The following is a 144,179-nucleotide window of genomic DNA, read 5'->3' as shown; positions in this document are numbered from 1 at the left end:
CAAAACTCCTCCACAGTCACTGACGCTGCGCAGGCATGCACTGTCAGTCTCCAAAGCTCCTCCACAGTTACTGACGCTGCGCAGGCGTGAACTGTCAGTCTCCAAAGCTCGTCCACAGTTACTGACGCTGCGCAGGCGTCCACTGTTAGTCTCCAAAACTCCTCCACAGTTACTGACACTGCCCAGGCATGCACTGTCAGTCTCCAAAACTCCTCCACAGTCACTGACGCTGCACAGGCGTACACTGTCAATCTCTAAAACTCCTCCACAGTCACTGACGCTGCGCAGGCATGCACTGTCAGTCTCCAAAACTCCTCCACAGTTACAGACGCTGCGCAGGCGTGCACTGTCAGTCTCCAAAACTCCTCCACAGTTACTGATGCTGCACAGGTGCACACCCTTAGTCTCCAAAACTCCTCCAGTTTCTGACACTGCATAGGCATGCACTGTCAGTCTACAAAACTGCTCCACAGTTACTGATGCTGCGCAGGCGTGCACTGTCAATCGCCAAAACTCCTCCACAGTCACTGACGCTGCGCAGGCATGTACTGTCCATCTCCAAAGCTCCTCCACAGTTACTGACACTGCGCAGGCGTGCACTGTCAGTCTCCAAAGCTCCTCCACAGTCTCTGACACTGTGCAAGCGTGCACTGTCAGTCTCCAAAGCTCCTCCACAGTTACTGACGCAGCGCAGGCATGCACTGTCAGTCTCCAAAACTCCTCCACAGTTACTGACACTGCGCAGGCATGCACTGTCAGTCTCCAAAACTCCTCAACAGTCACTGACACTGCGCAGGCGTGCACTGTCAATCTCCAAAACTCCTCCAAAGTCAATGAAGCTGCGCAGGCATGCACTGTCTGTCTCCAAAACTCCTCCACAGTTTCTGACGCTGCACAGTTGTGTACTGTCAGTCTCCAAAACTCCTCCACAGTTTCTGACACTGCGCAGGCATGCACTGTCAATCTTCAAAACTCCTCCACAGTTTCTGACACTGCGCAGGCGTGCACTGTCAGTCTCCAAAACTCCTCCACAGTTACTGATGCTGCACAGTTGCACACCGTTAGTCTCCAAAACTCCTCCAGTTTCTGACACTGCGTAGGCATGCACTGTCAGTCTCCAAAACTGCTCCACAGTTACTGACACTGCGCAGGCATGCACTGTCAATTGCCAAAACTCCTCCACAGTCACTGACGCTGCTTAGCTGAACACTGTCAGTCTCCAAAACTCCTCCACTGTTACTGATGCTGTGCAGGCATGCACTGTCAGTCTCCTACTCCTCCACAGTCACTTACGATGCGCAGGAATGCATTGTCAGTCTCCAAAACTCCACCACAGTTACTGACACTGCGCAGGCATACACTGTCAGTCTCCAAAACTCCTTCACAGTATCTGACACTGTGCAGGTGTGCACTGTCAGTCTCCAAAGCTACTCCACAGTTACTGAAGCAGCGGAGGCATGCACTGTCAGTCTCCAAAACTCCTCCATAGTTTCTGACACTGCGCAGGCATGCACTATCAGTCTCCAAAGCTCCTCCACAGTTACTGACGCTGCACAGGCATGCACTGTCAGTCTCCAAAACCCCTCCACAGTTAGTGACGCTGCACAGGCATGCACTGTCAATCTCCAAAGCTCCTCCAGTTACTGACGCTGCACAGGCATGCACTGTCAGTCTCCAAAACTCCTCCACAGTTACTGATGCTGCGCAGGTGCACACTGTTAGTCTCCAAAACTCCTCCACAGATACTGACACTGCGCAGGCATGCACTGTCTAAAAAACTCCTCAGCAGTTACTGACGCTGCACAAGAATGCACTGTCAATCTCCAAAACTCCTCCACAGTTACTGACGCTGCGCAGGCGTGCACTTTCAGTCTCCAAAGCTCCTCCACAGTTACAGACGCTGCGCATGCGTCCACTTTTAGTCTCCAAAACTCCTCCACAGTTACTGACACTGCGCAGGCATACACTGTCAGTCTCCAAAACTCCTCTACCGTCACTGACTGCGCAGGCGTGCACTGTCAGTCTCCAAAGCTCCTCCACAGTTACAGACGCTGCGCATGCGTCCACTTTTAGTCTCCAAAACTCCTCCACAGTTACTGACACTGCGCAGGCATACACTGTCAGTCTCCAAAACTCCTCTACCGTCACTGACTGCGCAGGCGTGCACTGTCAATCTCTAAAACTCCTCCACAGTCCCTGACACTGCGCAGGCATGCACTGTCAGTCTCCAAAACTCCTCCACAGTTACTGATGCTGCGCAGGCATGCACTGTCAGTCTCCAAAACTCCTCAACAGTTTCTGACACTGTGCAGGCATGCACTGTCAATCTTCAAAGCTCCTCCACAGTTACTGATGCTGCACAGGCATGCACTGTCAGTCTCCAAAACTCCTCCACAGTTACTGACGCTGCTCAGGCATGCACTGTCAGTCTCCAAAACTCCTCCACAGTTTCTCACACTGCGCAGGCATGCACTGTCAATCTTCAAAACTACTACACAGTTTCTGGCACTGCGCAGGCGTGCACTGTCAGTCTCCAAAACTCCTCCACAGTTTCTGACACTGTGCATGCATGCACTGTCAGCCTCCAAAACTCCTCCACAGTTACTGATGCTGCACAGGCATGCACTGTCAGTCTCCAAAGCTCCTCCAGTTACTGATGCTGCACAGGCATGCACTGTCAGTCTCCAAAACTCCTCCACAGTTACTGATGCAACGCAGGCATTCACTGTCAGTCTCCAAAACTCCTCCACAGTTTCTGACACTGCGCAGGCATGCACTGTCAGTCTCCAAAACTCCTCCACAGTTACTGACACTGCACAGGCATGCACTGTCAGTCTCCAAAGCTCCTCCAGTTACTTATGCTGCACAGGCATGCACGGTCAGCCTCCAAAATTCCTCCACAGTCACTTATGCTGCTTAGTTGCACACTGTCAGTCTCCAAAACTCCTCCACAATTACTGACGCTGTGCAGGCATGCACAGTCAGTCTCCAAAACTCCTCCACAGTTACTGACACTGACAAGGGAATGCACTGTCAGTCTCCAAAACTCCTCCACAGTTACTTACGATGCACAGGCATGCATTGTCAGTCTCCAAAACTCCTCCACAGTTACTGACACTGCGCAGGCGTGCACTGTCAGTCTCCGAAACTCCTCCACAGTTACTGACGCAGCGCAGACATGCACTGTCAGTCTCCAAAACTCCTCCACAGTTTCTGACACTGCGCAGTTATGCACTGTCAGTCTCCAAAGCTCCTCCACAGTTACTGACGCTGCACAGGCATGCACTGTCAGTCTCCAAAACCCTTCCACAGTTACTGACGCTGCACAGGCATGCACTGTCAGTCTCCAAAGCTCCTCCAGTTACTGACGCTGCACAGGCATGCACTGTCTGTCTCCAAAACTCCTCCACAGTTACTGACGCTGTGCAGTTGTGTACTCAGTCTCCAAAACTCCTCCACAGTTTCTGACACTGCGCAGGCATGCACTGTCAATCTTCAAAACTCCTCCACAGTTTCTGACACTGCGCAGGCGTGCACTGTCAGTCTCCAAAACTCCTCCACAGTTACTGATGCTGCACAGATGCACACCGTTAGTCTCCAAAACTCCTCCAGTTTCTGACACTGCGTAGGCATGCACTGTCAGTCTCCAAAACTGCTCCACAGTTACTGACACTGCGCAGGCGTGCACTGTCAATCGCCAAAACTCCTCCACAGTCACTGACGCTGCTTAGGTGAACACTGTCAGTCTCCAAAACTCCTCCACAGTTACTGATGCTGTGCAGGCATGCACTGTCAGTCTCCAAAACTCCTCCACAGTTACTGATATTGCGCAGGCATGCACTGTCAGTCTCCTAACTCCTCCACAGTCACTTACGATGCGCAGGCATGCATTGTCAGTCTCCAAAACTCCTCCACAGTTACTGACACTGCACAGGCATGCACTGTCAGTCTCCAAAACTCCTTCACAGTTTCTGACACTGTGCAGGTGTGCACTGTCAGTCTCCAAAGCCACTCCACAGTTACTGAAGCAGCGCAGGCATGCACTGTCAGTCTCCAAAACTCCTCCACAGTTTCTGACACTGCGCAGGCATGCACTTTCAGTCTCCAAAGCTCCTCCACAGTTACTGACGCTGCACAGGCATGCACTGTCAGTCTCCAAAACCCCTCCACAGTTAGTGACGCTGCACAGGCATGCACTCTCAATCTCCAGAACTCCTACACAGTTACTGAATCTGAGCAGGTGTGCACTGTCAATCTCCAAAACTCCTCCACAGTTATTGAAGCTGCGCAGGCATGCACTTTCAATCTCCAAAACTCCTCCACAGTCACTGATGCTGCGATAGCAAGCACTGTCAGTCTCCAAAGCTCCTCCACAGTTACTGACGCTGCACAGGCATGCATTGTCAGTCTCCAAAACTCCTCCACAGTTACTGAAGCTGCTCAGGCATCCACTGTCAGTCTCCAAAATTCCTCCACAGTTACTGACACTGCGCAGGCGTACACTGTCAGTCTCCAAAACACCTCCACAGTTTCTGACACTGTGCAGGCATGCACTGTCAATCTTCAAAGCTCCTTCACAGTTACTGATGCTGCGCAGGCATGCACTGTCAGTCTCCAAAACTCCTCCACAGTTTCTGACGCTGCGCAGGCGTGTACTGTCAGTCTCCAAAACTCCTCCACAGTTTCTGACACAGTGCAGGCATGCAGTGAGTCTCCAAAACTCCTCCACAGTTACTGATGCTGCACAGGTGCACACCGTTAGTCTCCAAAACTCCTCCAGTTTCTGACACTGCGTAGGCATGCACTGTCAGTCTCCAAAACTCCCCCACAGTTACTGATGCTGCGCAGGCGTGCACTGTCAGTCTCCAAAACTCCTCCACAGTTTCTGACACTGCGCAGGCGTGCACTGTCAGACTCCAAAACTCCTCCACAGTTACTGATGCTGCACAGGTGCACACCGTTAGTCTCCAAAGCTCCTCCAGTTTCTGACACTGCGCAGGCATGCACTGTCAGTCTCCAAAACTCCTTCACAGTTACTGATGCTGCGCAGGCGTGCACTGTCAATCTCCAAAACTCCTCCACAGTTACTGACACTGCGCAGGCGTGCACTGTCAGTCGCCAAAACTCCTCCACAGTTTCTGACACTGTGCAGGCATGCACTGTCAGTCTCCAAAGCTCCTCCACAGTTAGTGACGCAGCACAGGCATGCACTGTCAGTCTCCAAAGCTCCTCCAGTTACTGACACTGCACAGGCATGCACTGTCAGTCTCCAAAACTCCTCCACAGTTACTGACGCAGCGCAGGCATGCACTGTCAGTCTCCAAAACTCCTGCACAGTTACTGATGCTGCGCAGGTGCACACTGTTAGTCTCCAAAACTCCTCCACAGGTATTGACACTGCGCAGGCATGCACTTTCAGTCTCCAAAACTCCTCAACCATTACTGATGCGGCACAAGCATGTAGTGTCAATCTCCAAAACTCCTCCACAGTCACTGACGCTGCGCAGGCATGCACTGTCAGTCTCCAAAGCTCCTCCACAGTTACTGACGCTGCGCAGGCGTGAACTGTCAGTCTCCAAAGCTCGTCCACAGTTACTGACGCTGCGCAGGCGTCCACTGTTAGTCTCCAAAACTCCTCCACAGTTACTGACACTGCCCAGGCATGCACTGTCAGTCTCCAAAACTCCTCCACAGTCACTGACGCTGCACAGGCATACACTGTCAATCTCTAAAACTCCTCCACAGTCACTGACGCTGCGCAGGCATGCACTGTCAGTCTCCAAAACTCCTCCACAGTTACAGACGCTGCGCAGGCGTGCACTGTCAGTCTCCAAAACTCCTCCACAGTTACTGATGCTGCACAGGTGCACACCGTTAGACTCCAAAACTCCTCCAGTTTCTGACACTGCATAGGCATGCACTGTCAGTCTACAAAACTGCTCCACAGTTACTGATGCTGCGCAGGCGTGCACTGTCAATCGCCAAAACTCCTCCACAGTCACTGACGCTGCGCAGGCATGTACTGTCAATCTCCAAAGCTCCTCCACAGTTACTGACACTGCGCAGGCGTGCACTGTCAGTCTCCAAAGCTCCTCCACAGTCTCTGACACTGTGCAAGCGTGCACTGTCAGTCTCCAAAGCTCCTCCACAGTTACTGACGCAGCGCAGGCATGCACTGTCAGTCTCCAAAACTCCTCCACAGTTACTGACACTGAGCAGGCATGCACTGTCAGTCTCCAAAACTCCTCAACAGTCACTGACACTGCGCAGGCGTGCACTGTCAATCTCCAAAACTCCTCCACAGTCACTGAAGCTGCGCAGGCATGCACTGTCTGTCTCCAAAACTCCTCCACAGTTTCTGACGCTGCACAGTTGTGTACTGTCAGTCTCCAAAACTCCTCCACAGTTTCTGACACTGCGCAGGCATGCACTGTCAATCTTCAAAACTCCTCCACAGTTTCTGACACTGCGCAGGCGTGCACTGTCAGTCTCCAAAACTCCTCCACAGTTACTGATGCTGCACAGTTGCACACCGTTAGTCTCCAAAACTCCTCCAGTTTCTGACACTGCGTAGGCATGCACTGTCAGTCTCCAAAACTGCTCCACAGTTACTGACACTGCGCAGGCATGCACTGTCAATCGCCAAAACTCCTCCACAGTCACTGACGCTGCTTAGGTGAACACTGTCAGTCTCCAAAACTCCTCCACTGTTACTGATGCTGTGCAGGCATGCACTGTCAGTCTCCTAACTCCTCCACAGTCACTTACGATGCGCAGGAATGCATTGTCAGTCTCCAAAACTCCACCACAGTTACTGACACTGCGCAAGCATACACTGTCAGTCTCCAAAACTCCTTCACAGTATCTGACACTGTGCAGGTGTGCACTGTCAGTCTCCAAAGCTACTCCACAGTTACTGAAGCAGTGGAGGCATGCACTGTCAGTCTCCAAAACTCCTCCATAGTTTCTGACACTGCGCAGGCATGCACTATCAGTCTCCAAAGCTCCTCCACAGTTACTGACGCTGCACAGGCATGCACTGTCAGTCTCCAAAACCCCTCCACAGTTAGTGACGCTGCACAGGCATGCACTGTCAATCTCCAAAGCTCCTCCAGTTACTGACGCTGCACAGGCATGCACTGTCAGTCTCCAAAACTCCTCCACAGTTACTGATGGTGCGCAGGTGCACACTGTTAGTCTCCAAAACTCCTCCACAGATACTGACACTGCGCAGGCATGCACTGTCTCCAAAACTCCTCAGCAGTTACTGACGCTGCACAAGAATGCACTGTCAATCTCCAAAACTCCTCCACAGTTACTGACGCTGCGCAGGCGTGCACTTTCAGTCTCCAAAGCTCCTCCACAGTTACAGACGCTGCGCATGCGTCCACTTTTAGTCTCCAAAACTCCTCCACAGTTACTGACACTGCGCAGGCATACACTGTCAGTCTCCAAAACTCCTCTACCATCACTGACTGCGCAGGCGTGCACTGTCAATCTCTAAAATTCCTCCACAGTCCCTGACACTGCGCAGGCATGCACTGTCAGTCTCCAAAACTCCTCCACAGTTACTGATGCTGCGCAGGCATGCACTGTCAGTCTCCAAAACTCCTCCACAGTTTCTGACACTGTGCAGGCATGCACTGTCAATCTTCAAAGCTCCTCCACAGTTACTGATGCTGCACAGGCATGCACTGTCAGTCTCCAAAACTCCTCCACAGTTACTGACGCTGCTCAGGCATGCACTGTCAGTCTCCAAAACTCCTCCACAGTTTCTCACACTGCGCAGGCATGCACTGTCAATCTTCAAAACTACTACACAGTTTCTGGCACTGCGCAGGCGTGCACTGTCAGTCTCCAAAACTCCTCCACAGTTTCTGACACTGTGCATGCGTGCACTGTCAGCCTCCAAAACTCCTCCACAGTTACTGATGCTGCACAGGCATGCACTGTCAGTCTCCAAAGCTCCTCCAGTTACTGATGCTGCACAGGCATGCACTGTCAGTCTCCAAAACTCCTCCACAGTTACTGATGCAATGCAGGCATTCACTGTCAGTCTCCAAAACTCCTCCACAGTTTCTGACACTGCGCAGGCATGCACTGTCAGTCTCCAAAACTCCTCCACAGTTACTGACACTGCACAGGCATGCACTGTCAGTCTCCAAAGCTCCTCCAGTTACTTATGCTGCACAGGCATGCACGGTCAGCCTCCAAAATTCCTCCACAGTCACTTATGCTGCTTAGTTGCACACTGTCAGTCTCCAAAACTCCTCCACAATTACTGACGCTGTGCAGGCATGCACAGTCAGTCTCCAAAACTCCTCCACAGTTACTGACACTGACAAGGGAATGCACTGTCAGTCTCCAAAACTCCTCCACAGTTACTTACGATGCACAGGCATGCATTGTCAGTCTCCAAAACTCCTCCACAGTTACTGACACTGCGCAGGCGTGCACTGTCAGTCTCCGAAACTCCTCCACAGTTACTGACGCAGCGCAGACATGCACTGTCAGTCTCCAAAACTCCTCCACAGTTTCTGACACTGCGCAGTTATGCACTGTCAGTCTCCAAAGCTCCTCCACAGTTACTGACGCTGCACAGGCATGCACTGTCAGTCTCCAAAACCCTTCCACAGTTACTGACGCTGCACAGGCATGCACTGTCAGTCTCCAAAGCTCCTCCAGTTACTGACGCTGCACAGGCATGCACTGTCAGTCTCCAAAACTCCTCCACAGTTACTGACGCTGCGCAGGCATGCACTGTCAGTCTCCAAAACTCCTCCACAGTTACAGATGCTGCGCAGGTGCACACTGTTAGTCTCGAAAACTCCTCCACAGTTACTGACACTACGCAGGCATGCACTGTCCATCTCCAAAGCTCCTCAACAGTTACTGACACTGCGCAGGTGCGCACTGTCAGTCTCCAAAACTCCTCCACAGTTACTGACGCTGCACAGGCATGCACAGTCAGTCTCCAAAACTCCTCCACAGTTACTGACACTGCTTAGGTGCACACTGTCAGTCTCCAAAACTCCTCCACAGTTACTCACGCTGTGCAGGCATGCACTGTCAGTCTCCAAAACTCCTCCACAGTTACTGACACTGCACAGGCATGCACTATCAGTCTCCAAAACTCCTCCACAGTTACTTACGATGCGCAGGCATGGATTGTCAGTCTCCAAAACTCCTCCACAGCTACTCACGCTGCACAGGCATGCACTGTCAGTCTCCAAAACTCCTCCACAGTTACTGACGCTGCGCAGGCATGCACTGTCAGTCTCCAAAACTCCTCCACAGTTACTCCCGCTATGCAGGCATGCACTGTCAGTCTCCAAAGCTCCTCCACAGTTACTGAAGCTGTGCAGGCATGCACTGTCAGTCTCCAAAACTCCTCGGTGCCGGTTGGAAGCTACAGAGGAAAAATCTCAAAATCCTCTCCTCCGAAAAATGACTCCATAGGCATGAAGTGGCTACTGACATCTGAGGATGGTGGTAGCCTTTGGGAACCAAGCTCTGAAAGCTGTTTTTTGGAGCTTGATACATAGTGGTCAGACTGCAGTTCCTATTGAGAGTAAGAAGGACTGGGGCCTGCTGTGCTATTTTTGTGAAATCTCCTGCATTTGGCTATTGATACATTTATTCATAATTATACAGAAACTGTAGTTTATCTATAATATTATGAGAACCAGCTTGATAAATATGATCCTATGGATACTTACCGACTTTCCGGGAGGGGACTGCCAGGTCGGTGCAGCAGGGAGGGTGGGGGCGGCTGAAGTGGGTGGAGCCGGGAAGTGGCTCTGTGATTGCGGCCAAATTCCCCGCTTGATGATGCTGATATTACCGCTTTTTACAAAGCAGTCATCACCCCCGAACCACCCACTTGAGAGTAGATAAGTATGACCCTTAGTGATCAGAGTCACACATTAATGTCGGATTGTCTGAGTATAGACAGGGGACACAGGTACGTTTCTTGTGAGGGACAGAAGTCCTGAAACTGATACAGACCTAGATCAGCAAATCACACAGAACACAGTGACTGCGGCCACATGCGCTGCTTCTACCGAGCGTCAGCTGACAGATCGCAGCTCCGGATTTAGATGGTAAGATCTGCAGGGCAGGAACAGCTGTCTGACACTGGGCAGACATGGGGGAGAAAGACTCAGATAACAATGACAATATTCTCGGTGCAGTTGATGCTTCGCTGTAAAGGAAGTTTTTTTTTTCTTTAATGTAAACAGAAGTTTTCTTCTTGCTACAAAAACATGTAAATAGCAGAAAGTGACTGGATGAATATTGTAACTTTAGGAAACAAGGTTGTATGTTATATAAAGTCTGATAACACAGGGCCTGATTCACAAAGGAGCGCTATTCTGCTTATACGCACACAATGCAGTTGCTAATATCAGCGGTGACATGTAAATGTTAGTGATGAGCGGCTGCGGTTCTCCGAGAACCGGACCCACCCAAACTTCATGATCCCAGGCGAGATCCGAGTCCGGCTCGGGTTTTCCCACGTGACTCGGATCTGAAAATGAGGCAAAATGTCATCTTCCCGCTGTCAGATTTTCTCGGGTTTTGGATTCTATAAAGGTCCCGATGATCTTGTACGGTGCTGCGGACCTCTTGTGGCGCCCTATAAATAAAATGTAATAATAATAATCTTGGAATGCCTTGAGGAAGACTTGTTCGAAATGCGTTGGCTGCTGGGAGCTGTGCAATTGAAAAGGACCAGAATTTTTGAACCCTTGGACTATTGGAGGTATTTTTAGGTGACTGTACTGATGATCCGGACAGCTGTACAAACTTACCATCTATATTAACACTATATTACTCCCTCCCTGTCTCTTGGAGAACAATAATCTGTGGACTTTCTTTGAATTGTGGTGTTTTTTATGAAGAAGAAAAATTCTTCATGTTTTTAAAGTAAATAAATTTGTCATTACAAAAAAACAACGTGACTTTTGTATATGAGATCCTGTGGAGAAAACCCAAATAAAGAAACCTTTACAGGAGGAAGACACATATCAATTCTGTGAGTAAAGTACGCTTTCCCTTGAATAGATTGTGTCATCTATAGAGTAAAGATACCATGATAAGCAGGTGTTTATGTAGTTACTAAGTGAGTAAGTTATATAACATATCACTATTATTACTTTTTTGATGGATATAAAAAAATTTTGGTGGATACACATTGAGTGTTAATTTTGAAGATACCTATTTCCACATATGTCTTTGAGGAAGTGAGGAAGAACATTTAATGAGTTTATACAGATTTAGTCTTTTCTTGTTTTCCTTTTCATATTGAAAAAACTTCGAGTGAAAGAAGCATAAAGAAAATAAAAAGATAAAGGAACTTTGTAAGAACTTTTTTTTGGATATTTGGAATATTATTTGCCTGTTTCTAGTTATTGGGAGCGCTCTTTGATCCTATTCTGAAAATCTATTTGTATACACTAATTAAGTTATTTTTAATGTCCCTGTACAGGTTGGGAATTGCTTTTCTAGTGAAATGGAATCTTGATGGGATTTGGTAGCGGGGACACAGGACCTCAATTAACTGTCTAAAACCCACTACATTTATGGTGGATATTGGGTGCACATCTAATACCAGCATAGTTGTTATGGTGTCAGTGATCCGCTTTGCAACTGGGTGACTGCTGTCATACTTGCTCCCCCTTGCAAAGGATTGTTTAACAGTCAATTGTTTTTTAAAGTACTACTAGTAGTCTTCCTGATCCCCTTCTAGGATAAAAATCCACTCCCAGCAGCAGCAGGCATAGCACTCAAGCATTCTTCTGGGGTAAGGACAGATGTGAATGATTTCAATATATTTTTGTATTTGCCTCCACTTCTCCCTCATAAATTTGCTTCGGAATCAAAAAATTTAATTAAATTTACTACTAATGAAATCTTCATTTCCCTGCCTTCAACTTCATACATACTCCAACTCCCTCAGGCCTCTTGAATAAAAAAAAACATTAGTTTCCTGATGTGCCATGTTGGAAGTTGAACGGCCACAGCTGCTGCAATGTTTGACATGTGGTTGCTGAATGCCAAAAATATCCAGAACTGTTTATTGCCATAGAGAGCATCACCTGCATGCCCCTAAAAATATTCTGATCCACCAAGTTGATTTTGTGGGCAAAACATGGGACATATTGCTCGCCCATGCTCTCCCCTACTCCCTCATAAATTTGCTTCGGATTCAAACATTTTTATTAAATTTACTACCAATCAACCCTTCCTGTACCTGCCTTCAACTACATACATACTCCACCTCCCTCAGGTCTCTTGATTAATGAAAACATGTTTTCTTATGTGCCATGTTGGAAGTTGAACTGCCACGTGTTTGTACCACCCACGGCTGCCACTTAGCTTAGTCAGCCAGCTAGCTTGGTGCAAATTTTGGGCCTAAACCGGATGAAAACAATATTGTGAGCTGTGAGGTGGTCAAAATTGACTTAAAACAAGTGGAAATGAATGTTATTGAGGTTAATAATACTATAGGAACAAAAAAAAAACAAATTATGTGATTTTAGCTGTTTTTATACATTTTTTAAAACAAATACAGATCCAAAACCAAAACGCAGGGGGTGTTTTTGGCAAAACCAATACAGATCCAAAACACGGAGATTCAGATCCAAAACCAAAACCATGGGGGTCAGTACACATCCCTAGTAAATGTTTGCATTCGCATTGCAATCGCAGCCTGACATAAAGACGCCCACTTCCCCTTACTCACATCCGTATAGGTGACCAACATAGTGAAATTATCCTTACTCAGGAATTGCTTACTTTTGCGCGCGCTATGACACCGCAGGCGGCATCTGGTATCGCAGTGGATAATTTATGCATGCCCCTGCAATGGCATTGAAACACACTGGCACGCCTGCATTCGCGCGACCACCCCCTGTCTCCACCCACAAGCGGCACTTCCTGTCAATCACTCTGCCATGGGTCTGCATAGCCTCTGAGATCGTATTTCCAAACACAGTGCGTGGCTTGTGCACGCGCACAGCGATGCTTACGCATATGCAGTGCAAATTAATCAGCTGGTTGTGGGCATGTAAGAAACTGCATTCCCTGCTGAATCAGACCCATAGTTACAATGGGGAAAAACCACACACTAAAGAATCTGATTGCATTCTATCCTATGGCTCCCTCTAGTGTCCAAAAAGCACATTTCTACTACAAACTTAGATATACGAGGCTTCCGTACATGGTGTATGGAACGGACAGCTCATAGTACAAGCAGGGCCGTATTAAGGCATGTGGGGTCCCGAGGGCAACTAAGTTGTGGGGGCCCCCTTCAAGCCACAAGCAGCCTACATAGCCATCCCCTCCTTCCCCCTTGCCACACAGAGCCTACTTAGACAACCCCCCTCTTGGCCATAAATGTCTGCATGATAGATTACCCGATGGGGTATCTTTGTCATGTTGTATAAAATTAACCTGTGTGTGAAAATGTTATTTGTCACTGGTAAGCCGCACATGGACACATAAGCACAACAATGAAACATACACATTTGTGTAGATATAAATACATATACACGCACGTGGGGAGTCGTGCATATAATTATACACATAACATACACACATACATGTACACATAAAACACATACACACATAAGTAGAGACACATGTAACATACAAACACATGTTTGTACGCATAACCTGTACATATCCACTTGTTAACACCCCATACACATTGTACACAAGGAAAAGAGTTTCACAAAGGATAAGAGAGAGTATATGCAGATATGTGTAAAGTGTTCCATAAATATATAAACATATACATGAATGCACCCAGTTTAAAAGATTAAATGGTTGGAAATCTAGGTCCAAATAATGGTTGGGTATCTAGTCTATAAACTAATACTCCAATTCTAAAGCCTAAATGGAGTAAAGCCTACCTCCCTTCATGATATGTATTGATGAAATTAAAGATGATGGTTTATTAATGATGGATATTAATTAGTGATCACTAGTTTCACCTCATTATCTATATTAAGGCCTTCTGGTTCAAATGTTTTGAGGTTGAAGATCCATTTGAGCTCTTCCTTGCCTCCTCTGGTGTTCGAAGTTCCCACCTCTCCAGTTGGGTTTTACTAGTTTAATACCTATCACTTTCAGTAGTTTTGGATTTTTGTTGTGGTGATTCTTGAAGTGGTTTGAGAGACTGTGGGTTTCAAGACCTTTGCGGATGTTGTTTACATGTCCTACTGCTCTTGTCTTTAATTTCCTTTTAGTTCTCCCCACGTATTGGTAGCCGCACGGGCATCTGCCAGGTATATAATCCCTTTGCTGTCACATGTTATGTATTCTTCAATCTTATATTCTTTCTTGGTTGTTTTTGAGGTAAATGTTTGTTCATTGTTCTGCAACTACTGCAAGATTCGCAGTAGTAGAAACCATTGGGTGGTTTCATTCCAAGTAGTGTAGTTTGTGTGGGTTCTTTGTCTTTAATGTGATTGACAACTAATTTCTTCTTCAAGTCTGGTGCTTTTCTGTATGTTACTAGCGGTTTAAATGGCAATACATCATTGAGTACCTCGTCCCCCAATAATATATACCAATGTTTCTTAAGGATTGTTTGAAGTTTCGGAGCATCCCTGCTGTATTCCGTAATGTAACAAATTTTATCTCTCCTATTCGCTTCTTCAGGTTTACTTGTTTTTGTCTGTAAAAGTGTGTCTCTTTCTAGTTTTGAGGCTTCTCTCATAGCTGTATCCACTTTATCTTGATCGTAGGCAAGTTTCATAGAACAAGGAATACAGCACATACTGGATCACAACTATGTATGGTATGACCACAGATTCTACAGATAAACCACCGGTACAGCCATGGGGACCAAATTTGCCCCAAGTTATGCTAATCTATTTATGAGAAAGTGGGAGATTGATACCATCTGGACCCAGCATGAATTTGGGGCAAATTTGGTCCTCTGGAAACGTTTCATTGATGACGTTTTCTACATATGGCAAGGAAACGAAGCAACCCTACTAGAATTCATAAAATACATCAATAACAATAACAATAATCTAGTCTTCACCATTGACTACAGTAAAACTACAGTCAATTTTCTTGACATCACATGCCATGTCCACACACTCCGGCAGAAGGAACCAAGGAGAGACCAGGACGAGCACCGCCCCGTACCCACCGCTCCCTAACTCCAGGGCTCAGGTCGTGGAGAGGTGAGGAAGACTGGGACAGAACCCTTTGGAAGAAGAGTGTGGGTAAGTAGGGTACCTGGGGTCACGGGACGCAGCACCCAAAGGCCCTGCAACCACTGGAACTGTACATTGTCATTACTCTCATGGTCATTACCACCACGTCTCCCTCCTAGTGAATAACAGTGATTCACACACAGAACCATCTCAAGTTCGAACATTAAATATCTGTCCATCTATATAACCATCAGTTGCAGGTGATCATCCACCACTATACAGAGCATAAAATTTGCACAAGTTGTCTGCCAGAAATAACACTGATCTACTTCCCCACTCCCCTCCTTCTTCCTCCCCCCCTCCTTTTTCTCCCCCCATTCTCTCCCTCCATACTCTGGTCCCATTGTGCATTTACAAGCATGCATGCCTATATGTTCATTTGTTGTTGTGTTGTTTTGTTTTGTAAAGTGCTCGTCTAGTTGCTATTAACACCATTGATTTTACTACTTCATGTAATATATACATTTATAGCCTTGATTACATTAAATTTATGTTTTGAATAAAAACTCAGTGTTTGATCATATCTTAATTCCTAACATAATCAAGATATAAATACCTGTGGGTAAGCGCGGGCACTATCCCCTAGATTTTATATATATATATATACCATACCGCCCAACTTTTCAATATGAAGGGGGAGAGATAGGGGGTGGAGAGAGAGGGAGAGAGAGAGGGGGAGAGCGGGGAGAAAGAGAACAGGAGAGAGAGGGGGGAGAGAGGGGGAGAGAGAGCAGGAGGGTGAGAGAGAGGGAGGGTGAGGGGGGAGAGAGAGAACAGAAGAGAGAGAGGGAGGGTGAGGGAGGAGAGAGAGAGCAGGAGAGAGAGAACAGGAGAGAGAGAGAGAGAGAGGGAGGGTGAGGTAGGAGAGAGAGAGAACAGGAGAGAGAGAGGGAGGGTGAGGGGAGAGAGAGAGCAGGAGAGAGATAGAGGGAGGGTGAGGGGGAGAGAGAGAGGGAGGGTGAGGGAAGAGAGAGAGAGTGGGAGAGAGAGGGAGGGTGAGGGGAGAGAGGGAGGGTGGGTGAGGGGAGAGAGAGCAGGAGAGGGAGGGTGAGGGGGGAGAGAGAGAGCAGGAGATAGAGAGAACAGGAGAGAGAGGGAGGGTGAGGGGGAGAGAGCAGGAGAGAGAGAGAACAGGAGAGAGATAGAGGGAGGGTGAGGGGGGGAGAGAGGGAGGGTGAGGGGGAAGAGAGAGAGCAGGAGAGAGAGAACAGGAGAGAGAGAGGGAGGGTGAGGGGGGAGAGAGCAGGAGATAGAGAGAACAGGAGAGAGAGAGGGAGGGTGAGGGGGAAGAGAGGGAGGGTGAGGGGGGAGAGAGTATAGTATAGTTGTGTCAAGATAATCAATAAGTGTTAATATAATAAGAAATAATTAAAATTACATAGATAATAAACAAACAAATGGAAAGGTGATGAAAATATATCCTCCCAATGCTCCCAAAAGAAAGTATGGTGGTCTCTTTTTGCAGTTCTGAGAAGCATTAAGGGAGTCAGCATTGGGAGGATATGCTGATCCTTATAGTGCCATTAGGAGGTTTCTGGGGTACCTCCTCGGTGAACCAGCTCTCAGCTTATACATGTACTGTTATTATGCAGTACATTAATTGTAATTATATGACCCAGAGTTAGTGCTACTATTTTGTAGCAATAATTATTTTGGGGTGAGCATTTGGACGTGGGGCCCCCAGAGTGGGCTCTGGCTGGACCTTTTTCAGGGCATCACAACTTAATTCACATAGATATATTTTCATCACTTTTCCATTTGTCTGTATATTATTTATGTAATTTGAATTCTTTCTTATTATATTAACACTTATTGATTATCTTGACACATCTATACTTTACACTTCACTATAACCTTTCTTCCATATTTCGTGTGATTGCCCTGGGAGTGGTCCTTGCTGGGTTCTTTTGGCTGCTCTGCGCCTCAGACGTGAACGCCTTAATGTTAGGGATGCCTGTATAGAGAAGCCTTGACAGTGGCCAGACACTTAATCATATATTTGCAAATGTATGCAACTAATACCTCTAAATCTCTATTATCATGTAAGATTCAAGTATTTTTGCTAATATTACTGCAGTGTGCTGGAGGGAATCTTCTTTTTTCTGTGGACAAGGCCAATTGCAAGTGGGGTCATATGTAATTCAAGTGTCAAATTTGTTGCCCAAGGCTAATTAACCCTTGCACAACCTCAGCTACTTATTCAAATGTATTAATTGGTGCCTGCGCCCACTTTAATGCCCTATTTCATGCCCAAAACTTTGTTGGGCAAGGCCAATTGCAAGTAGGTCATATGTAAGTGACCCCCCTTCTGTGGATTACAAGTGTCAAATTAGTTGCCCAAGGATAGTTAACCCTTGCACAACTACAGCTACTTATTCAAATATACAAAATCTGGTCCCTGTGCCCACTATCGATACAGGATTTAAACCTCTATACGCTCCAGCCTATACCTTCTAAATCCTGCCTATAACTTCTAAATCCTGCCTATACCTTCTAAAATTATCACAATTTAGCGTAATAAGTCATACAGTAAATAAATGCCTTCAGACGTAGGAATGTGTTTCCAACGCACAAAAGGTTATTATTCAACATAACAACAGTAAGTTACATGCTGTGATCTAAAGACAATTTAGCGCAAATAAATCATACAGACCCAAGGTACAGTTGTAACATACGCACGCGCTCTGGGACCAGATACCGGCATCAGCAAGAAACCTCCATCAACAGCATCAGCAAGAAGACTCCCGATTGGGGTCAGAGAGCGCATATATATATATATATATACCCTTACAGGGATAGGCAATACATTAGGCAAGTTTGGCATGATTCCATTGGATCTCCGTCACAATGCTTCTGTTACAGGACATTTAACAGGCCAATTCAAATGGACACAGGTCAGCCTCCAACAGCCTTTTGTCTCCTATTTTCCGCTGCATGCAAATCTAAGCTGCTAACATTACATAGTACATTTTAGTGTTTTAATTCTCTACAGTCCATAAGTTGCGGACGCATGTTGCGATCTTCTCACCGATGACACCGGGAAGCTGTTGAGATAGAGTAGATCAGTACAACACCAAACACGGGCTGCTTATCATGTACTAAACCTTAGATATCAAATAATCTTTATTTCACAACATTAGTAATAAATGAATAAACCTTGAATATTAAATTTTGGAGCTATGGAACCTGTTATATAAGTGTGCAGTGTGTAAGTATTAGGGGTTTGGGAAAAGGCTCTAGTTAGATTTATGTAGTGAGGACTTTTAACTTGGGGCAGTTACGTATGCATGAAGCTAATAAACAGCTTTCGTACGCGGGGTATTATGCATTCGCTAATGTGCGTATGGTGTATGATGAGATATGCGATTGCATGATGCTAATAGTAGCATCGCCGTATGTACTTAAGTGTGAGTTTCGCAAGATAGCGTCGCTCCGATCTAATTTTTAACTGATCCTGTCTCAGCCAATTATCTGGCTTCGACAGTCCACCCTTTGATAGCAACCAACATGCTATCATACACTGGTCTTATATTTAATTTTTAGGCTTACATTATGACATATTATTTAATGTTATTATGGGATGGCACAAGGTGGTTCTTAATCCATCAATAAAGTGTCTCTAGGAGGGGAAATAAAAATACCCTTATACACACACCGCGGATCCTGGAAGATCATGGGAAAGATGTGGGGATGCACATATCCAATAAAAGAAGTTTTGAGGGGGAGATAGGGACTTACATTATTTGAGGTGTTTTAATACATTTTGTGCATGTCTAAATATAATACATTATACGATGGTATTTCCTAGTTCAGGGTTGTAAAGCAGTTCTACATTTTCCTCAGTATTCATATTATCACTATTGACCACCATCATAATTTCATTCTTCTGGTTTATCTTATTTTTACATCTTCCACCCTTCACCACAGTAGGAACACACCTAACACATATGCCAATTACTATGATGACAACCAGTATGAGGATCAGGAGTTTACCTACACTAGCAACCATTTCCTGGACCCACTCTCCTAGGCCTGAGAACCATTTCACTGGGTTCAACCATGAAACCCATTCCTCTACCTTCTCCTCTACTTCAGCCACTGAAGCATTATGGTTCTTCCAAAATTCCCATTTTAACTGCAGAATTTCATCCATCTTCCAGTCTATCACCTCCTTGGGGTCGCTGGTATCATTTGTGACATAAGTGCAACACTTTACTCCAAATTGGGTGGCCAAAGTTACACAATACCCTCCAGTGACAGCTGTTAAATAATTTAACACTAGTCTGTGTTGCACCAGTTCTTTCTTGTACGCTTGCAATTCCCTACCTGTATACCTGAATGTGTCATCATACATCTTGGTGATATTATCTATTAATTTAGCAAGGTCTTGGATATATCTAAAATTTAGTGTATCCCGAGCGATCCTGGTGGGATCCAGTGCTACTAAAACTTGACAGCCAATTGTCTCACTAATTAACTGTGTGGCTTTATGCACATCACCAGGTATCATATTTCTTTTGCCTCTGTGTTCATACTGCGTGTGAAGATATGGTAATGGTGTGTTTTTATGAATACCAAGCATTTCAAAATGTGTGAGGGTCATAACCTCTGGGATTACTCTTCCCAGGTAACACAAACCTTCGGAACTCGGGGAGAGCCACTTATATGCTTTCCTTCCACATATAAAATATACATCATCAGGGAGAACATAAGGAATAGTATGCATCATTATCATTAAACACATTTCTCTCGCAAATAATCCTATCTCAGGTTCTCCCATCTGGCGAATACATATTTCTGATGGTATAACCTTAGCACAGTACCCTTCTGGTATTCTACCAACCATTTCTTTGGTGTTGCTCAGTGTATATTTATACCGGAAGTGCCTTCCTCCTGATCTGATTTTGCATAATAGTTCATAATTCATAGGCTCACGGTCAGCTCTTTGTGAGAAGGTCATCGTCTGATTATTACCAGTCACCTCCCAACTTCCTGGGTCATTGGAGTTGGTGATGTTTAAACATAAAAGTGTTTTATCTACTTGGTACTGGGGGAGTTCAAAATGGGGTGGTTTGATATTAAGAAATTTTCCGTCCAGTGTCTTCCCTTTTGGCAATTCTAAAATTTCAGAGATATTTAACGGGAAGGGCACTAATCCTACATTATGCTGTCCTTGGGGCACGTGAGAGCACACCAAACAGTTGGTTTGGTTCAAAATTTTGACCACCATGGTGTGATAATCCTCTAAAGGATACCCACCCCAATACTGATTATACTTAGGTTGACAACGTTGGATGCATCTCTCATCAATTACGGACCCACAGAACTCACACATACAATAATCCTCAGACGATAGACCTTCACACTGTCCCCGAGTATCCAAAATAGCAGATCTCTTAACAATTACAGTACTAAGATTGGTCAGACACTCCCCTGATTGGCATAGCACTCCTCCTCTTGACTCCACTCCATCAGCACTGCCATCAGCTCCCATTTCCTCTATCAGTCCCCCGTCACAGAAACCACAAATCCCCGAGCAAAACAGGATGATGGAAACTCTGGAAGAGAATATAAAAATGAACTCCGCAGATCAGTCCATCGCCGCAGCAAGGACCTGCAAATTTCTTTAGCTCAGGTATCTCACTACAACCTTTTAATCCTCCCGGAAAAAGCTCGCGATCGACAGGTTCACGTTATTGGCCTTGTCTCCGCCTTGTTTCTCTACCGGTTGTTTGACCTTTTGTAGTGACTGGAATGGACACAGGTATCTCTCTCAGCCACCTTCAATGATGTGGTACTTGTGAGCAACACCTGATATGGACCCTCCCAATGATCAGTCAAACAACCTGAATGCAAGAAATTTCTGATCATAACATATTCTCCAGGTTCAATATCATGGATGGTAGGGGTGTGAAATCGACTATTAATACCCATCAGCTTACACATATTTTGGAAAACATCACCTGTGAAATGAGTACCCCTATCACTTTCGATAATTTTAGGGATACTGTATCTGCATACAAACTCCTGTACAATTTTCTTGGCAGTAAATGCAGCAGTATTAGTGGCAGCTGGGTATGCCTCAACCCAATTGGAAAACACGTCAGCGCACACTAATACATACTTGAGATTCCTGCAATGTGGTAATTGGATGAAATCAATTTGTATTACCTGGAGAGGTCCGTCAGTCGGTGGAATGTGGGATGGTTCGGTAGGGATCGTTTTCCCAATGTTTTTCCTCAAGCAGGTCAGACTGGACACTGCTCTCTTTTCTGCTTGAGAAGAGAAACCCAGTGCGCACCAGTATGCTCTCACCAATTTGCACATACCTTGCTTTCCCAGATGAGTCAGACCGTGTGCTGCCTCAGCCAAGCTGGGGTAATATGCCTTGGGAGCTACTGGCTTACCTTGTCCATCCCTCCAGAGTCCAGAGGACTTTTGCCCACATCCCTTGGACTTCCAGACTGACTTTTCCTGGATAGAACACAAATTTGGCATCTCAATTAATTTCAGCATATCAATTGTTTGAAAAGACATAATTTGTTCCATTCTTACATTCATTTTTAATCCTGCTGCCCATTTTGAAGCTTTGTCTGCCCTGTTATTGCCCAGTGACACCGGATCATCCTCACATGTATGGGCTTTACACTTAATTACTGCCACTGCCTTTGGCAATTGGATAGCTGTTAATAGTCCTTTTATATGTTTGGAATGTGCAATTGGTGTGCCTGCTGCTGTCATAAATTTTCTCAGATGCCATAAGGCACTGAAATCGTGTACTACTCCGAAGGCGTATCTGGAGTCAGTATAGATATTAGCGAATTTACCTTCCGCTAACTCACACGCTCTCTTTAGTGCCAACAGTTCCGCCACTTGTGCCGAGTGTGGTGGTCCTAAAGGTTTGGCTTCTATGATGTCTTCGTCATTTACAACAGCATAACCTGTACACAACTCACCTGTGTCTGTTTGTCTATGACAACTCCCGTCCGTGTAAAATGTCACATCCACATTCTCTAAAGGTGTGTCACGTATGTTAGGTCTTGCAGAAAAGGTCTGGTTCACATATTTCATACAATCATGTGCATCATTATGTCCGCTTAACTCACTTCCCACAGCAACCCATCTCCCTTCACCCTTTGTGCATCATGTTGCACATAAGGTAAATATGTTGCTGGGTTTAACGTACTGCATCATTTAACAGTGATGTTTGCAGGGGCTATTAGAGCTAGTTCCCACTTGGTAAATCTAGCCAAAGAGACGTGTCTGGTTTGGGCAGAGTTCAGCAGAGCAGATACAGCATGGGGAGTATAGACAATCATATCATGACCTAGTACCACATCATCACTCTTACTGACCAATAGAGCAGTTGCTGCTACACTTCTTAAACATGTTGGGAGTGATCTTGCCACAGTGTCCAACTGTGCACTGTAGTATGCTATGGGCCTACTGGCATCACCATGTTTTTGTGTGAGGACACCTGCTGCACAACCATCAGCTTCCGTATAATACAAATCAAAAGGTTTTTCATAATCAGGTATTCCCAATGCAGGTGCTTTTGTCAGACTATCCTTAAGATTAAGGAAAGCTTGCTCTGATTCCTCTATGTGTATGACACGGATGGTTTTGAGGAAGAGACTAAGGCCCTGATTCAGAGCCGGATGCTTTGACAGAGCGCTCGCTCTGAATCAAGGCCGTCCTTTTTCATTTTTAGAGTGGCCTCCTGGCCGCTCGTATAGCTTGTGGCAGGGTCTCGTTGCCGCAAGCCCTGGAGTGCTTTCAGCTCTATCAGAGCCGAGAGCACTCCCACTGACATCACTTGTGATGTCAGTGGGGCCGGCCCCAGACGGTAGGCATTCCCATGGGAACGCCTCCATCTGGGCAGCCACGCCCCCGGCACACCCACCAAAGGGGGCGTGTTGTCACTCACCATCGACAGCAGGCCCCCTTTGTAGCGAGACCCGGAGCGACGGCTTGCCTGTCGCTATCCGGGTCTCGCGCATGCGCACGACGGAGCCGTCTCCGTCGTGTGCATGCACACTTGGCCAACATCAACCCGCTTGCGAGCGCTCAGCGCTCGCGAGTGGGTCAGAATTAGGCCCTAAGTCCTGTAATGGCAAGGCCAAAATAGAAAAACCTGGGATCCACATTCTGCAGTATCCACACATTCCCAAGAAGGTACGAATTTGCTGTTGGTTCTGCAGCAGTGTCATGTTCTGTATGGCCTAGATTCTGTCATTTGTAAGATGTCGTAATCCCTGATATAGGCAGTGTCCCAAATATTTAACCCTGGACTGGCATGGCTGTAGTTTGTCTTAAGCAACCTTGTGTCCTGTTTGCGAGAGATGAAGCAACAAAAGTTTTGTATCATTTAAACATGACATAAACGAATCAGAACATAACAATAAATCGTCCACATATTGTATTAGAACAGATCCATTAGCAGGTTGAAAAGATTGTAAACAGTTGTCTAAGGCCTGGGAAAAGATACTGGGGCTGTCTATGAAACCCTGGGGAAATCGTGTCCATGTATATTGTACACCTCTGTATGTGAAAGTGAATAGGTACTGACAGTCAGGATGAAGAGGCACAGAGAAGAAAGCAGAACAGAGGTCAATGACAGTGAAATGGGTTGCATTTGGTGGGATTTGCATGAGAATGACAGCTGGATTTGGCACTACGGGAAATTGGCTCTCTACCACCTTATTAACACCTCTAAGGTCTTGTTCCAGCCTATAACCCCTCCCACCACTCTTCTTTACAGGAAAGATGGGACTATTGGCTACACTAGCTGTACGAACTAAAATTCCCTGTTGTAACAATCGCTCAATTATGGGATAAAGCCCTAATTCTACCTCCTGTTTTAATGGGTACTGGGGAATTTTTGGAACTTGCCTACCACCTTTTAAATTTACCATTATGGGGCTTACGTTTGACATTAATTCAGTGTCCTGTCCATCCTTGGTCCAAAATTAATCTGGAATTTGATCTACCTGTGATGGATTTTCACTTAAACTGGTAGAGTGATACATTATCCTTTGGGGAGTGTCCAACATATCCCTCACCTCATGCGCAACTCTCTCTGGGATATCTAAAAATACACCATCATGGGTACAGTATATGACACATCCCATTTTACATAACAAATCCCTTCCCAGTAGGTTAGTAGGAGCTGCTGCTGCCAGGAGAAAAGAATGCCTGGTATGCAATGGCCCGTTAGTGACCTCTGTGGATTTTGTTAAAGGATAATGTTGCACTTTACCCATTAAGCCCATTGCTGGTACTGTCTCGTTGGTTACCTGTAAATTTACGGGAGATTTTATCACTGACCAAGTCGCCCCTGTGTCTCCAAGAAAAGGATATTTAGTACCAGCTACATCAACCATCATTACCGGTTATTCCCTAGTACTTCCCGTTAACCTGACTATCTGTAGACTACAGGTATGACCTGACCCCTAGCGTTGGCTCCCACTCTCCAATAAAGCATTAACAGACAAAATTGGAGCTGGTGCCTGTTGGACATTTGCTGGTCTCTGTGTATATCCTTTATGGGGATATCCAGGTATTCCCTGGTTCGGGGGTCCTAACCTCTTTGCTGTACAGTTCTTACATGTCCTGGCTGTTTGTAATTAAAACTTTCATGGGTGGGATGGATGAAAGGATTGTTGTGTGGGTTGAGCAGGAGGGAAAGGTGGTGGGTATGGGTAAGGATATGGAGGGAGAGGATATTGAGGGAGATATGGGGTTTGTGGATAATATGGGAATTGTAGTTGTGTGTGATAAGTGGGGTAGGGCTGTGTTTGCGGTGGTGTGGGATTAGTGAGGATGTGTTCAGGGGCAGGTGTGTCTGCTGGCTGTGATGTTACAGTCATTCCTTCTAGAGCTTGGATACTAACAGCCATTAGTTTCTCGCTCTGAGGGCCTGATTCAGAGCCGGACACTATTTGCGCTCGCTCGTTCAGAAAAAGGGGCCGGCTTTTTAAATTGAGCGCTCACTCTTTGCGGTCTGTTGACGCCTCTATGTCTGAGCGAGCGAACAAAACATGCGCTCGCTATTTTGTAAAGACGCCCCCTGGCCGCTCGCATCCTACGTAATCTCCGCTATTTGATTAATCGAGTACATCAAAAGGCATCTTAACTGCTCGCAGTGCTTGTGGTAGGTTTATCCTACCGCAATCATGCGAACAGTTCAAGCTAAGAAACAACCAAGTGACGTGGTCGATGACGCTGCTTTGTTAATTAAGCACACCCTTAAAACGCCCGTTTTGACCGTTTGGCATGCCTGCGTTCGGATCTCCACTCCCCGTTTTCAAGCACCTTCCCCTGTTACCACCCACAAACGCCTCATCCTGTCACTCAAATTAGCAGGCACTCGCTATTTTGCGAGCGCTCGATTTTTGACCGCAATGACTGGTTGGCACATGCGCATTACTACCCATATGTATGCACAGATGTGCGAACATCGCTCGGAGCGAACAAGCGGCCGCTTATGAGCGGCTCTGAATCAGGCCCTGAGTCTCTTTTTTTAGAGATGTTCTTGTCATGTTCAAATGTGGATTCTATGAGGGTGTCTACAGTGACTACCCTCCAGCCAGGCTGTGAAGTCTGAACCCGGGTCTTTAGGTTCTCTTTAAGACCATCCATGAGTACAGTATTCAACAAATTTTTATTGGAAGAAGACACGGGCGGAACCTAATATAAAGCAGCCACCACACGTGACCCACTGTCCCCACCAAGAACAGCTAACAAAAAGCATCACACAATGCAAAATTTTGGTCACATATATCAGGCGCTAATTAGTTGTTTCATATCCTCGAATATAGCACAATAAAGTTCTTTATGGTATTTCTTATTTCATATATATATTGGGTATCAGTCCAAATCTCTGTTGCTCGTCGAACAATTTCACTTCCAAAGGTATATAAAAAGAAGAGGAAAAAAGACTATATAATTTAGTAATTTTTTCAAAATTTAATGGCATATACACTTACAAATAAACATAAAATTCAGACTTCTTGCTATCATATATAGCCAAGTCTCACTTATTCTGAGACCACTCAGAATTAGAGCATATATAAAGAAAAAGAAAATCAAAACAAAAAATAGGGAGATAGTATTCGCTACAAATACTGCCACATTTACAGTTTTCCAAGCTTATCCAAAATTGTAAAAGGTTTGAACCGTATCGTGGTTAGCACCAGATTTGGTGCTCTTAGAGAGTGTAAATGGGAGAATATCCAGATATGCTGCCCAGCTCCCTTTAAGCCTCTGAATGCTGCCCACAGTCACAGGATTTCACCAGCAGATAGATCCCAGCTTCCAACGCGTTTTGAGTGATGTCTTGAGGAAGAGTGGACATCACTCGAAATGCGTTGGCGCTTTGGAAGTGAAATTGTTAGACGAGCAACAGAGATTTGGACTAACAACCAATACATATTTGAAATAAGAAATACCATAAAGAACTTTATTGTGCTATATTCGAGGATATGAAACAACTAATTAGCGCCTGATGTATGTTACCAAAATTTTGCATTGTGTCATCCATGAGTACAGTGACAATCATTCCCCTGTGGTGAGTGCTATCTTGAATATCTTCTAACCCATAGCCTGCAGAGCCCGGTTACAATAATCTTCTGCAGATTCACTCTCTTTTTGTTTTATGGTGAAAATTTTGCTCCAGTTAACTACTACTGGAAAATATACACTTAATTGAGTTACAATGCGGGAAATGTTACCTTGGTTAATTTTGTCTGTTAAGGGAACATCTCCATCCAATACACAATCCGTGATAAATTTTGTCACGTCGGTATTGCGTGGAAGACAGGCCCTTAACACCACTCGCCAAATTTTATTGGTTGGCTCGTGAGAACTACCCAAATTTTTCAAAAATCTTTGACATTTGGCTAATTCCTTTTTGGGATCGGGGAAATCATTCATTATGGAATTTAGCTCCGCTCTTGTCCTAGGACAATGCATTGCTACTTCCATTGTGGGCACTACACTGTTCGCATCCGCATTCCCATTCGGAACAGTTATTGTCCGGATGGGATGCAGACCGGCCGCACTGCTACTTTTGACCTTATTACCTGGCTGGAGGTTTAGTTTACTACTGCTACGTATAGGGTTAACAACGTCCTCTATGGGTGCAGTGGATGTTAACACTTCCTGTACTATCACTGATGGAGATGGCGGCACCACTTGTGATTGTCGTGGTGGAGCATCTAACATGTGTACAGCATGGGAAATGGCAGACATTACAATAGGCTCATCATCCACATCATAAACATTTTCCTTATGGTTACTCAAGACAGGGTACAAATTACTTGTTACTTTTTTATGGGTTTCTTCAACAACTGTACCTGCACCTTCGTCACCATAGGGCGGCGGTGGTGCTTGTGAACCACTGGCATTACCTTCCACAACGCTACCTTGCTGCACGTGCGCGTCATTTCACGGCTCGCATTCATTGCAATTTAGCGCTGTGGGTGTACTTTCTGGTAACGTGCTCGTGACGCTAGTTTGCATTGCTTGCACACCTTTAAGCCACACATCCCCTTCATGCTGCCATAATTTTAACCATTCGTTATATTTTACCTTTTTCACTCAAGAACGCACCAGACTGATGTGATCTCGGACATTGTTCAATACATTCTTATCAAAGCTACCAATTCTGGGAAACGGTCTAACACTCTTTATCGTCATCTTAAACCATACATCACGGTACCTAATTGCATAAGCACCATACTTAGTATGCATAATACGGCGTGCCGATCCAAGCTGCTCTTCCATTAGCAGCACATCATTGACTAACATCTCTTTGCTGGCTCCCATCCTGGGACAACTCCTACGTTTTCCAATAAAGATTTAAACTGGTGAAAGACAGTCAAGAAGATACTTTCACTTACCTGTGGACGTCGTTGAAAAAGGGTGTATCCACAAACCTTATGGAAGACCTCTAGACGCCTCCACTCACCTATGGAAGAAAATCTGCTCCCACGCAGAAATCCCATTTTGACTACTTTCAACTGCTAGGGGGCAATAAATACCCTTTGTTTTCCAGTTGGATTTCGTCCACCTTCTCATCAGTTCACAATCACAGTTTAGCCCAAAACTATGCGGTTCAATTACAGTGCTCAAATAAGCCTAACCGATTACTGAATACTGTAATCACACGGAGAGCCGAACCCTAACAAAAATAACAACCCATACACATGCCTTGTTCAAAGTAAATGGTAAACTGCTACCGAGTCACTAGGGCTGCTCGTTACGCCTAGCACTTAAGGGTCCTACGATACCCTTAACATTTACACCCTAAACAAATACTCACTGTTACACACTTTTTTCCTGTGCAGAAAAATACACGTTAACCCAGTTATTGGCAACAATTGATAATGTAATCTCAATGGCTTTGTTTAAAACACGTGGCAGCAAGAGTGGAAATACGTATACGCTATCGTGCGACTAGTCGCATACACAATAATGCGACTACTACACAACCGTATTATGACTTCTACGATATATTGCAACTTAGCTGCGTACCCCAAAAATGCGACTTAGCTGCAAACGCAATTATGCGACTTCCCCTTTTTACACACAAAACAAAACTATCGACGAAGGAAAACAAACTTTTTTCCTCCCTCGTCCCTGGATTCTCAATCAGCGTTCCTAAAGTCACAGTAACAGGTAGCCGCACTCCTCAGCAACAATGGTGTTAACAGATTCCGAACGCACAATGCGTTCTCCTGCCAGGCGCCTCCACCCTTTTGCTGAGAGTTCGATACCAAGTGTTACAGACCGGTTGCGTGATTAACACTGCGAGCCCCCAACTATTGATACTGGATTTAAACCTCTTTACGATCCTGCCTATACCTTCTAAAATTGTCGCAATTTTAGCGTAATAAGTCATACAGTAAATAAATGCCTTCAGACGTTAGAATGTGTTTCCAACGCGCAAAAGGTTATTATTCAACATAAAAACAGTAAGTTACACGCTGTGATCTAAAGACAATTTAGCGCAAATAAATCATACAGGACCCAAGGTACAGTTGTAACATACGCACGCGCTCTGGGACCAGATACCGGCATCAGCAAGAAACCTGCGTCAACAGCATCAGCAAGAAGACTCCCGATTGGGGTCAGAGAGCGCATATATATATATATATATATATATATATACCCTTACAGGGATAGGCAATACATTAGGCAAGTTTGGCATGATTCCATTGGATCTCCGTCACAATGCTTCTGTTACAGGACATTTAACAGGTCAATTCAAATGGACACAGGTCAGCCTCCAACAGCCTTTTGTCTCCTATTTTCCGCTGCATGCAAATCTAAGCTGCTAACATTACATAGTACATTTTAGTGTTTTAACTCTCTACAGTCCATAAGTTGCGGACGCATGTTGCGATCTTCTCACCGATGACACCGGGAAGCTGTTGAGATAGAGTAGATCAGTATAACACCAAACACGGGCTGCTTATCAAGTACTAAACCTTAGATATCAAATAATCTTTATTTCACAACATTAGTAATAAATGAATAAACCTTGAATATTACATTTTGGAGCTATGGAACCTTTTATGTAAGTGTGCAGTGTGTAAGTATGAGGGGTTTGGGAAAAGGCTCTAGTTAGATTTATGTAGTGAGGACTTTTAACTTGGGGCAGTTGTGTACGCATGAAGCTAATAAACAGCGTTCGTACGCAGGGTATTATGCATTCGCTAATGTGCTTATGGTGTATGATGAGATATGAGATCGCATGATGCTAATAATAGCATCGCCGTATGTACTTAAGTGTGAGTTTCGCTAAAATGGCACTGGGCGGCCATTTGCAAAATGGCGTCGTGCAGATCTCATTTTTAAGATGGAATCTTGTCGCCATTTGCAAGATGGCGTTGCTCTGATCTAATTTTTAACTGGTCCTGTCTCAGCCAATTATCCGGCTTCAACACCACTTTACCACCCTACTTCATGCCCAAAACCTGTGTGGGCCAAGCAAAATACAATTGAAATTTGTGTAATAGATACCATCATTTGTTTATGCAATGTAAGCTTATTGATTCTATTTGATAAAAAATTTTAATATAACATGTTCTGAAAAAGAAGCTGGTGCTCGAATAAGAAGTGAATAACAAGCTAACTTCAGCCTCGTGAGCAGGAGAGAGAGGGAGGGGGTGAGGGGGGAGAGAGAGGGAGGAGGAGAGAGAGAGGGTGGGTGAGGGGGGAGAGAGAGGGAGGGGGGAGAGAGAGAGGGAGGAGAGAGAGGGAGGGGTAGAAAGAGAGGGAGGGTGAGGGGGGAGAGAGGGAGGGTGAGGGGGGAGAGGGAGGGTGAGGGGGGAAAGGGAGGGGGAGAGAGAGAGGGAGAGATAGAGGGAGGAGAGAAAGAGGGTGAGGGGGGAGAGAGAGGGAGGGGGAGAGAGAGATGGTGAGGGGGGAGAGAGGGGGAGGGGGAGAGAGAGGGAGGGGGAGAGAGGGAGGGTGAGGGGGGAGAGAGAGAGGGAGGGTGAGGGGGGGAGAGAGAGGGAGGGGGAGAGATAGAGGGAGGGTGAGGGGGTAGAGAGATGGAAGGGGCGAGAGAGAGGGTGAGGGGGGAGAGAGATGGAGGGAGGGGGAGAGAGAGGGATGGGGAGAGAGGGAGGGGGAGAGAGAGTGGGAGGGTGAGGGGGGGAGAGAGAGAGGGAGGCTGAGGGTGGAGAGAGAGGGAGGGGTAGAGAGGGAGGGGGAGGGGGGAGAGGGAGGGGGAGAGAGAGAGGGAGGGTGAGGGGGGAGAGAGTGAGAGAGAGAGGGGGGGAGAGAGAGGGGAGGGGGAGAGAGAGAGGGAGGGTGAGGGGGGAGAGAGAGAGAAAGGGAGAGAGGGAGGGTGAGAGAGAGGGAGGGGGGAGAGAGAGGGAGGGGGAGAGAGAGAGGGAGGGTTAGGGGGGAGAGAGAGGGAGCGTGAGGGGGGAGAGAGAGGGAGGGAGAGAGAGAGAGGGTGAGAGAGAGGGAGGGGGAGCGAGAGAGGGAGGGTTAGGGGGGAGAGAGGGAGGGGGAGAGAGAGAGAGATGGTGAGGGGGGAAGAGAGGGGGAGGGGGCGAGAGGGAGGGTGAGGGGGGAGAGAGAGAGGGAGGGTGAGGGAGGAGAGAGAGGGAGGGGAAAGAGAGAGGGAGGAGGAGAGAGAGGGTGAGAGAGAGGGAGGGGGAGAGAGAGATGGTGAGGGGGAAGAGAGGGGGAGGGGGAGAGAGAGGGAGGGTGAGGGGGGAGAGAGAGAGGGAGGGTGAGGGGGGAGAGAGAGGGAGGGGGAAAGAGAGAGAGAGGGAGAGATAGAGGGAGGGTGAGGGGGGGAGAGAGATGGAGGGGGAGAGAGGGATGGGGAGAGAGAGAGGGAGGGGGAGAGAGAGGGAGGGTGAGGGGGGAGAGAGAGTGAGGGGGAGAGAGAGGGAGGGTGAGGGGGGAGAGAGAGGGAGGGGGGAGAGAGAGAGGAGAGAGGGAGGGGAGAGAGAGGGTGAGGGGGGGAGAGAGAGGGAGAGATGGTGAGGGGGGAGATAGAGGGAGGGTGGGGGAGAGAGGGAGGGTGAGGGGGGAGATAGAGGGGGGGAGAGGGAGGGTGAGGGGGGAGAGAGAGGGAGGGGGAGAGAGAGGGAGGGTGAGGGTTGAGAGAGAGGGGGGGAGAGGGAGGGTGAGGGGGGAGAGAGAGGGAGGGGGAGAGAGGGAGGGTGAGGGGGAGAGAGAGAGGGAGAGGAGAGAGGGAGGGTGAGAGAGAGAGAGAGAGAGAGAGAGAGAGAGAGAGGAGAGAGGGGGAGAGAGAGGGGGAGGGTGAGGGGGGAGCGAGAGGGAGGGTGAGAGAGAGGGTGAGAGAGAGAGAGAGGGAGGAGAGAGGGGGAGAGAGAGAGGGAGGAGAGAGGGGGAGAGAGAGAGGGAGAGGAGGGGGGAGAGAGGGAGAGAGGGAGAGGAGGGGGGCGGGGGCATTGGATATGGTACATGATGTAAGTAAATGCTAATAATAAGCACGGCCCAGGCACTATATAACAGGGGGTAATTATGTCTAATGGTCTATGACGAGGTGAGAGAAAGGCAGCACTGCTGTCATTTTGTGCGCGCCTATTACCTAAGCTTTATTACATCTGATCTCCGGGAAAATGGCCGCTGCCCCTGGTGTTGGAGACCTCTAGCGTAAATGTGAGACCCAGCATCACCAGAGCGGACTGCACCTAGTGCAGGCGAGTCAGATGGACTGGGCACACAGAACTACATCTCCCGGCATGCCTCTGGCCAGCATCCGGCTCCTCGGCGCTGTGTGTGGTGTCGCGGAGCATGCCGGGAGTCGTAGTTGTGTTCCGGATGTTAGGCCTGAGCTTGGGAGGAAACGTGGACAGGGGCGGCCGGAGAGGAGGCTGCCAGCGAGGTGAGGGGGCTTCGTGCATGGGAAGGGGCCTTAGCACATGTTCTCTGCTGTATGTGTCATGTATGTAATATGTGTCATGTATGTAATATCTGCAGCCTCTTATCTCCTGGGACAAGGCCTAGGGCTGCTGTATGTAATGTGAACGTTGCTCAGTACCACTTCTCATGGTACTAAGGGTAAGATTAGAAGATTAGCCATGTAAATGGTGGCATGTGTGACCCACACACGTGGTGCATTGCAGTTACATGTACATGGGTTCTTATGGGCTGCTCTGCGCCTCGGGCGTGAACCCTTTAATGTTGGGGACGCTGGTATAGAGGAGCCTTGACGTATGGCCCAGCGCTTATTCATATATTTGCAAATGTATGTAAACCAATACCTCTGAATTTCTATTATCATGTAGGATTCAAGTATTTTTGTTGGTTTGCTGCAGTGTGCTGGAGGGAAAATCCCTTTTTTTCTGTAGCTCAGTGTAATCCCCCCCTTTACAAGCACCTGTGCTATGTCATTAAGTTGATGTGAGCGACCACCATACTTTTTGTTTGCAGTGTTTTATGTACAGTACTTGTCTGCTCTTCAGGAATGTATGGGAGACGCTCTAATTGCAGAGACCCCTACCCAGGACATTAGGACCCTTCCCTGCATACTTCCCTCTTGTTTTTCTTCTGAAAGATCATCAAGGAGGGACAAGATGAGACCATGCACTGTGGGGGAGGTGTGTACGCGCGATCCCCTCCCACAGCCCCCCCTACCCCCACCCCATTCCCCCCTCTCAGTGCATTGCCATAGACTGATCGCCTGCTCCATAATGACACAATGCATTGCGTAGTGGGGGGGGCAGGTGTAGTATTATATAAGTATCGTCATAGACTGGTCGCCTGCTTCATAATGACACAATGCATTGCGTAGTGGGGGGGGCAGGTGTAGTATTATATAAGTATCGTCATAGACTGGTCGCCTGCTCCATAATGACACAATGCATTGCGTAGTGGGGGGGGGGCAGGTGTAGTATTATATAAGTATCGTCATAGACTGATCGCCTGCTCCATAATGACACAATGCATTGCGTAGTGGGGGGGGCAGGTGTAGTATTATATAAGTATCGTCATAGACTGGTCGCCTGCTTCATAATGACACAATGCATTGCGTAGTGGGGGGGCAGGTGTAGTATTATATAAGTATCGTCATAGACTGGTCGCCTGCTTCATAATGACACAATGCATTGCGTAGTGGGGGGGGCAGGTGTAGTATTATATAAGTATCGTCATAGACTGGTCGCCTGCTTCATAATGACACAATGCATTGCGTAGTGGGGGGGGCAGGTGTAGTATTATATAAGTATCGTCATAGACTGGTCGCCTGCTCCATAATGACACAATGCATTGCGTAGTGGGGGGGGGGCAGGTGTAGTATTATATAAGTATCGTCATAGACTGATCGCCTGCTTCATAATGACACAATGCATTGCGTAGTGGGGGGGGCAGGTGTAGTATTATATAAGTATCGTCATAGACTGGTCGCCTGCTTCATAATGACACAATGCATTGCGTAGTGGGGGGGGCAGGTGTAGTATTATATAAGTATCGTCATAGACTGGTCGCCTGCTCCATAATGACACAATGCATTGCGTAGTGGGGGGGGGGCAGGTGTAGTATTATATAAGTATCGTCATAGACTGATCGCCTGCTCCATAATGACACAATGCATTGCGTAGTGGGGGGGGCAGGTGTAGTATTATATAAGTATCGTCATAGACTGGTCGCCTGCTTCATAATGACACAATGCATTGCGTAGTGGGGGGGCAGGTGTAGTATTATGTAAGTATCGTCATAGACTGGTCGCCTGCTTCATAATGACACAATGCATTGCGTAGTTGGGGGGCAGGTGTAGTATTATATAAGTATCGTCATAGACTGGTCACCTGCTTCATAATGACACAATGCATTGCGCAGTGGGGCGGGCTCCTGATTGTTCAAGTTCTGATGGCACTTGCTCCCCATTATCATATGCGCAGTTGGTTAATACTTTGTAACGAGAGATACTGCTATTTTGTATGGACCGTTACTTTGCGTCCTTTAGGGCAGTTGCGATTCTCAGTTTCCATTTTATCCGTTGGAGTATAAGTAACATTAGGACAATGATTCCTTTACAAGCCAAGCAATATGCCAGGTGACCTAAATGATGATGTTTCACTATATAACAAGTATTTGAAGTTCTAAATAATTTATGTTCCCTAAAATTATTGGAAAATAGGAGTACCATTTGGGAGGGTGGCTTACATTGGTTTGATACATAGAATTCTGTAATGTGTGACTTGATGATGTGGTTTAGATGACCAAAATTATAATTCAGTGTACCGGTCATTATCTGGTTACTTTGGAAATTTTGGTAAATGGGAATTTTCGAAGCAACGAGATTTGTGGTCGCCCAGGACAAGTTGTATCTGTGATGTGGATGTCGGGAATAGGAAAGGACGGGCAGTTACTCTGGTGCTGCAGATCAGAAGGCGTAGCCTAATTTTGGAATGGGTGCAGTGGGAGTCAAGCTCCCGTTGTGGGAAGCCTTCTACAGAGTGGTGAAAGGTGCCCATAGCAACCAATCGGCTTAAGGGTAGCATTTATCAAGTGCGTCCCATACGATGATAGGTAGAAGCTGCTTGGTTGCTGTTGGTAACTTCACTCTCTTTAGGTGGCTTGATGAATCTCCCCCATGGTCTCTAGTAAGGGGGCACAGGTTTTGAGGCAATGAGAAATACTGAAGCTGTTTCTGCTTTTCTTTCAGGGGGAAAAGCTGCTGCTGTCTCAGACCCAATGCTAGCGGGCGATCCATCAGCTTTGTGGCGTTTGTGAGGGAGGAGCCAGCGGTGGGAGTGACCAGAGTGCCGTCCTGTTAGCTGCACCGTTGCTATGTCCCTGCTTATCTGTGAGGTGAAGGAAGAAGACCTGACGGATGGATATGCTGACACCACTGCCGGCATTCCCCAAGCAACCCAGGTCACCATGCACACTGCAGCTTCTATGTCCGTGGCATGCTCTGGCCAAGGTGGAAACCATCCTGCTTATGACGGTCAATCCCTCGCAATTGTAACGGTAGACAGGGATCGAGTGACCCCTGCCCCGTGTGCGTTTGGATCGCCTGCCTGGTTTTTCTTCGGGGTTCCAGGTGGGTCTTCCAACCTGCAGCGTGAGCTTGTGGTGACCTGCATCCTCTGCCAAGCCCAAGTGCGACGGGGAACTAACCCAGGCAAGGTGGGGACCACCTGCCTCTTTACTCACCTTGAGAGGCGCCATAACATGACTCGGCAAGAGGTGTACGAACAAGCCGCAGCTTCCGGGTATTGTGGACCCAGCACGATAGTTGCTACTACCTGGGAATGCAGCAGTGGCGGGATCCTATCCTCCCGTGTCCCTGTGAAAAGACAGGCTGCTTCCTCCTCCTCAGAGGAAGGTGGACGTGGGCCTAAGCAACCAGCTACCACTTCTGCTACTGCCTCTGACCCTCCGATCACCCCTCGTCCTTCCTCACAACCGTGCCATCCAAATCCCAGCCAGCAGAGTCAGCAGAGTGGCTCCAGGTGCTCCACATACCGCCAAGCACTGCGAGACCGTCTACTCGGCAGCGTGCACATGTTCTGTGAGGTGTGCCATGCCCTGGTGCTGTCAGGGGAGAGGAGCCAGAATGTGCGGGACCTTGCTCTGGAGACTCATTTCTCCACTAAGCATCCTCACATGTTCAACCGCTTGAAGCGTGGGGCGGCCAGGGACGTGCGCATTGGTGGTCTGGGCCCCTTTTCTGCACTTCCTTCTGGCTCTTTGTCACCCTCTTCTGCCCCACATTGACCCTGACTACTATCAATAGTGTTACCTCTATGTGCTGCACATCTGGCCCGATAACTTTTTCCCCGGCCCCTTTCTGACTGCCGGCACTGGCTGCCATGAAAGCAGGAAGTCACCAGACCATTGCCCGCTGTAACACTGGTTGTCACAATGTATTGTATATAATAATCCTTCGCAACCCATCTCCTATTGTCACTTCTGCTGGGACCTGTCATTCAGAGAAGACCAAGCTCTCCGCCTTCGTCCTGTTCTCCCGTCACTGTCGCACTCCGTCCGCAAAGGAGAATGGTGTGTGCACCGATTTCACAGCCATGTTTTATTTAATGTGTTTCTCATAGTTAGTAGGGGGCGACTCGCCCCCTACTAAGTGCTAGGTCATTTATAAAGTAGTAGTTGAATACGGATGGGGGTTTTCATGAGTCTTGTTTAAAGAATGTTGATTACGTGTCTTTTTGTGAGCAGAGCATTATTACATTGGAATCACTGCTCATCAACCACTAGCCATGTTTTCTAGGACATTTCCCACAGGAGCTCAGCAAGGGGACAGGAGAGAGCCTGTATGGTGTAGTGGGATGGTTCTAGGCTGGCGTGCAATGCTCTACTGGCAGTTGTTTGGGCATCATGCACAAGAGGACGCTTCATGTGAGATTCCACCATGTCCTCCATGTTGGTTACTGGAGTGGGGCGGTGGGGGTCTTGTCAGTGGAGGGTAGTAAAGTGTTTTCTTATCCCAGGAGTAATAGATGGCTAGGAGGTGCAGTACTTCCTCTATGCCTATGTAGTGCCGAACCCCCTCTATGCCTACAGCTCCAGGGACTACCATCCTGCCAGTGGCTACTACTAGTACTGGTATAACAACAGGTTATTTGTCTTCCTAAACTGTACTCCCACCTGACACAAGGCTGCAGGCTGCCCACCCGCTTCCACCAGGTTTGGGGCAATGTGTAAGTACAAGGTGCACTGTTGTTCTCTCCAGGATCACCCTGCATCACTGCATGGTTTGGTCACCTCTAGTGCACATCAGTCAGGGTGAAAGCTCTGCACTATGGTTTCCACAATAATACGACTTCCTGCTGCTTGTGCAGACTCTCCAGAATTACCACATCACTTTCAGCGGATGTGCTGTCCCCAATCAGCGGATGTGCTGTCCCCAATCAGCGGATGTGCTGTCCCCAATCAGCGGATGTGCTGTCCCCAATCAGCGGATGTGCTGTCCCCAATCAGCGGATGTGCTGTCCCCAAATGGGACAGGTCAGCAGAAGGGAGTTTAGATCTTGCCTGATATTCTTGCCAGTCTACCCATACCAGTCAAAAGTTTGGACACCTTTCATTCAATAGTTTTTGTTTATTTGAATTATTTTCAACATAGTAGATTAATACTGAAGACATCAAAACTGTGAAAGATCACATATGGAATTATGTTGTAAACAAATCAAAATATGTTTTATATTTTAGATTCCTCAGAGTAGCCCCCTTTTGCTTGGATGACAGCTTTGCACACTCTTGGCATTCTCTCAGTCAGCACCATGAGGTAGTCTCCTGGAATGGTTTTCCAACAGTCTTGAAGGGGTTCCCAGAGGTGCTGAGCACTTGTTGGCTGCTTTTCCTTTACTCTGCCGTCCAACTCATCCCAAACCAGCTCAATTGGGTTTAGGTCGGGTGATTGTGGAGGCCAGGTCATCTGACGCAGCACTCAATCACTTTCCTTCCTGGTCACGTAGCTCTTACATAGCCTGGAGGTGTGTTTGGGGTCATTGTCTTGTTGAAAAGCAAATGATGGTCCCAGTAAGCGCAAACCAGATGGGATGGCATGGTGCTGCAGAATGCAGTGGTAACCATGCTGGTTAAGTGTACCTTGAATTTTGAATAAATCACCAACAGTGTCACCAGCAAAGCCACCATCACACCACCTCCTCCATGCTTCACAGTGGGAACCACACATGCAGAAACCATCCGCTCACCTTCTCTGCGTCTCACAAAGACACGGCGGTTGGAACCAAAAATCTCAAATTTGAACTCATCAGACCAAAGTACAGATTTCCACTGGTCTAATGTCCATTCCTTGTGTTTATTGGCCCAAACAATTCTCTTCTTCTTGTTGTCCATCCTCAGTAGTGGCTTCTTCGCAGCAATACGACCATGAAGTCCTGATTCACGCAGTCTCCTCTGAACAGTTGATGTTGAGATTTGTCTGCTACTTGAACTCTGTGAAGACTTTATGTGATGTCTAATCTGAGTTCCTGTTAAGTAGCGGTTTCTGAGGCTGGTAACTCTAATGAACTTATTCTCTGCAGCAGAGGTAACTCTTGGTCTTCCTTTCCTGGGATGGTCCTCATGAGAGCCAGTTTCATCATAGCGTTTGAATGTATCCTCAAGTGCAGTTACAAAAACCATCAAAGTTCTTGAAATTTTCCGTATAGATTGACCTTCATGTCTAAGTAATGATGGACTGTCGTTTCTCTTTACTGAGTTGATTGGTTGGTGCCATAATATGGATTACAAAAGTAGTCAAATAGTGGTGTCCACTGTGTACTAACCCTACTTCTGCACAACACAACTGATGGTCTCAAACACATTAAGAAGGCAAGTAATTCCACAGATGGACTCCTGACAAGGCAACACCTGTTACTTCAACACCATTCCAGGAGAAGCTGGATGAGAGAATGGCAAGAGTGTGCAAAGCCGTCATCCAAGCAAAAGGGGGCTACTTTGAGGAATCTAAAATACAAAACATATTTTGATTTGTTTAACACTTTTTGTTTACAACATAATTCCATATGTGATCTGTCATAGTTTTCATGTCTTCAGTATTAACCTAATATGTTGAAAATAATTTACATAAACAAAAACCATTGAATGAGAAGGTGTGTCCACACTTTTGACTGGTACTGTATAAGACCTAATAACAGATGTAAAAGTACCGTATATAAAAATAAAATATATGAGGAGAATTAAATGTAAAACTACTCATAGGGACTACATTGGATAGTACATATCTTCCTGGCATTAATGAACATTTAAATGGAGCAGCACTCTCATCACCTACACAAACGCTCATCTCGCTGTAGCCACACAAAGGGGGAACTCAATGAATGTGATGTTGATTAGCGCTGGGATTGAATGCCTGTTGCTATACCACTGTCCGCATAGCGCCCGGCACTTAAATCAGGAGATGCAGGTTATTGCTCCTAATGCCAGGGGTCTAGTTGCAGTAAACGTTATTTTCCGACTTCAGTGCCAGGCGCAATACTATTAGTGCTTGTGATGAGCCCGCAACCAGCATCGCCCGCACTAGATTAGTCAGATTTAGGAGAGTGCTAGCAGAAATCGTCTAGTCGCTGGTTTACAGCGCTGGCAATTGATTAGCTCTGGGCAAATTGTGTTTCTTCATTTTTTTTTATCTTATTGTGTATACTAAAAAAATAGTTTTGAAGCTTTTAATGAATTGTATTCTCATAGATGCCCTTTAACTGCCACACAATTGGGGCAAACCCCAGAAAGTGTATTAATAATGCCCTCTGACGCTTGTCCATGCGTATTTTCACCATCAGCCACAGATCGCCTAATGACCTGAATAGATGCGGAGCTGTCATTACTGTATGGAAACCACTCTAAGCTCCAGGTTATCCGTTATCGTGGAGCGGACTCGTATCATTTCAGAGCCAATAGTTTGTCAATGTGTTTATATTTTGTTTCATCAAATACTATAATACTAATTTAGCTGTTCGTTTTTAAAGCAACACATCAATCAAAAATGTCTTCTCACATCCGCATTACAAATGTATCAGCGGCATTGTAGGGGTAAATGTTCATAGACAACGGCAAATCCTGGGCAAGACTGTCTGATGTCTTAGAGTATCGGTCTTTTAGTAGGTAATAATAGGCCGGAGCCTATTACATTTACCCCATAGCGTCATGGTGAAACGCGTTGGTTTCCTCAGTCGATGCTCCGCCAGATCATTCAGATAAGCGCTGAGTTTGTTTTATTGTACATGTGATTCTTACGTTTTTTTTACATTACTTTTATGGGGTCGATTCAATTAAGTGAGTTGAATAGTGCGAGGAAGTTGGCTCAATTCACCTCCCAGTTTAGTCCGACTACTCGGACTTAAGTCGGAGAATGCCAGTTTTCACGATAATAGCAGCGTGTTTAGTCGCGAGAATCTGCATTCACCAACTAAAGTGCCGGCTGGGAGGCTGTTAGCACCGCGCTAAGCCGGAAAACAGACTCGCGGCCGACACTTTAGTCTAATTTCTCGTTGCACGCTCGGGATGGTGCGATGAGAAATCATTTAGTCGCCCTAACAGCGCTGAATTGAATCGTGTCTAAGTAGAATTACACTATTGCCGCAGCTCCCGCCCCAGTCACTTTAGACTGGAGCTACGGGCATTGCACGCCATTAATTTCCCACCTATGTGAATTGTCTTATTGGTGCTGTCCAGTGGGGATCATTTGGGATATCGGATGAGCTCCATCACGTTTCTTTATATTTGTATCTATTGTCTGCTCCATTTCCTAGTAGATATCGCACATTACCGAATAGTCTGCATGTGGTTTATATTCTCTCTTCACCCTTAGGCCCTGGGGGCTGGAAGGTGCAGCTGCGGAGCTGCTGGTGGTGATATGTTGGTCATGTAGTCAGCAGCGTATAACTTGTTTGCTGCACGTTATGTAATCTCTGTGTTCGCCGTGATTGGACCACATAGCTACTGTAGAAATATGAGGTGGTGAAGCCTTGACGCTTAGACCTTCTCTTTTCACGTGAGGAATGCCCTAGGTTAGGAAAGGCAGTGTCCTGGCACTGCGTCCGTAGCTAGTTCTATGCGTTGGGGCATGGGGTTCTGCTGGTGAGAGAGGAATTACTGGATGCTGCATTAGGAGCTGAAGCCTGTGGGCGTCATGGCAGAAGGTGGCTCAGGGACTAGTAATACCACGGCCGTGTCATGACGCCCAGGGATGGACAAGTGTGTTATTCTAATGACACACAGATCAGGCTTTTATCTCTCTCCATAGAGTTCTATTAACGCTCACCCTGTATAGGGAATGTCGCCTAACGTTGTCCAACCTAGGAGCTGCAGGGGGTCGTGAGCTTCGCGGTGACACTGTCACCGCAGCTCTAACTGCAGAGCGGCGGTGAATGGGTGTCAGGCACATGCATGTGGCCACGCCTACAAAATGACATACACCAGGAGGTGTCGCCTAGCGAACACCAGGCCATGTTCTTCTGAGAAGTCCCTACTTGGCTTACTAGAATGTTGGGAGGTGTGGTAACATCATGCTGCACTGCAGGGGGGGCTGAGGTAACATGTGCAGAGTTATATTTGGGAGGTGTGGTAACATCATGCTGCACTGCAGGGGGGGCTGAGGTAACGTGCAGAGAGTTATATTTGGGAGGTGTGGTAACATCATGCTGCACTGCAGGGGGGGCTGAGGTAACATGTGCAGAGAGTTATAGTTGGGAGGTGTGGTAACATCATGCTGCACTGCAGGGGGGGCTGAGGTAACATGTGCAGAGGGTTATATTTGGGAGGTGTGGTAACATGCTGCACTGCAGGGGGGGCTGAGGTAACATGTGCAGAGGGTTATATTTGGGAGGTGTGGTAACATGCTGCACTGCAGGGGGGGCTGAGGTAACGTGTGCAGAGAGTTATATTTGGGAGGTGTGGTAACATCATGCTGCACTGCAGGAGGGGCTGAGGTAACATGTGCAGAGGGTTATAGTTGGGAGGTATGGTAACATCATGCTGCACTGCAGGGGGGGCTGAGGTAACATGTGCAGAGAGTTATAGTTGGGAGGTGTGGTAACAACATGCTGCACTGCAGGGGGGGCTGAGGTAACATGTGCAGAGGGTTATAGTTGGGAGGTATGGTAACATCATGCTGCACTGCAGGGGGGGCTGAGGTAAAATGTGCCGAGTTATATTTGGGAGGTGTGGTAACATCATGCTGCACTGCAGGGGGGGCTGAGGTAACATGTGAGGAGAGTTATATTTGGGAGGTGTGGTAACAACATGCTGCACTGCAGGGGGGGCTGAGGTAACGTGCAGAGAGTTATATTTGGGAGGTGTGGTAACATCATGCTGCACTGCAGGGGGGGCTGAGGTAACATGTGAGGAGAGTTATAGTTGGGAGGTATGGTAACATCATGCTGCACTGCAGGGGGGGCTGAGGTAACATGTGCAGAGTTATATTTGGGAGGTATGGTAACAACATGCTGCACTGCAGGGGGGGCTGAGGTAACATGTGCAGAGTTATATTTGGGAGGTATGGTAACAACATGCTGCACTGCAGGGGGGGCTGAGGTAACATGTGCAGAGTTATATTTGGGAGGTATGGTAACATCATGCTGCACTGCAGGGGGGGCTGAGGTAACATGTGCAGAGTTATATTTGGGAGGTGTGGTAACATCATGCTGCACTGTGCTGTAGAAGTGTATTGTGAGGTCAGCACATGTTGGGGAGCAGTGTAGCATCCTATGTCTGTATAGTGTGTAATAGACGTGTATTGTGAGGTCAGCACATGTTGGGGAGCAGTGTAGCATCCTATGTCTGTATAGTGTGTAATAGACGTGTATTGTGAGGTCAGCACATGTTGGGGAGCAGTGTAGCATCCTATGTCTGTATAGTGTGTAATAGACGTGTATTGTGAGGTCAGCACATGTTGGGTAGCAGTGTAGCCTCCTGTGTCTGTATAGTGTGTAATAGACGTGTATTGTGAGGTCAGCACATGTTGGGGAGCAGTGTAGCATCCTATGTCTGTATAGTGTGTAATAGACGTGTATTGTGAGGTCAGCACATGTTGGGGAGCAGTGTAGCATCCTATGTCTGTATAGTGTGTAATAGACGTGTATTGTGAGGTCAGCACATGTTGGGGAGCAGTGTAGCATCCTATGTCTGTATAGTGTGTAATAGACGTGTATTGTGAGGTCAGCACATGTTGGGTAGCAGTGTAGCCTCCTGTGTCTGTATAGTGTGTAATAGACGTGTATTGTGAGGTCAGCACATGTTGGGGAGCAGTGTAGCCTCCTGTGTCTGTATAGTGTGTAATAGACGTGTATTGTGAGGTCAGCACATGTTGGGGAGCAGTGTAGCCTCCTATGTCTGTATAGTGTGTAATAGACGTGTATTGTGAGGTCAGCACATGTTGGGGAGCAGTGTAGCATCCTATGTCTGTATAGTGTGTAATAGACGTGTATTGTGAGGTCAGCACATGTTGGGGAGCAGTGTAGCATCCTATGTCTGTATGGTGTGTAATAGACGTGTATTGTGAGGTCAGCACATGTTGGGTAGCAGTGTAGCCTCCTGTGTCTGTATAGTGTGTAATAGACGTGTATTGTGAGGTCAGCACATGTTGGGGAGCAGTGTAGCCTCCTGTGTCTGTATAGTGTGTAATAGACGTGTATTGTGAGGTCAGCACATGTTGGGGAGCAGTGTAGCATCCTATGTCTGTATAGTGTGTAATAGACGTGTATTGTGAGGTCAGCACATGTTGGGTAGCAGTGTAGCCTCCTGTGTCTGTATAGTGTGTAATAGATGTGTATTGTGAGGTCAGCACATGTTGGGGAGCAGTGTAGCCTCCTGTGTCTGTATAGTGTGTAATAGACGTGTATTGTGAGGTCAGCACATGTTGGGGAGCAGTGTAGCCTCCTATGTCTGTATAGTGTGTAATAGACGTGTATTGTGAGGTCAGCACATGTTGGGGAGCAGTGTAGCATCCTATGTCTGTATAGTGTGTAATAGACGTGTATTGTGAGGTCAGCACATGTTGGGGAGCAGTGTAGCATCCTATGTCTGTATGGTGTGTAATAGACGTGTATTGTGAGGTCAGCACATGTTGGGTAGCAGTGTAGCCTCCTGTGTCTGTATAGTGTGTAATAGACGTGTATTGTGAGGTCAGCACATGTTGGGGAGCAGTGTAGCCTCCTATGTCTGTATAGTGTGTAATAGACGTGTATTGTGAGGTCAGCACATGTTGGGGAGCAGTGTAGCATCCTATGTCTGTATAGTGTTTAATAGACGTGTATTGTGAGGTCAGCACATGTTGGGGAGCAGTGTAGCATCCTATGTCTGTATAGTGTGTAATAGACGTGTATTGTGAGGTCAGCACATGTTGGGTAGCAGTGTAGCCTCCTGTGTCTGTATAGTGTGTAATAGACGTGTATTGTGAGGTCAGCACATGTTGGGGAGCTGTGTAGCCTCCTGTGTCTGTATAGTGTGTAATAGACGTGTATTGTGAGGTCAGCACATGTTGGGGAGCAGTGTAGCCTCCTATGTCTGTATAGTGTGTAATAGACGTGTATTGTGAGGTCAGCACATGTTGGGGAGCAGTGTAGCCTCCTATGTTCCTATGTCAGTATAGTGTGTAATAGACGTGTATTGTGAGGTCAGCACATGTTGGGGAGCAGTGTAGCCTCCTGTGTCTGTATAGTGTGTAATAGACGTGTACTGTGAGGTCAGCACATGCTGGAGAGCAGTGTAGTATCCTGTGTCTGTATAGTGTGTAATAGACATGTATTGTGAGGTCAGCACATGTTGGGGAGCAGTGTAGCCTCCTGTGTCTGTATAGTGTGTAATAGACGTGTACTGTGAGGTCAGCACATGCTGGGGAGCAGTGTAGCCTCCTGTGTCTGTATAGTGTGTAATAGACGTGTACTGTGAGGTCAGCACATGCTGGGGAGCAGTGTAGCATCCTGTGTCTGTATAGTGTGTAATAGACGTGTACTGTGAGGTCAGCACATGCTGGGGAGCAGTGTAGTATCCTGTGTCTGTATAGTGTGTAATAGACATGTATTGTGAGGTCAGCACATGTTGGGGAGCAGTGTAGCCTCCTGTGTCTGTATAGTGTGTAATAGACATGTATTGTGAGGTCAGCACATGTTGGGGAGCAGTGTAGCCTCCTGTGTCCGTATAGTGTGTAATAGACGTGTATTGTGAGGTCAGCACATGTTGGGGAGCAGTGTAGCCTTCTGTGTCCGTATAGTGTGTAATAGACGTGTATTGTGAGGTCAGCACATGTTGGGGAGCAGTGTAGCCTTCTGTGTCAGTATAGTGTGTAATAGACATGTATTGTGAGGTCAGCACATGTTGGGGAGCAGTGTAGCCTCCTGTGTCTGTATAGTGTGTAATAGACGTGTATTGTGAGGTCAGCACATGTTGGGGAGCAGTGTAGCCTCCTGTGTCTGTATAGTGTGTAATAGACGTGTATTGTGAGGTCAGCACATGTTGGGGAGCAGTGTAGCATCCTATGTCTGTATAGTGTGTAATAGACGTGTATTGTGAGGTCAGCACATGTTGGGTAGCAGTGTAGCCTCCTGTGTCTGTATAGTGTGTAATAGACGTGTATTGTGAGGTCAGCACATGTTGGGGAGCAGTGTAGCCTCCTGTGTCTGTATAGTGTGTAATAGACGTGTATTGTGAGGTCAGCACATGTTGGGGAGCAGTGTAGCCTCCTATGTCTGTATAGTGTGTAATAGACGTGTATTGTGAGGTCAGCACATGTTGGGGAGCAGTGTAGCATCCTATGTCTGTATAGTGTGTAATAGACGTGTATTGTGAGGTCAGCACATGTTGGGGAGCAGTGTAGCATCCTATGTCTGTATAGTGTGTAATAGACGTGTATTGTGAGGTCAGCACATGTTGGGTAGCAGTGTAGCCTCCTGTGTCTGTATAGTGTGTAATAGACGTGTATTGTGAGGTCAGCACATGTTGGGGAGCAGTGTAGCCTCCTGTGTCTGTATAGTGTGTAATAGACGTGTATTGTGAGGTCAGCACATGTTGGGGAGCAGTGTAGCCTCCTATGTCTGTATAGTGTGTAATAGACGTGTATTGTGAGGTCAGCACATGTTGGGGAGCAGTGTAGCCTCCTATGTCTGTATACTGTGTAATAGACGTGTATTGTGAGGTCAGCACATGTTGGGTAGCAGTGTAGCCTCCTGTGTCTGTATAGTGTGTAATAGACGTGTATTGTGAGGTCAGCACATGTTGGGGAGCAGTGTAGCCTCCTGTGTCTGTATAGTGTGTAATAGACGTGTATTGTGAGGTCAGCACATGTTGGGGAGCTGTGTAGCCTCCTGTGTCTGTATAGTGTGTAATAGACGTGTATTGTGAGGTCAGCACATGTTGGGGAGCAGTGTAGCCTCCTATGTCTGTATAGTGTGTAATAGACGTGTATTGTGAGGTCAGCACATGTTGGGGAGCAGTGTAGCCTCCTATGTTCCTATGTCAGTATAGTGTGTAATAGACGTGTATTGTGAGGTCAGCACATGTTGGGGAGCAGTGTAGCCTCCTGTGTCTGTATAGTGTGTAATAGACGTGTACTGTGAGGTCAGCACATGCTGGAGAGCAGTGTAGTATCCTGTGTCTGTATAGTGTGTAATAGACATGTATTGTGAGGTCAGCACATGTTGGGGAGCAGTGTAGCCTCCTGTGTCTGTATAGTGTGTAATAGACGTGTACTGTGAGGTCAGCACATGCTGGGGAGCAGTGTAGCATCCTGTGTCTGTATAGTGTGTAATAGACGTGTATTGTGAGGTCAGCACATGTTGGGGAGCAGTGTAGCCTCCTATGTTCCTATGTCAGTATAGTGTGTAATAGACGTGTATTGTGAGGTCAGCACATGTTGGGGAGCAGTGTAGCCTCCTGTGTCTGTATAGTGTGTAATAGACGCGTACTGTGAGGTCAGCACATGCTGGAGAGCAGTGTAGTATCCTGTGTCTGTATAGTGTGTAATAGACATGTATTGTGAGGTCAGCACATGTTGGGGAGCAGTGTAGCCTCCTGTGTCTGTATAGTGTGTAATAGACGTGTACTGTGAGGTCAGCACATGCTGGGGAGCAGTGTAGCATCCTGTGTCTGTATAGTGTGTAATAGACGTGTACTGTGAGGTCAGCACATGCTGGGGAGCAGTGTAGTATCCTGTGTCTGTATAGTGTGTAATAGACATGTATTGTGAGGTCAGCACATGTTGGGGAGCAGTGTAGCCTCCTGTGTCTGTATAGTGTGTAATAGACATGTATTGTGAGGTCAGCACATGTTGGGGAGCAGTGTAGCCTCCTGTGTCCGTATAGTGTGTAATAGACGTGTATTGTGAGGTCAGCACATGTTGGGGAGCAGTGTAGCCTCCTGTGTCTGTATAGTGTGTAATAGACGTGTATTGTGAGGTCAGCACATGTTGGGGAGCAGTGTAGCCTCCTGTGTCTGTATAGTGTGTAATAGACGTGTATTGTGAGGTCAGCACATGTTGGGGAGCAGTGTAGCCTCCTATGTCTGTATAGTGTGTAATAGACGTGTATTGTGAGGTCAGCACATGTTGGGGAGCAGTGTAGCATCCTATGTCTGTATAGTGTGTAATAGACGTGTATTGTGAGGTCAGCACATGTTGGGGAGCAGTGTAGCATCCTATGTCTGTATAGTGTGTAATAGACGTGTATTGTGAGGTCAGCACATGTTGGGTAGCAGTGTAGCCTCCTGTGTCTGTATAGTGTGTAATAGACGTGTATTGTGAGGTCAGCACATGTTGGGGAGCTGTGTAGCCTCCTGTGTCTGTATAGTGTGTAATAGACGTGTATTGTGAGGTCAGCACATGTTGGGGAGCAGTGTAGCCTCCTATGTCTGTATAGTGTGTAATAGACGTGTATTGTGAGGTCAGCACATGTTGGGGAGCAGTGTAGCCTCCTATGTTCCTATGTCAGTATAGTGTGTAATAGACGTGTATTGTGAGGTCAGCACATGTTGGGGAGCAGTGTAGCCTCCTGTGTCTGTATAGTGTGTAATAGACGTGTACTGTGAGGTCAGCACATGCTGGAGAGCAGTGTAGTATCCTGTGTCTGTATAGTGTGTAATAGACATGTATTGTGAGGTCAGCACATGTTGGGGAGCAGTGTAGCCTCCTGTGTCTGTATAGTGTGTAATAGACGTGTACTGTGAGGTCAGCACATGCTGGGGAGCAGTGTAGCCTCCTGTGTCTGTATAGTGTGTAATAGACGTGTACTGTGAGGTCAGCACATGCTGGGGAGCAGTGTAGCATCCTGTGTCTGTATAGTGTGTAATAGACGTGTACTGTGAGGTCAGCACATGCTGGGGAGCAGTGTAGTATCCTGTGTCTGTATAGTGTGTAATAGACATGTATTGTGAGGCCAGCACATGTTGGGGAGCAGTGTAGCCTCCTGTGTCTGTATAGTGTGTAATAGACATGTATTGTGAGGTCAGCACATGTTGGGGAGCAGTGTAGCCTCCTGTGTCCGTATAGTGTGTAATAGACGTGTATTGTGAGGTCAGCACATGTTGGGGAGCAGTGTAGCCTTCTGTGTCCGTATAGTGTGTAATAGACGTGTATTGTGAGGTCAGCACATGTTGGGGAGCAGTGTAGCCTTCTGTGTCAGTATAGTGTGTAATAGACATGTATTGTGAGGTCAGCACATGTTGGGGAGCAGTGTAGCCTCCTGTGTCTGTATAGTGTGTAATAGACGTGTATTGTGAGGTCAGCACATGTTGGGGAGCAGTGTAGCCTCCTGTGTCTGTATAGTGTGTAATAGACGTGTATTGTGAGGTCAGCACATGTTGGGGAGCAGTGTAGCATCCTATGTCTGTATAGTGTGTAATAGACGTGTATTGTGAGGTCAGCACATGTTGGGTAGCAGTGTAGCCTCCTGTGTCTGTATAGTGTGTAATAGACGTGTATTGTGAGGTCAGCACATGTTGGGGAGCAGTGTAGCCTCCTGTGTCTGTATAGTGTGTAATAGACGTGTATTGTGAGGTCAGCACATGTTGGGGAGCAGTGTAGCCTCCTATGTCTGTATAGTGTGTAATAGACGTGTATTGTGAGGTCAGCACATGTTGGGGAGCAGTGTAGCATCCTATGTCTGTATAGTGTGTAATAGACGTGTATTGTGAGGTCAGCACATGTTGGGGAGCAGTGTAGCATCCTATGTCTGTATAGTGTGTAATAGACGTGTATTGTGAGGTCAGCACATGTTGGGGAGCAGTGTAGCCTCCTATGTTCCTATGTCAGTATAGTGTGTAATAGACGTGTATTGTGAGGTCAGCACATGTTGGGGAGCAGTGTAGCCTCCTGTGTCTGTATAGTGTGTAATAGACGTGTACTGTGAGGTCAGCACATGCTGGAGAGCAGTGTAGTATCCTGTGTCTGTATAGTGTGTAATAGACATGTATTGTGAGGTCAGCACATGTTGGGGAGCAGTGTAGCCTCCTGTGTCTGTATAGTGTGTAATAGACGTGTACTGTGAGGTCAGCACATGCTGGGGAGCAGTGTAGCATCCTGTGTCTGTATAGTGTGTAATAGACGTGTATTGTGAGGTCAGCACATGTTGGGGAGCAGTGTAGCCTCCTATGTTCCTATGTCAGTATAGTGTGTAATAGACGTGTATTGTGAGGTCAGCACATGTTGGGGAGCAGTGTAGCCTCCTGTGTCTGTATAGTGTGTAATAGACGTGTACTGTGAGGTCAGCACATGCTGGAGAGCAGTGTAGTATCCTGTGTCTGTATAGTGTGTAATAGACATGTATTGTGAGGTCAGCACATGTTGGGGAGCAGTGTAGCCTCCTGTGTCTGTATAGTGTGTAATAGACGTGTACTGTGAGGTCAGCACATGCTGGGGAGCAGTGTAGCATCCTGTGTCTGTATAGTGTGTAATAGACGTGTACTGTGAGGTCAGCACATGCTGGGGAGCAGTGTAGTATCCTGTGTCTGTATAGTGTGTAATAGACATGTATTGTGAGGTCAGCACATGTTGGGGAGCAGTGTAGCCTCCTGTGTCTGTATAGTGTGTAATAGACATGTATTGTGAGGTCAGCACATGTTGGGGAGCAGTGTAGCCTCCTGTGTCCGTATAGTGTGTAATAGACGTGTATTGTGAGGTCAGCACATGTTGGGGAGCAGTGTAGCCTTCTGTGTCCGTATAGTGTGTAATAGACGTGTATTGTGAGGTCAGCACATGTTGGGGAGCAGTGTAGCCTTCTGTGTCAGTATAGTGTGTAATAGACATGTATTGTGAGGTCAGCACATGTTGGGGAGCAGTGTAGCCTCCTGTGTCTGTATAGTGTGTAATAGACGTGTATTGTGAGGTCAGCACATGTTGGGGAGCAGTGTAGCCTCCTGTGTCTGTATAGTGTGTAATAGACGTGTATTGTGAGGTCAGCACATGTTGGGGAGCAGTGTAGCATCCTGTGTATGTATAGTGTGTAATAGACGTGTATTGTGAGGTCAGCACATGTTGGGTAGCAGTGTAGCCTCCTGTGTCTGTATAGTGTGTAATAGACGTGTATTGTGAGGTCAGCACATGTTGGGGAGCAGTGTAGCCTCCTGTGTCTGTATAGTGTGTAATAGACGTGTATTGTGAGGTCAGCACATGTTGGGGAGCAGTGTAGCCTCCTGTGTCTGTATAGTGTGTAATAGACGTGTATTGTGAGGTCAGCACATGTTGGGGAGCAGTGTAGCCTCCTATGTCTGTATAGTGTGTAATAGACGTGTATTGTGAGGTCAGCACATGTTGGGGAGCAGTGTAGCCTCCTATGTCTGTATAGTGTGTAATAGACGTGTATTGTGAGGTCAGCACATGTTGGGGAGCAGTGTAGCCTCCTATGTCTGTATAGTGTGTAATAGACGTGTATTGTGAGGTCAGCACATGTTGGGGAGCAGTGTAGCATCCTATGTCTGTATAGTGTGTAATAGACGTGTATTGTGAGGTCAGCACTTGTTGGGGAGCAGTGTAGCCTCCTGTGTCTGTATAGTGTGTAATAGACGTGTACTGTGAGGTCAGCACATGCTGGGGAGCAGTGTAGTATCCTGTGTCTGTATAGTGTGTAATAGACATGTATTGTGAGGTCAGCACATGTTGGGGAGCAGTGTAGCATCCTATGTCTGTATAGTGTGTAATAGACGTGTATTGTGAGGTCAGCACATGTTGGGTAGCAGTGTAGCCTCCTGTGTCTGTATAGTGTGTAATAGACGTGTATTGTGAGGTCAGCACATGTTGGGGAGCAGTGTAGCCTCCTGTGTCTGTATAGTGTGTAATAGACGTGTATTGTGAGGTCAGCACATGTTGGGGAGCTGTGTAGCCTCCTGTGTCTGTATAGTGTGTAATAGACGTGTATTGTGAGGTCAGCACATGTTGGGGAGCAGTGTAGCCTCCTATGTCTGTATAGTGTGTAATAGACGTGTATTGTGAGGTCAGCACATGTTGGGGAGCAGTGTAGCATCCTATGTCTGTATAGTGTGTAATAGACGTGTATTGTGAGGTCAGCACATGTTGGGGAGCAGTGTAGCCTCCTGTGTCTGTATAGTGTGTAATAGACGTGTACTGTGAGGTCAGCACATGCTGGGGAGCAGTGTAGTATCCTGTGTCTGTATAGTGTGTAATAGACATGTATTGTGAGGTCAGCACATGTTGGGGAGCAGTGTAGCCTCCTGTGTCTGTATAGTGTGTAATAGACATGTATTGTGAGGTCAGCACATGTTGGGGAGCAGTGTAGCCTCCTGTGTCTGTATAGTGTGTAATAGACGTGTACTGTGAGGTCAGCACATGCTGGGGAGCAGTGTAGCATCCTGTGTCTGTATAGTGTGTAATAGACGTGTACTGTGAGGTCAGTACATGCTGGGGAGCAGTGTAGTATCCTGTGTCCGTATAGTGTGTAATAGACATGTATTGTGAGGTCAGCACATGTTGGGGAGCAGTGTAGCCTCCTGTGTCCGTATAGTGTGTAATAGACGTGTATTGTGAGGTCAGCACATGTTGGGGAGCAGTGTAGCCTTCTGTGTCCGTATAGTGTGTAATAGACGTGTATTGTGAGGTCAGCACATGTTGGGGAGCAGTGTAGCCTCCTGTGTCTGTATAGTGTGTAATAGACGTGTATTGTGAGGTCAGCACATGTTGGGGAGCTGTGTAGCCTCCTGTGTCTGTATAGTGTGTAATAGACGTGTATTGTGAGGTCAGCACATGTTGGGGAGCAGTGTAGCCTCCTGTGTCTGTATAGTGTGTAATAGACGTGTATTGTGAGGTCAGCACATGTTGGGGAGCAGTGTAGCCTCCTGTGTCTGTATAGTGTGTAATAGACGTGTATTGTGAGGTCAGCACATGTTGGGGAGCAGTGTAGCCTCCTGTGTCTGTATAGTGTGTAATAGACGTGTATTGTGAGGTCAGCACATGTTGGGGAGCTGTGTAGCCTCCTGTGTCTGTATAGTGTGTAATAGACGTGTATTGTGAGGTCAGCACATGTTGGGGAGCAGTGTAGCCTCCTGTGTCTGTATAGTGTGTAATAGACGTGTATTGTGAGGTCAGCACATGTTGGGGAGCAGTGTAGCCTCCTGTGTCTGTATAGTGTGTAATAGACGTGTATTGTGAGGTCAGCACATGTTGGGGAGCAGTGTAGCCTCCTGTGTCTGTATAGTGTGTAATAGACGTGTATTGTGAGGTCAGCACATGTTGGGGAGCTGTGTAGCCTCCTGTGTCTGTATAGTGTGTAATAGACGTGTATTGTGAGGTCAGCACATGTTGGGGAGCAGTGTAGCCTCCTGTGTCTGTATAGTGTGTAATAGACGTGTATTGTGAGGTCAGCACATGTTGGGGAGCAGTGTAGCCTCCTATGTCTGTATAGTGTGTAATAGACGTGTATTGTGAGGTCAGCACATGTTGGGGAGCAGTGTAGCCTCCTATGTCTGTATAGTGTGTAATAGACGTGTATTGTGAGGTCAGCACATGTTGGGGAGCAGTGTAGCCTCCTATGTGTATAGTGTGTAATAGACGTGTATTGTGAGGTCAGCACATGTTGGGGAGCAGTGTAGCATCCTATGTCTGTATAGTGTGTAATAGACGTGTATTGTGAGGTCAGCACATGTTGGGGAGCAGTGTAGCCTCCTGTGTCTGTATAGTGTGTAATAGACGTGTACTGTGAGGTCAGCACATGCTGGGGAGCAGTGTAGTATCCTGTGTCTGTATAGTGTGTAATAGACATGTATTGTGAGGTCAGCACATGTTGGGGAGCAGTGTAGCCTCCTGTGTCTGTATAGTGTGTAATAGACGTGTACTGTGAGGTCAGCACATGTTGGGGAGCAGTGTAGCCTCCTGTGTCTGTATAGTGTGTAATAGACGTGTATTGTGAGGTCAGCACATGTTGGGGAGCAGTGTAGCCTCCTGTGTCCGTATAGTGTGTAATAGACGTGTATTGTGAGGTCAGCACATGTTGGGGAGCTGTGTAGCCTCCTGTGTCTGTATAGTGTGTAATAGACGTGTATTGTGAGGTCAGCACATGTTGGGGAGCAGTGTAGCCTCCTATGTCTGTATAGTGTGTAATAGACGTGTATTGTGAGGTCAGCACATGTTGGGGAGCAGTGTAGCCTCCTATGTTCCTATGTCAGTATAGTGTGTAATAGACGTGTATTGTGAGGTCAGCACATGTTGGGGAGCAGTGTAGCCTCCTGTGTCTGTATAGTGTGTAATAGACGTGTACTGTGAGGTCAGCACATGCTGGAGAGCAGTGTAGTATCCTGTGTCTGTATAGTGTGTAATAGACATGTATTGTGAGGTCAGCACATGTTGGGGAGCAGTGTAGCCTCCTGTGTCTGTATAGTGTGTAATAGACGTGTACTGTGAGGTCAGCACATGCTGGGGAGCAGTGTAGCATCCTGTGTCTGTATAGTGTGTAATAGACGTGTATTGTGAGGTCAGCACATGTTGGGGAGCAGTGTAGCCTCCTATGTTCCTATGTCAGTATAGTGTGTAATAGACGTGTATTGTGAGGTCAGCACATGTTGGGGAGCAGTGTAGCCTCCTGTGTCTGTATAGTGTGTAATAGACGTGTACTGTGAGGTCAGCACATGCTGGAGAGCAGTGTAGTATCCTGTGTCTGTATAGTGTGTAATAGACATGTATTGTGAGGTCAGCACATGTTGGGGAGCAGTGTAGCCTCCTGTGTCTGTATAGTGTGTAATAGACGTGTACTGTGAGGTCAGCACATGCTGGGGAGCAGTGTAGCATCCTGTGTCTGTATAGTGTGTAATAGACGTGTACTGTGAGGTCAGCACATGCTGGGGAGCAGTGTAGTATCCTGTGTCTGTATAGTGTGTAATAGACATGTATTGTGAGGTCAGCACATGTTGGGGAGCAGTGTAGCCTCCTGTGTCTGTATAGTGTGTAATAGACATGTATTGTGAGGTCAGCACATGTTGGGGAGCAGTGTAGCCTCCTGTGTCCGTATAGTGTGTAATAGACGTGTATTGTGAGGTCAGCACATGTTGGGGAGCAGTGTAGCCTTCTGTGTCCGTATAGTGTGTAATAGACGTGTATTGTGAGGTCAGCACATGTTGGGGAGCAGTGTAGCCTTCTGTGTCAGTATAGTGTGTAATAGACATGTATTGTGAGGTCAGCACATGTTGGGGAGCAGTGTAGCCTCCTGTGTCTGTATAGTGTGTAATAGACGTGTATTGTGAGGTCAGCACATGTTGGGGAGCAGTGTAGCCTCCTGTGTCTGTATAGTGTGTAATAGACGTGTATTGTGAGGTCAGCACATGTTGGGGAGCAGTGTAGCATCCTGTGTCTGTATAGTGTGTAATAGACGTGTATTGTGAGGTCAGCACATGTTGGGTAGCAGTGTAGCCTCCTGTGTCTGTATAGTGTGTAATAGACGTGTATTGTGAGGTCAGCACATGTTGGGGAGCAGTGTAGCCTCCTGTGTCTGTATAGTGTGTAATAGACGTGTATTGTGAGGTCAGCACATGTTGGGGAGCAGTGTAGCCTCCTGTGTCTGTATAGTGTGTAATAGACGTGTATTGTGAGGTCAGCACATGTTGGGGAGCAGTGTAGCCTCCTATGTCTGTATAGTGTGTAATAGACGTGTATTGTGAGGTCAGCACATGTTGGGGAGCAGTGTAGCCTCCTATGTCTGTATAGTGTGTAATAGACGTGTATTGTGAGGTCAGCACATGTTGGGGAGCAGTGTAGCATCCTATGTCTGTATAGTGTGTAATAGACGTGTATTGTGAGGTCAGCACTTGTTGGGGAGCAGTGTAGCCTCCTGTGTCTGTATAGTGTGTAATAGACGTGTACTGTGAGGTCAGCACATGCTGGGGAGCAGTGTAGTATCCTGTGTCTGTATAGTGTGTAATAGACATGTATTGTGAGGTCAGCACATGTTGGGGAGCAGTGTAGCATCCTATGTCTGTATAGTGTGTAATAGACGTGTATTGTGAGGTCAGCACATGTTGGGTAGCAGTGTAGCCTCCTGTGTCTGTATAGTGTGTAATAGACGTGTATTGTGAGGTCAGCACATGTTGGGGAGCAGTGTAGCCTCCTGTGTCTGTATAGTGTGTAATAGACGTGTATTGTGAGGTCAGCACATGTTGGGGAGCTGTGTAGCCTCCTGTGTCTGTATAGTGTGTAATAGACGTGTATTGTGAGGTCAGCACATGTTGGGGAGCAGTGTAGCCTCCTATGTCTGTATAGTGTGTAATAGACGTGTATTGTGAGGTCAGCACATGTTGGGGAGCAGTGTAGCATCCTATGTCTGTATAGTGTGTAATAGACGTGTATTGTGAGGTCAGCACATGTTGGGGAGCAGTGTAGCCTCCTGTGTCTGTATAGTGTGTAATAGACGTGTACTGTGAGGTCAGCACATGCTGGGGAGCAGTGTAGTATCCTGTGTCTGTATAGTGTGTAATAGACATGTATTGTGAGGTCAGCACATGTTGGGGAGCAGTGTAGCCTCCTGTGTCTGTATAGTGTGTAATAGACATGTATTGTGAGGTCAGCACATGTTGGGGAGCAGTGTAGCCTCCTGTGTCTGTATAGTGTGTAATAGACGTGTACTGTGAGGTCAGCACATGCTGGGGAGCAGTGTAGCATCCTGTGTCTGTATAGTGTGTAATAGACGTGTACTGTGAGGTCAGCACATGCTGGGGAGCAGTGTAGTATCCTGTGTCCGTATAGTGTGTAATAGACATGTATTGTGAGGTCAGCACATGTTGGGGAGCAGTGTAGCCTCCTGTGTCCGTATAGTGTGTAATAGACGTGTATTGTGAGGTCAGCACATGTTGGGGAGCAGTGTAGCCTTCTGTGTCCGTATAGTGTGTAATAGACGTGTATTGTGAGGTCAGCACATGTTGGGGAGCAGTGTAGCCTTCTGTGTCAGCATAGTGTGTAATAGACGTGTATTGTGAGGTCAGCACATGCTGGGGAGCTGTGTAGCCTCCTGTGTCTGTATAGTGTGTAATAGACGTGTATTGTGAGGTCAACACATGTTGGGGAGCAGTGTAGCCTCCTGTGTCTGTATAGTGTGTAATAGACGTGTATTGTGAGGTCAGCACATGTTGGGGAGCAGTGTAGCATCCTATGTCTGTATAGTGTGTAATAGACATGTATTGTGAGGTCAGCACATGTTGGGGAGCAGTGTAGCCTCCTGTGTCTGTATAGTGTGTAATAGACGTGTATTGTGAGGTCAGCACATGTTGGGGAGCAGTGTAGCCTCCTGTGTCTGTATAGTGTGTAATAGACGTGTATTGTGAGGTCAGCACATGTTGGGGAGCAGTGTAGCCTCCTGTGTCTGTATAGTGTGTAATAGACGTGTATTGTGAGGTCAGCACATGTTGGGGAGCAGTGTAGCCTCCTGTGTCTGTATAGTGTGTAATAGACATGTATTGTGAGGTCAGCACATGTTGGGGAGCAGTGTAGCCTCCTGTGTCTGTATAGTGTGTAATAGACGTGTATTGTGAGGTCAGCACATGTTGGGGAGCAGTGTAGCCTCCTATGTCTGTATAGTGTGTAATAGACGTCTATTGTGAGGTCAGCACATGTTGGGGAGCAGTGTAGCCTCCTATGTCTGTATAGTGTGTAATAGACGTGTATTGTGAGGTCAGCACATGTTGGGGAGCAGTGTAGCCTCCTATGTGTATAGTGTGTAATAGACGTGTATTGTGAGGTCAGCACATGTTGGGGAGCAGTGTAGCATCCTATGTCTGTATAGTGTGTAATAGACGTGTATTGTGAGGTCAGCACATGTTGGGGAGCAGTGTAGCCTCCTGTGTCTGTATAGTGTGTAATAGACGTGTACTGTGAGGTCAGCACATGCTGGGGAGCAGTGTAGTATCCTGTGTCTGTATAGTGTGGAATAGACATGTATTGTGAGGTCAGCACATGTTGGGGAGCAGTGTAGCCTCCTGTGTCTGTATAGTGTGTAATAGACGTGTACTGTGAGGTCAGCACATGTTGGGGAGCAGTGTAGCCTCCTGTGTCTGTATAGTGTGTAATAGACGTGTATTGTGAGGTCAGCACATGTTGGGGAGCAGTGTAGCCTCCTGTGTCCGTATAGTGTGTAATAGACGTGTATTGTGAGGTCAGCACATGTTGGGGAGCAGTGTAGCCTCCTGTGTCTGTATAGTGTGTTATAGACGTGTATTGTGAGGTCAGCACATGTTGGGGAGCAGTGTAGCCTCCTGTGTCTGTATAGTGTGTTATAGACGTGTATTGTGAGGTCAGCACATGTTGGGGAGCAGTGTAGCCTCCTGTGTCTGTATAGTGTGTAATAGACGTGTATTGTGAGGTCAGCACATGTTGGGGAGCTGTGTAGCCTCCTGTGTCTGTATAGTGTGTAATAGACGTGTATTGTGAGGTCAGCACATGTTGGGGAGCAGTGTAGCCTCCTGTGTCTTTATAGTGTGTAATAGACGTGTATTGTGAGGTCAGCACATGTTGGGGAGCAGTGTAGCATCCTATGTCTGTATAGTGTGTAATAGACGTGTATTGTGAGGTCAGCACATGTTGGGTAGCAGTGTAGCCTCCTGTGTCTGTATAGTGTGTAATAGACGTGTATTGTGAGGTCAGCACATGTTGGGGAATGTTGGGGAGCAGTGTAGCCTCCTGTGTCTGTATAGTGTGTAATAGACGTGTATTGTGAGGTCAGCACATGTTGGGGAGCAGTGTAGCCTCCTGTGTCTGTATAGTGTGTAATAGACGTGTATTGTGTGTATTTCATATAGTACATGTACACTTGGTCGTCGGAAACCTATGTCAGTCTGCCCCCTTACTAGTGAGCTCAGTGAATATAGGACCTCATTCAGAGTCTCTCACAAGTGGTCGCTCGCTCGTACGTGGCCGATGTTAACAGACCACTCGTGCGTGCACTTCGTTGTGCGTACGAGTCCTCGCGATCATATATTCCGTCGCTTGTACGGCTTGCGAGAGACTCTGAATGAGCTCCATAGTTTTATCCCAAGAGCACAAAATGTATAGGGGTAACACAGGCTGTACGCGTAGGGAGGGGTGGGGGGGAGATACACAGGCTGTACGCGTAGGGGGGGGGGATACACAGGCTGTACGCGTAGGGGGGGGGATACACAGGCTGTACGCGTGGGGGGGGGGATACACAGGCTGTACGCGTAGGGGGGGGGATACACAGGCTGTACGCGTAGGGGGGGGGGGGGAGATACACAGGCTGTACGCGTAGGGGGGGGGGGGGGATACACAGGCTGTACGCGTGGGGGGGGGGGGGATACACAGGCTGTACGCGTAGGGGGGGGGGGGATACACAGGCTGTACGCGTAGGGGGGGGGGATACACAGGCTGTACGCGTAGGGGGGGGGGGATACACAGGCTGTACGCGTAGGGGGGGGGATACACAGGCTGTACGCGTAGGGGGGGGGAGATACACAGGCTGTACGCGTAGGGGGGGGGGATACACAGGCTGTACGCGTAGGGGGGGGGGATACACAGGCTGTACGCGTAGGGGGGGGGATACACAGGCTGTACGCGTAGGGGGGGGGGATACACAGGCTGTACGCGTAGGGGGGGGGATACACAGGCTGTACGCGTAGGGGGGGGGGGATACACAGGCTGTACGCGTAGGGGGGGGGGATACACAGGCTGTACGCGTAGGGGGGGGGGGGATACACAGGCTGTACGCGTAGGGGGGGGGGATACACAGGCTGTACGCGTAGGGGGGGGGGATGCACAGGCTGTACGCGTAGGGGGGGGGGATGCACAGGCTGTACGCGTAGGGGGGGGATGCACAGGCTGTACGCGTAGGGGGGGGATACACAGGCTGTACGTTTAGGTGTCAGTTGTGCATAGAGCTGAATACAGACCCCCCCCCCCCCACCCAAACCGCTCTTACACCTGTCACTGCAGAATGCAGCAGCCCGATCACAGCCTAACATGGGACAATAGGGGACAGTCGCTCGCTCTGAATCAGGGCGTCTTCTTTTTTTTTTTTTTTTTCATGGAGCGGCCACGCATTGCTGTGGGTTTCCACCCACAGCTAATGCGAGCGGCCAGGATGATGGTCAAGACCATCGCGACCATCGGGCTTTCGACAAGACCCTTGTGGTAGGATCTCGTGGCTGCAAGCCCCAGAGAGCTTCTGGCTCTAATAGAGCCGGAAGCTCTCTCACTGACATCACTGGTGATGTCAGTGGGGCCGCCCACAAACGGTAGGCGTTCTCATGGGAACGCCTCCGTCTGGCCAGCCATCCCCCGCGGCCCGCCCACCAAAGGGGGCGTGCTGTCACTCAACATCAATAGCACGCCCCCTGTGGTGCGAGCCACGGATTGCCCGTCGCTATCCGAGTCTCGCGCATGCGCACAATGGAGCCAGCTCAGTCGTGCGCATGCACTCTGGGCCACCATCGATCCGGGTGCGAGCGCTCAGCGCTTGCGACCGGGTCTGAATCAGGCCCTCAGTCTGTAACGAGATTTCTCAGCATTTGTTTCACGTGATAATTTCATCTTGTATTTTAGATTTAGGGACAAAACATAAAGTAAATGAAAGTTGCCTGGTAGCTCCCTATGTCCTCACAGCTCATATCAGCGTGCATAGCACTGGTAATGTTACTTATAATACTGGATTTAATGTACATTCTATTTGGTGTCCCTCTGTATCGCAGATCTGTCGCCATGCCTGTACATTGCACCAGCTGTGATACGCAGCGCGCAGTCCTGCGCAGACCCAAGACCGGTCACTCCGTATGTAAGGAATGCTTCTTCCATGCTTTTGAGGAGGAGGTCCACCATACCATCGTGTCCGCCAAGCTCTTCCAGCCGGGCGAGAAGGTCGGCATCGGAGCCTCGGGCGGAAAGGACTCAACCGTCCTCGCTCACGTCTTAAAGGTGCTGGATGAGCGCTATTCCTACGGTCTGGAACTCATCCTGGTGTCTGTGGATGAAGGGATCTCTGGATACCGAGATGACTCCTTGGAGACGGTGAAAAGGAACCAGCAGCAGTACGAGCTGCCACTGACCATTGTGTCTTACCAAGAGCTGTATGGTTGGACCATGGACCAGATCGTCAAACAAGTGGGATTGAAGAACAACTGCACGTTTTGCGGGGTATTCAGACGGCAAGCTCTGGACCGGGGTGCCATGATGCTAGGAGTTAACAAGATCTGCACAGGTTAATAACTTTCTTTCTTTATATTTATTGTTCTTTTATAACTATGGGATTTGTTGTCTTAGATGGATCCTCCACTTCTAACGGTGTTCAGCTCCCAGTCTGACCAGGCTCTCGGCTTGCACAAGAGTGGCCATCACCACGCTGGCTGGGAGGGTAGAACCTCTGGCCTGATTGGGCTTCATGTGTGTAGCGGGGAGAGGTTTAGAGGGGAACCCGCTGTGAAGGGCTCGGTGGAGGAGAGAAGGTGCTGAGAGTCCTGTAAAGCTCATCCTACAGACTTTTCTTAGGTCTTTGCTGTTTCTTTTCCTCTCTTCCTATTCTGCGTCTATCATTTCTTCTATGGGGATGTAGTAATGACCGCCGGTCTCAATGCCGACAGTGGAATCCTGCCAAAGGGATGTAACAGGCGTCAAAATACCGACGCCTATGTTAATCCCGACGCCAGCCCGAACGAAGGTAATGCTGGCCATACACCTGCACGACTTCGGGCCGATTGCCCGATTTTCGACGAGTCATATGATGGATCTTGTGAAAATCGTGTATTTTTTTTAGTAATATACGATCCGATGCGCGCTCCCACAGCTCCTTAAATTGGGTCGTATGATCAGATGTGCAGCACATATGTTCCATCCTATCGTGTGCAGATTGCGCCGTTAGTTTTGTTCATGCGATCCATCGTGCAGCAATTCAAGTCATTTCAATGACTGTTTCCCTAATGAGCGCGTGAGGCACAGGATCGATCATATGACAGATCCTGTGCTAAGAAAAATAACGAATGTACTGCCGGGGAGTCGTATGGTGAATTGGAACGTATGCTGGTTGTGCAGGTGTATCGCCAGCTTAAGTCCGGGGCGCCCTTAGCGTTAGCCGTGGGGGGGCAGGGTTAGTATTATGGACTCTAGCTGGGCTAGCGTTAGGTTTCGGGGGGGGGGGGGGATTAGAGTTAGGCACCACCAGGGAGATGTTAGGTTTAGGGACCCTTGGTGGGCAGGTTAGGCTTAGGCACCCCTGGGGGGGGAGGTTAGGTTAGGCACCACTAAGGGAGGATATGGGGGGGGTGGGGTGGCAGGGGAGGGTTAGTATACTTGCCTCCCCCAGTCAGGATCTCCTCATGTCGGGCATCCGCTGTTGGGATTTGAACCCGTGGCATTTCAATCCCATTCCCTTCTATGAGTAGGTTGTCTGTATATTAATGGGTTATTATTCCAGGTATAAAAACATTCAGCCACTTCTCGTTTCCAACAATGTCCTGGATACATGGTGCAGTCGCAAACTTCATTGTAGAACTGGGTGAAATACTTTTTGGAAAAATCTTTGGTGGCAAATTTCGGTGGCTCAGGTAGGATATCTCAGACAGCAGGGTGCCCATTTAGCAGCTAGTAATCTGTTTCTGGAAGTAGGACGGTAGGTGATAAGTGCAGGAAGACATCGGGGTAAGAAGCCCATTTAGGTGTTTGGGTAATTTTATCCAAATATATTTTGAAGGCTAAACAACAAAGTGCAGTCAGTGTTTGGGCTGCAGAGACCCCCAGCCTAGATCTGGCAACATGACACAAGGGGGTCTCTTGCAGTTACACATAGTTACTGAATAGATTGGCTTGTAAAGAGGCTTAAGCTTAGCATGTGTGAATTTGGGATGATGTTACCATAAACTACGGTCACATAGTCTGTAATAGGCATTAGTTGTATGATGCTAAAGTCATTTAGGACTTGTTTCCATAGAGAGCGCCCAGTTTGGGTTTCAGGATGTCTATGTGCAAACTAAGTCAGCGGTCAGGTTCAAGCCTTGCGCCATGATAACTATATTTGGACTCTGATGTTGCTGTAGACACCTGGGCCATTGCCAAGGTCCAGTCCCATATATGACATGCTGGTCTTGTATGGTTACTCTGTGTCGCTCTATATACCTTGCTCACAGCTTGTAAGTCCCATCCTGTACGTCAGACGCAAACATGGTATCAAACACTGGATTTTCCTCAATGTGCTGAGTGACCGCACTGAGCCATTTACAAACACTCAGTACGACATTTATAGCCCATTAGACCAGTATAGCTAAATCCCAATTCTTTTCACCCCTATAAATTTACCATCCAGCAACAAACTATTTTCTATACCTCTATAGATACATGTTTGTAAAGTCGCATAAAAGGTGATCAGACAACATAAAGGGTCTCTGTATTGTGTTACATACAGAGTCCTGTAATAAGATGTCTATAAAAAACATCTCTTAAGCTAGTGGCAGTTTGTTAGCAGTAATAACCTATGAGGGGTAATGAATGTGGGCATAACAAGTATAATACATTCATACATGATAAGGATAACCTTCCTGTGTGTGTAACTATTCCACCATCACAGGCCATAATGTGGACAACATAAGGGTCTCTCTGTATTGTATTGTATAACCCTTCTGCGTGTGTGTAATTATTCCACCATCACAGGCCATAATGTGGACAACATAAGGGTCTCTCTGTATTGTATTGTATAACCCTTCTGCGTGTGTAATTATTCCACCATCACAGGCCATAATGTGGACAACATAAGGGTCTCTCTGTATTGTATTGTATAACCTTTCTGTGTGTTTGTGTAACTATTCCACTATCGCAGACCATAATTTGGACGACATAAGGGGCTCTCTGTATTGTTACATAATCTTCCTGTGTATGTGTGTAACTATTCCACCTCTTCTTCCATTACAGGCCATAATGCGGACGACATAGCCGAGACTGTGCTGATGAATTTTCTTCGAGGGGACATTGCGCGGTTACGACGCTGCACGGCTATCACTACCGGCAGCGAAGGTGCCATCCCGAGATGCAAACCCCTGAAATACGCCTATGAGAAGGAGATTGTACTTTACGCTTACTTCAAGAAGCTGGACTATTTTTCCACCGAGTGCATATATTCACCTAATGCTTACCGGGGGCATGCCCGTGCTTTCCTAAAAGATCTAGAGGCCTTACGGCCTAGCGCCATCATGGACATCATCCACTCGGGGGAAAACCTGTCGGTGAAGGAGGACGTCCGGATGCCCGTGCAAGGAACCTGCACCCGCTGTGGTTACATTTCCAGCCAGCGGCTTTGCAAGGCGTGCGTCCTCCTGGAGGGTTTGAACCGCGGCCTCCCCAAGCTGGGCATCGGCAAGCACCATAAACTTCACCATAAGCTCCTGGCACAAGAGCCACTGAGTGAAGCGGAGACTCGAAAGCTGAAGGCTGTAGACTTCTAATGACGGAGGACAAGGACCGTCCCACCTTGCACCATCTCGCACTTCTGGATTCTGGGATTTTGTGGGTTAATTCACTATCCGCTAGGAACTTGTGGCATCCCTGAGACATGAGGTACCAAGTGCTTTATGCCTCAGTGATGTCACTGGTTCCTAATGCATTGCTAGGCTGTGTTGTTTAGGCCCATAAAATGGCGGCCTCCCTGTGTGTAGATGACTTTAGAGGAGAATACGCCAAAGCACGACAGGTTATGAAATGTTCTGCTTTTATTTCTTCCTTTTATAGTGCAATTTGTTTCCTGCCTATAACGGACATGATAAGTTGTGGCTCTGTCGCTGTGGCTTATTACCGAGACCGGTCAGGAAAATAACTACAACTAGTAACTTTAAGTCCTGCAAAAATGATTTTCAAAAATTGCAATTTTCATTTTAGATATTTTTGCTTTTTGTGATTTCCTTTTTAGCCAATAAAATTTACAATTTCCGGGGTCAGCGAACTGTACGGACATAGTTATGGGGAGAAATTTACCCCACATGAGAGCAATGTTTTATGTATTTACCTTATATTTTATAATAAGAATGGAACATATACAGTATATCATTTTCATCTCTTTTCTTTTTTTTTAAGGTTACATTTCTTCTTTAAATCTGAAATGAGTGTAAAATGTATTATCTGACGCTGACCAGGTTGTCGGTTTCCCTCTATTGGATGATCGATATCTCGTGGCCACAGCACCTAATAGAATTTTATGTCAAGTTTTTCTATTGTTACATAAACAAAAGGAGAATTGACGTGCGTGTAAAGGGGCCTATCCATTGATATATCGTTCATTATATCGGCTAATGGATAGGCCCTGAACAATGACAGATGCGCACTCCCGCGGCCGATAAATCGCATCTATCATCTCTCCAACATGTTTGCTGTATTATGGCATATAGCTGGACGATATTAGTAATATCTGGCAGTATATATGCGGTAAACGAGGAACAACGAAAGATATTAGCAGCAGCTACAGAGAAAATCCACTCCCTGAGTGATGTCATGCGATATCGTTCATCATTCGCCAAAATCTGTCATTTACATGAGATATCGCTCAGCACAACCACCGGAATTTTCAAGGGACGTCTTTTGTCTTTCATCGCTCAGGAATACATCTGCTAATAAGCCCCTTCAGAGAACAGATGTCTGATAACACGCGCCGTATACCTAAGCAGCCCATCGGATATGAACGTTGATCATGTTAAAATACAATATAACACCTGGTTTGTATGGGTTGCGGCACAATGATTTATGATCGGTTGTTAAAGTGCGCACACCACCTACTCACAATGGAGGCGGCCATTTTGTGTGCGCTGAACTAATCATTTAAACATAAGCTATAAATCCTTTGTGAGTGAATGTGGGGTGTAGCCAAGCAGGTCCCGCCATGATGTCACTGCTACCTCCCAAATGATTTCTCTGCGTCCCGGTTCAGCCCACAGAATGGGTCTATACCAGTGTTGGCTAACCTTGACACTCCAGCTGTTATGGAACTACATAACCCAGCATGCGCTGCTACAGTTTTGCTATTAGGGCATGCTAAAACTGTGGCAGGGCATGCTGGGATATATAGTTCCACAACAGCTGGAGTGTCAAGGTTAGCCAACACTGGTCTATACTGTCATTAATCTGCACAATGTTTATTCTTTCACATAAAGACTTTTATCATAGAAAAGACCAGACCTGCATCCGCACGAGTCTGGCTGTATTACATTAAAGGTGAGATATTGTATTAGAAAAAACCCTAATAGATTATATTCATATCATATGTTCATAAATATGGGTGCTAACGTAGACTATAAATGCAGCTTACAATACAGGGAAAGGATTAGAGAATATCGTCTTTTCTGGTGCAGTCAAATCAAATAACTTTTATTATTGACATTAGAATACACACATGAGGAACAGTTACTGAAATATTAAAAGAAGATAAAGATGTGAATAAAGAATTAGTGTGTTTTAAAACTTGGGTAAAGTACTGTACAGTCCACCACTTCATTAACTAAGACCCATATATACTTTTACATCTACGAAAATAATGTATCACTGAGTATAATATTAATTCCAACTCCTCTGGTACTGCCGTGACACAGACGTTACCTGGGAGACCGTCATTGGCCAGTACCGACCGTACGGCGTCCTGTAATAAGATATCTATAAAATAGTCACTTAAGCTAGTGGCAGTTTCTTAGCAGTAATAACCTATGAGGGGTAGCGGGCATTATAATAAATATAATATATTCATATATGGTAAGGATAAAGCTGCCCAGCATGTGTCATACCCTGACTCTGATAGTGCCAGTATCTGTGCCCCTGGGTAACACCGTGCTGCACTGCAGGGGGCAGATGTATAATGTGCAGAGAGTTAGATGTAGGAGGGACATGTCCTAGCTCAGAGCTTCATTACAGTGTAAGGATAAAGCATGTGTGGGCTATATGCAGAAGCAGCGGGTATTTACTCTGCATGCAAAAATAACACCTGTTTTTGCCCCCCTTGTATTGCAACATGGTGTGTGCAGATATAATGTTACTGCTTAGTTTTTATTTTTTCTTTACTCCCAAATCAGGATCTGCCCCTAAATGTCTCCATTAAGTGACAGGAATAACAATCAGAATTCACATAAGAGTTGTTATTACTGTCTGAGATGTACACATGAGTCGCTCATATGTGTGTTAAGGCTGTATAGTAAGTCCCCAGCTGAGGCTGCATTTGTTTGCGTGTTCTGGGAGATGCAGTGTCTGGCACTGGGACAGTTACCTCCATGCTTCATAAAGCGTATTACAGGCATCTGATATGCCCCATGCTTGGTAAATACAGGAGGTCAGGGCGGCCAGATGACAGCCAGTTGCTCCCTGTCCCACCCAGGAACTGGGCTGTTTTCTTGAACTTTACTTTTGTCTGAGTCATTTCTCTGTACGTCGTAAATCTCTAATGCTCCAGGTACAAACTGAGCCCCAGGTGCAGCAGTAATCGGGGCGTTAGAGGGGGTGACTTTACTCACAGACCATATGTTTGTCCCTAATGTCATTATTTGTATACAATGTTATATACAATCTATGGGAGTACATATTTCATACTTCCAGGAATGTTGAAAAGCCACATTTTCTGAATTTAATGGATTAATCACGTTTTGGTGCTTACTCACCAACACTGTCCCCAGCGCCCAGGGTTCCCAGATACGGTGCTACCACCCCCATTACCTGCATCAGAGAGCAGTCTCTGGCCATGAATCTCTGCGCTGGAGACCTTTGTCCTCCTTTAGTACTTCAGTAACATCTGCTGGACTGATATGAAGTTGTTATTATGTACTAACATGTAACGTGTTGTAGGGTTCCCCTATTTACTGCATCTATGGGAGGAGATTGCTGTTAAACAGAGTAGTGGTCTGGCTGAGTCACAGTGTAGAGGCCAAGGTGGTGTGGGGTCCTGTATGGGGCAGGGATCGTGTCAGAGCATATAGTAGAGTTCTAGTCAGTGCAGTAGTCTTATGATGTGAAAGAGTCTCCCCGTCAGACACGTGCAGGGTGTAGGGATTGGCCTATTCCCATGTATGTGACGTGTCTTACAGCCATGGAAACTGGTGGCAATTGTGGGCCGTGGGTTAGTGGCCCGGTATACAGTGGCTCTTCATGCGTCTGCTCCGGTACCGTGTGCCATGGTGATAACATCTGTAATTATATCCCTCATACACGTTCTTTCTTCCCTCTCACATCCTCCTGACCCCAGGCCGGCAATCCTGAGTGACTGGACCATACCACCACCAAGAACGTAGAATAGACAGCACCTGTCCTGCTGTATGACATCCCTATTTCCCTATAGAGTGTAAGCTTGCGTGCAGGGCCCTCTTACCTTCATGTCTGTCTGTTACTACCCAGTTCTGTTATTTTATAGATGTTTCTAATAGCAAAGCACAACGTATTATGCTGCACTATATAAAAAACTGTTAATAAATAAAGTTGATAGCTGCAGATACTGTACGGCTTAGTGGCTGATGGAGGATCTGGGTTGCTGGGGCAAATGGATTTCTACAGGCTCTGGGTCTTTTGGGATATTATTTTTTGGCATTTAAATTGCAATGTCACATATGGCTTATCATCCCAATAATAAAACATTGACAACCCTTATCCCTGGTAACTATAAATATAAACCAGCCCAGACAGCCTCTGTGGATAGTATAGACGGTCACTTCCAGGTTTATGGCTCGGTCTGTGGCTGCAGAAGGCACATAGAATGGAAAGTAGTCCATGGGGTTCTATAGCCAACACCATACCGGTACTTGATGTATGCGGCCATATTGGAAGGATCCCTTCTCCATGGCTGGTCCATATGCAAGAGATATCCGGTAACTGACGCTGAGACGGTCTGCACCCACAGAAACTGCGCAGACTAGTTTATACTCATATATAGCAGTCATACGAGTTGCTGAAATACTTTATTACCATGATGATAAGCCAGGTGTAGCATTGCACCTAGCCCTTAGGGGCATATTTATTATAATTTGTCATTGCAATCATTTGCACAGAATAATACCGCCACAAATCAGATTGCAAAAATGTAAACCTACTTTGGCATGTACAGTATTAAAAAAGAGGTGTTTTGTAAAACGGATGACCTGGCGAATATATAACTTGATGTGGAAAGTTCTGACCAATTCAATTCTAGGTCACTTTCCAGCAGTGGCGCAGACATCACAATTCTCTTTTCGAGCGCGCATGAGCCGATAGACTATTGGTCATGCACTGGGAGATATCTGTGCAGCTGACTGGTGTTGGCTGTGGAGGGGAGGAGTAAGGCCAGAAGAGCATGGGGAGGGATCTGTGCAGCTTACTGGTGGCTGTGCAGGGGAGGAGTAAGGCTGCAGGAAGAGCATGGCTAGGGGTCTGTGCAGATGACTGGTGTTGGCGGTGCAGGGGGGGAGTAAGGCTGGAGGAGGAGCATGGGGAGGGGTCTGTGCAGCTGACTGGTGTTGGCTGTGCAGGGGGGGGAGTAAGGCTGGAGGAGGATCATGGGGAGGGGTCTGTGCAGCTGACTGGTGTTGGCTTTGTAGGGGGGGGTAGTAAGGCCTGAGGAGGAGCAAAGGGATGGGTCTGTGCAGCTGACTGGTGTTGGCTGTGCATTGGAAGAGTAAGGCTAGAGGAGGATCATGGGGAGGGATCTGTGCAGCTGACTGGTGTTTTCTGTGCAGGGGGGGAGTAAGGCTGGAGGAGAAGCATGGGGAAGGGTCTGTGCAGCTGACTGGTGTTGGCTGTGCAGGGAGGAGTAAGGCCACAGGAAAAGCATGGGGAGGGGGCTGTGCAGCTGACTGGTGTTGCTTTGCAGGGTAAGGCTGGAGGAGGAGCATGGGGAATGGTCTGTGCAGCTGACTGGTGTTGGCTGTGCAGGGGAGGAGTAAGGCTGGAGGAGGAGCATGGGGAAGGGTCTGTGCAGCTGACTACTGTTGGCTGTGCAGGGGAGGAGCATGGGGAAGGGTCTGTGCAGGGGAGGAGGATACGAGTAGAGATCTGAGAATATCCCCCTCACTAGTAAAACGGAGGTAAGATAGTTTTAGCTCAGCCGTGTCACCTCTGGGAAGAAATAATTTGGATTTGATATGTCCAGAATGATCACATTGCAGGTATGGCTCCCTTTAACAACGCAATTTTAACAGCTTGGAGGACATTTTGGAGAAATCTCGAAAAGTTCTGTAGTACATTTTAGGGATGCTTAAATGTAAAGTTTTCGCATATTGTTGGTGAAATGTGAATAATAAATAGGCAGCTTGGGGAGCTTATTTATTAAATATTTGCAGTATATCCCACAAAAACACCCATTTTTGGGGGCTAAACGCAAATATGTACTCCCTGCCTATGGGCTACCCTCCGCAAAAGTTACCAGGTAAAATATGTGTAGGCGCTCACATGCGTGGTCAGGAGACTGCGCTCGCCCAGGAAACAATGTATGGTGCTCTTCCCATTATATTTATAGGGTTACTGCTGTAAAGTCAGCAGCTTGGAGCGTTTTTTCTAAAACGGGATCTCCGTAATAATAATTCCTGCCCCCCTCCCAGGGGACATAGGGGAGCACTTCTCCCTGGATCTCCCCTTTACTTTGCTGATTTTAGGAGCACAAGCCCAGTCTCTGACTCACATTACTGGCTGGGGTTTCTAAATTAGAAAGAAGAGAACTCATCACATATAAACAAAAGAACAAAGAAGATCACGGACCAATTTCTTTTATCACCCAATTTAATGGAAACCATGCAATAATAGAAAACATTCTCCAGAAGCACTGGAACATACTATCTTTGGATAATGATATTAAAACAATAATAACAAAGAAACCACATATAATATACAAAAAAGCGAAAAATTTAGAACAGCATTTGACACAGAGCTTCTTACCGAAATCTGAAATGTCAATAAATATAGGGCAAAAAGGTTTCCACATCTGTACAAAATGCATGGGTTGTAAGAACCAAAATTCAAGTACGAAACCAACACAGATATTTACATCCTCAATTACCAAAAAGAAGAGATGATATCATGCGAAAGTGAAGGAGAGTTATATATTTACTCCAATGCCCCTGTGGGATCCAGTACGTAGGACAAACAAAACGTAAACTGAAAATAAGGATATCAGAACATATCTACAATATAAGAAGGGGCCTTACCACCCACAGTCTATCGGCCCACTTTCTCAACCATCACAACAAAGACCCCAAAGGGCTAAAATTTATGGGAATACAGAAGATATTACCCCATTGGAGAGGAGAAGATGTGGTAAACCTCTTGAAGAGAACAGAAACAAAATGGATCTTTCTTTTAAACACATTGGAACCGAATGGTTTAAACATAGATATAGAACTCAAATCCTTTTTATAACACATACAGTCACACATAATTTAAGCATAATAAACGGTTTTAACATTTCTAAACAATTTAAAAAAAAAAAAAAAATTAAAAAAAAACTTTTTTATTTGTTTATTTGGCCCAGGAACATGTGCTTGACGCCAAAACCTGAGGCACATCCGGTTTTTAAACTAAATTACCAATAAAGTTTTACCTATTTAAAGAGCTGTGGGAGAGGTCTCTCCCATTCTTGAGAAAGGACCTAGATGGTCTGAAACGCGTAGAAGGAAGGAGGAAAGAGGAAGCAGTACATTCAATTCTGACAAACGCCTAACAGGACTCGAGTATTACATCCGGCGCCGGGCGCTAGACGTCATCAACCAGCGCCGCGGCATAGCCGACTGCCCGCAACAAGTCCCTGCCAAAGAAGCAGAAGGAAGTCCCCGACGGAGGCAACCCCTAAGAAGATCGGCGGTAAGGTAGGGACAGGTAGTACGGGCATAGGCGGACCATCACCCGGACCGGGTCCTGACTTTCCTCCCACATTAGTCAAAAGACTATAAACATCAATATCATTTATGTTTATTTTATGTTACACGTTTATTATGCCTAATTTATCCATATAGTGCTCATTCTCATTTTTATATACTATCAATAATACTGAGCTGCTTTTACACCACAAGCGCATTGCACTCATCCATTATTTTTTGTCCATGTAAAAACAAAGACCAGATAAAGGGCCTATGGGCCTGATTCAGAGCCGAACACTCTGACCAGAGCGCTCGCTCTGAATCAGGGCCCTCCTCCATGAAAATGGAGCGGCCTACTGGTCACCCACAGCATATGCGAGCGTCCATGATGATGGTCGCGATGGTCTTGACCATCGGGCTTGCGACGGAGACCCTGCGGTAGGGTCTCCCTGCCGCAAGCCCTGGAGTGATTTTGGCTCTATCAGAGGGGCCGGCTTCAGACGGTAGGCGTTCCTATGGGAATGCCTCCGTCTGGCAAGCACGCCCACCAAAGGGGGCGTGCTGTCAATCAACATCGACAGCACGCCCACTTTGGTGCGAGACCCGGAGCAACGGAGAGCCCGTCGCTATCCGGGTCTCGCGCATGCGCACGACGGAGCTCCCTCCGTCGTGCGCATGTGCAGTGGGGGAACATCGACGCGCTTGCGAGCGTCCTGCGCTCACGAGCTGGTCTGAATGACCCCCTTAGTCGGTCAGTTGCACCCTGGTAAAACCCTGTTGCACTGCAGGTGGGGCTGATTTAAAATGTACAGAGATTTAGAGATGGAGGGATCTGAACTCTAAAGCTGCACACACACAACGATTTTGTAAATGAACGATTTTATTAAACGATCTTCGTTCATTTTTTTTCAAGGGAAAAATGAACGAAAATCGTTTACTAAAATCGTTCATTTACTAAATGTAATGAACGATTTTTGCATATTCCCTTAATGAAAATCGTTGAGTTAGTCAGTCTGACTGAACTACAAACGTGAACGCTCATGAATGATAATCGTTCATTGTTTTAACTTAAAAAGTGAACGTTTTTTTCAACGATGAACGATAATCGATATCGTTTATCGATAATCATTAAAAAAATGGTTGTGTGTATGCACCTTTAGTGTAAAAATAAATTGTCCAATATTTGTGGGCTGCATGCAAAAGCAGCCAGTATATACCCTGCACAGCCCCGGCGAGAGGTATACAAGGGACTCTTGTACCAGGTCCTGAGATTCTGAGAACCCAGACCCTCAGGAATGGTGGGAGTCTACTTAATTTGCCCTTCAGATAGGTCTGCTGGCTGCCACTTGCCTGTGCAGCAATCAGCAGGGCACAGACAGGAAGAGGGAGCAGTGTTACCTCACACTGATGGATATCATGGCAGAGGAGTCATGAAGAGCAGGCAGCAACATACGTCTGGGATGGAGACGGAGAGACACGGGTCAGGTGGGGCTGGAGATGCAGATAGATGGATGGTGCTGAAGAGATAGGGCTGGGAAGACAGGGAGATATGCAGGAGAGACTGGAAAATGTTCTAGAGAGCTATGGAGGGGGAGGAAGAGGATGAGAGACACGAGGGGAAATAAAGTTGAGAGACAGGAGGGGGATGATACTGAGAGACAGGAGGGATGTGGCTAAGAGACACAAGGGGAAATAAAGTTGAAATACGGGGGGGGGTGATGCTGAGAGACACAGGAGGATAATGCTGAGAGGAAGGAGGGATGAGGCTGAAATAAATTAATTGGGATGAGCTGATGGCCCAAAAAACATAAGTGTATTGGAATGTTCTGGAGAGCTATGGGGGGAGGAAGAGGCTGACAGACACGAGGGGGGATAATGCTGAGAGACACGAGGGGGGAATGAGGCTGAGAGACACGAGGGGGGAATGAGGCTGAGAGACACGAGGGGGGATAATGCTGAGAGACACGAGGGGGGATAATGCTGAGAGACACGAGGGGGGATAATGCTGAGAGACACGAGGGAGGAATGAAGCTGAGAGACACGAGGGGGGAATGAAGCTGAGATACACGAGGGGGGAATGAAGCTGAGAGACACGAGGGGGGAATGAAGCTGAGAGACACGAGGGAGGATAATGCTGAGAGACACGAGGGGGGAATGAGGCTGAGAGACACGAGGGGGGATAATGCTGAGAGACACGAGGGGGGAATGAAGCTGAGAGACACGAGGGGGGAATGAAGCTGAGAGACACGAGGAGGGATAATGCTGAGAGACACGAGGGGGGATAATGCTGAGAGACATGAGGGGGGATAATGCTGAGAGACACGAGGGGGGATAATGCTGAGAGACACGAGGGGGGAATGAGGCTGAGAGACACGAGGGGGGATAATGCTGAGAGACACGAGGGGGGATAATGCTGAGAGACACGAGGGGGGAATGAGGCTGAGAGACACGAGGGGGGATAATGCTGAGAGACACGAGGGGGGATAATGCAGAGAGACACGAGGGGGGATAATGCTGGGAGACACGGGGGGATAATGCTAAGAGACACGAGGTGGAATAATGCTGAGAGACACGAGGGGGGGATAATGCTGAGAGACACGAGGGGGGAATGAGGCTGAGAGACACGAGGGGGGAATGAGGCTGAGAGACACGAGGGGGGATAATGCTGAGACACACGAGGGGGGAATGAAGCTGAGAGACACGAGGGGGGAATGAGGCTGAGAGACACGAGGGGGGAATGAAGCTGAGAGACACGAGGGGGGATAATGCTGAGAGACACGAGGGGGGAATGAAGCTGAGAGACACGAGGGGGGAATGAGGCTGAGAGACACGAGGGGGGAATGAAGCTGAGAGACATGAGGGGGGAATGAGGCTGAGAGACACGAGGGGGGAATGAAGCTGAGAGACACGAGGGGGGAATGAAGCTGAGAGACACGAGGGGGGATAATGCTGAGAGACACGAGGGGGGAATGAAGCTGAGAGACACGAGGGGGGAATGAGGCTGAGAGACACGAGGGGGGAATGAAGCTGAGAGACACGAGGGGGGATAATGCTGAGAGACACGAGGGGGGAATGAAGCTGAGAGACACGAGGGGGGAATGAGGCTGAGAGACACGAGGGGGGAATGAAGCTGAGAGACACGAGGGGGGATAATGCTGAGAGACACGAGGGGGGATAATGCTGAGAGACACGAGGGGGGAATGAAGCTGAGAGACACGAGGGGGGAATGAGGCTGAGAGACACGAGGGGGGAATGAGGCTGAGAGACACGAGGGGGGAATGAAGCTGAGAGACACGAGGGGGGATAATGCTGAGAGACACGAGGGGGGAATGAAGCTGAGAGACACGAGGGGGGAATGAGGCTGAGAGACACGAGGGGGGGATATTGCTGAGAGACACGAGGGGGCAATGAAGCTGAGAGACACGAGGGGGGAATGAAGCTGAGAGACACGAGGGGAATGAAGCTGAGAGACACGAGGGGGTAATGAGGCTGAGAGACACGAGGGGGGATAATGCTGAGAGACACGAGGGGGGATAATGCTGAGAGACACGAGGGGGGATAATGCTGAGAGACACGAGGGGGGAATGAGGCTGAGAGACACGAGGGGGGAATGAAGCTGAGAGACACGAGGGGGGAATGAGGCTGAGAGACACGAGGGGGGACAATGCTGAGAGACACGAGGGGGGATTGAAGCTGAGAGACACGAGGGGGGATAATGCTGAGAGACACGAGGGAGGATAATGCTGAGAGACACGAGGGGGGATAATGCTGAGAGACACGAGGGGGGATAATGCTGAGAGACACGAGGGGGGATTATGCTGAGAGACACGAGGGGGGAATGAAGCTGAGAGACACGAGGGGGGATAATGCTGAGAGACACGAGGGGGGATAATGCTGAGAGGCATGAGAGGGGAATGAAGCTGAGAGACATGAGGGGGGATAATGCTGAGAGACACAAGGGGGGATAATGCTGAGAGACACGAGGGGGGGATAATGCTGAGAGACACGAGGGGGGGATAATGCTGAGAGACCCGAGGGGGGGATAATGCTGAGAGACACGAGGGGGGATAATGCTGAGAGACACGAGGGGGGATAATGCTGAGAGGCACGAGGGGGGATAATGCTGAGAGGCACGAGGGGGGATAATGCTGAGAGGCACGAGGGGAATGAGGCTGAGAGACACGAGGGGGGAATGAAGCTGAGAGACACGAGGGGGGATAATGCTGAGAGACACGAGGGGGGATAATGCTGAGAGACACGAGGGGGGAATGAGGCTGAGAGGCACGAGGGGGGAATGAGGCTGAGAGACACGAGGGGGGAATGAAGCTGAGAGACACGAGGGGGGATAATGCTGAGAGACACGAGGGGGGATAATGCTGAGAGACACGAGGGGGGAATGAGGCTGAGAGACACGAGGGGGGAATGAGGCTGAGAGACACGAGGGGGGGATAATGCTGAGAGACACGAGGGGGGATAATGCTGAGAGACACGAGGGGGGGATAATGCTGAGAGACACGAGGGGGGGATAATGCTGGGAGACAGGAGGGGGGGTAATGCTGAGAGACACGAGGGGGGATAATGCTGAGAGACACGAGGGGGGATAATGCTGAGAGACACGAGGGGGGATAATGCTGTGAGACACGAGGGGGGATAATGCTGAGAGGCACGAGGGGGGATAATGCTGAGAGGCACGAGGGGGGAATGAGGCTGAGAGACACGAGGGGGGAATGAAGCTGAGAGACACGAGGGGGGATAATGCTGAGAGACACGAGGGGGGATAATGCTGAGTGACACGAGGGGGGAATAATGCTGAGAGACACAAGGGGGGAATAATGCTGAGAGACACGAGGGGGGATAATTCTGAGAGACATGAGGGGGGATAATGCTGAGAGACACGAGGGGGGATAATGCTGAGAGACACGAGGGGGGATAATGCTGAGAGACACGAGGGGGGATAATGCTGAGAGACACGAGGGGGGATAATGCTGAGAGACACGAGGGGGGAATGAGGCTAGAGATACACGAGGGGGGAATGAGGCTGAGATACACGAGGGGGGAATGAGGCTGAGAGACACGAGGGGGGAATGAGCCTAAAGAGTATGCGGGGTGGATGAGCTCATGGCCCCAAAATCATGAGTGCCTTGGGCCTGAAGATACCTGTCCCAGCTCAGACCCTACGTGCAGATAAATAACAATAAAGCATGTGCTCCGCTTACATTGCAACGTGGTTAGTTGAGGTGCAGAGTGGCTCCTATTTTTATGCTTGGCTCCCAAAATGTCCATGTATGTACTCAAATAACTAAAATCCTTCTCCGCCATAAGAAAACCACAACATACTAATGAAATCAAACTACAACTGTAGCTAAAGTGATTGTAAATAAATCTTATTTTTATTTAGTTTTCACTTTCTGCCCCTTTGAAGCCATACTGTAAATCCCTTTGAATCCTTTTCATTTGGAGGGAACGCATGGTCGGCGACAGAGCAAACAGATGTGTGACCGGCGCTTTCTCAGCGGCACAAGCGTGAAGACCTGCAGTGTGTGACCCACTAATGGGAGCAGTTGTGTCAGTCGCACACACACAGGTAATTTATGTAACCTTTGTAAATCCACTGAGCACACACACGGCGGATTAGAGGTGCTCAGTGAGCTGTGTCCGGGATGAGAGATCATTTCATCTGCTCATGTTTTTATTGCGCAGTGCTCACGTTAAACGTTCTCTATGTAACGCTGAGGATTAGCCAGAAATGTGACTATTCTGTATAATTCCATCGCCGCAGTCGCCGGGGGTTACTGACTAATGAGATGCAGCCGCCACTTGCATTTATAGACTAATTGGCACCAGGTGCAACAAAATGAGTGATACATTATTACAGTTCCTGTCACTGAAGCAGCAGCACAATTCTTACCCTGACTGGCATACGTAGGCATAGCAAACGGCACCTGGTTTATGAAGCAGTTATTGGAATGTGGCACCATACGGTTCTAGTTATAATTTAGATACATGGTGCCATCCTCCAACTGATTTCCTGGGCAGGCAGATACTCAGTGAATCTCTGAATATAAAGTTTAGCTGCACCCATCGGTTCCGTGCACCAGTGCTGGGGTCAGCTGCACCCATCGGTTCCGTGCACCAGTGCGGGGGTCAGCTGCACCCATCGGTTCCGTGCACCAGTGCGGGGGTCAGCTGCACCCATCGGTTCCGTGCACCAGTGCGGGGGTCAGCTGCACCCATCGGTTCCGTGCACCAGTGCGGGGGTCAGCTGCACCCATCGGTTCCATGCACCAGTGCTGGGGTCAGCTGCACCCATCGGTTCCGTGCACCAGTGCGGGGGTCGTCTGCACCCATCGGTTCCGTGCACCAGTGCTGGGGTCGTCTGCACCCATCGGTTCCGTGCACCAGTGCTGGGGTCGGCTGCACCCATCGGTTCCGTGCACCAGTGCTGGGGTCAGCTGCACCCATCGGTTACGTGCACCAGTGCTGGGGTCAGCTGCACCCATCGGGTACGTGCACCAGTGCTGGGGTCAGCTGCACCCATCGGTTCCGCGCACCAGTGCTGGGGTCAGCTGCACCCATCGGTTCCGCGCACCAGTCCTGGGGTCAGCTGCACCCATCGGTTCCGTGCACCAGTGCGGGGGTCAGCTGCACCCATCGGTTCCGTGCACCAGTGCGGGGGTCAGCTGCACCCATCGGTTCCGTGCACCAGTGCGGGGGTCAGCTGCACCCATCAGTTCCGTGCACCAGTGCGGGGGTCAGCTGCACCCATCGGTTCCGTGCACCAGTGCGGGGGTCAGCTGCACCCATCGGTTCCGTGCACCAGTGCTGGGGTCAGCTGCACCCATCGGTTCCGTTCACCAGTGCTGGGCTCAGCTGCACCCATCGGTTCCGTGCACCAGTGCGGGGGTCGTCTGCACCCATCCGTTCCGTGCACCAGTGCTGGGGTCGTCTGCACCCATCGGTTCCGTGCACCAGTGCTGGGGTCGGCTGCACCCATCGGTTCCGTGCACCAGTGCTGGGGTCAGCTGCACCCATCGGTTACGTGCACCAGTGCTGGGGTCAGCTGCACCCATCGGGTACGTGCACCAGTGCTGGGGTCAGCTGCACCCATCGGGTACGTGCACCAGTGCTGGGGTCAGCTGCACCCATCGGGTACGTGCACCAGTGCTAGGGTCAGCTGCACACATCGGTTCGGTGCACCAGTGCTAGGGTCAGCTGCACACATCGGTTCGGTGCACCAGTGCTAGGGTCAGCTGCACACATCGGTTCCGTGCACCAGTGCTGGGGTCAGCTGCACACATTGGTTCCGGGCACCAGTGCTTGGGTCAGCTGCATGCATCTGTTCCATGCACCAGTGCTGGGGTCAGCTGCACACATCGGTTCCGTGCACCAGTGCTGGGGTCAGCTGCACGCATCGGTTCCATGCACCAGTGCTGGGGTCAGCTGCACACATCGGTTCAGGGGTCAGCTGCACACATCGGTTCAGTGCACCAGTGCTAGGGTCAGCTGCACACATCGGTTCGGTGCACCAGTGCTGGGGTCAGCTGCACACATCGGTTCGGTGCACCAGTGCTGGGGTCAGCTGCACACATCGTTGCCGTGCACCAGTGCTGGGGTCAGCTGCACACATCGGTTCGGTGCACCAGTGCTGGGGTCAGTTGCACACATATGAAATAGATTCATCTCGCAAGACTTTTATGGGACGATGTATCAAAGTTTGGAGAGATAGTGGAGAGAGATAAAGTTCCCACCAATCAGCTAACTTGCATGTTACAGGTGTATTATAATATTTCGGAGCTATGTAGGAGGCAGAGAGGGTAAAATTAATATAATATATTTATTTCAATCAATGTCCATAATATTCATACCTCAGTCTGGTAACATTAACCATCCACCCGGGTGTAGTTATTGCAGTGCTCAATGGGGTCAGATAGGAGGTGATTTTGGAGCTGATTGTAACACTCGCACACATTGTGACACATGTAATTCATATAACTCAATAGTAAATGGCCAGTCGCAGGGATTGCGGTAATGTCGTAAGTTAATTCTACTATGAAGTGCATAAAAAAAGTGAAAAAAAAATCACTCTGGACCCCTCCCCAAAATGACAAATAAGACAGCAGGACTAGTATATCAATGAGTGGATAATGAAAGCTAGTAAGTGTTTTTCAGCAAAAGTAAGTATTTTACAATAATTTGGGAAACATTAAATTGCATCTAATGGTATTTTTTTGTATTTACTATAAATAAATTCTATTTTTCTTAGAATAACAAAACAAAACAATTTCCATTCTGTCTTGATAGAAACACATTCTGTTTACACAACATTATATCAAGTCTTGACACAGCGAGGAAAAGTAACATCACTGTACATAGCAATATGCAAGTAAAGAGACATTCAAAATGGTATTTACATCAAGTTTCTGAACAAGAGAACAGAAGAGGCGAAGAAAAAAGAAGTGGGTAAGGGAAAAAATAAAAAGGGGGGTAATTGACCTTAGAGGACAACTTTATAAAAATATAGAAAAACTGTATGTTTTATTACATCACAAATCAGTTTGCGTCAGCACATGTAGAAACATAATTGGCATATGTACTCGTTAATTTATATTCGAACCAGGGATACCAGGTTGACATAAAAACAGACCGTTTATCTATTGAAGAAAGAAAAAGTTCCACCATTAACATATAATACTCTAATCTAGAAAACCATGTCTTGCGAGTAGGGGAGACAGATGATCTCCAAAGAATAGGTATTGACGCTCGAGCAGCATTACCTAAGTGGCGAAGCAGTGATTTTTCATATTGTGACAGTGGTATAGGAGAGTGATTTAGCAACCAAAAAGCTGGATCTGTAGGGATAGGTATCACAAGTATGTCACAGGAGGTTGCAATGACATCTTTCCAGAAGGGCTTTATGAGAGGACAGGACCACCAGACATGTAGTTGAGTTGGGCGCCGTCAGAGAGTAGCCTCTTTAATTGAGTTCTGGCCTCTGTCAGCTCGGGCATACTTTGGCCCGGACAGTGTAGATTTATGCGAGGATTCTAGAGAATGAATCAGCTGCAATAGACTCACTATGCATTTTTTGTTTTTTCATATGGGAGCCAAGCTGGATAATCTCGCCTCGCAATACACACTTATGAGCTTCCCATAAGGTCATTTTAGATACATCTTCAGTGTCGTTAGTGGAGAAGTAATCAATTAGGGTTTTGTTGATTTCATCTCTACAAGTAATATCCTGCAGTAAAGATTCTTTAAGGCGCCAAGTCCACTGACCAGGAGATTGATGCCGAGCCGACAGGGTTATTGATATGTGGGCATGGTCCGACCAAGTAATTGAGCAGTAATTGAGCCAATTGAGGCATCTAAAAGGAGTGGAAGGTGTTTGTGACTTAGAAACAAATAATCTAGTCGTGTATATGTCTTGTGGGGATGAGAATAATACAAATAGTCATGGTCTGCAGGGTGGGAGATCCTCCATCTATCAGCCAGCTGGAGGTCGTGGAACAACTAGGGGCTTTAGTCGAGATATCGAGAGTTGGGTCGAGAGTCCAATTAAGGTCTCCCCCCAAAACTATAATCCCGGAACATAGAGATTCAAATTTCGGAAGGTGAGATTGGAAAAAAGAGGTTTGGTCCTGATTAGGCGCGTAGACCACAATAAAAGTATAGGGTTGGCTATATATTTTACAAATTATTAGGAGTATCCTACCCGGGACTGGTTTGTGGACCGAGGTTATAGAAATTTCCAGATTTTTTGAAAATAAGATCGCCACTCCCTTGGATTTGCTATCTGGGGTGTTGCAATAATATGCAAGTGGGTATCGGTAATTGGTTAGGGATGGGCTATGGGCTGAAATTTTAAAATGGGTCTCCTTTATCAGTGCAACATCTACCCTATCAGCCCATAGGGATCTCTGGAGATTAGATCTTTTCTCAGGTGTGTTAAGGCCCTGGGCATTGATCGAGTATATTTGAATTGTAGTTGGGGAGGTCATGTAATTTGTGAAGATACAAAGCACACATCAGTCCTTAAAATGGTCAAAAAAGGGAAAAGAAAATAAATAAAAACAATTACATCTGAAAAGGAACATAGAATGAAACATAAGAAAGAAAGGATTTGCAAAAACAAGGTTAAACCCGCAGTGGAGAAACTGGCACTCTGAGGAGCTAGAGACCCAATAGGCATATAAGCCAAGGGCGGGTGTGGGGTTAGGGAGTCACTGCATGGGGCTTAATAGCTAAACATATAGTAATGTCGCAATAAGACATAGCATATAACTGTCTAACATTATTTATTGAATTATAAGAAAGAATACACCTAGTTTGTCAAAGATATCTAGAATGGTATCCTAATGGATCATCAGGAAAAGAAAAGAAAGATTGAGGATTTTAAACTATCCATTACTCTAAGTAGCCAAAAGACCAAACTAGTAGTCAAAGCAAACATTTGGCAGGCAATAAAATCTACAATTAGGTGGATCTCACCCTCTCTTGACGAAGGAGAAAACGAGACCTAAGGCAGATCAGGTCAATCAGGTGGTATCTTCAGACAATGATGGTGACGAAGTATGTGGTCTCCTCCTAGAGCTATGAACTTCCTGCCAAGGAGGGTTATTCTCAGGTCTTTGAGGCAATTGCAGTTCAGGTAGATCAAATTCCCAGTTAAGGACATTAGGCTTTGGAATTCCGAGTCCAGAACAAAATGAAGGCAGATCAGCATATGAAGTTAAAGAATGTGTTTTCCCAGCCGAAGATACTTGGAGGTTAAAGGGGAAGCCCCATCTGTATTTCAGTTGGCGCATACGGAGTTCATCAGTGATTGGTTTAAGGGATTTACATTGCTGAAGTGTATGCCAGGGTAAATCCTGGAATATTTGGATCACTGTCCCGTTGAAGTCAATTCCGTCCAATTGTCGTGCTTTGCGCATTAGCTCATCTTTCTGTGAGTAGTAGTGTAGACGACCTATGACAACACGGAGGCGGTCATCTTGGAGACCTCTTGGTTTTAGGGCTCGGTGGGCTCTATCCAAAGTAATAAGCTCATTCGGGTCATTCCCCAGGATTTCGTTGAATATCTTGGTTAGTGCATCTATCAGACCAGATTGGGGGACTTCTTCTGGGAGACCTCTAATATGAACGTTGTTTCTCCGTCCCCTATTATCAAGATCTGTCATCCTCAGATTGATAGCACAAATTTCTTTTGTTTGAGCAGAAATTACATCTTTCAAGGATTTCAAGTAGGCATCTGTGGATTCTTGAAAGTTTTCTACAGAAGTGACCCAATCCGAGATCTGCGATATGTCTTTCCAAACAATAGCAAGTTCTTGCCAAATAGTATCTTGGAGATCTTGTTTTGTGGATAAGGTCTTCATGAAAGATGTAATGTCTTGGAGATCTGTGTCCTTCTCAGGGGATGTCTGAGGTTGGTCTTCCTGAGAAAGAGACATTGTAGGGGTTAATGAGTAGGAAGGAAGGGAGCTGGACATTGCTGGATCTACCTTGACCCTGGCCGGTGTGGTATGAAGAAATGGTTTCAGATCTGCCTGAGAATGGGGCCCTATTTGAAGAGGTGTGTTGCCTTTTTGAGATGGTTTTTTATTTTTGACCATAATGTAGCAAGAGAAAAAGATCAGTAAATAGTAGCATAGGTCACATTAAGCAAAATCAGGTTGCAGACATGTTACACAGGTGAGGATCCCGCATACAGTGACTCCCTGTGGCCTGGCATTGCATTGACATTAAGTCACATCGAGTAGCAAATCAGGAAACAACCAGGTAACTTCTGTTGGCAACTTCCAGAAATTCAATATATCCTCCTATTGCTAAAAGGTATGTTGATATAGATGGTTGCCCATGAGGTCTCCAGGGCGCATTTATCTACAGACCAGTGCAGAAATACTAGCTGGGTGTTGGATGGAAGGGCTGTAGGGCTGGATGGTAAATAATCGTGGTGACACGTATAGCGTGTCACGTGGGTTGCAGGGTGTCACCGGGCCTTGTGAGGAATCAGGACCCAGGATGTGTGAGGAGACTAGGCAGCGTATCAGGACGGCCGCAATGTGGTTCCCCCACTACCCCCGATCAGCAGCACTAGCGTTAGATGCTCAGGAGAGGCTGCAGCCTTGGATGACACTGCCAGACAAGTGGGAACCTCAACCCTCCCCACCAGAGGAGCAGAGAAGGCAGAGGGAGGATGGGCAACAGGGAGCCAAGCATACCGCCTCTGCGGCTGTGGATGAAGCCACGTCACTGTGATCGGGCCGGAGGGCACCCGAGCCACAAATCCTATCAGTGGCTGCAGCGGGACTCACTAGCAGGAGAGAGAGGTGGTCAATGGGGTCCGGCGGTGAGCAGAATGAGATCCAGCAGTGGGGAGTTTTCCAAGTCAAGCTGGGCCGCCACGGAATAGCTTGATCTGCGTTGGATCTCCTGGATACGGCAGCATCCAAGGCCGGAAATCCCAGGGGACAGGCTGCAATCTTCTCGGGTAATGGCCGCCACGTGGAGAAGCAGCCCAATTGTACAGAGTGCCGTTTGCAGGGATAGACAGCTCCCAGCGCTTAGCTTCCTTAGCGACCGGTCATCCCCCGATCACAGCAAGCTCCAATGGGATGAGCAGTAGATCTTCTCCGGCAATAGCGGTCGATGATGGATCCTCCTCAGACCGTGTCTCCAACTCGAATCCCCGGCTTCAGTTGGGTAACTAGGCCACAACCCACAGATGCATCTAAAAGAGCGTCCCATCTCCGCAGCTTGTACCCTGTCAGTAAAAGGGGTTAGGTCTCCCCTTAGGAAGAGAATGGGTGCCACTAACGGGCAGAAAGGGGTTAGTAAAGGCCTGTTTGGTCTCTCAAATTCAGGAGCCTCAGGTAAATGTGGCTGCTCTCCTTGCCTGCCAGGACGCGCCCCCTACTATAAAGTTTGTAAGAGGTTGAAAAAAAAAAACCTTGCAGCTCCCATCAGCAAGTTCAGCATTTCCCACCAATGTCCCCCAACATTTACACCTCCACATACCTGTCCCCATTCATTTACACCTCCCAAATACCTGTCCCCCATCATTTACACCTCCACATACCTGCCCCACATCATTTACACCTCCACATACCTGTCCCTCATCATTTACACCTTGAAATACTTGTCCCACATCATTAACCCCCCCTTTTACCTGTCCCACATCATTTACACCTCCACATACCTGTCCCACATCATTTACACCCCTGCATACCTGTCCCACAACATTTACACCCACGCATACCTGTCCCACATCACTTACACCTCCACATACCTGTCCCACATCATCTATACCCCCACATAACTGTCCCACATCATTTATACTCCCACATACCTGTCCCACATAATTTATACTCCCACATACCTGTCCCACATCATTTACACTAGAACATATCTGTCCCACATCATTTACACCTCCACATACCTGTCCCACATCATTTACACCTCCACATACCTGTCCCTCATCATTTACACCTTGAAATACTTGTCCTACATCATTAACCCCCCTTTTTACCTGTCCCACATCATTTATACCGCCACATACCTGTCCCACAACATTTACACCCCTGCATACCTGTCCCACAACATTTACACCCACGCATACCTGTCCCACAACATTTACACCTCCACATACCTGTCCCACATCATTTACACCTCCACATACCTGTCCCACATCATTTACACCACAACATACCTGTTCCACATTATTTAAACCATTGTCTTACACATAATGACCACACAATAGTAGTGCCCCTTACACATTATACCCACATTAGTAATGCCCCTTACACATTACACCACACAGTAGTAATGCCCATTACACATTATGACCACACAGTAGTAATGCCCCTTACACATTATGACCACACAGTAGTAACACACCTTACACATTACACCACACAGTAGTAATACCGCTTACACATTATACCCACAGTAGTAATGCTCCTTACACATTACACCACACAGTAGTAATACTGCTTACACACTATGACCACACAGCAGTAATGCCCCTTACACATTATGACACACAGTAATAATGCCCATTACAGATTATGACCGCATAGCAGTAATGCCCATTACACATTATGACACACAGCAGTAATGCCCCTTACACATTATGACCACACAGTAGTAATGCCCATTACACATTAAGACACATAGCAGTAATGCCCATTACACAGTATGACCACACAGTAGTAATGCCCATTACACATTATGACCACACAGTAGTAATGCCCATTACACATTATGACCACACAGTAGTAATGCCCATTACACATTATGACCACACAGCAGTAATGCCCATTACACATTATGACCACACAGCAGTAATGCCCATTACACATTATGACCACACAGCAGTAATGCTCATTACACATTATGACCACACTGTAGTAATGCCCATTACACATTATGACACATAGCAGTAATGCCCATTACACATTATGACACATAGCAGTAATGCCCATTACACATTATGACACACAGCAGTAATGCCCATTACACATTATGCCACACAGCAGTAATGCCCATTACACATTATGCCACACAGCAGTAATGCCCATTACACATTATGACACAGCAGTAATGCCCATTACACATTATGACACATAGCAGTAATGCCCATTACACATTATGCCACACAGCAGTAATGCCCATTACACATTATGACACACAGCAGTAATGCCCATTACACATTATGACACACAGCAGTAATGCCCATTACACATTATGACACATAGCAGTAATGCCCATTACACATTATGACCACACTGTAGTAATGCCCATTACACATTATAACCGCATAGCAGTAATGCCCATTACACATTATGACCACACAGTAGTAATGCCCATTACACATTATGACACATAGCAGTAATGCCCATTACACACATTATGACACATAGCAGTGATGCCCATTACACACATTATGACACATAGCAGTAATGCCCATTACACGTTATGACCACACTGTAGTAATGCCCATTACACATTATGACCACACAGTAGTAATGCCCATTACACACATTATGACCACACAGTAGTAATGCCCATTACACACATTATGACACATAGCAGTGATGCTCATTACACACATTATGACACATAGCAGTAATGCCCATTACACATTATGACCACACTGTAGTAATGCCCATTACACATTATAACCGCATAGCAGTAATGCCCATTACACATTATGACCACACAGTAGTAATGCCCATTACACATTATGACACATAGCAGTAATGCCCATTACACATTATGACACACAGCAGTAATGCCCATTACACATTATGACCACACTGTAGTAATGCCCATTACACATTATAACCGCATAGCAGTAATGCCCATTACACATTATGACCACACAGTAGTAATGCCCATTACACATTATGACACATAGCAGTAATGCCCATTACACATTATGACACATAGCAGTAATGCCCATTACACATTATGACACATAGCAGTAATGCCCATTACACATTATGACACATAGCAGTAATGCCCATTACACATTATGACACATAGCAGTAATGCCCATAACACATTATGCCACACAGCAGTAATGCCCATTACACATTATGACACACAGCAGTAATGCCCATTACACATTATGACACACAGCAGTAATGCCCATTACACATTATGACACATAGCAGTAATGCCCATTACACATTATGACCACACTGTAGTAATGCCCATTACACATTATAACCGCATAGCAGTAATGCCCATTACACATTATGACCACACAGTAGTAATGCCCATTACACATTATGACACATAGCAGTAATGCCCATTACACATTATGACACACAGCAGTAATGCCCATTACACATTATGACCACACTGTAGTAATGCCCATTACACATTATAACCGCATAGCAGTAATGCCCATTACACATTATGACCACACAGTAGTAATGCCCATTACACATTATGACACATAGCAGTAATGCCCATTACACATTATGACACACAGCAGTAATGCCCATTACACATTATGACCACACTGTAGTAATGCCCATTACACATTATAACCGCATAGCAGTAATGCCCATTACACATTATGACCACACAGTAGTAATGCCCATTACACATTATGACCACACAGTAGTAATGCCCATTACACATTATGACACACAGTAGTAATGCCCATTACACATTATGACACATAGCAGTAATGCCAATTACACATTATGACCACACTGTAGTAATGCCCATTACACATTATAACCGCATAGCAGTAATGCCCATTACACATTATGACCACACTGTAGTAATGCCCATTACACACATTATGACACATAGCAGTAATGCCCATTACACACATTATGACACATAGCAGTAATCTCTCACAGCGGTCGAGTTTTATCTTCAAAATGGGAAAACATCTGGATGAGAATTTAATTTGCGAGAGTTTGTATGCTCTGTGCCTTTATTACATTGGCCGCGTCTACAAAGTGTCAGGGTTTACTCTCACATTTTCTAAACTCTCGCCCTATTACATTTGGCCCCTGCACTTTGGGATATAGCCTGTCCCCCACTCCCACCACCAATGTCTGTAATTGGTGACTCGATCCTGCTAAAGACCTGATGGGGAACTAGCCAAGTAACTGGTATTGGGCCCCTTCCCTCTCCTCCATTTTTCAAACCAAAACCACATAAAAATAGGTTAAAGTAGTGCAGGTCCCTCAGGTCCTACTGAGCACTAGGCAGGAGCCTCGGTTGCCTAATTGGATGATCTGGCTCTGCAGAGAGAAGTTGGTTGTACAGAACCGATGTCCACAGGTGATAGCATTCAGGTTACAGGAACATGTGTACCGAGCAAAGTGCACCAAACTCTTCACTACCTGCAAATCTTACCCTGGTAAATGGAATCAATAAATATTTAATACATGTGGTAAAGAACATAGTAGTGATCAGAACAACCAAGAATAATAAGGAAGCTAATCACAGAACAAGGAGCAGAGCAGAAAAGAGATAGTAGAGAGCTATGAGATGCAATGGCAGACATACACGGAGGTCTGGAAAATAATGATAGCAACAGAAGACTGAAAGGAGGTCCAATAAGCAGGGTCCAGAACAGTCACAAGAAGGGTACTCCGAGGCCATGAATTCAGGTAGGTGTTACAATGCAAATCACTTAATCACCCAGTGGGTGGAAATATATACACAATAAACCATGTGTGGCAACAGGTGACAAATTGTACTATGAGCTTCCAGTAATCTATCGCCACATACCACAGGCCAGGTGACAGATTGCAGGACCTGTACCACCTAGAGGCAGCCATGTAGCCAAGGCTCACTGACAGCAGTGTCACCTAGAGGCAGCCACATAGCCAAGGCACACTGACAGCAGTGCCACCTAGAGGCAGCCACATATCCAAGGCACACTTACAGCAGTGCCATCTAGAGGCAGCCTCGTAGCCAAGGCACACTGACAGCAGTGTCACCTAGAGGCAGCCACATAGCCAAGGCACACTGACAGCAGTGCCATCTAGAGGCAGCCACGTAGCCAAGGCACACTGACAGCAGTGTCACCTAGAGGCAGCCACGTAGCCAAGGCACACTGACAGCAGTGTCACCTAGAGGTAGCCACGTAGCCAAGGCACACTGACAGCAGTGCCACCTAGAGGCAGCCACATAGCCAAGGCACACTGACAGCAGTGCCACCTAGAGGCAGCCACGTAGCCAAGGCACACTAACAGCAGTGTCACCTAAGGACAGCCACATAGCCAAGGCACACTGACAGCAGTGTCACCTAGAGGCAGCCATGTAACCAAGGCTTACTGACAGCAGTGTCACCTAGAGGCAGCCACATAGCCAAGGCTCATTGACAGCAGTGCCACCAGAGGCAGCCACGTAGCCAAGGCACACTGACAGCAGTGTCACCTAGAGGCAGCCATGTAGCCAAGGCACACTGACAGAAGTGTCACCTAGAGGAAGCCACATAGCCAAGACTCAGTGACAACATTGCCATCTAGAGGAAGCCATGTAGCCAAGGCTCACTTACAGCAGTGCCACATAGAGGCAGTCAAGTAGCTAAGGCTTAGTGACAGCAGTGCCACCTAGAGGCAGCCACGTAGTCAAGGCTTACTGACAGCAGTGCCACCTACAGACAGCCACATAAGTAAGGCTCACTGACAGCAGTGCCACCTAGAGGCAGCCACGTAGCCAATGCTTATTCGCAGCAATGGCTTAGTTCAACTCGTTTGCTGGAAATATTTCTCCCTGGAATTGTCCCAATTTTTCATTTTTGTCATACAGCTTGTTACAAATAATAACTTTTCTTGTTCCTTGGGCTATATACACTAATACCTATGATATGTCAGCGGTTATTATGCAAGAAATTACTTTCTAGTGAAGTTCAGCAAATATGTTATGCTGGAGACTGTAGTGCACAGAGCTCCGCAGAGTTAGTATCGAGCATAATGCGCTTAGGCTTACCCAATGAGCGCAGTTTGTATTCATCCTTCCGCAGGTGCGCATACATAAAAGAAAAAGTGTCACAGCAGCACATTGGGGGCTGAGTCCCCCCCCCCCCCCCCCCCCGGCAGGACACCACCTGCACTTCTGCTGTTTGGGAGAAGAGGCGCAAAAATAAAAAATTATTAAATAAAACTCTGCCCATCACTCTGGCCCTATATATACATATACACCTGACTTTATGATAATGAATAGTACACCTGGGTTTTGTTGATCAGCATACAGCCCTGTAATGCAGACAGGTGTGTGCTGAAATCTAGGCCACTCCCCCAGCACAGGTACAGTTATAAGATGAGCGTCTTCTGCAGCCACTGCCCTTCCCTGAGACAGAGGAGAAGCACTGGAGGTAGGAACAAGACTGATAAGTGATAGATCTGCTGAGTTATAGCCATAGGGAATAAGCTTAATGTACAGTAACTGCGCCACAACCACAGGGACAAGCGCCGTCATAGGGCGACAGTTCCGTCTGTGCTATCTATAGAGAATGTAACGCCATGCAATACAACTATTGTTTTTTGTACAGTGGGGGCAAATATATATTTCACACTGTTTTGCTGCTTTTATTATTTCAGCACAAGTTCTTTCACACGAGAACAATTCATTTCTCTGTGGAATATTGTTTTTGAAATATTTTAGAATATTTAATGATTAATAAAACATAAACAGGCACCGAAAGTGAAAATGAGGATTTGCCTCGGAAATGACCTGTGATGACAAATTGGCAAACAAGTCCGGTGTCTGGGGCATCTCCGTTCAGGGTCTAACAAACAGTAGAATTTGCTTTAAGATAATTTTATTTCCTTTTGAATTTTATCATTTGGCCCTCTTCGTAATTATTATACAGTAGCTGGATTACCCGGCGTTGCCCAGGTTGAAGACTTTATTTGTTACATTGTCTTCACCTATAACCCCATTCCATTGATCCTGAATAGCACCCCACTGTTTGCTAACATGCATGCAAACAGTGGTGTAACTACCATGGAAGTGGCTGCAATGGTGCCCGAGCTGCCTCTGTGTGCCATCACTACCCCTGCACCCAGCCACGCACACAAGGTAGGGTGGTCCAATGAGGGCTGCCTTGGGGTCCCAGGTGGCAGAGGTGTTGATTTGATGCCAGCCTGCCAGCTGATAACAGCTGGCACACCAGCAGGCAGACATGGGGAGACAGCGCTATCAGAGCTTGCAGACTGGCAACCAATCAGCTCCTGGTCCTGGTCCGTGGACTCTGATTATATTGTGACCGGTGCCAGATTCAAATTGCTTGGATGCTGTCTTTTCATGTCTGCTGCTGCCTGCCGCTGTACCAGCTGTAGTTACAGTTGGTGTCCCAGCCCCAAATCTACACCTGCTGGCTGCTGATGACACAAAGGGAGGTGACAGGCTGCTGGAGGGACACGGCAAGGTAAGTTGCTGGGGGGCTGCATAATGTGTTATAGGCATTACTGTGTGGCATAATGTATAAGGGGCATTTCTGTGTGGCATAATGTGTAAGAGGCACTACTATTGTGTGGAATAATGTGTTATATGGGGCACTCCTGTTATGTGGCATAATCTGTAAAGGACATTGCTATGTGGTATAATATGTAAGGGGTATTACTGTGTAGTGTAAGGGGCATTACTGTGTGGCATAATGTATAAGGGGCATTTCTATGTGGCATAATGTGTAAGGGACCCTACTATTGTGTGGAATAATGTGTTATATGGGGTACTACTACTATGTGGCATAATCTGTAAAGGACATTACTGTGTGGTATAATGTGTAAGGGGCATTACTGTGTGGTATAATGTGTAAGGGGTACTAATATTGCATGACATAATATAGTGTATAAGGGGTACTACTGTATGACATAACATGAATGGGCTCTGTGTAACTGTATGTGTTTTCTTAACTCTGGGGGACCCTTTTGAGATCTTACTTTGTGGCCCAGAAAGTTCTAGTTACATCCCTGCATGCAAACAAAGAGGGCTGACTAATATATATGGTCACTTTAAAAAAAGGACTAACTCTGGATTCAATATGAACTTACATGAGTCACACTGTGTGATACTTCCTCAGACTTTGAGGGCAAAATGATACTTTTGTAGCTTTCACACAAGTTTTTTCCACTGGAGCCAGCCCCGGGACCTGTGTATTGTAAGAGTGTCCCCATTTTTAGGGATTGTGAGACAGTGTGTGGCCCTGGCGAAGTTCATACCATGGCAAAAATCTAATCCTGGTCAAATTATACCACCCTGCCAAATTTGGTGGAGCTGGGTCCAAAATTCTGGCCATACATAAAGGACAGACAGACAGGCATGCAGAAAAGCTTTCTTGCTTACTATATAGATGTAAGATTATATATATGATATGATATAGGTGATAACGGAGAAGGATGTGGACCTCGATAGATGGGAATGTGTGCTGTGGGTTCTGCAGTTTTTGACATGGGGTAAATCCACTCATTGCCTACAGCAGGGGTAATTGTAAAGCGTGCCGTGCTGGCTGGGGTGACTTTGGTGCTCTACAATTGCTTTCATGACATCTATTCTTTATAACATATTGCTACTTTTTGTTTAGTACTGTACTCATTGTTAGTATATGTGAATTCACCGTGGGAAATAAGAATGATTAGCGAAAACTACTACATATCATTCATCAATCAATATAAATATGGACTTTTATTAACAAAAATATATATTATTTAAAAGGATGTTTAATACCTGGTAATTGTGTGCAAGGGACAGAATATATAATTATGACTTCAATACAATTTCATTACCCTTTTTAAAAATATAATTCCGTCATATTACACAGTACAGTTATTTTCTGCTACAGTGGAGCTGACAATCTAATTTCCCCTAACACACTTGGGTAAATTTACCTACCGGTATGAGTCTGGACTATGGGGAATATACAGTATATATACAAAGGGGTTTATAGGACTCATGTGGATAAATCTCTGGTGGGAATTGAGCTGGTGACCCCAAAACTGTCAGACAGCAATGCTGACCACTGTGCCAGCAAAACAGAGGAAAGTTAGATTCACTGTTATATTTATTAACCAAACCTCATATTATTATCAAGCTGATAATTTGGTGACTGTATGTGTTTGCAGATGAGCACTGTAATACTATATAGCTTATTATACATTAACATACATTTACTAATACAGTTACTCCAGAGTCGGCTATTAGAGAAGTAATTTATTTAAATTATTTTGTTCTTCAATTACAAGTGCATTGCGCACTAAATAGAGGAAATGTCAGTGTTTAGTACATAAGGTGGATTACAGTAACATACCATGTTATTCTGACCCTCCTGAACAATTGAAAATAACCTATAGTATAGTTAGAATTTATAGGCAGAATTACTTTGCATTATTATTACTAACATCCTTTATAGCATCAAGTTAACTTCTCCAATCAGGGGGGTGATCTGGACATATGACATGAACAACCAATCGATGTAAAATCTATGAGCCCATGTATTAATGATCGCAATGCGGTCTGGGAATGATATTACCGCCCATAATCACATTGCGAGATGCGATCATAGCGCTGGGATGTATTATTCGGTACCCACAAGGCAGGGGCATATTTATAATGGGTGTAGGGTGTGCGATGGTCCAGGGGGGGCAGCACCGCACAGTTTGCACCCATATTATACTTACCTCTCCGGAGTCCAATGTCGGCGCTGGTGTCAATGCGGTAAAAACGCCTGGAAAATGGCAGCTGTGGCCATTTTCCTGGTGACCTGCGCATGCGCTATAGAGTCTGGGCGCACTCTAGTACCCAGAGTCTATCAGTGCGGCGCAGCACTCAGTGCGATGTTGGCCGCCGGGCTGAGAGGAGGGGGGCTTTGACTAACCTGCACACAGGCCCCATCCTCTCATGAAACGCCCCTGCCACAGGGACAGGGGCTTCCGAATGGAGCCTGTCCCTGCTATGTGCCTGGAGTGCTGCCGGGGCTCCTGTGTATGCGCAGTCCCACTGCCCGAACATGTGTGGCCGCCATTGCCGGGGAAGTGATGCGCAGTGTAGACCATAAGCTATAACAGGCTAACGCCATCTTCAGAAACCTATGGGGGATGCGACTGCCGGCGGGAATGGCGGGATCGCAGCAGCTATCGGAGAGGTCCTTCCTTCATACATGGAGATGATATGAAATATTTGCAGTTAGGGGAATAAGCCACAAATATTTTGTAATAAATGGCCCCAAAGACATAGAAACAGGGAAGAAATATTCTGAATGATGGGAAAATAAAACGGATGATTTGCTGCCTATTCTGTGCTGAAGCACAAGGGTAGTGTCCACAAATGACCGTGTAGAACAAGTTAGGACATTTAAAGGTCACTAAACCCAAGTTATACTTTATTTCTTTAGAAATGTGATTATTGTAGCATTAGGTTACACTACACCCCAATGATAGCTGTGCGCCATGGGGTTACAATAACGATCGGCTCCCTCAGATGTCGGCAGAAGCAGTGATGATGAATAAACATTACCGTAAAAATATAACGGATCCGACTAGGCTACCGACATGTCAGACGTAACTTTACCGAAGCCGGGTACACACTTTTACAATTGCAGGCTGATGGGGTAAAACTGTCCCTATCGGCCGTACAGTCTGTCCCCATTGTGCCCCCCCGTCAGCCGCGCACACACTGTGCAGACATAGCAGACATAGTACAGTGTGTACGGGCTTCTATGGGATCAGTAGGTCGACCCGATAAATATTAAACAGTACATAAGATGCAACATCCTGACCGCTGCAGGAGCGTTAAAAGCCGTTTATTGGCTGACGCTCCTGCATCGGGACAGCGTACACACCTATACAATACAACGGCCGTTCTCTCGATATTAGATGAACAGCCCGATGATTGTATAGGTGTATACCCAGCTTTAATGTAGGACTCAATACAAGCTGGATCTTATAGGGACAGTAAGATAGAAGGTATAGGAAATGCCTTGCTCCAAACTATTGAGGACAACAGATCACATTTGATTAGTAGGGATCAATAGTCAGGTTTGGGGGTTCCTGCCATGTAGCGGATTTATGCGTTGAAGGTAACTTAGGGCTGTATTTACTAAGCAGTGGATTCTGAAAGCCGCAGCGCAGAGCTTGTTCAGTTCGAACAGCAAACGTCAGACTTCGGAGACTTCCTTTATCTTTGTGCTACAAAGAACTCCAGAAAGATCAGAATTGATCGTCCTTCTTAGATCAGTTGTGGCGACCGCTCGCTGATATGTTTTCTCTGTAGTATGGGATTTGTGTGCTTTACCAAACCTCTCTGTTTATAGCTGAATGGCCCTGGATTTGTGGGGTAACCATTTCACCATAGGTTCTTAGAGCACTAGCCTTGGGTACGCTAAATTACTTCATTAACTGTGGACCTGACTTATTCTGGAATTCCTGTGAACCTGTGTTTTTATGATGCAAATTTTGGGGATTTTCCACTTTAACTACCAAGGCTTGGATGTGCATGCCTAATAGTCCTCCTTGGATTGTGAAGAGGGTACTACATCTTATCTTACGTGTTACGTGATTCCTGGTGCAGAGAAGTTATTCAAAGGACATTTAAGTCAGTATTAGAAATATGTTATGTCATATGTGGTTTGCAGGTTTTCCAGCTCTTGTCAATTAGAGGCATTAGTGGTAATCCTTAGGCGATGTCTGCTGCCAATGGACTTGAGTAGTTGGCAGTATAATGTGTGCTACTATGATCATTGTCACATCAGGAGGGGCTCAGACTAACTGGCCCTGGCTTGATCTTGTCCATCTTGCTGCCTGATGGGTCAGAGGCTCTGAGAGGGGGTGGGAATGAGAACAGATTGCAAGGTAGGGGCCTGGAAGTCCAGAGAGGCATTACCATGCCCACCTGCGAGGTCAATATCAAGACCACCATAGTAATGTATACAATGAGGTGATGATTTTGTGCCCCCTCCAGCAGAACAAGAGTCCAGCTAAAGTCTTCAGGCCTGGGCTTGGTATAAGTCGCATTAGATCATGTTGAAGTATTTTGAGGGTATCTTTCCATAGTATGTGCTCCCCCTTGAGGCCACAGGAGACCAAGCAACCACAGTTAAATAAAACATTGTTCAATCAATTTTAACGCATATCACACATCTATGGAAAAAAGATACCCCCTATAGGTGAATATGCCTCTTTTGTGACCCTCTCAGGTAAGTATCCAGTTATTGTTACAATCAGCGCGCAGGTTGTCAGTTCTATGGTTGGACATGCAACAGCATAGATCTATAGATGATGTAGAGATCCCTTGTATATGGCTGGTTTATGCGTCTTTCTCATGGTTACCACAGACAGGCTACCCACAACTATTCTCACCAGCAAATAAGTTGGCAAGGTCCTAGTGACGAATCAGGAACAGTGACTGTCTGTCACATGTCATGACTAAGCCAGGCTCCTGACGATTATGAAGGCCTTCTCTATAGAAGGTAGGACTCGGGTACTGGAAGACGTGGGCTTGAGGGGTATGGTTTAAGTTTGTATTGTCTACAGCTATAGAGATATTAGGCCAGCAGCTTCTGTTGGATGGAGGTATTTTTAACAACATTTTTTAAAGATTGTGTTTGAGGTGGAGAGATTACATCCAATATGAAATGGCAGAATAACCAGAATCATGGGCCAACACAGATGGTGAGAGCTATGGAAAGGATATATTAGGGAATCATCTGCATACAGTAGATATATTTCTGGCATCCAAAGGAGCGTATTATATTTCTGAGAGAAGTGGTGTAGATAGAGAATAGTAGATGATGACTTGTAATTACTATGCAATCATGAATTGAGCACTAAAGTAAACCTTGTAAACATTCTCTGATGGTTCTCACCTGTCTGTAACAACAAGAGTGACCTAGTCTAAGTGGTCTTCAGATATGGGTCATCTATAGACTGACCATGCCAAGTCTCTGTCCTGCACCACCCTTTCATGTCCCCACCTTCCTGTGCTCATGTTCTGCTGCTTCCTAAGCAAAGGCAGGAGTGGGGGTATGAGGGGAAGGTCACAGCCATGCTATGTTCTGCTGCACCTGTGGAACCCACCACTTCTTGGCCTTACCATGTTGAGTAGACCCAGGTATAGTGCTACTACTTGGATACATTGTCAGCACTCCTAGTAAACTGGAGCATCTGGAATGGAAACTGGTCCCACCCACTCATCGCCACCAAACAGCTCCGCCTGTCAATCAGGGTGTGGTTTTGGGGGAACTGCAAGAGATCTTGCAATAGAAGATCGTCCCATGCACCAATCTACTTACATCGGAGTAGTACGCAAATCATTGGGTTTGCAGGCTACTCTGAATTGGGCCCAGCACAAGCAGTACATCACTGCAGTTGTTATAGTGCAGGGTTGCATTACATAGCAATGACACTGCATGCGAAACGCGTTTCACTTATGGATTTGATGAGCGCTTATATCTGGTGGTGGGTAGCATTTGCATTACGGCGTCATTTCTTCGATTAAGCATGCTCAATGTATTTGTGGTCTCTGTAAGTAAACGCCACGTGGGTCACTGAAATGGAAAGACTCCAGCATGTGATACACTGTTACTGGTTTTATTTACCCAATAATAGTCAATGATTAATTATATAATTATTGTGTTTCAGGTATAAAATAAACCCAAGATGAAGACCTGGAACTGTTTAGTGCTCATTCTCCTGGGTAAGGACTCCAACGAGACTGCACCATAATTATTTACTGAACACTGGCGGAACATTATTACAGTAAGGGGACGTATGACACAGTAGACATAGATCCGATGAGAGGACCAATGTTTAAATAAAAATAAATAACTGTTACATACTATTAGAAGGGTTTTGGTTTTCAGGTGTTTAGTTTATTGGTTTGAGCACAATTATCCTAAATAGATTACAATATACTGTACATATTATATAATCACATTGTTTGTGTAGTAGTTTTGTTGCACTTCAGTACACACAGCATCACTCAGCTCAATGCTGCGGATACTGGGCATGAATGAAGCCCCATGTTCTGCGTACAAGTCTGATTGTTAGAATCTGCGCAGGTCCGGTCTCTATCTGTGAGCACGCTTGCAGGGCCCCTAAGCTGCAACATGATTGACATGCTGTAGCCGTTTAGGGGGGTGGGAAGAGAGAATGGGTGCAGCTGGCCAGTGTTCCCAAAAATAGGGGCGTGTCGCCCCCGTTTCCTGGGGGTGGAGAGACGAGGGTCTGAGTCTTCCATCACAGATTTCCTGGCCCCAGGCTGAGCAGCTTCATCAGTCATTTTGGGTACATTTAGGCTTACTTAGATGGCCGATGACTGCGACCATTGTGACTGATGGTCAAGATGGTGATCTGATGCTGGGTGCTCGGATGCAGCAGTCAGATCTGCGATGCTATTAGTGCCTGTCTTTTGTCCTCAGGTGCCTCCTCCAGCATTAGAATATTTTCTCATCTTTGCTACGTCCACAGAAGGAAAAAAGCAAATACCACATACTGTAATCCCCCCCTGTACTGTAATCCCCCGCCACCCCACCTGTACTGTAATCCCCCCACCTGTACTGTAAAACCCCGACCCACCTGTACTATTATCCCCTGCCCACTTGCACTGTTATCCCCCGCCCTCCTCACCTGTACTGTTATCCCCTGCCCACCTGTACTGTTATCCCCCGCCCTCCTCACCTTTACTGTTACCCCCTGCCCACCTGTACTGTTATCCCCCGCCCTCACCTTTACTGTTATCCCCTGCCCACCTGTACTGTTATCCCCCACCCTCACCTTTACTGTTATCCCCTGCCCACCTGTACTGTTATCCCCCACCCTCCTCACCTGTACTGTTATCCCCCGCCCTCCTCACCTGTACTGTTATCCCCCGCCCTCCTCACCTGTACTGTTATCCCCCGCCCTCCTCACCTGTGCTGTTATCCCCCACCCTCCTCACCTGTGCTGTTATCCCCCGCCCTCCTCACCTGTACTGTTATCCCCCGCCCTCCTCACCTGTACTGTTATCCCCCGCCCTCCTCACCTGTACTGTTATCCCCCGCCCTCCTCACCTGTACTGTTATCCCCCGCCCTCCTCACCTGTACTGTTATCCCCCGCCCTCCTCACCTGTACTGTTATCCCCCGCCCTCCTCACCTGTACTGTTATCCCCCGCCCTCCTCACCTGTACTGTAAACCCCCCACCCCACTATTTTTCCATTACTCCCACCGTGTATGCATAACTCCAGACAGACATTGGAATATGATTGCATAGATAATAATAATAATTAATAATAATAAGATAATAACACCAGTATCAGCTATTTATATTGGCCAACTATGTAATTGTATAAAAATCAGCATTGAAATAATATTGTTTACTTTATTTCATTACATTCTCTAATTCACCCCCTGATCTTGCTGAACCACTTGTTTTAATGCAATAATGGAAGAGTGGGAATTGGCTGGAGGCAGAGCCGGCACTAACCAGATAATCCCACCAACACATTGCTGTATGGCTTATTGTTCTCCCTCACCTCCTAACACATCATACACAATGTTCCCTCACCTCCTAACACATCACACATGATGTTCCCTCACCTCCTAACACATCACACACAATGTTCCCTCACCTCCTAACACATCATACACAATGTTCCCTCGCCTCCTAACACATCATACACAATGTTCCCTCACCTCCTAACACATCATACACAATGTTCCCTCGCCTCCTAACACATCATACACAATGTTCCCTCGCCTCCTAACACATCACACACAATGTTCCCTCACCTCCTAACACATCATACACAATGTTCCCTCGCCTCCTAACACATCATACACAATGTTACCTCACCGCCTAACACATCATACACAATGTTCCCTCGCCTCCTAACACATCATACACAATGTTCCCTCACCTCCTAACACATCATACACAATGTTCCCTCGCCTCCTAACACATCATACACAATGTTACCTCACCGCCTAACACATCATACACAATGTTCCCTCGCCTCCTAACACATCATACACAATGTTACCTCACCGCCTAACACATCATACACAATGTTCCCTCACCATCTAACACATCATACACAATGTTACCTCACCGCCTAACACATCATACACAATGTTCCCTCGCCTCCTAACACATCATACACAATGTTACCTCACCGCCTAACACATCATACACAATGTTCCCTCGCCTCCTAACACATCATACACAATGTTACCTCACCGCCTAACACATCATACACAATGTTCCCTCACCTCTTACGTGTTCCTCCCTTTTCTTTCTGCCTCTTATTTGTTCCTTTAGGAGTCAGGCGGAGAACAAACAATTGTGATAAATTTGCCCCATTTTGACATATCTATTACCTTTCCCCCTCTCCCTCTCTACCTCTCCCCCTCTCTCTCTACCTCTCCCTCTCACCCTCTATCCCTCCCTCTCCTTCTCTACCTCTCTCTCTCCCTCTTTACCTTTCTCTCTCTCCCTCTCTCTCCCCTATCCTTCTCTCCCAGCGTAGCATCCCTGGCCTCATCCAGCACCCCTCTCCCAACATATCACCCCTGGCCTCACCCAGCACCCCTCTCCCAGCATAGCACCCCTGGCCTCACCCAGCACCCCTCTCCCAGCATAGCACCCCTGGCCTCACCCAGCACCCCTCTCCCAGCATAGCACCCCTGGCCTCACCCAGCACCCCTCTCCCAGCATAGCACCCCTGGCCTCACCAGGCACCCCTCTCCCAGCATAGCACCCCTGGCCTCACCCAGCACCCCTCTCCCAGCATAGTACCCCTGGCCTCACCCAGCACTCCTCTCCAAGCATAGCACCCATGGCCTTACCCAGCACCCCTCTCCCAGCATAGCACCCCTGGCTTCACCCAGCATCCCTTCTTTCCCGGTTCCCTATGCAGGGTGCAAGGTGTGCGGTGCACATGGGTCCCTAGGTCCAGGGGGCCCCATACCCGGCACCCATAGGTAATTATGCTTACCTTATTGCAGATTCTGGTGTGCGGCGCCACAATGCCGGACCCGTGCTGCAGATCAGGAAAAATATCACTTGGAAAATAATGGCGGCCTTTTTCCCAGTGACTCGTGCAAGCGCAGAAAAGATGTCCCAGGGAAAAAGGTGCGGACATGAAGCCAGAATGTACTGCACAGACAGGGGTATTCAATATGGGTGCGATAACATCGTTTTTGCGTTAATATCGCAATTATGACATCATTATCGCAGGTTTTACTTTTACACCGTATTCAATTTCGAAGACTTATCGCAGTTTTGACAAGTCTTTGATAAAAAACGGTGATAAGTTTCTCACCATTGAATAGGTGTCGAAAAAAAGTGCAGAATTGGGGTTTAGGGGTGCAGGCTTAAAAAAAATAGCCTGCACCCCTGAGATTGACATTTAAAAAAGAACTGTGTCAAAAAAAGTTTTTAAAAAAATAGGGACTCCCCAAAAAATGTACTTAAAAATTGGGGTGCAAAAAAAAAAATGGGAAAAAATTGTTAAACAATAGGGAAATAGGTTCAGGGCTATTCTGCAAGTATGAGGCAGATGTTTTCTAGAATAGACTATTAGCGGCAGGTGTTTTCTAGAATAGATTATTAGCGGCAGGTGTTTTCTATAATAGATTATTAGCGGCAGGTGTTTTCTATAATAGATTATTAGCGGCAGGTGTATTCTAGAATAGATTATTAGCAGCAGGTGTATTCTAGAATAGATTATTAGCGGCAGATGTATTATAGAATAGATTATTAGCGGCAGGTGTATTCTAGAATAGATTATTAGCGGCAGGTGTTTTCTAGAATAGACTATTAGCGGCAGGTGTTTTCTATAATAGATTATTAGCGGCAGGTGTTTTCTATAATAGATTATTAGCGGCAGGTGTTTTCTAGAATAGACTATTAGCGGCAGGTGTTTTCTAGAATAGATTTATAGCGGCAGGTGTATTCTAGAATAGATTATTAGCGGCAGGTGTATTCTAGAATAGATTATTAGCGGCAGGTGTATTCTAGAATAGATTATTAGCGGCAGGTGTTTTCTAGAATAGACTATTAGCGGCAGGTGTTTTCTATAATAGATTATTAGCGGCAGGTGTTTTCTATAATAGATTATTAGCGGCAGGTGTTTTCTAGAATAGACTATTAGCGGCAGGTGTTTTCTATAATAGATTTATAGCGGCAGGTGTTTTCTAGAATAGAAGATTAGCGGCAGGTGTTTTCTATAATAGATTATTAGCAGCAGGTGTTTTCTAGAATAGATTATTAGCGGCAGGTGTATTCTAGAATAGATTATTAGTGGCAGGTGTATTCTAGAATAGATTTATAGCGGCCGGTGTTTTCTATAATAGATTATTAGCGGCAGGTGTATTATAGAATAGATTATTAGCGGCAGGTGTTTTCTAGAATAGATTATTAGCGGCAGGTGTATTCTAGAATAGATTATTAGCGGCAGGTGTATTCTAGAATAGATCATTAGCGGCAGGTGTATTATAGAATAGATTATTAGCGGCAGGTGTTTTCTAGAATAGACTATTAGCGGCAGGTGTTTTCTATAATAGATTATTAGCAGCAGGTGTTTTCTAGAATAGATTATTAGCGGCAGGTGTATTCTAGAATAGATTATTAGTGGCAGGTGTATTCTAGAATAGATTTATAGCGGCCGGTGTTTTCTATAATAGATTATTAGCGGCAGGTGTATTATAGAATAGATTATTAGCGGCAGGTGTATTCTAGAATAGATTATTAGCGGCAGGTGTATTCTAGAATAGATTATTAGCGGCAGGTGTATTCTAGAATAGATCATTAGCGGCAGGTGTATTATAGAATAGATTATTAGCGGCAGGTGTTTTCTATAATAGATTATTAGCGGCAGGTGTTTTCTAGAATAGATTTATAGCGGCCGGTGTTTTCTATAATAGATTATTAGCGGCAGGTGTTTTCTATAATAGATTATTAGCGGCAGGTGTTTTCTAGAATAGATTATTAGCGGCAGGTGTATTCTAGAATAGATTTATAGCGGCAGGTGTATTATAGAATAGGCTATTAGCGGCAGGTGTATTATAGAATAGATTATTAGCGGCAGGTGTATTATAGAATAGATTATTAGCGGCAGGTGTTTTCTAGAATAGATTTATAGCGGCAGGTGTATTCTAGAATAGATTATTAGCGGCAGGTGTTTTCTAGAATAGATTATTAGCGGCAGGTGTATTCTAGAATAGGCTATTAGCGGCAGGTGTATTCTAGAATAGATTTATAGCGGCAGGTGTTTTCTAGAATAGATTTATAGCGGCAGGTGTATTCTAGAATAGATTATTAGCGGCAGGTGTATTCTAGAATAGATTATTAGCGGCAGGTGTATTCTAGAATAGATTTATAGCGGCAGGTGTATTCTAGAATAGGCTATTAGCGGCAGGTGTATTCTAGAATAGATTATTAGCAGCAGGTGTTTTCTAGAATAGATTTATAGCGGCAGGTGTATTCTAGAATAGGCTATTAGCGGCAGGTGTATTCTAGAATAGATTATTAGCGGCAGGTGTATTCTAGAATAGATTATTAGCGGCAGGTGTATTCTAGAATAGATTTATAGCGGCAGGTGCATAAATGCAGAATTTTTAAAAACTTACTTTAGGGACATCAAAATATGCTAGTACCCATTTTCATGTACCCCAAATTTGATGGGACCACTTAAAAAAACGAAAAAAATAACCTAAGTGCTCTTCTGCATCACTTCTTCAATGTCGGGAAAAAAACACCTGCTGCGGCTATTTAAATCCCCGACTTTCAATTAAAGGCTAAAATGGGGGTACCCATAGTGTTCCCCCATGTTTTTACTACTTTAGGGGGGTCTTACAATTATTTTAAGGAAAAATTCGTAACTTTACGCAAATCCAACTTCGGAGTTTCCCGTTTTTGATAATTTTATATTGAATACGGGGATAAGTGGGAGCGCGCACCAGACTTTAACGCAGAAAAAAACTCCGATATGAAACGTTAACTTCGGCAGTGAAGTTAACGTTTCATATTGAATACCCCTCTAGGTGTGTTGATAGAGGAGGGGGCTCAAATGTAGACTGCACATGGCCCCCTACATTAGCGCACGCAGGGGGGGTTTCTGAGTACCTAGAAACCCCCCCTGACAGACCAATTTTTTTTTCCAGAGATGGAGACAGCCTTGTCTCCATCTCTGCACCAGCGGCGGGCCACCCTCCAACGATCGGAGCTGCTCGGGCACTGCCTACAGTTCTCCCAGAGCAGGGAGCGTGGGAGAAGGAGGATCACCCGGCAGCCCGGCAGTAACAGTAACGGCAGCCTGTATTCCTCACCTTTCACTTCTCCAGAGTCCCGTTCAGCCCGGCTAGCTGACCGAGTTATGAATGATTAACTCCTTGGATGAAGCTGTGGGGGACACGGTGTGTGCTGCTGCTGTATGTGACAGGGGAAGGTATGAATGGGGACTATAATTGCTTAATTGTTTGTGTTGTCCTGGTCGGAGTCTGAGATAGACATTATCTCTGTTTATGTGCAGCTTGGAGTTTCCACTGTGTGAAGTGACAACAGTGGAAGTTCCTATACACATAACATTATCTCCTTCTCCCTGTTCAAAAAAACAACATGCTTTTTGGTCATGATAGTCTATGTATGGAATATATATATATATATAGATAGATATAGAGAGAGAGAGAGAGAGAGAGAGAGAGAGAGAGAGTTATTTTTTTTTTAAATCAGCCGTTTGGAAACCCCCCTTTAAAATTCCTGCGTTTGCCCCTGCCCTACTCTCTTAAAATGTGCCTGAGCATAGGCCTGGCTCTGATTGGAGGGTGGTTGGGCACTTTCTAATCCAAGACAAAGAAAGGGGGAAGATTGTCATTGTGTGATGCACTTCAAATTTAAAAAATAACCTTTATTGTTCATACGATAAAAATATCCGTATTTCATTTGTTAAAACGGTGAAGTAATAATGAAAAAAAGATTGTGTTAATAGGAAGAAAGGAATGTGAATAAAATATAATATTCCGGCCGCATAGACTTCATTTTATGACCTAAATTGCTATTCTAATGATTGTAGTATATAGTCATACCTGATGAATAACCCTCGGCTTTCCCTGATAGTCTCATGTGAAAAGTTATTCTCTCAAGATGATCTATTCTAATTCAAATGTCACTATATTTCTGAATGCAGACTGTGTAATTCACAAAGTATCCAATCCAGATACTTGTCTAATATGGAAACATTGTCAAATTATCTTGAAGTATATTATATTTCTGTTCATTAGGGCTTAATAGGAGATCCAGTTATTTCCATAATAAACTATAGTTGTATTTTTCTGAGGGCTGCACATGTATCTAATTAGTATATTATCTGTGACTTTCTAATCCAGCTCCTAATCACAATGCTGAGCACTAAATACCTAAATTATAAGTAATAGGAAAATAAAAATGCTTCTAGGAAATCGACATTTATTCCAGAGTTGATGTAAAACTTCCCACAATTCTCTGCTCTTGTGTTACAGCGCTGCCCTCTGCCCTCTCGTATGCATATACGCACCCAGGTATAGTACATTTTTGTTAATCATTTGCATGTAGCTGTATGTAAAATAATTTATACTTAGCTATTATAGGAAAAACAAAATGCCAAAATGAGTTATAGATTTTTTTAAATTCTAAATAGTCGTATTCCTATTTTGTATGACACAGAGACCTCCAGGCTCTTACCCAAATGATGCCGGAGTACTCTGCTATAAATATACAGCAGTAATATATACTATACACTGACATCCCGCATACAAGGAAATCTGTGTTGTCTAAAAGAACCAGACATGTAAGTTGAGTAGTAGAAGTTGTAGTGGTGGAAACACATCCCTGAGCTGCAGGAGGTGAGAGCTGGGAGCTGGGGGTCTTAGCCGTAGTGTTAGTGAGTACAGAAACCGACTCCCCGAGAACCCGGAACCAGGGAAACTCTCCCACAGAGATGTTACCTGCCACAAGGTGTCCTCATGGATATGCTGCTTATCAATGCCAAGGGGTGGTGATGGGAATGGCGATACTATGCCCCTGCCGCTGCCGGTGAATGTACCCTGAGGTGGGTGCGGGTTTCTGACACAAATGGCTGCTCACTGGATGACAGGATCATATCATAATCTCTATTACTACCTAATGTAAGTATGGTTGTAGCTGAGCGTTGGTGTCAGGAGACTAAATCTATATCACAAATGTGGAATAAGAATTCTATTGTCATACACTCAACTTTTGACCTATAGAAAGTGCATGCAGGACACCTTATTGTGCATCTTGGCCTACCGTGCCACACATAGACATGTCTACCCCTCACCTACCATGCCACACATAGACAGGTCTAGCCCTCACCTACCATGCCACACATAGACAGGTCTAGCCCTCACCTACCATGCCACACATAGACAGGCCTACCCCTCACCTACCATGCCACACATAGACAGGCCTACCCCTCGCCTACCATGCCATACATAGACAGGCCTACCCATCATTTACCATGCCACACATAGACATGTCTACCCCTCACCTACCATACCACACAGACATGTCTACCCCTCACCTACCATGCCACACATAGACATGTCTACCCCTCACCTACCATGCCACACATAGACAGGCCTACCCCTCGCCTACCATGCCATACATAGACAGGCCTACCCCTCGCCTACCATGCCATACATAGACAGGCCTACCCCTCGCCTACCATGCCATACATAGACATGTCTACCCCTCACCTACCATGCCACACATAGACATGTCTACCCCTCACCTACCATGCCATACATAGACAGGTCTAGCCCTCACCTACCATGCCATACATAGACAGGTCTACCCCTCGCCTACCATGCCATACATAGACAGGCCTACCCCTCCCCTACCATGCCATATATAGACAAGCCTACCATGCCATACATAGACAGGTCTACCCATCACCTACCATGCCACGCATAGACAGGCCTACCATGCCACACAGACAGGCCTACCCCTCGCCTACCATGCCATACATAGACAAGCCTGCCTATCACCTACAATGCCATACATAGACAGGCCTACCCATCACCTACCATGCCATACATACAGTAGACTGGCTTACCCGTAACGGTGAATGGTATATGAAGCAGAACCTACCCTGATGGATATTGTACTATGCAGAGGCTAGTCTGGTGGCTAATATGTAAAACAGACCTCCAATTTGGTGACTGGTGCATAGCAGTCTTCTCAGCTTGATAACTAACATAGTGCAGATGTCTCATTTAGATGGCTAGTGTAAAGCAGTCTCCTCAGTATGGTGGGTAGTTTAGAGAAGACCCTCCAATCTGATGGCTAGTGTAAAGTTGCCCTGGTGACTAGTAAATTGCAGAAGGGTAGTTTAGAGCAGACCATCCAATATGATGGCTAGTGAAGAGCAGACCCTCCAATCTACTGTCTACTTTAGAGCCGACCTTCCAATATGGTGGGTAGTTTAGTGCAGACCCTCCAATTTGGTGGCTAGTGTAAAGCAGACCTTCCAATAGGGTGGGTAGTTCAGCGCAGACCCTCTAATTTGGTGGCTAGTGTAGAGCAGACCCTCTAATTTGGTGGCTAGTGTAGAGCAGACCCCCTACTCTAGGTGAGAGGTTTCCATACTGTATGTCCATAGAGATCAAATTCCCAAAATGTAGTTCTTTTAAATTGGTCTGTACATTAGATTAGATTTGCGTGTAGAGTCTGTGGCATTCTGCATCCTGGTAACGTCATGTATCACTCTCCAGATGTGAATATACTGCAGTAACGGTTGTCAACTCTTGATAATTCTACTCTGAAATACTGAGATGTCTTTCTTCTATAACTCGGGACTAGAGGCTGTCTGGCTCACACACTGTACCTCGGGACTAGAGGCTGCCTGGCTCACACAATGTACCTCGGGACTAGAGGCTGCCTGGCTCACACACTGTACCTCGGGACTAGAGGCTGCCTGGCTCACACACTGTAACTCGGGACTAGAGGCTGCCTGGCTCACACACTAACTCGGGACTAGAGGCTGCCTGGCTCACACACTGTAACTCGGGACTAGAGGCTGCCTGGCTCACACACTGTACCTCGGGACTAGAGGCTGCCTGGCTCACACACTGTAACTCGGGACTAGAGGCTGCCTGGCTCACACACTGTAACTCGGGACTAGAGGCTGCCTGGCTCACACACTGTAACTCGGGACTAGAGGCTGCCTGGCTCACACACTGTAACTCGGGACTAGAGGCTGCCTGGCTCACACACTAACTCGGGACTAGAGGCTGCCTGGCTCACACACTGTAACTCGAGACTAGAGGCTGCCTGGCTCACACACTGTAACGTAGCATTTGCACAGAAAGACAGAAAGGCTGATGTGTTCATTTCCCAAACATTGTGTCAGCAGCTACATGCCAATAGGGGTGTATTTTGCCACCTGCAATGACCAAGGGAGGGTAAACTCCAGGATACATTGTTTTGTAACACACATGAAATGGGAAATCACGCTAAGACTGATCGATTAATATTAACTTTACTCTTCACATATGTGAAAATTAAATGGTTTTGGCACCAATATCCTTTGATATTTTTGCATCCCTCCCCCTAGGCTCTCTCATGTATCCATATGGGCCGGCTTATAACGACTTCGAAACTGAGGTTGAGGATGATGGTGGAACAGACCTTATTACGCTGTCACGTTCATTCACATTCTTTGGTGAAATCTACAGAGGCTGTTATGTAAGTATGTAAGCCATGGAAGGACACCCCTGCAGCAACTGCGCTGTGATGACATCATACTATGGTCTGAGGCAGGCGCTGCTGCTCCGCGATTCTCTGAAAGGCTGAGAGAGTTCTTGGCGTCTTCTGATAGGCTCTCAGCCTCTTAGAGAATCTTGGGACAGCCCCAGACGATTAGTGGAGAGAACGAGGATGGGAAAAGCAGCTATGTGACTGAGTAAGATATATCATAAAGGGGCCTATTTATCACTAAATATTTGTGGATTATTCCCTAAAAACACCTGTTTTTGATGGTTACACACAAATATTTAGTATCCCCGGCCTGTAATATACAATATCTGCTGCGCTAATGTCGCATCCAAATCGCATTGCAAATGTAATCTATATAACAAGCGAGAAAGCGTGTATGTCTGTCTGTTTTTGCTTTATACACACCCAGAGTTTTGGACCTAGATCCACCAAATTTGGTATGGTGGTGTAGTTTGACCAGAATTAGGGTTTTGCCTAGGTTTGACCTTCGTCAGGGCCACAACATTACCTAAAAATGGGGACTCTCTTATATTACATAGGTTCCATGGCTGCAGTCTGTCAAACCTGTGTAAAAACTACAAAAGTATAATTTTACCCTCACAGTCTGAGCAAATGTCACACAGTATAACTCATGCAAGTGCATATTAAATCCAGAGCTAGTTCTTTTTGAGTGACCATATATATTAGTCAGCCCTCTGTGTTGCATGCAAGGGCATAACTATATCTTTGGGGGCTACATAGCAAGATCTTACAAGGGCCTCATCCAGAGGTAAAAATCCTCATCCCACGTGAATGACTGATCCTGTTTGAGAGTCTGATCCCGTGTGTGACTGATCCCGTGAGTGACTGATCCCGTGTGAGAGTCTGATCCTATGTAAGGAACTGATTCTGTGTGAGCGTCTGATCCGGTGTAAGTTACTGATCCCGTGTGAGAGTCTGACCTTGTGTGAGAGTCTGACCTTGTGCGAGTGACTGATCCCATGGGAGAGTGATCCTGTGTGAGAGTCTGATTCTGTGTGAGTGAAAGATCCCATGTGAGAGTCTGATCTCGTGTGTGTCACGACCAGGGTTTCTCGGCATGGTGGTCGACGGGTGATAGCTGTGAGGTCGCTGTGGCGGGGGGAGTCTGGCGGTGGTGCTGGTGTGTGGCGAGGGGCATTGGCTGCGTGTAGCTCTGTGCGGGCACATTGTCACTCTGGTCTGGTGAAGCCTGGCGGTGTTTCCATTCCGCCCAGCATGGGCGTCGCCATCTTGCCTACAGCCATGTGATTCAGTTGTCCAATCCTGGTGGGTCACGTGCTCTCTCTCCGGCCAGTCACGGTACAGCACTTGGTATTTAGGAATGTCCAGAGCCTCCCTTCATTGCCAGTGCAACGTGTTTCTCAACGACAGCTGAGAGAGAGTTCCTGAGCTCGTTACCTGCCTCCTTGGAAATGCTACCTAGCCTGTTAGCCTGCCTGCTCCAATCGCTGGACTTCCCCTGCACCCTCCATTTACCTTCCTCCTGCCTGAGTACCTGAGTCTGCTGTCACCATGCACCTTGCCCACTGACACTCTGCTGGATTATATTTCCTCTGCCTGCATATCACTTCAGCCTCATCATACCTGCATACTGGACTGTTCCTGCCTGTCACTATCTGGACATTCTCCCATTTGCTTCACTACAGATCCCAAGTTCACTTCAGTGCTTTGCCTGGAATTTTACTTTTGCCATATTCATGTCTACTAAACCACTCATTAAAAGTTCCACATTTTCATTTAATTCTGCTTCTGTGTCTGCTCCTATCACCACCTCGGGTCCACAACAAAACCAGAACCTCACAGTGTGAGTGACTGATCCCATGTGAGAGTCTGATCCTATGTAAGGGACTGATTCCGGTGTAAGTTAGTGATCCCGTGTGAGAGTCTGATCCTGTGTAAGTTAGTGATACCGTGTGAGTCTGATCCTGTGTAAGTTAGTGATCCCGTGTGAGAGTCTGATCCTGTGTAAGTTAGTGATACCGTGTGAGAGTCTGATCCTGTGTAAGTTAGTGATACTGTGTGAGAGTCTGATCCTGTGTAAGTTAGTGATCCCGTGTGAGAGTCTGATCCTGTGTAAGTTAGTGATCCCGTGTGAGAGTCTGATCCTGTGTAAGTTAGTGATCCCGTGTGAGTCTGATCCTGTGTAAGTTAGTGATACCATGTGAGAGTCTGATCCTGTGTAAGTTAGTGATACCGTGTGAGTCTGATCCTGTGTAAGTTAGTGATCCCGTGTGAGAGTCTGATCCTGTGTAAGTTAGTGATCCCGTGTGAGAGTCTGATCCTGTGTAAGTTAGTGATCCCGTGTGAGAGTCTGATCCTGTGTAAGTTAGTGATCCCGTGTGAGAGTCTGATCCTGTGTAAGTTAGTGATCCCGTGTGAGAGTCTGATCCTGTGTAAGTTAGTGATCCCGTGTGAGAGTCTGATCCTGTGTAAGTTAGTGATCCCGTGTGAGAGTCTGATCCTGTGTAAGTTAGTGATCCCGTGTGAGAGTCTGATCCTGTGTAAGTTAGTGATACCGTGTGAGAGTCTGATCCTGTGTAAGTTAGTGATACCCTGTGAGAGTCTGATCCTGTGTAAGTTAGTGATACCGTGTGAGAGTCTGATCCTGTGTAAGTTAGTGATACCGTGTGAGAGTCTGATCCTGTGTAAGTTAGTGATACCGTGTGAGAGTCTGATCCTGTGTAAGTTAGTGATACCGTGTGAGAGTCTGATCCTGTGTAAGTTAGTGATCCCGTGTGAGAGTCTGATCCTGTGTAAGTTAGTGATACCGAGTGAGTCTGATCCTGTGTAAGTTAGTGATACCGTGTGAGAGTCTGATCCTGTGTAAGTTAGTAATACCGTGTGAGAGTCTGATCCTGTGTAAGTTAGTGATACCGTGTGAGTCTGATCCTGTGTAAGTTAGTGATACCGTGTGAGTCTGATCCTGTGTAAGTTAGTGATACCGTGTGAGTCTGATCCTGTGTAAGTTAGTGATACCGTGTGAGAGTCTGCAGGGCCGCAACTAGGGGGGGGCTGAGGGGTCATGTGCACTGGGCGCCATCCTCCAGCGGCACCGGCCACACACTTCTCTGTGCCGGAGGTCTGCAGATAGAAACCTCCAGCAGCCGGACATTGAAAATCGGCACAAGATCCCACCCTCCCTCCTCACCTCGGAAGTTAGGGTAAGCACTCAGGGGGGGGGAGGGGGGCGGAGAGGGAGTGAGAGGGGCGGCAGTGCTGCAAAGGGCGCACTGCTGTCTAGCTACGGCGCTGGAGTCTGATCCTGTGTAAGTTAGTAATACCGTGTGAGAGTCTGATCCTGTGTAAGTTAGTGATCCCGTGTGGGAGTCTGATCCTGTGTAAGTTAGTGATACCATGTGAGAGTCTGATCCTGTGTAAGGGACTGATTCCGGTGTAAGTTAGTGATCCCGTGTGAGAGTCTGATCCTATGTAAGTTAGTAATACCGTGTGAGAGTGTGATCCTGTGTAAGTTAGTGATCCCGTGTGAGAGTCTGATCCTGTGTAAGTTAGTGATACCATGTGAGAGTCTGATCCTGTGTAAGGGACTAATTCCGGTGTAAGTTAGTGATACCGTGTGAGAGTCTGATCCTGTGTTAGTGATCCCGTGTGAGAGTCTGATCCTGTGTAAGTTAGTGATCCCGTGTGAGAGTCTGATCCCGTGTAAGTTAGTAATACCGTGTGATAGTCTGATCCTGTGTAAGTTAGTGATCCCGTGTGAGAGTCTGATCCTGTGTAAGTTAGTGATCCCGTGTGAGAGTCTGATCCTGTGTAAGTTAGTGATCCCGTGTGAGAGTCTGATCCTATGTAAGTTAGTAATACCGTGTGAGAGTCTGATCCTGTGTAAGTTAGTGATCCCGTGTGAGAGTCTGATCCTGTGTAAGTTAGTGATACCATGTGAGAGTCTGATCCTATGTAAGGGACTAATTCCGGTGTAAGTTAGTGATACCGTGTGAGAGTCTGATCTTGTGTAAGTTAGTGATCCCGTGTGAGAGTCTGATCCTATGTAAGTTAGTAATACCGTGTGAGAGTCTGATCCTGTGTAAGTTAGTGATCCCGTGTGAGAGTCTGATCCTGTGTAAGTTAGTGATCCCGTGTGAGAGTCTGATCCTGTGTAAGTTAGTGATCCCGTGTGAGAGTCTGATCCTGTGTAAGTTAGTGATCCCGTGTGAGAGTCTGATCCTGTGTAAGTTAGTGATCCCGTGTGAGAGTCTGATCCTGTGTAAGTTAGTGATCCCGTGTGAGAGTCTGATCCTGTGTAAGTTAGTGATCCCGTGTGAGAGTCTGATCCTGTGTAAGTTAGTGATACCATGTGAGAGTCTGATCCTGTGTAAGTTAGTGATACCCTGTGAGAGTCTGATCCTGTGTAAGTTAGTGATACCGTGTGAGAGTCTGATCCTGTGTAAGTTAGTGATACCGTGTGAGAGTCTGATCCTGTGTAAGTTAGTAATACCGTGTGAGAGTCTGATCCTGTGTAAGTTAGTGATACCATGTGAGAGTCTGATCCTGTGTAAGTTAGTGATACCATGTGAGTCTGATCCTGTGTAAGTTAGTGATACCGTGTGAGTCTGATCCTGTGTAAGTTAGTGATACCCTGTGAGAGTCTGATCCTGTGTAAGTTAGTGATACCGTGTGAGAGTCTGCAGGGCCGCAACTAGGGGGGGGCTGAGGGGTCATGTGCACTGGGCGCCATCCTCCAGCGGCACCGGCCACACACTTCTCTGTGCCGGAGGTCTGCAGATAGAAACCTCCAGCAGCCGGACATTGAAAATCGGCACAAGATCCCACCCTCCCTCCTCACCTCGGAAGTTAGGGTAAGCACTCAGGGGGGGGAGGGGGGCAGAGAGGGAGTGAGAGGGGCGGCAGTGCTGCAAAGGGCGCACTGCTGTCTAGCTACGGCGCTGGAGTCTGATCCTGTGTAAGTTAGTAATACCGTGTGAGAGTCTGATCCTGTGTAAGTTAGTGATCCCGTGTGAGAGTCTGATCCTGTGTAAGTTAGTGATACCATGTGAGAGTCTGATCCTGTGTAAGGGACTGATTCCGGTGTAAGTTAGTGATCCCGTGTGAGAGTCTGATCCTATGTAAGTTAGTAATACCGTGTGAGAGTGTGATCCTGTGTAAGTTAGTGATCCCGTGTGAGAGTCTGATCCTGTGTAAGTTAGTGATCCCGTGTGAGAGTCTGATCCTGTGTAAGTTAGTGATCCCGTGTGAGAGTCTGATCCCGTGTAAGTTAGTAATACCGTGTGATAGTCTGATCCTGTGTAAGTTAGTGATCCTGTGTGAGAGTCTGATCCTGTGTAAGTTAGTGATCCCGTGTGAGAGTCTGATCCTGTGTAAGTTAGTGATCCCGTGTGAGAGTCTGATCCTATGTAAGTTAGTAATACCGTGTGAGAGTCTGATCCTGTGTAAGTTAGTGATCCCGTGTGAGAGTCTGATCCTGTGTAAGTTAGTGATACCATGTGAGAGTCTGATCCTGTGTAAGGGACTAATTCCGGTGTAAGTTAGTGATACCGTATGAGAGTCTGATCCTGTGTAAGTTAGTGATCCCGTGTGAGAGTCTGATCCTGTGTAAGTTAGTGATCCCGTGTGAGAGTCTGATCCTGTGTAAGTTAGCAATACCGTGTGAGAGTCTGATCATGTGTAAGTTAGTGATCCCGTGTGAGAGTCTGATCCTGTGTAAGTTAGTGATACCATGTGAGAGTCTGATCCTGTGTAAGGGACTAATTCCGGTGTAAGTTAGTGATCCCGTGTGAGAGTCCGATCCTGTGTAAGTTAGTGATCCCGTGTGAGAGTCCGATCCTGTGTAAGTTAGTGATCCCGTGTGAGAGTCTGATCCTGTGTAAGTTAGTGATCCCATGTGAGAGTCTGATCCTGTGTAAGTTAGTGATCCCGTGTGAGAGTCTGATCCTGTGTAAGTTAGTGATCCCATGTGAGAGTCTGATCCTGTGTAAGTTAGTGATCCCTTGTGAGAGTCTGATCCTGTGTAAGTTAGTGATACCATGTGAGAGTCTGATCCTGTGTAAGTTAGTGATACCGTGTGAGAGTCTGATCCTGTGTAAGGGACTGATTCCGGTGTAAGTTAGTGATACCGTGTGAGAGTCTGATCCTGTGTAAGTTAGTGATACCATGTGAGAGTCTGATCCTGTGTAAGTTAGTGATCCCGTGTGAGAGTCTGATCCTGTGTAAGTTAGTGATACCATGTGAGAGTCTGATCCTGTGTAAGTTAGTAATCCCTTTTCAGCATCTGATCCCGTGTGTGAGTGACTGATCCCATGTGAATGATCCCGTGTGAGAGTCTGATCCTGTGTTAGTTAGTGATACCGTGTGAGAGTCTGATCCTGTGTAAGTTAGTGATACCGTGTGAGAGTCTGATCCTGTGTAAGTTAGTAATCCCTTTCAGCATCTGATCCAGTGTGTGAGTGACTGATCCTGTGTAAGTTAGTGATACCGTGTGAGAGTCTGATCCTGTGTAATTTAGTGATACCATGTGAGAGTCTGATCCTGTGTAAGTTAGTGATCCCGTGTGATAGTCTGATCCTGTGTAAGTTAGTGATACCGTGTGAGAGTCTGATCCTGTGTAAGTTAGTAATCCCTTTTCAGCATCTGATCCCGTATGTGAGTGACTGATCCCATGTGAATGATCCCGTGTGAGAGTCTGATCCTGTGTAAGTTAGTGATCCCGTTTGAGAGTCTGATCCTGTGTAAGTTAGTGATACCATGTGAGAGTCTGATCCTGTGTAAGGGACTAATTCCGGTGTAAGTTAGTGATACCGTGTGAAAGTCTGATCCTGTGTAAGTTAGTGATCCCGTGTGAGAGTCTGATCCTGTGTAAGTTAGTGATCCCGTGTGAGAGTCCGATCCTGTGTAAGTTAGTGATCCCGTGTGAGAGTCCGATCCTGTGTAAGTTAGTGATCCCGTGTGAGAGTCTGATCCTGTGTAAGTTAGTGAACCCGTGTGAGAGTCTGATCCTGTGTAAGGGAATGATTCCAGTGTAAGTTAGTGATACCGTGTGAGAGTCTGATCCTGTGTAAGTTAGTGATCCCGTGTGAGAGTCTGATCCTGTGTAAGTTAGTGATCCCATGTGAGAGTCTGATCCTGTGTAAGTTAGTGATCCCGTGTGAGAGTCTGATCCTGTGTAAGTTAGTGATACCATGTGAGAGTCTGATCATGTGTAAGTTAGTGATCCCGTGTGAGAGTCTGATCCTGTGTATGTTAGTGATACCGTGTGAGAGTCTGATCCTGTGTAAGGGACTGATTCCGGTGTAAGTTAGTGATACCGTGTGAGAGTCTGATCCTGTGTAAGTTAGTGATACCATGTGAGAGTCTGATCCTGTGTAAGTTAGTGATCCCATGTGAGAGTCTGATCCTGTGTAAGTTAGTGATACCTTGTGAGAGTCTGATCCTGTGTAAGTTAGTAATCCCTTTTCAGCATCTGATCCCGTGTGTGAGTGACTGATCCCATGTGAATGATCCCATGTGAGAGTCTGATCCTGTGTAAGTTAGTGATACCGTGTGAGAGTCTGATCCTGTGTAAGTTAGTGATCCCGTGTGAGAGTCTGATCCTGTGTAAGTTAGTGATCCCATGTGAGAGTCTGATCCTGTGTAAGTTAGTGATCCCGTGTGAGAGTCTGATCCTGTGTAAGTTAGTGATACCATGTGAGAGTCTGATCCTGTGTAAGTTAGTGATCCCATGAGAGAGTCTGATCCTGTGTAAGTTAGTGATACCGTGTGAGAGTCTGATCCTGTGTAAGGGACTGATTCCGGTGTAAGTTAGTGATACCGTGTGAGAGTCTGATCCTGTGTAAGTTAGTGATACCATGTGAGAGTCTGATCCTGTGTAAGTTAGTGATCCCGTGTGAGAGTCTGATCCTGTGTAAGTTAGTGATACCGTGTGAGAGTCTGATCCTGTGTAAGTTAGTAATCCCTTTTCAGCATCTGATCCCGTGTGTGAGTGACTGATCCCATGTGAATGATCCCGTGTGAGAGTCTGATCCTGTGTAAGTTAGTGATACCGTGTGAGAGTCTGATCCTGTGTAAGTTAGTGATACCGTGTGAGAGTCTGATTCTGTGTAAGTTTGTAATCCCTTTTCAGCATCTGATCCCGTGTGTGAGTGACTGATCCCATGTGAATGATCCCGTGTGAGTGTCTGATCCCATGTGAGTGGCTGACGTCTTGCATATACCCATGTCTCTCATTGCACACTCTCAGGTGATGTCATTTGCAGCCACTCCTGTAACATTATTATTTTTCTCTCAGATAAACAACAATGGAGCAATCTCATTCAGAGACAAAATGACGAAGTACACGCCGGATGCGTTCCCCATTCCCAATGCCTACATGATCTGTCCCTTTTGGTCGGACGTGGATAATGAATGTGGTGGAAAGATATATTACAGACAGACTACAGAGAAAGAAGTGCTGACACAGATGTCAGACGACATGAACAAACATTTCGAACAATTAGATTACACAGCTGTCTGGGCCCTGATAGTAACATGGCATGAGGTGCCGTATCACGGAACTGAATCTAATAAGGTGATTATCCAAAGCAGAATTGTGCGCTGAGCTCTGGCAGAACCACCTTCAGCACAACATGGCTCAGGCCAAAGCGTGATCTGCGCCTAACTGTGTATAGCTGGGCATAACGGTATAACTGGGTATAACTGCATATAGCTGGGCATAACGGTATAACTGGGTATAACTGCATATAGCTGGGCATAACTGTATAACTGGGTATAACTGTGTATAGCTGGGCATAACTGTGTATAGCTGGGCATAACTGTGTATAGCTGGGCATAACGGTATAACTGGGTATAACTGTGTATAGCTGGGCATAACGGTATAACTGGGTATAACTGTGTATAGCTGGGCATAACGGTATAACTGGGTATAACTGCATATAGCTGGGCATAACGGTATAACTGGGTATAACTGCATATAGCTGGGCATAACGGTATAACTGGGTATAACTGCATATAGCTGGGCATAACTGTATAACTGGGTATAACTGCGTATAGCTGGGCATAACTGTGTATAGCAGGGCATAACTGTGTATAGCTGGGCATAACGGTATAACTGGGTATAACTGTGTATAGCTGGGCATAACGGTATAACTGGGTATAACTGTGTATAGCTGGGCATAACGGTATAACTGGGTATAACTGCATATAGCTGGGCATAACGGCATAACTGGGTATAACTGTGTATAGCTGGGCATAACGGTATAACTGGGTATAACTGCATATAGCTGGGCATAACGGTATAACTGGGTATAACTGCATATAGCTGGGCATAACGGTATAACTGGGTATAACTGCATATAGCTGGGCATAACTGTGTATAGAAACAGAAAAAGATTACCGTGCTAAAAATGACCAGAAAATTAAATAAAAAATAAATAAGTAGTAAATATCTTATCAACACTTAGGAGGTGTATAGGTAATATTTTCAATATTTTAAAAAAGGTGCCATATATGATAAAAAAACAAAATCAATCAATAAAGGTAAATAAAAAACAACACTTTGACACTAGGTATTAAAATGGATGCTAAATATGTTGATAGAATCTTATATTAGTAAAAAACAATAATTACATAATAGAACACTAGATAATTCTCTTTAAACTGTTCAAACAGATCAATCGCAATTCAGAAGCAGCCGTTGAGAAACTGCTCCCTGTACAAGATGAAACAATGTTTCTTTATTTCCTGTTTATAAAGAAAGTGTTTCTCTATTTATATACAGTATACACAGAACACATCTCATATAGAACCACTGTAGATGATCATTTTTATATAGCCGCGTCCAGCTAGTAAAAAACAGTTATGAAATATATATATATATATGTTTTTGGATGTTGGTAAAAAAGGATTTTTCCTATTTTTGTTCTTCCTCAACAGTAGTCCGGGTACAGTAACACTCCTTTGATGTCCATGCAAATTGGTAGTATAGAACCCGTGGATAATAGTAATCCCTATGTAAATAGGAAGTCACTAGGTGTTTATATATAATAGCACTTGGTGCTTTTCCACAGGGTACTGTATCTTTGGTATAATATACAGCTTTTAAAAAGACGACCAGTAGTAATGCAGAAACTCTAAGACAGATGGCTCAGTTTATAGGATAAATCAATCAGCAACGTGCAGGAATATGTCTACTGATGGATATGTTTGGTTGTATAGCTCAAGTCGGAAAATCATACAGTCGGCAAAATATAGGAGTGTAAACGCTAACAGTGTAAACTCACTTTTCAGCCGCTGTTCTGCTGGGTATAATTGTGCATAACTTGCGTATAGCCGCGTATAATAGGGGAGTCACACCAGCTGTCATCTCACACGCTGCCAAACGTCACTGGCTGGGACTCACTGGCAGCTGCTGTGACTCCCCTATGTGAATTTTGGACTGTGCTGCAGCCGCACCTCTGGGGCCTCCACCAATCATAAATTACCAGGGAAGTCCAGGACCAGAGCATTGTGTCCCTCCTGGAGAAGGTCATGTTGGGAGGTGTGCTCATACCCATCAAATCTCCCTATACAAGTCTACTTCCCCACATGACATTAGACCTCTGTACATACTTATCAGAACTTTCCACAGGACATCAGACTTCCCCACATGCCCCAAGACCACCACATGCCTTTAGACTTACCAATATTCCATCAGACCCCCAATATGTCCTGAGATCCTCTCAATAAAACTGCAATATGAGTGCTTTAAAAATTGGTGGCACCTGTAAAAGGAAAATGATCATTAAATGATTTTATAACGTACACATTTTTGTGTATAGCTCTTTTTGGTATCATTATGAGTGTTGCTGCACCGGCCATTTTTTATTTAGAGCCATCCGAGATGGTAATCTGCTGTGGAGGTGGTGCAATGTGCTATCCCGATCTTTCCTTACCTTGTAGATGTCTTCTTCCTTACTCCGATTGTGGACCAAGGGCCTGATTCAGTAAGGATGGCAATAGCGATTACGCACGCAGTCTGACTGTGATGATATGCTAATGATTGCAACGCCATATGAGGCTTAATATAAGGACACCCACTTTACCTAACACACATCCGTAATACTTAGCAAGATTGCAAAACCATCGGTAACATGGCGTATCATCGGAGCCTCACGCACACTTGCACAAGCTCTGACCTTACTCAGGAATTGCTAACGTCATCACACGCAGTGAGAGCCCAGGCTGCGTATGGCATCACAGTGGCTAATTTATGCACACCCCTGCAACGGTGTTCACATGCACTGTCACGCCTCCTGCGTTTCACCACCCACCACCTCGTCACCAAACAGTACTTCCTGTCAATCACTCTGCGATGGGCCTGTGTAGTCACTGCAATCGCAATCCCGATCTCAGTTGGGTCTTCGCGCATGCGCAGTATGATGCATACGCATGCACAGAACGCAACAATCGACCGATTGTGTGCGTAATCGCAGTTGCAATCAGTAATGATCAGGCGCCGGGTCAGTCCTAGGCAGTTCCCAGCTGTTGATGGTAAGATAGGCCCCTGGAGCGTCTGTCTGCGTGGTGTATAACACCCCTCTATGATACTGTATTACTAAGGTCTTAGCGAGGTATCAGATAAGTCTCACTTTGGAGCGGCTCTTTCCCTCGGGATGCAATAACCGGGTTATGAATCTCCTTACAATATATCAATTCAATTGATACTGAGGAATATCTGGGTTTATTGTTGCTCCAAACAGTAACAAGGGAGTTAATTCAATACAGGGTACAGCAGATATAACTCAATACATTTCATAAATAACATACATATATGAATTCACTACAGTAAGGGACACGTGTCCACGGAATAGTTTATTACACTGGAACCAAGATATCTTCCCAGCCGTCTATCTGTAAATTAAGGTGGTTAATCCAATACTTTAAGCAAACATCAGAATTCAGGCAATGACTCTATCGTTACTCAAATACCATAACATGTAACACATTGAACATTCCAGATATTACAGTCCCCCGATGGCTGGCCAGCTAAGTTACTAACGATGGTGCACAATTGTCGCTGCAATGAGTCTATACTCTCCTGAGAAATACGGATGACTTGGGGGTAATTCCTTGGGGTAATTCCTTGGGGTAATTCCTGTCCCTAGCTCTGCTTCACTGTATGCACTTTCTTTCTAAGTCTGATTGTTTGCTGAGGCTGAGATTGATACTTGCTCTACACAGCCAACAAAGTGTTACATTGATAGTTGTTCTAGGTTGTTGACACTGTCGCTAATCACGCTCACAATCCACTGTGTACAGGCTATAATGTTAAGGATGCATATAGAAGAGCATGGGCTGGCGTGAGAATAGCCTCGCAGAATGAGAAGGGAGGACCAGAGGCGTCACTAGGGTTGGTGTCACCCGGTACTGTAATGCACGGTGACACCCCCCTTCTGACGCCACTGGGGAGGACTATTTTGCTGCACCTCACTACAGTTGCGCTGTTCCTGACTTGTATAGTTCACTAAGGGGTTACTGGGAGTATTGGAAATAACTGAAGTAGGTATTTCTGGCGGAGATTGAGAATTAAATAACAGCTCTGTATCAGTCCCTAAAGTCTGTGAAGCTGGTAACCTGGCTGAGTAAGGCAACTGCGACAATAGCGCTTTTATCTAGAATACAGCTGCTTCCTGATCAGTGTACTATATAGGTGACTTCTCTGGCTCTGTCTCCCACTCCTGTTAAGTGCTTTTGGCTAAATGTACGGAGTCCCAAAGGGGAGCTGTCCCTCACCAGCACTCCTCCAGTCTCTCTCTCCACTGGGCCCGCCTAGTACAGCCTCTGTCTCCGCCTCCGGACTTAGTTAAGAGGCAGGAGAGGGCTGTCACGAATGCCTTGACGGATAGCTGTCACTGTCTCACCAGAGGGCGCTCCGGAACTCACTCCAAGTTCACTACTGAGACCTCCGGCTGCGCTGCCCGCGTTTAACCACTGATCACCTTCCGGCAGGCGGATAACCTCTCCTCACGATGGCTCCCTCAGGACTCAGCAACGGTTAGCCCAGCAGCCCCTTATATTAGCTTTGTCCGGGTTCTTTTGCCCGCGCTCACTCTCCTCCTGCCAGAGTCGCGTGCGGCTCCCTACTCCTTAACGGCAGTCCTCCATTCCCAGAGCATGGTGCAGAGCTCCCCTTGCAGTCTCATGGGGGCTCCCTTGCCTCGTGCCCCCTCATATAACAGTAGTCCAAATCCCAACAGGATAACCCATAACTCCCAAGTGAATAGGGTAATGCCAGCCCGGGCACCAACCTTAACTACAATTGAAATGAATACAATACTACAGTGCTATTTAGTGACACCTACATTAAATAAATTCTAAATAAATATAATACTACAGTGGTATTTAGTGATACCCCCAATGCTTGGGGTACCACAGTTGCCGCAGTGGGCTGCAGCTGATGAAGTCACTCCGGCTGGCGGCGAGCAGGGCTTGAGGCTCCTGGCGGTGCGCTACACTCCAATACTTTTTCAAAGTGGACTATGTGGTTGGGGATGCTTACTTATAGTAATAACGTTACTAAAACAATTAAAAGCTGGAAGTTACAACCTGAAGAAAGAAGCGGTAATCACATGGCTGTGTGGCCATCTTTATATCTACGCTTTCTCTCCCAAATGCCTCTCACCCCTTCCCCACTTGCAGCTGGAGCCCACAGACTCTACAGTGCAGAGGATTCAGGGAGATCACACTGACTGTGCCCTGAGTGGTTGTGCTGCGCGACCTTCCTGCATGGTGGCATTGGAGTATCATTCACCCCATCAGGCTTATAACTGCCTTATACCAGAATAATTCAGATGGGGACCAATCTGCTCCTGACTGCAGCTGGGAGCTAGATTACAGGTGACCACCCTGCTGTAGTCTGAGTATGTAACAAACACTTCTTCTTTCTCTCTGACAGACAAACACCTTCCAGTGTGTCCTTATGAATGACATTTCACAAAGAAGTTTAGTTGTATTTAATTACCATGACATTCAGTGGACAACGGGCACAGCTAGTGGCGGAGACCCTGATACAGGTCTTGGAGGCACCCCTGCTCAGGTATGTGTACTGGATGCTGGGGGTCATTTTGCTGACAGAGGCTGGGAATGGTATGATCCATATATTAGGGAAAAAAGAAATTACCATTGAGAATAAAAAGAAGATGGGAAAATATAAAATTAATGCCTAGTAACTGTGTAACACACAAGTCCTTATAGGCACAAATGAAAACGCCATGTTTTCCTTTGTAGCTAGGTTTAAAAAAAAAAAAATGGTGATGGCGTATTTCCTGCCATCTCCATTACAGAGAACATACCACAGCGTGTAGTTTTGTCAGGACGTTCCAGCAGACCGCGCGTCATGTACAGCACATAAATACATACGGAAGTGGCCAAAAGTCCACCTGTGTCTTCATTCCGCCGTCGTCTGCTTCCTTCTGGTCTCCTTTGTTGGTCCGGGCCGTATTCAGGTGAGCATGTATGGCCGCTCGCCAGTGTGGACCCCGCACAATACTTACCTCCGGGTGCCCTCGTCTCCTATGACCCATGTTCGTGGTCATGATGGAGTGGGTTCTGGAGGTGCCCTGTGCGCTCGACTCCGCTGGGTGACCAGACGGCGAGGAGTCTTGATGGTAGGTCTGTTCTTCGATTTTGAAGTAGTGAGTGGAAAAGATAAATGAACTCCAACGCGAGACAAAGGAGACCAGAAAAAAGATGACGGAATCAAGACACAGGAGAGGCCTCACCGAGACTATTATTTGTTCCAGACTCTTTGCATTGAGACTGCTGCACTTTCACCTCTATGGCCCAAATGTGCCAGAGGTGAGGGACGCCCACCCACCAGCACAAGACTGCTACACGTAAAATCCCCCCTATCCCATAGTTAGTGGAACCCCTTCACTTTAGAGACTTCCCCATCTGAAGCCATCAGACTCCATTTCTATTTCCCATGTCGCTCTCACCCTTCCTCCCCTCTACCTTCCAATCTCACATCACACTGTCCTAAGTCACATACGTCTTATTGGAGATTTCTCTATCCTTGATTTTACCTACAGTACAAGGCTAAAATAATCCTGGAGCTCTGGGTCTCGTAATAATGAATTGTTTCATACATAACCCAGACCCTCCAACATGACCAGTTCCACCATGTACACAGTGCTCTGCTCCTGGATTTCCCACCTCATGTATGATTGCAGCCACCTGTGGTGAAACACTTGTCTCACCAATTACCAAATCCAATACACATGGCTGCAATCATACATTAGGTGGGAAGTCCAGGAGCAGAGCATTGTGTACCTGGTGGAAGGGGTCATGTTGGAGCGTAGGATAACCTTCCTGTCTACAGTCCTTTATATCATATACCTATAACCAGAGTTCTCACACGTTTTATAAATCTAGTGGTATATTTACTAAAGGCCAATTCTAATCCATTTAAAATCAATCAAAATCAACCTTTAGTAAATATACCCCATAGAATCTCCACTAATATTTCTACATATTATACACACATTTTTTGAGTAAATACTTTTCAGGCGAAGACTTTATTATATTAATTTCATACTAATATCATACTCAAAAAATTCTCTTAAACAGGCTGGATTCAATACAGACAAGACATACTTCAATATGCCCCTCTCCAGAACAGATCAGGTTGTAAACCTTGTATCTACCTCCAACGTTAATTGTCCTGGGCGTTGGGTCTTTGAAGTTGATAATTTTAAGGTGCCAAATGGATGCATGCATAAAGGTAACCTGTCTTACACGTTATACACTATTATATTATCTTACATGTTATACACTATTATATTGTCTTACACATTATACACTATTATATTGTCTTACACGTTATACACTATTATATTGTCTTACACTTTTATACTGTCTTACATGTTATACACTGTTATATTGTCTTACACGTTATACACTATTATATTGTATTACACTATTATACTGTCTTACACGTTATACACTGTTATATTGTCTTACACGTTATACACTATTATATTGTCTTACACTATTATACTGTCTTAAATATTATACACTATTATATGGTCTTACACGTTATACACTATTATATCTGTCTCCTCTGTGACTGCATGCATGATGATAACCTGTCTTACACATTATACACTATTATATCTGTCTCCTCTGTGACTACACGCATGATGGTAACCTGTCTTACACATTATACACTATTATATCTGTCTCCTCTGTGACTACACGCATGATGGTAACCTGTCTTACACATTATACACTATTATATCTGTCTCCTCTGTGACTACATGCATGATGGTAACCTGTCTTACACGTTATACACTATTATATCTGTCTCCTCTGTGACTACATGTATGATGGTAACCTGTCTTACACGTTATACACTATTATATCTGTCTCCTCTGTGACTACATGCATGATGGTAACCTGTCTTACACATTATACACTATTATATCTGTCTCCTCTGTGACTACATGTATGATGGTAACCTGTCTTACACATTATACACTATTATATCTGTCTCCTCTGTGACTACATGTATGATGGTAACCTGTCTTACACGTTATGCACTATTATATCTGTCTCCTCTGTGACTACATGCATGATGGTAACCTGTCTTACACATTATACACTATTATATCTGTCTCCTCTGTGACTACATGCATGATGGTAACCTGTCTTACACGTTATACACTATTATATCTGTCTCCTCTGTGACTACATGTATGATGGTAACCTGTCTTACACGTTATACACTATTATATCTGTCTCCTCTGTGACTACATGCATGATGGTAACCTGTCTTACATATTATACACTATTATATGGTCTTACACGTTATACACTATTATATCTGTCTCCTCTGTGACTACATGCATGATGGTAACCTGTCTTACACGTTATACACTATTATATATGTCTCCTCTGTGACTACATGCATGATGGTAACCTGTCTTACACGTTATACACTATTATATATGTCTCCTCTGTGACTACATGCATGATGGTAACCTGTCTTACACGTTATACACTATTATATATGTCTCCTCTGTGACTACACGCATGATGGTAACCTGTCTTACACGTTATACACTATTATATATGTCTCCTCTGTGACTACATGCATGATGGTAACCTGTCTTACACGTTATACACTATTATATATGTCTCCTCTGTGACTACATGCATGATGGTAACCTGTCTTACAAGTTATACACTATTATATCTGTCTCCTCTGTGACTACATGCATGATGGTAACCTGTCTTACACATTATACACTATTATATCTGTCTCCTCTGTGACTACATGTATGATGGTAACCTGTCTTACACGTTATACACTATTATATATGTCTCCTCTGTGACTGCATGTATGATGGTAACCTGTCTTACACATTATACACTATTATATCTGTCTCCTCTGTGACTACATGTATGATGGTAACCTGTCTTACACATTATACACTATTATATCTGTCTCCTCTGTGACTACATGTATGATGGTAACCTGTCTTACACGTTATACAGTATTATATCTGTCTCCTCTGTGACTACACGCATGATGGTAACCTGTCTTACACGTTATACACTATTATATCTGTCTCCTCTGTGACTACATGTATGATGGTAACCTGTCTTACACGTTATACACTATTATATATGTCTCCTCTGTGACTACATGCATGATGGTAACCTGTCTTACACATTATACACTATTATATCTGTCTCCTCTGTGACTACATGTATGATGGTAACCTGTCTTACACATTATACACTATTATATCTGTCTCCTCTGTGACTACATGCATGATGGTAACCTGTCTTACAAGTTATACACTATTATATCTGTCTCCTCTGTGACTGCATGCATGATGGTAACCTGTCTTACATATTATACACTATTATATGGTCTTACACGTTATACACTATTATATCTGTCTCCTCTGTGACTACATGCATGATAGTAACCTGTCTTACACGTTATACACTATTATATCTGTCTCCTCTGTGACTACATGCATGATGGTAACCTGTCTTACATATTATACACTATTATATATGTCTCCTATGTGACTACATGCATGATGGTAACCTGTCTTACATATTATACACTATTATATCTGTCTCCTCTGTGACTGCATGTATGATGGTAACCTGTCTTACATATTATACACTATTATATATGACTCCTATGTGACTGCATGCATGATGGTAACCTGTCTTACATATTATACACTATTATATCTGTCTCCTCTGTGACTGCATGTATGATGGTAACCTGTCTTACATATTATACACTATTATATATGACTCCTATGTGACTGCATGCATGATGGTAACCTGTCTTACACGTTATACACTATTATATGGTCTTACACGTTATACACTACTATATTGTCTTACACATTATACACTATTATATCTGTCTCCTCTGTGACTACATGCATGAATGTAACCTGTCTTAAACATTATACACTATTATATCTGTCTCCTTTGTGACTACACGCATGATGGTAACCTGTCTTACACGTTATACACTATTATATCTGTCTCCTCTGTGACTACATGCATGATGGTAACCTGTCTTACACGTTATACACTATTATATCTGTCTACTCTGTGACTACATGCATGATGGTAACCTGTCTTACACGTTATACACTATTATATATGACTCCTATGTGACTGCATGCATGATGGTAACCTGTCTTACACGTTATACACTATTATATGGTCTTACACGTTATACACTACTATATTGTCTTACACGTTATACACTATTATATCTGTCTCCTATGTGACTACATGCATGATGGTGACCTGTCTTACACGTTATACACTATTATATCTGTCTCCTCTGTGACTACATGCATGAATGTAACCTGTCTTACACATTATACACTATTATATCTGTCTCCTCTGTGACTACACGCATGATGGTAACCTGTCTTACACATTATACACTATTATATCTGTCTCCTCTGTGACTACATGCATGAATGTAACCTGTCTTACACATTATACACTATTATATCTATCTCCTCTGTGACTACATGCATGAATGTAACCTGTCTTACATATTATACACTATTATATCTGTCTCCTCTGTGACTACACGCATGATGGTAACCTGTCTTACACATTATACACTATTATATCTATCTCCTCTGTGACTACATGCATGAATGTAACCTGTCTTACACATTTTACACTATTATATCTGTCTCCTCTGTGACTACATGCATGAATGTAACCTGTCTTACACATTTTACACTATTATATCTGTCTCCTCTGTGACTACACGCATGATGGTAACCGGTCTTACACATTATACACTATTATATCTGTCTCCTCTGTGACTACATGCATGATGGTAACCTGTCTTACACGTTATACACTATTATATCTGTCTCCTCTGTGACTACATGCATGATGGTAACCTGTCTTACATATTATACACTATTATATGGTCTTACACGTTATACACTATTATATCTGTCTCCTCTGTGACTACATGCATGATGGTAACCTGTCTTACACGTTATACACTATTATATCTGTCTCCTCTGTGACTACATGCATGATGGTAACCTGTCTTACATATTATACACTATTATATCTGTCTCCTCTGTGACTACATGCATGATGGTAACCTGTCTTACATATTATACACTAATATATCTGTCTCCTCTGTGACTTCATGCATGATGGTAACCTGTCTTACACATTATACACTATTATATCTGTCTCCTCTGTGACTACATGCATGATGGTAACCTGTCTTACACGTTATACACTATTATATCTGTCTCCTCTGTGACTACATGTATGATGGTAACCTGTCTTACACGTTATACACTATTATATCTGTCTCCTCTGTGACTACATGCATGATGGTAACCTGTCTTACACGTTATACACTATTATATCTGTCTCCTCTGTGACTACATGCATGATGGTAACCTGTCTTACACGTTATACACTATTATATCTGTCTCCTCTGTGACTACATGCATGAATGTAACCTGTCTTACACATTATACACTATTATATCTGTCTCCTCTGTGACTGCATGCATGATGGTAACCTGTCTTACACATTATACACTATTATATCTGTCTCCTCTGTGACTACATGTATGATGGTAACCTGTCTTACAAGTTATACACTATTATATCTGTCTCCTCTGTGACTACATGCATGATGGTAACCTGTCTTACATATTATACACTATTATATGGTCTTACACGTTATACACTATTATATCTGTCTCCTCTGTGACTACATGTATGATGGTAACCTGTCTTACACATTATACACTATTATATCTGTCTCCTCTGTGACTACATGCATGATGGTAACCTGTCTTACAAGTTATACACTATTATATCTGTCTCCTCTGTGACTACATGCATGATGGTAACCTGTCTTACATATTATACACTATTATATGGTCTTACACGTTATACACTATTATATCTGTCTCCTCTGTGACTACATGCATGATGGTAACCTGTCTTACACGTTATACACTATTATATATGTCTCCTCTGTGACTACATGCATGATGGTAACCTGTCTTACACGTTATACACTATTATATATGTCTCCTCTGTGACTACATGCATGATGGTAACCTGTCTTACACGTTATACACTATTATATATGTCTCCTCTGTGACTACACGCATGATGGTAACCTGTCTTACACGTTATACACTATTATATCTGTCTCCTCTGTGACTACATGCATGATGGTAACCTGTCTTACACGTTATACACTATTATATATGTCTCCTCTGTGACTACATGCATGATGGTAACCTGTCTTACACGTTACACACTATTATATCTGTCTCCTCTGTGACTACATGCATGATGGTAACCTGTCTTACACATTATACACTATTATATCTGTCTCCTCTGTGACTACATGTATGATGGTAACCTGTCTTACACGTTATACACTATTATATATGTCTCCTCTGTGACTGCATGTATGATGGTAACCTGTCTTACACATTATACACTATTATATCTGTCTCCTCTGTGACTACATGTATGATGGTAACCTGTCTTACACGTTATACACTATTATATCTGTCTCCTCTGTGACTACATGTATGATGGTAACCTGTCTTACACGTTATACACTATTATATATGTCTCCTCTGTGACTACATGCATGATGGTAACCTGTCTTACACATTATACACTATTATATCTGTCTCCTCTGTGACTACATGTATGATGGTAACCTGTCTTACACATTATACACTATTATATCTGTCTCCTCTGTGACTACATGCATGATGGTAACCTGTCTTACAAGTTATACACTATTATATCTGTCTCCTCTGTGACTGCATGCATAAAGGTAACCTGTCTTACACGTTATACACTATTATATCTGTCTCCTCTGTGACTGCATGCATGATGGTAACCTGTCTTACATATTATACACTATTATATGGTCTTACACGTTATACACTATTATATCTGTCTCCTCTGTGACTACATGCATGATGGTAACCTGTCTTACACATTATACACTATTATATGGTCTTACACGTTATACACTATTATATCTGTCTCCTCTGTGACTACATGCATGATGGTGACCTGTCTTACACGTTATACACTATTATATCTGTCTCCTCTGTGACTGCATGCATGATGGTAACCTGTCTTACATATTATACACTATTATATGGTCTTACACGTTATACACTATTATATCTGTCTCCTCTGTGACTACATGCATGATAGTAACCTGTCTTACACGTTATACACTATTATATCTGTCTCCTCTGTGACTACATGCATGATGGTAACCTGTCTTACATATTATACACTATTATATATGTCTCCTATGTGACTACATGCATGATGGTAACCTGTCTTACATATTATACACTATTATATCTGTCTCCTCTGTGACTGCATGTATGATGGTAACCTGTCTTACATATTATACACTATTATATATGACTCCTATGTGACTGCATGCATGATGGTAACCTGTCTTACATATTATACACTATTATATCTGTCTCCTCTGTGACTGCATGTATGATGGTAACCTGTCTTACATATTATACACTATTATATATGACTCCTATGTGACTGCATGCATGATGGTAACCTGTCTTACACGTTATACACTATTATATGGTCTTACACGTTATACACTACTATATTGTCTTACACGTTATACACAATTATATCTGTCTCCTATGTGACTACATGCATGAATGTAACCTGTCTTACACATTATACACTATTATATCTGTCTCCTCTGTGACTACATGCATGAATGTAACCTGTCTTACACATTATACACTATTATATCTGTCTCCTTTGTGACTACACGCATGATGGTAACCTGTCTTACACGTTATACACTATTATATCTGTCTCCTCTGTGACTACATGCATGATGGTAACCTGTCTTACACGTTATACACTATTATATCTGTCTACTCTGTGACTACATGCATGATGGTAACCTGTCTTACACGTTATACACTATTATATATGACTCCTATGTGACTGCATGCATGATGGTAACCTGTCTTACACGTTATACACTATTATATGGTCTTACACGTTATACACTACTATATTGTCTTACACGTTATACACTATTATATCTGTCTCCTCTGTGACTACATGCATGAATGTAACCTGTCTTACACATTATACACTATTATATCTGTCTCCTCTGTGACTACACGCATGAATGTAACCTGTCTTACACATTTTACACTATTATATCTGTCTCCTCTGTGACTACATGCATGAATGTAACCTGTCTTACACATTATACACTATTATATCTGTCTCCTCTGTGACTACACGCATGATGGTAACCGGTCTTACACATTATACACTATTATATCTGTCTCCTCTGAACTACATGCATGATGGTAACCTTTCTTACACGTTATACACTATTATATCTGTCTCCTCTGTGACTACATGGATGATGGTAACCTGTCTTACATATTTTACACTATTATATGGTCTTACACGTTATACACTATTATATCTGTCTCCTCTGTGACTACATGCATGATGGTAACCTGTCTTACATATTATACACTATTATATATGTCTCCTATGTGACTGCATGCATGATGGTAACCTGTCTTACATATTATACACTATTATATATGTCTCCTATGTGACTACATGCATGATGGTAACCTGTCTTACACATTATACACTATTATACCTGTCTCCTCTGTGACTGCATGCATGATGGTAACCTGTCTTACACGTTATACACTATTATATCTGTCTCCTATGTGACTACATGCATGATGGTAACCTGTCTTACACGTTATACACTATTATATCTGTCTCCTCTGTGACTACATGCATGATGGTGACCTGTCTTACACGTTATACACTATTATATCTGTCTCCTCTGTGACTGCATGCATGATGGTAACCTGTCTTACATATTATACACTATTATATGGTCTTACACGTTATACACTATTATATCTGTCTCCTCTGTGACTACATGCATGATGGTAACCTGTCTTACACATTATACACTATTATATCTGTCTCCTCTGTGACTGCATGCATGATGGTAACCTGTCTTACACGTTATACACTATTATATCTGTCTCCTATGTGACTACACGCATGATGGTAACCTGTCTTACACGTTATACACTATTATATCTGTCTCCTCTGTGACTACGTGCATGATGGTAACCTGTCTTACACATTATACACTATTATATCTGTCTCCTCTGTGACTACATGCATGATGGTAACCTGTCTTACACGTTATACACTAATATATCTGTCTCCTCTGTGACTTCATGCATGATGGTAACCTGTCTTACACGTTATACACTATTATATCTGTCTCCTCTGTGACTGCATGCATGATGGTAACCTGTCTTACACGTTATACACTAATATATCTGTCTCCTCTGTGACTACATGCATGATGGTAACCTGTCTTACACGTTATACACTATTATATCTGTCTCCTCTGTGACTGCTTGCATGATGGTAACCTGTCTTACACGTTATACACTATTATATATGACTCCTATGTGACTGCATGCATGATGGTAACCTTTCTTACACATTATACACTATTATATGGTCTTACACGTTATACACTATTATATTGTCTTACACGTTATACACTATTATATCTGTCTCCTATGTGACTACATGTATGATGGTAACCTGTCTTACACATTATACACTATTATATCTGTCTCCTCTGTGACTACATGCATGATGGTAACCTTTCTTACACATTATACACTATTATATGGTCTTACACGTTATACACTATTATATTGTCTTACACATTATACACTATTATATCTGTCTCCTCTGTGACTACACGCATGATGGTAACCTGTCTTACACGTTATACACTATTATATCTGTCTCCTCTGTGACTGCATGCATGATGGTAACCTGTCTTACACATTATACACTATTATATCTGTCTCCTCTGTGACTACATGCATGATGGTAACCTTTCTTACACATTATACACTATTATATGGTCTTACACGTTATACACTATTATATTGTCTTACACGTTATACACTATTATATCTGTCTCCTATGTGACTACATGCATGATGGTAACCTGTCTTACACGTTATACACTATTATATCTGTCTCCTCTGTGACTACATGCATGATGGTAACCTGTCTTACATGTTATACACTATTATATCTGTCTCCTCTTTGACTACATGCATGATGGTAACCTGTCTTACACGTTATACACTATTATATCTCTCTCCACTGTGACTACATGCATGATGGTAACCTGTCTTACACATTATACACTATTGTATCTGTCTCCTATGTGACTACATGCATGATGGTAACCTGTCTTACATATTATACACTCAGGGCTGGACTAAGGCTTGTGGAGACTCAAGGCAAATAAGTTGTGGGTGCCCTTTTTAATCCACACGGAGCCACCACCCTCATAAAGAGCACCACACTGAGCCTACCTTAGCATGAAGCCTACCCCCAATCCCCCTTAGAATCGGAGTCTGTACTGCCATATGTACCATACTCCGGAATGTGATACTGGACCCGTTATGTAGATGCCATCTATAGATGGCTTTACCCAAGAGAAGGCTGTAGTCTTATTTTCTCAACATTCACTAAGAGCGATCATTTCGGAACCTTCCCAGGGTCTCCCGCGGCTATTACGGCGGGTATGCAATGCATTAGCCTTTCTGGTCATAAACCCAGAAATCCTGTCATCGCAAAGGACAAATCTTTTTGGAAGAGCTGCTCTTTGCCATTGTATACGCGATAAGTGGTGGGTCTACCACATCCATAATGGCATGCATAGTACATCCCGCTCTGTATATGAAGTCTCCTTTGCTGTCCATTTTATTTCATTTTCGGCACATTCTTTTCTACACTGATAAAATCTACACTGTACATAGCGACTGTGTTACTGATGTGATACTTACACTTGTTCCTTGTTACTGTTCTATCATTAGACAGTTTCTTGCAACATGGAGAAACCATGTGGACCGATGACTCATGCAGCCAAAAATGTGTCTGTAAGTTTGACGGCAGAGTGCAGTGTGAAGCCAAGCCCTGCGACGAAGGCCAGCTCTGCGTGCCCTCAGGCCGAAACTTCTTGTGCCAGATCAATGAAGAAGACTGTTAGGCCTCCGCCTATCGATCTGGTGATGGGTCCCAGAGCAACAGGCCTATTCCCCCGCTCGCATACCTTCTCCAGCCAATCAGCTATTTTACACAATATTATTTAGATTCAGAGTATAGACTCTACTCTCTACCATTGCTTTATTCTAATGAAAAAACTAGGAACGCTGTAAGACCATAGAATACTCTGTATGTCTGCAAGGCTGCACCATTCTTCACATTCCATGGTAAAAACATTAACAACATTAGTCCAAACTCATTAACTTCAAACCCACTTTTTCCCCTCATATAATTTCACCACTTAGCTCCAATATTTGGTTATCGTACATCCCACCTCAAGTCTTTATCTTCAGGAATGACCCAGAGTGGTCCTAAAGATGGATGGCAAGCTGCTGTGTTCTCCGCACCTTTTCTTATGCCAAATAATAAGTTACAAGAATTGTTGTATTTGCCCTTAAATTGAAGGGTTCTGATTTTTTTTGCTCTTAGATGGACACAAAATTAAAGAAATAGCACCCCCATCGATTTTCCTTTCCAGTTATTATATGTTAAGAACAGGAGGGAGGGGGGACATATGAACTCAACAGGGATCATACCTTTTTTGGGATGAACCAGTATTCACGTTAATGTCACTGGTTCCTAGTTATAACATGGCTGCATCCAATGTATGTAAGTGATTGGAAAGTCAGCAGTAATTTGTAATTGTAGTTATCTATATAACTTGTGGTTTTGCTTCCTCTTCTATCCATGACGACATTTCAGGCACCACCAATTCTGAAATTCGAGAAGCTTCAATTGTCAGAGCTCCCAGGATTATTTTACACTTCATTTTTAGCTTTTTACTTTACTCTGCTGAAAGTCTCAAAACATTGGATCAAAAATGATGTCATGTAATGCGCTCTTATATAAGTACGCCATTTGCGAATGTAATATTTTTCAGACTAGATCAACTTGTATCAGAGGTGATATTAGTAACACCATTTAACCTATACTTAACACATGTAGATGGGTCACATAATAGACAAACATGTGTGCAATTTTTGTAATGTGACCCGTGTACCTATTACATGTCAATAAAAGAAATAATCTAACTACAATCCCAAAAATGTTTTTATATTGGAATTCGTTCTCATTTTTATGTCATTTCTATGCTAAAAATATCACACCAGACATATGGGGCCAAATGTTATAGGGCAGTAACCTCTGACACTTTTTAAACTCGGCCAAAAATAATAGAGTCCGAGAACATAAACTCATGTTTAAATTTAGACTAAAAAATCTCTCCCGATTTAAACTCTCATCCAGATGTTTTCCCGTTTTGAAAATAAAACTAGATCATTGAGAGAGATTATCCTATCCATTCATTAATAACCAGTGACATCAGAGAGACATGAGAATGCAGCCTATCCATTCATTAGTAACCAGTGACATCAGGAGAATGCAGCCTATCCATTCATTAGTAACCAGTGACATCAGGAGAATGCAGCCTATCCATTCATTAGTAACCAGTGACATCAGGGAGACATGAGAATGCAGCCTATCCATTCATTAGTAACCAGTGACATCAGGAGACAGGAGAATGCAGCCTATCCATTCTTTAGTAATCAGTGACATCAGAGAGACATGAGAATGCAGCCTATCCATTCATTAGTAACCAGTGACATATGAGAATGCAGCCTATCCATTCATTAGTAATCAGTGACATCAGTGAGACATGAGAATGCAGCCTATCCATTCATTAGTAACCATTGACATCAGGGAGACATGAGAATGCAGCCTATCCATTCATTAGTAACCAGTGACATCAGGGAGACATGAGAATGCAGCCTATCCATTCATTAGTAACCAGTGACATCAGGGAGACATGAGAATGCAGCCTATCCATTCATTAGTAACCAGTGACATCAGGGAGACATGAGAATGCAGCCTATCCATTCATTAGTAACCAGTGACATCAGGAGACATGAGAATGCAGCCTATCCATTCATTAGTAACCAGTGACATCAGGGAGACATGAGAATGCAGCCTATCCATTCATTAGTAACCAGTGACATATGAGAATGTAGCCTATCCATTCATTAGTAACCAGTGACATCAGTGATATATGAGAATGCAGCCTATCCATTCATTAGTAACCAGTGACATCAGGGAGACATGAGAATGCAGCCTATCCATTCATTAGTAACCAGTGACATCAGGAGAAAGGAGAATGCAGCCTATCCATTCATTAGTAACCAGTGACATCAGGGAGACATGAGAATGCAGCTTATCCATTCATTAGTAACCAGTGACATCAGGGAGACATGAGAATGCAGCCTATCCATTCATTAGTAACCAGTGACATCAGGGAGACATGAGAATGCAGCCTATCCATTCATTAGTAACCAGTGACATCAGGGAGACATGAGAATGCAGCCTATCCATTCATTAGTAACCAGTGACATCAGGGAGACATGAGAATGCAGCTTATCCATTCATTAGTAACCAGTGACATCAGTGAGACATGAGAATGCAGCCTATCCATTCATTAGTAAAAAGTGACATCAGTGATATATGAGAATGCAGCCTATCCATTCATTAGTAACCAGTGACATATGAGAATGCAGCCTATCCATTCATTAGTAACCAGTGACATCAGTGAGACATGAGAATGCAGCCTATCCATTCATTAGTAACCAGTGACATAAGTGATACATGAGAATGCAGCCTATCCATTCATTAGTAACCAGTGACATCAGGGAGACATGAGAATGCAGCCTATCCATTCATTAGTAACCAGTGACATCAGGGAGACATGAGAATACAGCCTATCCAGTCATTAGTAACCAGTGACATCAGGGAGACATGAGAATGCAGCCTATCCATACATTAGTAACCAGTGACATCAGGGAGACATGAGAATGCAGCCTATCCTTTCATTAGTAACCAGTGACATATGAGAATACAGCCTATCCATTCATTAGTAACCAGTGATATCAGGGAGACATGAGAATGCAGCCTATCCAGTCATTAGTAACCAGTGACATCAGGGAGACATGAGAATGCAGCCTATCCAGTCATTAGTAACCAGTGACATCAGGGAGACATGAGAATGCAGCCTATCCATTCTTTAGTAACCAATGACATCAGAGAGACATGAGAATGCAGCCTATCCATTCATTAGTAACCAGTGACATCAGGGAGACATGAGAATACAGCCTATCCAGTCATTAGTAACCAGAGACATCAGGGAGACATGAGAATGCAGCCTATCCATTCATTAGTAACCAGTGACATCAGTGATACATGAGAATGCAGCCTATCCATTCATTAGTAACCAGTGACATCAGTGATACATGAGAATGCAGCCTATCCATTCATTAGTAACCAGTGACATCAGTGATACATGAGAATGCAGCCTATCCATTCATTAGTAACCAGTGACATCAGTGATACATGAGAATGCAGCCTATCCATTCACTAGTAACCAGTGACATCAGTGATACATGAGAATGCAGCCTATCCATTCATTAGTAACCAGTGACATCAGGGAGACATGAGAATGCAGCCTATCCATTCATTAGTAACCAGTGACATCAGGAGACATGAGAATGCAGCCAATCCATTCATTAGTAACCAGTGACATCAGAGAGACATGAGAATGCAGCCTATCCATTCATTAGTAACCAGTGACATCAGTGATACATGAGAATGCAGCCTATCCATTCATTAGTAACCAGTGACATCAGGAGACATGAGAATGCAGCCTATCCATTCATTAGTAACCAGTGACATCAGGGAGACATGAGAATGCAGCCTATCCATACATTAGTAACCAGTGACATCAGGGAGACATGAGAATGCAGCCTATCCATTCATTAGTAACCAGTGACATCAGGAGACATGAGAATGCAGCCAATCCATTCATTAGTAACCAGTGACATCAGGGAGACATGAGAATGCAGCCTATCCATTCATTAGTAACCAGTGACATCAGTGATACATGAGAATGCAGCCTATCCATTCATTAGTAACCAGTGACATCAGAGAGACATGAAAATGCAGCCTATCCATTCATTAGTAACCAGTGACATCAGTGATATATGAGAATGCAGCCTATCCATACATTAGTAACCAGTGACATCAGGGAGACATGAGAATGCAGCCTATCCATTCATTAGTAACCAGTGACATCAGGAGACATGAGAATGCAGCCTATCCATTCATTAGTAACCAGTGACATCAGTGATACATGAGAATGAAGCCTATCCATTCATTAGTAACCAGTGACATCAGGAGACATGAGAATGCAGCCTAACCATTCATTAATAACCAGTGACATCAGTGATACATGAGAATGCAGCCTATCCATTCATTAGTAACCAGTGACATCAGAGACACATGAGACTGCAGCCTATCCATTCATTAGTAACCAGTGACATCAGGAGACATGAGAATGCAGCCTATCCATTCATTAGTAACCAGTGACATCAGGGAGACATGAGAATGCAGCCTATCCATTCATTAGTAACCAGTGACATTAGAGAGACATGAGAATGCAGCATATCCATTCATTAGTAACCTTTGACATCAGGGATACATGAGAATGCAGCCTATCCATTCATTAGTAACCTTTGACATCAGGGATACATGAGAATGCAGCCTATCCATTCATTAGTAACCAGTGACATCAGTGATACATGAGAATGCAGCCTATCCATTCATTAGTAACCAGTGACATCAGGGAGACATGAGAATGCAGCCTATCCATTTATTAGTAACCAGTGACATCAGTGATACATGAGAATGCAGCCTATCCATTCATTAGTAACCAGTGACATCAGAGAGACATGAGAATGCAGCCTATCCATTCATTAGTAACCAGTGACATCAGGGAGACATGAGAATGCAGCCTATCCATTCATTAGTAACCAGTGACATCAGGGATACATGAGAATGTAGCCTATCCATTCATTAGTAACCAGTGACATCAGTGATACATGAGAATGCAGCCTATCCATTCATTAGTAACCAGTGACATCAGGAGACATGAAAATGCAGCCTATCCATTCATTAGTAACCAGTGACATCAGGGAGACATGAGAATGCAGCCTATCCATTCATTAGTAACCAGTGACATCAGTGATACATGAGAATGCAGCCTATCCATTCATTAGTAACCAGTGACATCAGTGATACATGAGAATGCAGCCTAACCATTCATTAGTAACCAGTGACATCAGGGAGACATGAGAATGCAGCCTATCCATTCATTAGTAACCATTGACATCAGGGAGACATGAGAATGCAGCCTATCCAGTCATTAGTAACCAGTGACATCAGGGAGACATGAGAATGCAGCCTATCTATTCATTAGTAACCAGTGACATCAGGGAGACATGAGAATGCAGCCTATCCATTCATTAGTAACCAGTGACATCAGTGATATATGAGAATGCAGCCTATCCATTCATTAGTAACCAGTGACATCAGGGAGACATGAGAATGCAGCCTATCCATTCATTAGTAACCAGTGACATCAGTGGTACATGAGATTGGAGCCTATTTAGTTGCTCACAGCTAGTGATATGTTTGAGGATTCATAGAAAATGTACCTAATAGTCATTGCACACAATGGATGACACATTATAAAAGTTAAGGAGTACTCTTTAATATCAAAACTCTTCCATAATATTCTTGAGATATAATGGGTGTCTTGTTATAGCTGGAAAGATGCCATTTACTTCCAGCCCTAATCTGTGGCAGAAATGAACACTTATCTTTCTGTGATTGTTGTAGGAGAGCTAATAAATATGTTTCAGGTGCTAATGTTCCTCTTCATTGCAACTCTATGTTGAACTTAAAATATTTTTACCAGCATTCCCTCCAGAGCAGAGGTTCCCAAACGTGGTCCTCAAGGATCACCAACAGATCATGTTTGAGAGGTATCCATGGCTGAGCACAGGTGGTTAAATCAAATTGACTGAGGTACTAATTAAAGTCACCTGTGCTCAGCCATGGCTGTCTGTAAAACCTGAACTGTTGGGGAGCCTTGAGGAACACGTTTGGGAACCTCTGCTGTAGAGATACTACTATTGCTCTTTTCCCATGCTAGATATCCCTGGGAAACGCTGGATTCTATAGGAATCTCTGTCTCCCCAGAGTCAGTGTTCTGCAGCAAAGCCTTGATACATATGTAATAATCCATGCTGCTGAATGTTATACTGCATGTAGGTGAGAGAGAATTTAAATTTTTTGTGTTGTTGTTCTGAAATAGTTTTTTGGAACAGATAACTACAAACCATCATGACTGTAAAAATTACAAAGACATAAAATTATTTATTTTGGTGCTTTTAATATTACCGTCACTGTTCAAACACAATGGATTCATTTAGTAGAGCCAAGCAAATCCACCATACAGTAGTCCTAAAATATATGTGTTGTTTTAGTTAGAGGTCACTGTTCAATATGTTGGATATTATCTAAATAAAGTCAGTATAGTAGCTATAATATAGGACTAGGACCTCTCAGAGCTGGTGGCCTGAACCTGCCTTTGCTATACAGTTTCCCAGGACAGGAGGCATGGAGTCAAGGTGGCACCTGATTGGTCAGCTGTGATTCCCAACCAATCATGCGCTAGTTTCCGTATACACCTGTGACCAATATAACTTCAATGTTCACTTAGAGCCGGTGTTTCATGACTTCAAGCGGTGATAAACAAATATAAATCATTTTTTATTTTATTTTTTTCTATCTGTTTTTCACCAGACAATAACTACTGAGGGGGCCTATTGTTTAAAAGAGGGGACTCCGTTTTTCAGATATTGGTATCCTAAAGTGGAGATGTAAGAAGAGGTGATAAGTGTCAAATGAGCTATAAACATCGCTATTTCATGCCTACATCAGACTTTGGTATGTATGAAAGCAGATAACACGAGGAAAATCACTTTTCTCTATGGTACCTGCAAACATCTAACGATTTCGCCGTCGCCATAAAATAATATGAAAATAATTCAGACGTTATGAAAAAATTATAAGCGCACTTTGTGCCGGTATGTGAATCAACCTGGGGCAGCGCCCCCAGAGGTCCATCTGCAAATGATAGATCTTGTGATGTTTGCGAGATCTCGTGCATGCGCGGTGGGGCTGACCAGGAGGCAATAGACTGATGCGCTGCGGGACTTGTATAGGACGCCCGAGGAGGGAGTTTTCGCTCCTACACTCCGGCAGACAAGTTGTTAATACGTCTCTGCGTTATTGCTTCCGCCTTTGATGGTTCCCCTGAGTTTATGGAAACCAGGATGAGGTAAATCCTCCCTATCCCCTAGTATGTAATACCCGGACAGGCGGTTTAAAGTTGCGATATGAATTGTTCACGTACTTTAATGAGTTGTACAGAATTCCTCCACATTAATTCAGTTCTCTATTCCACCAGAGAGGAGTATTAGTCCAGACATGAATAATTAAGCTTTTCCTTTATGTAACTTCTTTTATTCAAGAAAATTACTCTCTAGATACTTTTGGGTCAGAAAAGTCACATAAACGGCTTTCCAGAATATCAAGCACTAAACGTTCACATATATAATACACACAGATAAAGGTATAACAATTCCTATTCATTGTATGAGAACTCCGGAGCTGATCACAGAGGTTTCTCCAATGCACAGATATAAACACATATAATACAGGTAAGTAATCTGCACCATATATCATCTACATTTCACAACAAGGTATTTTACCTGTAACTCTACTAACATATTACATGATAAGTGAGTAACTAATCTCCTGCTGGTTTTGTGGGTTTAGATCCTTTCCCAACTTTCTATCTCTCTCTTAGTAGGACCATAGCTAAGTTTTAGGTGTCCTCCCCTTAATTACACTATTACTGGTACCACTCTCCAGAGCCGGATTTAGACCTCATGGGGCCCTAGGCAAGATACCAGTTTTGGGGCCCCCTCCCTCAAACAATCCACAGCACTATATTTTACTTTCTGATTCATGCCCCTGTACAGCACCTTGAAGAAAAGGTCCACTATCGCCTTGAAACGTCGGCTATGTATGTATGTATGTAAATTATGTATGTATCTATATATGTATGTATCTATGTATGTATATAATGTATGTATATGTATGTATGGGTATGCAATCAGGAAGCTGACTGCCTAAATACCGGCAGCCGGCTTCCCGACTGTCATATCCCGGCAAGGGTGAAATGCCGGGCGTCTAGATGTAGACGCCCGGCATTTCCCCAATGCCGGGAGACCGGCGCCCGGCATCCCGATCGTAGTGATGCCAGGCGCCGCGAGTGTACAGCAGCGGGGGGTGGAGGGTTTGGTTTTGGGCTCCCGGGGGGGACTTAGGGTTAGGCACCCTCCCTGGGAGGGTTAGGGTTAGGCTAGGGGGAGGGAGGGTTAGGGATAGGCACCCCCCCTGGGGGACTTAGGTTTAGGCAGCGGGGAAGGGGGGATTAGGGTTAGGCACTTGGGGGAGAGGTTAGGGTTAGGCACCCCTAAGGAGGGTTAGGGTTAGGGGGGTTAGGTTAGGTTAGTAGATACTTACCTATACACGATCGGGATTTCCAGTGCTGTCGGGCTTCCGATGCTCGGAACTCTGCTGATGTCGCGCTGCCGGGAATCGAACCGATTCCATATATATGTATATAATGTATGTATATATATGTGTATGTATCTATGTATGTATATATATGTGTATGTATCTATGTATGTATATAATGTATGTATATATATATGTGTATGTATCTATGTATGTATATAATGTATGTACATTATGTATGTATGTATCTATATATGTATGTATAAACTGTATGTGTATGTGTGTGTATGTATATATGTATTTATATATGTATGTATCTATGTATGTATATAATGTATGTATGTATATGTGTGTGTATATATGTATGTGTATATATGTATGTATGTATATATGTATTTATATATGTATGTATCTATGTATGTATATACTGTATGTATGTATATGTGTGTGTATATATGTATGTGTATATATGTATGTATGTATATATGTATTTATATATGTATGTATCTATGTATGTATATAATATATGCATGTACATTATGTATGTATCTATATATGTATGTATATACTGTATGTATATGTATGTATATGTGTGTGTATGTATGTATGTGTATGTATGTATGTATATATGTATTTATATATGTATGTATCTATGTATGTATACAATGTATGTATGTACATTATGTATGTATCTATATATGTATGTATATGTATGTATATGTATGTGTATGTATGTGTTAGATACGGGATACCGGCGCTCAGAATCCAGATGCCGGCATCCCAAGAAGGTTAGGATACTGATACCTGCTGGTAAGTATCCTAACCCTACACCTAACCCTAACCCTTCCTCCCGCAGCCTAATCCTAACACCTCACAGCACAGACCCCCTCATTCCTTATATCACTGACCCTTCTGCCATCTCAGCTCATACCCCTCCTCCCCTCACAGCACAGAACCCCCTCCACCCCTTACAGCACAGACCCCCTCCTCCCCACACACAGCACAGACACCCTCCCCCCTCACAGCACAGACACCCTCCTCCCCTCACAGCACAGACCCCCCTCCTCCCCTCACAGCACAGACCTCACTCCTCCCCTCACAGCACAGACCCCCTCCTACCCTTACAGCACAGACCCCACTCCTCCCCTCTCAGCACAGACCCCCTCCTCCCCTCACAGCACAGACCCCCCTCCTCCCCTTACAGCACAGACCCCACTCCTCCCCTCACAGCACAGACCCCCTCCTCCCCTCACAGCACAGACCCCCTCCTCCCCTCACAGCACAGACCCCACTCCTCCCATCACAGCACAGACTCCCCTCCTCCCCTCACAGCACAGACCACC

The 144,179-nt window shown here is 45.5% G+C and overlaps 2 protein-coding genes across 6 annotated transcripts; both read left to right on the top strand.

The window, feature by feature from the left end:
• Positions 1–32,413: 32,413 nt before the first annotated feature.
• Positions 32,414–65,555, top strand: CTU1 (cytosolic thiouridylase subunit 1). 5 transcript variants are annotated; one of them, XM_088462494.1, is made up of 4 exons: positions 32,414–32,613; positions 35,395–35,606; positions 60,333–60,838; positions 63,535–65,555. In XM_088462494.1, the coding sequence occupies exons 2-4, from the start codon at positions 35,563–35,565 to the stop codon at positions 64,062–64,064; spliced, it is 1,080 nt and encodes a 359-aa protein (XP_088318620.1). In that variant the 5' UTR covers positions 32,414–32,613; positions 35,395–35,562; the 3' UTR covers positions 64,065–65,555. The 5 variants fall into 5 exon arrangements, with proteins under 5 accessions (XP_088318620.1, XP_088318618.1, XP_088318619.1 ...); XM_088462492.1 differs by having other exon boundaries at positions 35,395–36,187; XM_088462493.1 differs by lacking the exon at positions 35,395–35,606 and having other exon boundaries at positions 32,415–32,613.
• Positions 65,556–97,533: 31,978 nt separating this feature from the next.
• On the top strand, positions 97,534–134,308 carry LOC148450940 (alpha-tectorin-like). The gene is made up of 7 exons (XM_088462491.1): positions 97,534–97,568; positions 105,370–105,408; positions 108,465–108,595; positions 116,901–117,179; positions 122,544–122,684; positions 124,217–124,370; positions 134,136–134,308. The coding sequence occupies exons 3-7, from the start codon at positions 108,473–108,475 to the stop codon at positions 134,306–134,308; spliced, it is 870 nt and encodes a 289-aa protein (XP_088318617.1). The 5' UTR covers positions 97,534–97,568; positions 105,370–105,408; positions 108,465–108,472.
• The last annotated feature ends 9,871 nt before the right edge of the window (positions 134,309–144,179 follow it).

Source organism: Taudactylus pleione, unplaced genomic scaffold (genome assembly GCF_031769625.1).
Source record: "Taudactylus pleione unplaced genomic scaffold, aTauple2 ptg001250l, whole genome shotgun sequence".
NCBI lineage: Eukaryota > Metazoa > Chordata > Amphibia > Anura > Myobatrachidae > Taudactylus > Taudactylus pleione.
The sequence above is the reverse complement of the archived record's forward strand: the minus strand, read 5'-3'. Positions and strand labels throughout refer to the sequence as shown.

Excerpts from the sequence above, each read along its gene's own strand:
- CTU1 (XM_088462492.1), top strand. The coding sequence starts at position 35,520 with ATGTCCCTGCTTATCTGTGAGGTGAAGGAAGAAGACCTGACGGATGGA. Across the intron at positions 36,188-60,332 it reads AGTCAGCAGAGTGGCTCCAG|ATCTGTCGCCATGCCTGTAC; the intron begins GTGCTCCACATA and ends TCTGTATCGCAG. Across the intron at positions 60,839-63,534 it reads AGTTAACAAGATCTGCACAG|GCCATAATGCGGACGACATA; the intron begins GTTAATAACTTT and ends CTTCCATTACAG.
- LOC148450940 (XM_088462491.1), top strand. The coding sequence starts at position 108,473 with ATGTATCCATATGGGCCGGCTTATAACGACTTCGAAACTGAGGTTGAG. Across the intron at positions 108,596-116,900 it reads AAATCTACAGAGGCTGTTAT|ATAAACAACAATGGAGCAAT; the intron begins GTAAGTATGTAA and ends TTTTTCTCTCAG. Across the intron at positions 122,685-124,216 it reads TTGGAGGCACCCCTGCTCAG|GCTGGATTCAATACAGACAA; the intron begins GTATGTGTACTG and ends TCTCTTAAACAG.